This window comes from Rattus norvegicus, chromosome 14 (genome assembly GCF_036323735.1).
Source record: "Rattus norvegicus strain BN/NHsdMcwi chromosome 14, GRCr8, whole genome shotgun sequence".
Lineage (NCBI taxonomy): Eukaryota > Metazoa > Chordata > Mammalia > Rodentia > Muridae > Rattus > Rattus norvegicus.
Window position 1 is genome coordinate 57,152,038 of NC_086032.1, and position 144,179 is coordinate 57,296,216.

The following is a 144,179-nucleotide window of genomic DNA, read 5'->3' on the forward strand; positions in this document are numbered from 1 at the left end:
TTCTCTTCCAAACTGCCTTCTACACATCCCACTGAACACAGGGACCCCAATAGAAGAGTTAGGGGGAGGACTGAAGGAGTTGAAGGGGTTTGCCATCCCATAGAAAGAACAACGTATCAGTCAACTAGACTTCCCTCAGAGCTCCCATGGACTAAACCACCAAACAAAGAGTACATACACATGGAGGAACCCATGACTCTAGCTGCATATTTAGCAGACAATGACCTTACCTGGCATCAATGGGAGGGAAGACCCTTGGACCTGTGAAGGTTTTTGTTCCAGTGTAGGGGAATGCTAGGGTGCTGGAGCAGGAGTGGGTGAGTGGGAGGGGAAGCACCTTCATAGAAGCAGCTGGAGGGGGTATGGGATAGGGGCTTTGCAAAAGGGAAACCAGGAACGGGGATGACATTTGAAATGTAAATAAATAAAATATTCAATAAACAAAAGGAAGAAAAAAAAAACCTGAACTCCCCCTTACTACTGATTCCTTTTCTTTCCTTAGCTACTATTCTGTTCATATTATATGTACTTCATTAAGGTCTCCTGGTATCACTTTCTTAAGATGTCTCCTTGCCTTCTCATGATCTCCTTTCTAGCTTAATGACTCATGGAAAATATCTACAACTCCAAACAGTCACACACACACACACACACACACACACACACACACACACGCACACATGCACACACGCACAGATGCACACACGCACACACACATGCACACACACATGCACACACACACAGACACACACACACACATGCACACACACACAGATGCACACACACACTCGGACACAGCAGCTACTCAAAGTTACCCATTTCCAAGTTTTGTAAGTCACACTGAATTTATTTATATTTAGACTAGCTTCACTTAGGATTATCAATTAAAAATTTTTGTGAGAAAATAATCTAATTTTTATTAAACTTATTTTTTTATTCACTTTGTATCCTGATCACAGCTCTTGTCCATCCTACCAGCCCCACCCTTACAATCCCCCCCCCCAATTGCCTCCCCTTCTCCTCAGGGAAGTGAATCCTCCCTTAGGTACCATCTCACCCTGGGACATCAGGACGCAGCAGGACTGGACACATCTTTTTCCAATGAGGCCAGACAAGGTAGTCCAGGTAGGGGAAAGGGGATCTCCAGGCAGACAACAGAGTCAGAGATAGCCCCCACTCTACTTATGAGGGGACTCATAGGAAGGCCAAGCTGTATGTTTGTCTCCAATGTGTAGGCAGCATAGGTCCAGCCAATTATATTTTTATTTGCATATCTACTAGCAAAGCTGAAACCATCCAAACACACATCCTAAATTATAAAATTAGAAAATCAATTAGCTTAATATCTTCTTTCATAGCTCATGTGTCCTTCTGCTTGGATTTTGTCCTTCCTTATCACTGAATTTTACCGTTTCTTTTGTTTTCTTTTTACTTTCTATATCTATAGATCACAGGCTAGTATCTACATAAAAGGTAGAACTTTATTATTTTTTTCGTTTCTGAGGTTAAGTGAACTTGATTACTATTAGACATTCTAAGTCCATCCTTTTTTTTTCCTGAAAAAGTCGTAATTTAATTTTCTTAACAGGTGCAAAGTGTTCCAATTTGTATAAGTGTCACATCACATTTTACTATCCATTCATCCATTCATTGAGGAACATCTATATTCTATTCATAATATCAAAGAAGGGGAAACAACCTACATGTAAATGTACAAATAAACAACTAATCTTCTTTATTGTCACGCAGAATTTCTTTGTGCACATATACCATATTTTCTTCATCCATTTATTGTTATTTTGGCTATTGTGAATTATGCAGCAATAAACAGAGGTGTATCCCTGTGGCAGGTTGACTTGGAGTTGAGTATATGCCCACATCCATAGTGGCTACTCCCATTTATAATCTTAGCACTCTTTTTTTTTCAGAGTCAGCTTGTCAAAGATACTGAGGAAAGAGATAAAGGGGCTTAGAAAGTTGTACTCACAGGCAGATCCCACATGGAGATTCCTGAGTTCAAGGTCAGTCTGGGACAGAAGTTTAGGTCCAGACCCAGGCTTGGTAGGAATGGTAATTTCAGGGTGTGGTCCTTCCCAGCTAGCTTATTGCTTATGCTTGAGCTTGATGTCTCTTTCTAAGAATCAAAGGTCTGAGGTCATGAGATGCTGATTCATGGGATAATCAAAAGAGAACCTGGAGTAATGACTGAAAATAAAAGACTGGGCTTCTGATCTGCAAGAAATAAGCTATCCAGAGAGTTTTTAGGATTGCAAAAAAAAAAAAAAAGTAGGAGCAGAGAGCTGTCTGGATCTCCAAAGAATGCTGGAGAGAGAGAGAGAGAGAGAGAGAGAGAGAGAGAGAGAGAGAGAGAGAGAGAATCCGGAAAGCTATAGGCCTCCAGCTTCTAACCAACAATTCAGCTTCAAGTCATTTGATTTGCTGCCCCCAGACACTCCTCTTAGGAACTCCTCTCTAAGCTGAGTCTGGTCCTTGGCAGTTTTGGGGAAAGGATGATTCTTAATTTGCATTTACATTTAATAGGAACAGAACAAAATTCTGCCAGCTTTTTAAAACTTAAACACATTATACTAAGCCAAGGATAGTAGGCATAAAATGATAAATACTGCATGATTATACTTACACAAGATTTAGAAATAAAATCCTTTAGGTATAAAACATCAAATGATTGTTGCCAAGAACTTGAGAAAAGAATGAATGAGAGCCATTGTTTAATACACAATTATACTTTTAAAAGATGAGAAATGGATGCAAATCTAATGAAGGTACTTACTGTGAGTGGAGGAGATGGAGACCAGAATATAAAGGACCTAGTTTTACTGCAATTAAACTGCAAAGCTGTGGAAAGTAGGAAGATACACATGTATGGATATTAGTCCTGATCATACTTTTGTTGTGGATATGCACAACATTGGGGCTTATAGGGTTCTTAGTGATAGTCTTGAGTATTTAATGGAAGCCCCATATTAATTATGTATTAGTAATAGGGGAAGCTATCAATTGAATAAATACTGACTTTCCACAGCAAATATGATAAAGAGGACTCGAAGGTGTTACAGAGATTGTAAAATGCTTAAGTTTGTAATGATGAAGCCAACTATACATTCTATGCATAAATACACCCAAAATTTAGCCAGTCAACTGCTCACTATAAGGAATACCTAGAAGTCAAGAAAAAAAAATTACCAGAAATGTCCATATGTAGAGAAATGACTAAAAGAAATCTTTAAACGAAATCAAGCACAAGTACAACAAAGACAGTGAAACTAGTCTGCAAAAGATACTAGTAGATGCAATAACTGCCTCCCAGTACTTAAAAGCAAATACAATTTTAGTGATGAGACACATAGACAATAGATTTTTAGTGAGTAGATTCACGATATGAAAAACAAGACTTTTTTCCTGAATGGAAATTAAGAACAGGATGTCAGCATTATTGGATTAAGGACTACTGGAATCCATATTAACTTTAAATTTTCCTGCTTGCAAATTAGATTAAAGTCTGAGTTGGATTGTCTTGGGACTTCAACATATGGATTTGGGAAGAAGAAACACCACTCAACCCACATATGTGCAAAGTAATACATTCTACAGGCACTGAGCAATATTGTTCGTCAATTATTAATTAAATTGCTGCTGTTTTCTTTGCATAAACTTCACGTTGGTGTTTTAAAAGACATGAGAGACATTTTACTTTTAGGCAGAGAAAAAGCATGTATAAATATTTACTATTATAGAGAAAACATAATTAACACTTTCTTAGAATTAAATTTTCTACTTGGTATTTTCTCACTCTAAAATCTCTTACAATGAACTAATTGATAATATATTAATTTTTTAATATATTAATTTAAAAATAAAATTTGTATATGTATTACTGGCATGCTTTCTGAAAAGACATTTTAGTGATTAATAACATCCTTTGATATTAATTCAACCACTTTTGTCAAACATTGAATGCCTGAGTATGCTTCATATTTATAACACAGTAAATGTGTTTTTAAATCAACTTTACTACTAGTACAAACAGCATTTCTCATAACTATTCTAATTTCCACTTATGTATGACTTCAGCAAATTATAATACTGGAAATTCTAGTCTACAAAAATGCCCTAGCAAAAATTTTTTCCTCATAGTTTTCTGAAGATATCAATCTTGGTGACACTCTAACATTGGACATTTTATCTGCCAACAGTGCAAGCACTTTATATTACTTTGTTATAACAGTCTGGATAAGGAATTATATTAGTAGATTTTCCTGTTGATTTGTTATAACAAATTAACCTAACTAGGTGGCCAGGCTACAAACATTTCTCTCTACAATTCTAGAGGGTGAAACATAATATCACAGTACTGCAGATCAAAGAGATAGTGAGGACAATTTAGAGGTTTTCAAATGATCTCTATCTCATTCTATAGCCATGAGGGACAAAGTAGGAAGAGGAAAGAAGAAGCATTGAACTCAACCTTGTCTATGCCTGCAGGGTATCCATCCAACATGAGTGTTTCAGTTACATTAATCAGCTTATGTCCTGAAGGCACACCATCCTTATGGAAACTACAGCTCCACTATATCAGCTTCGGTTAAGTTAAAAAATGAAGTTCATAACATGTTTAGAGACCAGCTATACATGCTGACTCATGTTCTGATTCAATAATGTGTTTGACTCTCCCCCTTTGGCATGGTAGGCTTTGGCTTCTCCCCATTACAAAGTCATGTGGTTTTTGACAGGGAATGCTGTGCAGAATGGCATATGCATTTTAAAAATATGCTTTGTGAACCATTGTGGACTTAATCTTGGTCTCCCTTTCTCTCTTCTATAGTAGCTGATATTATTTGACTCAAAAACATCTTTTTCAATGCAAAGAATGTGAAAGCAAGTTCTTTGCATATTCTCCATATATATGTTTGAAAGAAACCTATGTCAAATCACCTAGATTTGGAGTTGTTTATTAAAAGAAACCAAATCTACCTCACTGGAAATAAAGAACAAAACAAAAATAAAAATAACTAGTAGTCTTCAGGTTTTGTGCATACTCATGTTAATGGCAAGATGAAAGCTACAGGGATATATAGTTGATTAAATATGAAAGATTTTGTGATTAAATCACAAGAGTAATTTTAATCCTAAATCGTAAAGCAGAGTAGAATGTTTTCAGAATGGAAGTGACACATCATCTAATTCCTGAGAGACAAATTGAAGTTAGGCATCCAATGAAAATGAATTCTGAGGAGCAACATAGGCATGAAGGGGGAAATGAACAATTTCTCACTATGTGGAATAGTGAAAAACACCCTCGTTTCTCATTGTGGAGGTTTGTACCCCAGAGACCCTGAAAGGGATGGTAAGTGCTTAACCTGACTCCTCGAAAACCAAGCTGGTCACTAGCCCACAGCCCTCCATAGATTTGTTGTCACGTAAAGACAACGCCCCAAGCCCCTTTACCTGTAGAGGACATGATCACAGGTCCTGAAGAGGATATGGCCACAGGTCCTGTAAGCTCAAGACAGATCTTCGTTATAATGAGGTACACAAAGATCTAAAGGCTTAGCCAATGAAGCTTTCCTTCCCAGACACTCCTTCCTGTAAAAGGCATTTAATTTCAGCCCCACTCTGAGATAAAGGGTACAGTCTTACTCATTCACTTTTCACCATGACAATAAACACCCTGAAACCATAGACTGCCTCTTTTTTTCCCAATTAGATATATTTCTTTATTTACATTTTAAATATTATTCCCTTTCCCCATTTCCTGTCCACAAGCCCCCATCCCTTCCCCGTCCCTCATACAGGTGTTCCCCCCATCCACCCTCCCTGATAGCCCCCTCCCGGCGGGATCTGCCATGGGGAGCCACAGAGAAGGCCTTCGCCTACAGAACCACCATCTAATCTCCTGAAGAAAGCCTCCCTGCGCTCTCCGCAGCAGCAACCACCAAGCTCGAGGTACAGCCATTCAGCCAAAAACTCTTCCCCGACGGACAAGCTGGAGCTCCCCCTCCTTTCCCCTTGACCTGGGCTAGACACAGCCCCACGGGCCCCTACTCTGTTCTCAGCTCTTCTGTGGCATCCCAGACTGTGCTTCCCCACCCCCAGAGTGTTATCCCGCAGCTTCCCACAGCCGGACATCCACCCAGGGGCAGCATGGAGTAAGCGCGGTCAGCTTCCAGTGTCCTTCCTCCCCTGAATGGGCCAAGCCCTTTGAACGAGTGGACATGGGACCCCATTATCCTACATCACTGAGGGGCTACAGTATAACTGGTAGCACTTGATTGTATATGTTTCAGGAGAGTCTTTATTCTATGTTTTGAAGTTGAGAATTTATTTCCTTTGTATCTTCTATAGGCAATAGAAAGTTCATAGGCAAGTGAATCAATTACATTATACATTTAAATTGGAAAAAATGTTATGTGAATGCAAACATAGAAAATATAATATGGTGTAAAAATAGTTATGTGAGAGCACTGTGAAAATAGGTAAATATTGTTGCTCCTTAAAATGGTACCAGACTCTTTGCTCAATTAGAAGGAAATTTAATATAATGGTCTTACTAGCTAAGCAAAATAAGCGAAAACGTTGTTTATTCCCCAGGTCTTCAAAACGTAAGGGAAATGAAAATATATGTTTATAATATATAGTTATGATGTGATTGGAAAGTATTTGTTCAACAGCGGAAATGAAGATGAAATAAATTTTCTTTAGCTCTTTGGCTAGAAAAATTAACTTTTATCTAATGCAGAGTAAATAATTTAAAAGGCTGTATTTTCTGGTTGGAAATTCAGAGTGAGAAAGAAGCAAGAATTTAAAATGAAAGCCTTAAGGAGAAAATTTAAAAGTAGTATCTTTTAAGTTCATTGGCTATTTAGTCAGGTGTGCTTGTAAGTCTTGCTCTGAATGGATTGTATGGATCATGAAACATCAGAAATCAAGCTCATGCCAATTGGAAGTTTCATCTCTACTGGATATATTTCACAGAGCTGGAATTATTATGCACACTATCAAAGGAAAAAATAATCTTTAATCACACCCAAAATGAAATCCTGAGAGCTTGGTAAGATACGTCCACCTGTGCAACAGAGACAAGAGCATCATGGGCGTAAACAACCACTTTCTGAATAGATGAAAGCTTCATTTCACAAAATAAACTTATAGGTGCCAGCATTATTGAGCCAAGAAATTGTGGCCAGACAGGTCATAGGCTCTAGTGAGGAATCTACTTCTATTATTCTGCTAAACACACACAGTATTAAATATACTCTTAACAACTTCTAGTTACTTCCATGCATAAAAATATTTTTCAAGACTAATCACAGAAGCTCTTGCTTGCAGTAAGGGCTTCACAAAGACCCACAACTTGTCAAGATGTAGAGGAAAATGGATGCAGAATGTTCAGTTTAAACAGGGGTATATGGGGGCAGAAAGGGTGTAGCATTCAGGGGTGGTATATAATGGGAGGGGAATAATATTTTGGGTTACAGCAGAGCGTGCACATATGAACTCACAGGAGTGGTGAAAGCACACATGGATAAAGTCTGCACAAGCTCATCCCTCCCATCATGGGAAGGGGAGGAGTCAAAAAGTCTTAACCCTAGCTAAAGAGTTATTGTCAGTTGTTACCTACTGGTGGGGGAGGCAGTTTTCTTAGTCTTCTTTAAGAATATGCCTGCTGAGAGGTCTTCTCCCTATGAGTATGGGAAGCAGCATATCGAAGAATATAGGGGCAAAGTGGGAAAAAAAGTAGGGTGAATATTGAAGGAGGTATTGTCTGGGGATAGTTGTAAGTGAACGTTATCAAAATGCACTGTATGGAAATCTCAAATAACTAATAAAATACTAATCAGGTGAATGTGTATTTAAAAACAATTTTTTTATTTTTTACATTATCTGTGGTCTCATCAGCATTCATCTTAACACTGAAAACAGAAGAACTCAAGAAGAAAATAAATGGAAGGGAAGTGTTACAGGATATTTGCTCACATTGTGAATCCCAGTAGTGTGACTGCAAAGACCTGTTGCTTGTTGTGGTGGGACTCTTCTCTGTAGCTCACCTTTAACCCAAGAGCTTTCTGTAAACAGCTAAATAAAGTCAAGGATAGATGAAACAGTAGAGCAAGTAGCCAACTGACAGGGAGTAAGCATAAGAAAACCCAGGAAAGAGAAAGAGGGTCCTTGAATTGAAGGATATTTAAGAGATTGTAGAGAAGAGGCCTTTTCTTTTCTGGACATCAGTAGAGTAGGAAGGTCAGATGGGCACTTTCTCTGCTTCCCTGAAGTAAGAGACTTTCACAGTATCTGTCTCCTGACTCTTCATTTGGTAAATTGAATGTTTGGGATTTTGTATTGAAAAAAAAAACAGAGAAGAAATAAGCAGATGAGTTAATGAAAAAGGATTTTCAAACTCAATTCCTTATAGTGAAATATAAGAATAGAGAAGCCATTAAAGAAGAAATTCAAGAAGCCTCTAGAAATTGGATGATCATGTAGGTAAACGCCTATAGGAAACGGTGGTCCTTGGTCTCTCTGACTTCTGCACACACACACACACACACACACACACACACACACACACACACACACACAAGTATAGAAATTAAAATGTAGAGGACAGAACATTTATTTAACAGTAGGGAAAATTAAAAAACAAAGTAAACTCTACCACTTATGGTGAATAAAATAAATATTAATCCAAATAGTAACCTTACAAAGACAAACCGATAAAGGCATTAAAAAACATTCTATTCCTAACTAGGGGAATGAAATTCAAACATATCCTAGATATATATCATAAAACAATAATAAATGACATTTGAAACAAAAGACTATTTAATGGTCACATTGTTAAAAATGTATAATAACTAAATTAGCAAAGATTAGTAAGTACAAATAATCAGTCTAAAAACAGACACACAAAACATCCAGTGCACATTATTGACTTTTCTCTTTAACCATTAAAAATTCTTGTATATTCTTTTAAATATTGTTTTTCTTTCTTATGTGCCTTCTTAGATGAAGTTTATTCAAGTGAATCCAAGTGTGAATAAAACCAGCATCAGTTACAACAGCAGTGCCTTTAATGTGTAAAGCATATTTCTGCAACATTTAAGTTTTATAAACCTTATTTTGTTCATGTTACAAATCCATTAAATGAGATTCAGGTACATAAAACTAAATTTCTGCAGGTCCCAAAATTGGTCAAAAAGAAGTATAATAGTTTCTCTAGACAGAATCTTTATAAAAAGCCACAACATTAGAAATCATGAAATTTGCCAGTCTGATCTACTTCTAATGTTGTCAGGAAAGTTTTATTTTTAGAGGGTGGCCGTTCATGCCGGGGGCTCAACACAGGTAGTGGTGCTAAGAAGAGACTCAGCATGCAGTCCTACACGGGGCAGCTATATTAACCTCAGGAAGGCTCAGCAGACATCTTGAAAATGGAAGCTGAGAGAACGGAAGAGCTGGAAGATGAGAGGAGTACTGTGCAATGCCGATGTTTAGAAATGACTCAGCTATGTAATCTTGAATTTACAGCACCTGGAGTTACTTCTTCATGACCCACACAAGGTCAAGTTAGTGTTCTTATGGTAGAATGGAGCATGCTTTGTGTTTTTGCTCAAACGTAGTATGGCTGGGTTTTGAGGTGGATCAATTTCCAATTTTCCGAATAACCTCCATATTAATTTCTAAAGTGACTGTACAAGTTTGCATACTTACCAGCAGTGAGGAGTGTTTCCCTTGTCCACATTCTTCCAGGCTGAGCTGTCTGTCACTTGTGGTTTTGATCTTAGACTTTCTGACAGGTTTAAGATGGAGTCTCAGTCATTTTGATTTGCAGTCCCTGATATCTAAGGATGTTGGACATTTCTCCAAGCGTTTCTCAGCCATCTGAGGTCCCTTGGCTGAGAGTTCCCTGTTCAGATCTCTGCTCCATTTTTTAATTGCATTATTTGGTTTGCTGATGTGCAGTTTCTTGAGTTCTTTATATATTTTGAATATTAGCCATCTGTGAGATGCAAAGTTGGTTCAAATCTTTTTCCATTCTGTGGGCTGCTGCTCTGCCATCACAAAGACATCTGCTCAACTGTGTTTATAGCAGCCTTATTTGTAGTAGCGAGAAACTGTAAACAACCGAGGTATCTTTCAAACAAAGAATGGATAAAGAAAATGTGGTACATTTACGCAATGGAGTTCTACTTAGCTGTTAAAAACAATGGCATCATGAAATCTGCAGGCAAATGAATGGAACTAGAAGAAAAAATCCTTAGTGAGGTAATTCAGAGCCAGAAAGACAAACATTGTATGTATTTACTTAGTGAATATTAGCTGTAAAGGATAATTAATTCTACAATCTATGACCCAGAGAAACTAAGTAACAAAGAGAGCTTAAGTGAGAACTGAAGTATTTGCCAGGGAATAGGAAATAATAGATTTTGTGGGTGGACTGGGGCCAGATTGGGTTGGGAACAGGAGGGGTCAGCTGTGGGGATGAAATACTGGGAATAATTGAAACACCCTGAAATCTATGAGAGTAACTCTAGCAAAGACTCCTCATAATGTGGACAAGAAGCTTGAATCAGCAATCTTTTCTAGGCAGGCAAGACGTCAAGTAGAGAGACTGGGACACCAACACAGCCAGAAAACATTTGACTTACTGGTTGTCCTGCCTGCATAGTGTTCTGGGACTGTAGCCTAGCATAACAGTCATCAGAGAGTTTTCATCCAGCAACTGATGGGAGCAGATATGGAATCCACAGGCAAACATTAGATGGAGCTTGGAGAATACATCAGGGGAGGGTGAAAGGAGCAGAGGAACCAGCAATGTCCCTGACAAGACCCATACAATCAATGGGGGACTTATGGGAATCTCAGAGATCAAGGAGCCTGTGGAGGTCTGACCTAGGTACACTGCATACATGTTACTGCTGAGTAACTTGTGGTTCTGTGGAATTCTTAACAGTGAGAGCAGATGCTGTCTCTTTTTCCTAACTGTAGGGTCCTCCTAAAAATATATATGATTTTTTGCCATGTTCAGCCTTAAAATGATTGTATCTGCCTGGTCCTACTGTAGCTTGTTATGTCCAGTTTGATATCCCAGTTGATGTCCCTGGGAGGCCGGTTCTTTCCTGAGGGGAGGTTGCAGGTAGAGACCTGAAAGAAAAACTGAGGGAGGCAAGGAAGGGAAAACTGCAGTTGGGATGTAATATATGTGATGTCGACAGTGCCTAGTTGCATTGAGGATATGGCCATTGGATAGTTTTCTCATGCTCTAGTGGCTGGTACCACATAAATGTACATATAGACAGAACAAACTGAATTTAGTTGTTTAATAACACACAGAGAAAGAATAGGGCATAAAATTGATAGGAGGATATGTTGGGGGAATATGAAGGTATTGAAGGAGGAAATTGTCTATGAATGAAATTCTAAAGAAGAAAACTGATGAAAACTAAAAGTAAAAGAATACACTATATTAAGACATACCAATGTAAAAATATTCTAATAAGAAGTATCATTTTGTAATAGCATGCAAAATTTACACAGCTATTCAGTTGTACTCAACTATTATCCATCAACGATAGACTCAGATTGAAATTTAATAATGCAAATTGGAATTTCATCCACCTTTAAAGGGGTTGCAACGTTTTGAAATCACTCAGTTTTAGGATTATTTTACACTACAGTCATTTGTCCACATACTATGCTATTAGCAAAATGTCTTTGTTTTCATACCTATGTGTCTCAGTACACTTTTCAGAAAAGTAAATATTAAACCCATCCTTAGGTTTGTGCAAGACTTGAACAAGAAAATAAGCAAAACCCTACCAGTCATACTACAAAAGTCTACTACTCCTTTTTTTGAAATATAAATTATGGTCAGTTATTTGTATATTAGAAAAAAATTACAAAGTCAGTGATCAGTGATTGTGCATGAGAAGCACATGTGGCAGTCTTGATTAGGTGGCTAGAACCCTGAGAAAGAATTCTGTAAACCTAATTAACAACAAAAAGAAAACAAAAAGAACATGATGTCTCCTAGATGTACTTGAGCAACGTGTACGTTTTAAGAGAGTAGACTGATAAAACAAACAACAAAGCAAAACAACAAAACTAACCTAAGATTTTATAGACTTGAAGCATGTGTGTGTTCACTGGACAGGTGCTTTCTTCCTGAAATGCAGACACTGTGTGGTGACACTTCCCAGTTTTGTGGTAGAGTGAAGCTATCATTATGAGAAGAGGCTTCCTTTTGCATGTCTTTGGTGCAGAACCTCAAAGTCCCTGCCATTAGTCCTTAATACTGTGATTAATTTAGACAATGATATCGTAAGGAGGGACAGCCACCATAGGAGTACTTTGTTTTGTTCTTTCATTGCTACTTGTAAATAGTACATTTGACAACTTCTTACAAATGCTTTTTTACTTGTGCTGGCTAGTTTTATGTCAACCTAACATAAACTCAATTAAGAATCCCACTATAAGATGAGGCTGCAGTGGGTGGTGCCATCCCCAAGCTGATGATTCTGTGTTCTAAAAGAAAGCAGACTCAGAAAAGCCATGGGGAGTAAGTCAGTAGCATCACCCCTCCATGCCATCTGTATCAGCTTCTGCCTCCAAGCTTTTGTCATGTTCGAGTTCCCATTCTGAGTTCATTCCTATGCAAGTATAAGCCAAATAAACTCTTTCTGCTCCAACTTGCATTTTAGTCATGGTGTTTCAATACAGTGATCAAAACCCTACCTAAGACTTAATGTTAGAGATTAGACTGATAAAATAAAATTAACCAAGAACATAAAGGAAAACCCTAACTAACACTAACTAATCCGTATTTTGTTTCAAAGCACTTTTTGGCTCATTTGCTTTTGCTTACTGACTCATCTAAACTTACTTTTGAGTGAGAATATTAGCTTCTTACAGAGAAATTTGCAAGCATTTTCCCCATGATTTAAGCTATATCTCTTCTAATTCTTTTTGTACTGTCTTATCTATAATGCTTTCCATTTCTGGTGTGTTAGGCATAAGCCCATCTTCGGAACAATAATTCCTACTTTGTATATCTGTTTAGGCACACCTTCCTGATTGACAAGCAAATAAGTATAGAGCACGGTCTTTCTGTGATTTGATTTCTCAGCATTTTCTACTTTATGTAAAGGATGGCACCATTCCTTTCCTTAATAAGGGATTATGTCAGTACAATTAGTATTTGTAAATTTATATTATACCTGTTGACGCCAAGATATTCATTTTCTCACATTCTAGAGGCAATGCAATGTGTTGGGTATTCTGTAATAGAATGAATATATCTATATAAGATGTTTAATGCTCATTCCAAAGGAATTGATCAAGTTTTCATAGTCTTCCAAATCATGATACAAGGACATCTTTTGAGTCAGTATTTTTAAAGCTTTTAAGGTTTAACAGCTTTGAATTCTGACCATTTATCAGGTGGCCTTACAATGATCTCACTTTTGAGTTATACTGACCACCCCTAACCTTTCATGAATTTTCTTTTTTTTCTTTATGTTGGCGAGGGGCAGGTATCAAGACAAATGCATGCTGTTTTCAGTGTATACTTTTTATTAAGAGCAAATCCTATGAAGTACATGGCCATCTAAATTGCTTTATTTCCTACAATAAAATCTGCTCTTTTAGTTCTTAAAAAATTTAAGCATATTAAACTTTTCTCCCAAGGACAAAACATTCTTTTTAATTTCTGCAGCAGAAGAGATAAATTACTCTGCCATAAAAATATTCTATAGTATATATAAAATTCAAAATGAAACAGTATTTGTAGTGGAAGACAATATGATTCATCTTTTAAAATGAAGTTTATACACATATACACACATATAAATATATTTAAAACACACTTTCATTAATTTTTTTATTTGATAAAGTACTCTCTTTATTCCAACACTTGGATCAGATACATTGATTCATCCATTGAAATTGAGCTCTTCATTAGATGATGTTTAAATATCAATCACCTTATGAATATTTAAATTTGAGAAATGTCAAATGAAAGGGTTGCTCATCTATTTATTTTTAAGAGTTCTTCAGAAATACCAGCTAAAATGAGATCATGCATGGTGATAGTTCAAAACTTTTATAAAGTCTATATGCTCTTTGCATAGTAATACTCCAAATAATAAGAAAGGAATGTTCAAGTGTAGTATAAACTTTTTTGAGAGAAAGCGTTTTTGGGATCAGAAAAACATGTTATACTTATTATCAACAATATTTTCATTAACTTAACTTGAAATGAAGAGTTTAATTCTAAATTGATACATTAAAATAAAAAAAAAACAAGTGGGTCAATTTTGTGTGCTTTAAGGGGAATAATACTGAGATTATTGTTTCTCATTGGTTAATATTTTGAAACATCTCAAGAAAATGTATTATTTTTCTCATTTGTTTTCAGACAAATCTGATATTTAAAGTATACTTTATATTGCATTAATCTCTATACTAAGTAATGTATACATATAAATGATTTAGCTACACGAAAATATTTATTTGATAGGTATGTATTTCTTTTAGATCTACAGAAACCTTGGGAAAGTAAATTTTTTATTGCATTTCCACTAATTCAAAAAGGGAGGCTGAAATGGTGATCAGTGAGTACTGAGTTACAGATAGACACAGAACCAGGATATTCGCATACTGTTGGATGGTTAGGTGACTATAGAAAACAACAATGTACTGTTTGTCCATTTTAGAACCACTAGAAGAGGTTTGTATAACTAGTGTATATGTGATTGAGGAGAGTGGCATGACTTAAGCATCACTTGTTATGTACACATGTAATGGTACCACAGATTGCCTAGTTAATACCCACATCTGGTTTTGATTTTATGTAACATCAAAACACTATTTGCCAAGGATCAGCCTTGGCTTGGAGAGGGGTTCTGAGAAAGATCAAGGGTCTGGGAGTGGCAACAAGAATGACCGGAAGTCAAATCGTAGATGTAAGCTGGTGTCACCTGTGTTCTGCTTGATATAGCTTTCCCAGTCTGCCTCTCTCTACGTTCTGTTTTCTCTCTGGAGATCTCTCTGTCTACATTCAGCTGGCTTATTATTCGAAAAGATATCTCTGTCCATATCCTGCTTGCGTGTGTGTTTTCTTTCTCCAAGCAGTTCTCTTTTCTTATCCTGAAAATTCTCTGCATCTCCTGCAGAACATAGGTCTAGTATTTTATTTTATATATTTCCCTCATTTATTCCAGGATTCCTTTTGATTATCTTTTTATTTTATTTTATTGGATATTTTTATTTACACTCCAAATGTTATTCCCTGTCTCAGTTTCTGGTCCATAACTCCCCTATCCAGTCCCCCCTCCCCCTTCTATGAGGGTGCTCCTTCACCCAACCACCCACCCCTTCCCATTTCCTTGCCCTGACATTCTCCTACACTGAGGGTCCAAGAGGACCAAGAGCTTCTCCTCCCACTGAAGTTCAGCAAGGCCATCCTCTGCTACCTATGCAGCTGGAGCTATGGTTATGTTCATGCGTACTCTTTGGATGGTGGTTTAGTCCTGGGGAACTCTGGTTGGTTGGTATTGTTGTTCTTATGGAGTTGCAAGCCCCTTCAGGTGCTTCAATCCTTTCTCTTACTCCTCCAATGGGGATCCCATTCTCAGTTCCTTTTGATATCTTATGAATCAGCATCCGGGGACAAGACCCCAGCCCTCTGATTCTTAGGAGAAGGCAAGCATACATTTTTTTCTTAACATTGCAAAAGAATTCAGAGATCTGTCTGCCCTTTGTTAATTATGGAAAATAAACTAGATGAATGGGACCCAGTCCTGAAATTACCATTTCAATCCTGCCTGAGCCTAATCTTGCTCTGTCCTAGGGTGAGTGATCCTGAACTCAGGATCTATCTGCCATTGCAAACATGAACAGAAAAACTTAGCTGGGTAGGATCTCTTTCAATCACTGCTCCCTAAATCTCTTCATCTCTTTCCTTAACAAATTTCACAAGTTGGCTTACAGCACAGATGCATTTGTTCTTTCGGTTGTGTGAAGACCCTCATACAATTCATCCTTATTATTACATGGTTGAAAAATTATATATATTTCAACTCCTATATTTAAGGCTCTTTCCCATAACCTAAAGAGCTGTCCTGAAGGACCCTGTGTTTACAGTCTTGCTGAGACAAGGCCACACCCTCCACTCCTAAAGTTTCTAATTATCATGGAGTCATTGACATTAAAAAGGGAGGACATTCCTCCTCAGAAGGGAGGACAAGTCCAACAGATCCAGAGGCTCACAGCTGCCAGGAAGGAAGGAAGCCAGAGAACCACAGCACTCTGTCCCCACCCACAGCCATGCTGGGCTCCACAGCTACTGAGACAGAATGGAGCAAATTTCATATTCCAGCATTTGGGGAGGCTAAGGGAAAAGGATCAGGAGTTCAAAAATAGCATGAGATCATGATATGTCCAAGGCTAGTATGTGCTTCAAGGAACCATGTCTTTAAAACTAACAAACAACCCCGCAAAATACAAGAACAAAACAAAACAACAAACAAAAACAAAAACAAAAAAAACCCAAAAAACCCCTTAAACACATAAACAAAATTAAACTTAACTAAATAAAAAAAATCTATCAGTAATGTGTGGTATACATTTCTATTCTTCAATTTTTTTCAGATTATTGGAATGTGACTTTAATAAGTTAATTCCTCTCTGACATATAATTAACTTATTTAATTCACAAACACATCTGTGTACCTTGAGTTTAATAACATCAATATTATTTAACATATATGTTCAATTCCTTCTCTTCCTGGAATACAAAGGGGTGGATACATGCAACAGGAAGAACAAAGTCACTACGTGAAAGAATCTATTGAATTCTCATTTTTACCACACCATTTGTAGGATAAAAAACTACCTACAGGGAAAAGTTTGTCCTATTAGTAAAAATATTCACTGTCATATTTGTTTTCTGATGTCAGCTTGGTGGTTATTATAGACACGGAGAGGAGAGTGGCATTTATGGTCCTGTGAGTTCTCTCAGTCTCTCCAATGTTGATACTTCTTGTACTTCTCCACACTTCTCTGTCTCTACGCAAGCATACTTGGCTCAGTTTATCTATTTGAGTCATCCTTTGGTTTTTAAAATTACAGTTAGTGTCCTTGACACTTAGAGACACTCTGACTTTTTCACTCTCACATGTTATAAAAAACATGCATGTCTCTTGTCTTGGTTATTTTCTTTACACTCTTCCTCCACAAGTGACAACCCATCATTCCACTAATCCCCATACTGTAATTCCCATTTTATCTATAGTTAGTCTGCATTGAATTTTTGATACTGAAAGAGATAGTCACAAGAAAGCAGTTGTATTTCTATATTAGAATGTCTTCCCTTACATGATTTTTAAGATAAATTTTCAAACTCCTGAAATGGAGGGTTAATAGACAAAATATATAATAAACTAAACATGTTAGACACCAGAAACCAAATAACACAGTTAAAAAATGGGGTATAGTGCTAAAGACTGAATTCTCAACAGAGAAATCTCCAGTGGCAATGAAGCACCTAAAGAAATGTTCAATGTCCTTAGTCATTAGGGAAATGCAAATTGAAACAACTCTGAAATTCTATCTTACACCCATCTGAATGGCCAAGATCAAAAATTCAAGTAACAACACATGCTGTCATGGCTGTGAGGCAAGGGAAACACTCTTGCATTGCTGGTGGAAGTTTAAGCTTGTATAACCACTCCAGAAAACAATATGGCCACTTCTAAGAAAACTAAATAGCTTTACCTCAAGACCCAGCTATAACACTCCTGGACATATACCCAGAAAATGCTCTCACAAGAACACTTGGTTAACTATATTCAGAGCAGATTTATTCACAATACCTAGAAACTGGAAACAACCTATCTGTCCAACTGAAGAATGGATGTAGAAAATGTGGTTCATTTATACAATGGAATATTGGCTAGCCATTAAAAACAGGACATCATGAGATAAAGGTAGAAAATATCCTGAGTGAGGTAACCCAGACCCAAAAGAACATGCAAGGTATAAATAGTCACTTACAAGTGGCTATTAGCCATAAAGTATAGCATAAACACACTATAATCCACAGAACAAAAGACGACAACAAGGAGGGCCCAAGGAAGGATGGTTGATTCTTTCTCATTAGAGGAAATAAAGTAGATAGTGGAGATGGATAGAGGGAAAGAACTAGGTGGAAGAGAAGAAGGGGAAAATAACAGTCAGGAGTCAGAGGAATCAGGTGTAGTGTAGGGAAAGCAGGGGAGAAAGAATGGAAATGTCATGGCTACAGGAGACAGCTACTTTATTTAGTCTTTCTATTCTATGCTGGTAGGAGTCTCAGCTAAGGTCCTCTCCATAGACTCCAAGAACCTCTCTTGTCCCAGGTCTCCAGCTACTCCAAGAGATGTCCCCCAACAATTATTCTCCATCCTAGCACTCTGCTACACCCACTTTCCCCACACCTGATCCCCATCTGGGTTCCTCTCCTTACCCCCTCTCCTACCCAGTTCCCTACTTCTATCCACCTCTGATTATTATTTTGTTTCCCCTTCTGAGATCCTCAGTGACTGCATTCTCCCTTTGGCTCTCCTTATTGCTTAGTTTCTTTATGTCTGTGGGTTTTTAGCATGGATATTCTGTACTTTATGGCTAATGTCCACTTATAAGTGAGTATATATCATATGTGTCTTTCTGGGATTGGATAACCTCACTCAGGATAATTCTAGTCCCATCTATCTGTCTGCAAATTTTATGATGCCTTTATTTTCAGTTTCTGAATAATATTTCATTGTATAGATGAAGCACATTTTCTTTATCCATTCTTCACTCTGGGGACATCTAGATTGTTTTAAGTTTCTGGTTATTATGAATAAATGGATGTAAAGACCCACAGCCAAATATCAGGTGGTGCTCCATGAGTCTTGTGAAGAGTTGACAGATAAAATTAAGTGAGCTAGAAGACCTACAGAGTTAACTAACCTGGACCATGGGGACTCACAGAGACTGAACCACCAACCAAAGAGCATGCAGGGGCTGGACCTAGGCCCTCTACATATTTGTAGCAGATCTGCAGCTTGCTCTTCGTGCGAGTCCTCTAACAATTGTTTCTGACTCTAATGCCTGCCGTTGGAGCCCCTTCCCCTAACTGGATTACCTGCTTGGGCCTCAGTGGAAGAGAGTGTGCTTAGGCATACTGTGACTGGATGTCACAGAGAGAGGTGATACCCAATTTGTGGTTCCCCTTTTCTGGGGAGAAAGAGAGGGTAAGTGGGGGAGGGACTTGTTAGAGTAGGAGTGGCAGGAGGGGAAAGCCTGAGACAAGTGGCACAATCAGGTTGTAAAGTGAATAAATAAATTTTAATTTATATTTGTTTTGCCCTAATCATTATATATAACTGTTTCTGTTAAGGTCACAATACTCTTGTTTCCCCAAGGTGGTCTCAAACTTGTGATCTTCCTGTCTCAGCTTCCTAAGTCCTGTGGTTTCAGGTGTGAACACTCACCTCAAGCTATAAATTTCCTATTCTCTGTTAAGAACACTGTATTTGTTCTAATATTTAGTTATCTGAACAACAATAAGAGGCATATATACTTATATTTTCTGTTGTACAAACTAAAAACATACATACTGAGAATTCATACATCCACAGCCATTAAACTAGTGCTTAACTCTATTCATAGTGAGATGTATTCTGCATGATACAGCATGTGATAATTTACCTATGCTCTTCTTTTTGAAGACATAGGATTTCAAACCCTGTCTTAGGAACCCGTCTGATTTGTAGAGTAGTTCAAAGTATAGAATGTCATGATAGACTGAATCATGTGCCCTTCAAAGTTCATGAAAGCTTGACACCTGGTAGCCATTCAATTATTTTTTTTAATAAATAAAGAAAAGGATGAATGGGGTTATGAACCAGTTGTACTAATCAAAGAACAGAATCGAATTATCTTGGAAGTCAATTGGACTAGAAAGCTATATTTTGGATGCCCCAAGAGGAAATTTAGTCAAAGGTATTTCTTTTATATAACATGTTCCCTTGTCATGTTATACATGTAACTATGTGTGGTTTTTAAACAGTTTTAATTTTTTTGTCAATAGTTTCATTGATGAACTAGGCCTTATATTAAAGATACATCTTTGAAAGAGTTATGGACCTTAAAATAATGTTCATTTTATTGAGAACTACCAACCAAGTCAGCTGTCTTTCTCTAGACATAGAACTGCACTCAAACAAGGGTAATAGCATAACCTAATGCCTGACAATTTGCATTTTTCACATTTAATTTAAAACTTTCTGCACCACTGATGCCTACTGATGTATAGTTATCGGATTTTCCATAAAATAAAAAGTGTGAGCCTTTAGTCTCAAGTTCCCCAGATCAAATGTTATATTCTTTTCTAATACACACATATGAGATGCCAACATTTTTCAGGCTGATTAAACCCCTTGTCACACAACTAAATAGTAAAACATAGCTTGGTCATATGACTTAAATTACTGCACAGTGTGCCTGCAGGGAAGTACCTCAGAGGGAAAAACATGTATATTTTTATATGGTGTTAGCCTCATTTGTATTCCTCTAGACTACATTTAAAGTTAAAAGTTTATAAAACTTTAAAGTTTTATGGGTATTGCTTCCTGCAGGCTTAAAAGCCCAGTTGACATTTATGAACAAATAAATTTCTCGTAGAGTGAATATAGTTTTTAAACACTTACAGGGAGTCTCCAGCTCATGACATCTGCCAAGCATGAATGACAAGAACATTTTTAGCATTGAAGAAAATCTATAGTTTAGTGCAATAAAACAAAAAAAGGCAAAGAAACTGGCGCATGGGATCCTTTTAAAGGCTTAGTTTATTTAGCCTTAAGTACAGCTTTGGCTTGGGTGCTTAATGAAAGAACAGGAGCATATTGTAATTTTGTAAGATTAAGGAAGTGTTAAAATATTCCAGTTGATCTAAAGCGACCCCATGAAAGCATTTTTCTCAACTTGACAGCATCTAGGGGTAGTCCTTTTTATACCAAATATCCATTCAGACAACTCTTTTCCTTCTTAGTTTTATGAAGAAATGATCAACTGACTTTCTCCACAGGAGGCATCCTTTACAAAGACAGAATATTTAGCTGAGTGGAAACATGTGCCTGTGATCACATCTACTGGGAGGCTAATATAGGGAGATCATGCATTTAAAGATAGCTTGGATTGTAGAGTGAGTTCTAGGTTGGGTTGACCTGTTTCATATAGACTGAAATAATTAAACGAAGTCCCAATACTAGATCTGGTGTCAACAGAGGCCCAAGTCAAATTCTGTCTATAATATACTGCTGTGCCTTCTCTTTATATTGTCCATCACATCTAATAAGTGCTGATAAGCCCATGGACTACCAGGCTTGAACAGAGTTTTGTTGTTTGTAAATCTGTCTGACATGCTAAAAATAAGGCAGTTTTACAAGCACATGGAAAATGAGAAAAGTTTTCTTTGGGATTCTGGAGTGTGGGGACACCACATGAAGATTTGAAATGACAACCCAGTGGCAGTAGGCATTAAGGCTATGTCCTGCATGCCAGGGGTATACTGTTGAGGAAAGGAGAGAGAGAGAGAGAAAAAAACCCGCGACTTAACAGAAATTAACCTTCTAGAAGAAAACTATGGTTTCCCTTACCTGACACACCATGTGCTTAACATGTTGTGTTTCTCCAATGACAGCTGGTAGCACGAAATACATTGTGAGAAATGCAGATGGTTTTCTGCTGAGAATTCAGCAAGCTTAAGAGACCATGCTGGGAATAACTAAAGTCTTAAACTATATTCCTGTGAATACTGTAATTTTGAAACCCAGGCCATATTATTTGGAACCTTAATGTATGTTTTCCTGCATTTAAAACATATGTGCTCTTGACCCACTTAAAGAGTAAAAAAAAAAAATAAAAAGCAACAAAACTTCGCACCTGTCAGCAAAGCAAAGGCTAGTAGCATAAATGATTGAGGTGTCTGTAGAAACATCTTCCCAGGGGAGTAGTAGGCTATTGAAGTTCAGATCAGCAAATATCTTTTCCTCATTATTTTTGCATGCTTCACGTACTTGCTGTCTTTCCAAACACCCACACGTTATTTGCTATCTTTTCAAATACTATACTTTTATCAAATACCTTTAGAAATGAAGGAATAAAATAAAATCTACTCTCATAGAATAGGGTATTTTAAATATCATTACTATACTAAGTATTGAGCATTGCTCTAAACACTTGGTAAAATTGATTCTGCCCTCATTCAAGTAAAATGTTCACTTTCCATTTTGAGCAATAGTAACAAGGAAGAGTCGACATACTATTTTAAGTGGCATTCAGGTTACAATTTTCTTAGTTGGGATCAGCCTGGGGACAAGGAGAAATTGGGATATTAGAAATCAGGGAAGGAAATTTCTAATTTATAACAACTAATTTTCTTCCTATATTTTAGTGTTATCAAGTACAGGTGGGTAATTTAAACTTGCCAACCCTAAATGAAAATCATTCTTTAGTTAATGACATTTTAAACATGTATGAGGTGAGGAAAATGAACCATTATTCATGTGTCCATTATTAAATATATCTATTCCAATATCTACAGCAGAAATGGAAATTTTGTCACTTTTTGTGAATATTAGCATAGTTAGATAGACTGTTGTCTTGTAGGCTGACATCTTCTAGAATGACATTAGAAGATTAAAAAACATTTTAAATCACTGCAACAGGATTTCAGATATAGATATCAAAACTTAGGTGAAAACAGTATAACAATATTATACACCTATACACTTTGAGTGATTGAGTGATACAATAATACAATTTAGTATCTTTAGGAAGTGTCAGAGATTATATAGTAAGAGAAAGGCACAGAGAGGAAGGGGTGGGCATGTCAGGGTGGGAAAGTAGTTAAAGATGGGTTTCTAGGAGAATCTATCAAAAAATGTATCATTGGATACATGCATTATTCAGAAACATGTAGAACTGGACAAATTACGATGCTACGAAGAAGCACTAAGCCCTAAGGGGGAAAAGTCCAATTTAGTGGCATTTCCAGTATCAGAAGATGGAGGTAGGTATTACAATGAGGTTGTGGATGGAAAGAAGGGTAGAATCCTGTTAAAAAAAGTGGAGACCAAAGTCATGGGCAGAAAGTAAATCCAGCAATCTTAAGAGACTGTATTGAGTATATTTAATATTTATACTGTTTGTCTAAAGGAATGACAATTCACAGTATAGAATATTTAGCCAATGGAATTTATTAACATGAACTGGATGTTGTCAAGTAACCTCTTAGTAGTTATCATGGTACCAGTATAAGGGAGACTATTGGAGAAATTGTTTGAATGATACCAGAAAGAATAAAAAAACCTGCTTTGTCTGTAAAAATTACTTAATTAACTAAATATTTATATCTGGATATATTATGTAGAATTTTAGTTATTCAACTTCAGTGATATGCAGAAGTCTGCAGTCACATATTCTAATGTTTCATATTATTTCAAGCCTTAGAAATGAAGGAGAACTTACAAAGAATAATGAGAACCATGAAAGACTAGATAGACTAGCTACAAAAAATGTAGCTGCCAGATAGTTAGGAAGAATAAACCAGATCACCATATTGTAGGAGATACATGAAAAAAGAATCTAGACATGGTTGAGAAATGGCAGCTATCTCTTCCTTTTGGAAAATATAAGTCAAAGATCATTTCATATGAGCAACAATCATGACCACAGTGCAGAGTGATTAAGTGTACTCCTATACATAAAATACATAAATCTTAAAAAAAAATCTCAGAGATGAAATGTGAAAATGTCCTAATGAGTATTAAAAGGATTGGTGAATGAGACTAGAGAAACAAATATTTAATACAGGTCCAAAAATTACTTATGTATAAAGCCCAGATACTTTAGAAAGGAAGTAAATTGGAAATACTAAAATTATTGTATTTTATAAATAATAAATGTTCTGTTACGTATCAAGGTTTGAAAGGAAGAGTGATTGCGAAGATCTAATGTCTAACTGTGGACAGCAATTAATAAAATTATTATACTGTGTTTGACACTTGCTAAATAAGTACATTTTAGATGCTCCTAAATTTTCCACATTGACACTTTTACCCACAAAAACACTCAAGGAGAATGGATTGCTGTATACAATTATGGATATGTTATCTTACTATATGATGCCATTTTCATGATTATATGTATATTAATAAACTCAATACAATTCTAAATATAAGTAAAATATGGAGAAAATAAAATAACAAAATAGAATAATATAAAAAGCAAATATCTGTAGTAAAATGATAATAAGTCAAATTTACAGGTCAAAACACTAAACTAGAAGGATCTACGGATGAAAGAGATATGTCAATCATAAATTAAATCTTTTAGTGACCATTTTGAAATGATTAGAAAACAATATCTTTAGCATTACTTCATTCTATTAATTAACCTATTACTAGCTAGAGCAAATATTTGCATAAATATGAAAATGTGTATTCAGGGTCATACATATTTAATTACTTTTACCAGTTAAATCTGCCACAGAATTATATTAAATTAAGAAATGATTTAAGAGATCAAAATTTTCTAAGCAATGAAGGCAGCAGCTACTCTTTGATTCAGCCCTTAATGCACATATTATATTCATGTATAAAATATTTGAATTTTAATTCATTCATCAGTGTACCATTATAGGTACTTTTGTGCATTCAGAATGTAAAATATAGAATATATTTATATGAAGTACATCAGCCAGGGTTATTATAGGTCAGAGTTTTTGAGACTGTAATCTACAAAGACATGTGTAACTATATTGTGAATAATTCAGGTGAGAAGATTTTCTGAGAAAATTGCTATTTTTTGTAAACAATGGTGATTCAATGAAGGATACTGCATAGGGGAGTAACATTAAGCCAAGGAACTCTTAAGGGAGCAAAATTTCTATAGAAAGATGGAATTTCACTACTGAAAACCATGTGGGGCAGCTACCTGACAGAGTTGGGTGAGGTGATGATGAATCAGAATATACACAATAGTAAGATGTAATGAAAATGCTTTCACCAACGCCAAGGCGAAAGCAAGAAAACCAAGATGTAGTAAGAAATTTATTTCCAATATAGTAATATTGGAAATTGGTAATTATTTTTTAATTATTTGAATTTGTGTACTAACCTATATCACGTATAAGAATAATGTATAAACTAGAATGTGTACACCTTTAAAATTCTCACACTTAGAATCTGTGTTCATTGTATCCTCACAAAGATAATATGTTAATACTGGTTAAATTCGTTTCAAATGTATCATATTAGTTTGAGTTGTTGGAATTATTTTTGTATGTATGCATGGTGTGTGTGTGTGTGTGTGTGTGTGTGTGTGTGTGTGTGTGTGTGTGTAGGCAAAGGTCAGTGACAAATGTTTTCTTCAATCTTTCTCTACTGTATTTTTTGAGATTGTACATTTGTCTAGACAGGGTGGCCAGCAAGCTCTAGGAAATTTTCCGTTTTTCCTCCTTCATTGCTGGGATTACAAGTTTGCCATACTATCTGGATTTTCTAAGTGGGCTCTAGAGGGTAAACTCAGGTTGCATGCCTATATGGAAAACCCTTTATTGACTGAGTCCTCTGTCTATCTCTACCTTGTCAGATTTTGAGGAGTGTATTATTGCAATCATTACACAATGTATAACACATTTCTTTTGAAACACAGAGTTTCTGACGTGTCTAATTTGCTAATAATTTGCAAAATGTTTATCAAAGATAATATTCCTGACAGCTCTTCATTAATAATATAAATATTAAACAACAGTGTGTGAAATGCTCTCGAGATGCTGAAAAGAGTCTCTTCACTTCTTTAGAAACACATTTCTCCAAAATCGATTTTTACTTGTGAAGTGTGGACACATTAATCTCTTTCATAATTATATGCATTTGCATACTTAGCTTGCTTATGTATTTTATACACTTATATGTGTAAATACTATTTGAATGTTTGTGGATGATGTTGTTTTTATTGTGTCTGTTTATCTAGCTGGTGGATTGCATAGTACATGAAGTTTTCAATTTTTAATCAAAACATAGACTAATTCATTGCTCCAATTACTTTTTATTTGAAAGCTGCTATTTTCCTTTGCCAAGCATTTTAAATGAGATATTGTAAATTTGTTCTCATTTGCTTTGTAGTTCTTTGTTTCCCATTATTAATTATGATGACCAGGAACACTTTGAAAGCCTATTAATTTAATGAACTGACTTCCTGGAAATGTGTGCCCTCTCCTCTCTTTGTTAAACTGTCAGTTCTCTCAATTGTGTAAGAAAGAGACCACCCTTAGCTAAGTCATTATCACAGCGGAAGCTTCGCACATCATCCACAAACATTCAAATAGTATTTACACATATAAGTGTATAAAATACATAAGCAAGCTAAGTATGCAAATGCATATAATTATGAAAGAGATTAATGTGTCCACACTTCACAAGTAAAAATCGATTTTGGAGAAATGTGTTTCTAAAGAAGTGAAGAGACTCTTTTCAGCATCTCGAGAGCATTTCACACACTGTTGTCTTTGTCTACTTTCTGCTGCACCCCGCAGGGATGCTCTACAGTTTGGTTTCATTTTCCTTCACAATGCCTATTATTTATGAGCTTATTGCTTTTCTTTAGTCGTTTCTATCTACCCACAAAGTGAGGATGACTAAAATAAAATATTTTTCTTCCCTTTGTCTCCCCTTCATACTTAGAAAGGTCATTTTACCCACTTTTTTTTTCTCAACTTTTCACATTTGTTTGTACTATTTTGACATGAGACATGTGTGGTATTATCCCCACTCACATTCTGCCTAAGGAAGTTGAAAATTGGTATAATGCTGATATTAGAAGTCTTTCTTTAAGAATATAACCTTAAGGGAAAGGAAATAGTAGAATATACGTGATAGCAAAGTAGAAGGAAGGTTTTAAGGTTTTTAAGGTTAACCAAAAGGAAGGAGGTTTTAAGACACTATTTGGAGACCTATTATCTTACAATGACTTAAAACATAAATAATTAAGGCAAAAAAAAAGAAACATTGTTGACTGACATCAACAATGAGTGAGGGGCCCTTGGCCCTGTGGAGGTTTGATGACCCAGCGTATGGGGACACTGGAGCGGTGGGGTGGGAGAAGGTGGGTGAATGGAGGAGCACCCTCATAGAGACAAAGGGAGGGAGGAGGGAGCAGAAGTGGGATGGCAGTTTTGTGGCGGGAAAACTGGGAAGTGGTATATCATTTGAGATGCAACAAATGGAATAATTAATAATAATAATAATAATAATGACACTTCAATCCTTGAAAAAAAAACACCAAACACAGTTTGAAAGGAGATACTTTGAATGGTTTGAGAAAGATACTTTTAAAGGTCTTGGGATAGATACTAAGCATGTGCCACTACCATCACCACCACCCAATATTTGGGTTGGAATACTTTCGCAAGAAGTTGTTAGTAAAGATAACACCAGAGTTGGCTATTGCCACTCTTCTTGATTCTCCAGAAGAACTTCCTGTTAAGAGCCCATTTCCAAAAACATCATACACCTTGCTTGCATGATTTAGTGAAATTAAGCAGGAGCTAGGATAGATGCTTTCTTCTTGCTAGCCAGTTTTTATTTTGCCAGCAGGTCCTTTGCAGGCTACTTGGGGAGACAACGTATTAATGTTTTTATCCAGCTGTGAATACTATAAACTCTGAGAATGATCTGTCAGGCAAGATATACCCTTTGGCAACAGTAGCAGTGGCATTATGGTTATAAAGGTACCAATCACTCTGATTAATTTTGGGACCAATCACAGGAAGGGATTTATGTGTGTTTACTGTAAACCTGATTAAAAACCCACAGCAGAGAACGTCATAGACTTATGATGAAACTGTATGTAACTTTTTAGCTAAATTGACTCGGTGTCACACTGTCTCTTAAATATTCATGTTCAAACACATAGACCAATTCTCCATTCACTCTTATTCAGTAAAGAATGGTGAATACAGAAATTCATGGTTCTACAAGGTAGTGAGATTAAATTAACTTTTAGTGGTTAGCCCCAAACAAGACATTTATATGTTCACCTCTAAGTTTCATGGAATGTTGCAGAAAAAGGAGTGGAAAAAAACTACAAGAGACAGAAGATTGACATAGATGGAGGAGAGCCTCATGGAGCCCTACCTCTCACTCTGACTCTTTGCTGCCAATAAACTCTGGGAGAGGGTGAGTCATTGCATTCAGTTATGTACCCACAGGTGACCACAGCACGTTCCAGTGGATAGTTACAATGGGTAGACATAAAGATGGCCCTGCTTTTTAAACCAGATATGTCACAACACCATGAAGCTGAGGAAGGAAGTGGTGGTGAGGACTGCTTTCGGATAGATATGGGAAGGAGACAAAAGAGGGTATAAGGAGACAGTAATTGAAGTGTATTACACATGTACATGAAAATTACCAAACATTTCAATAAAAAATAAAGAAACATAACCAAAAATACATATAATTGAAAAATGTTGGATATTCACAGAAAATCTATTAACTCAGCAATAAGAATATGGCTGGAACAAAAAGAAAACATGTTTTTAAAAATAATAGAGAATATGCTAGTATAAATGAGAGTGGTAGGAGAATAACCATGGCACCATAGAAATATGATCATCACAACTTATCTTAGTTACTGTTTAGAATTCAGAAGGTTTAATTCTGTTACATTGTTTCAAAATGATGGAATTAGATACATAAAATAATAATGAAGATCTATGACTACCTGAACAAAAATGTATGACCTGGAGAATAAAAAAGACAAAGTATTGGTACATTTTAGATCAGTTGATGGTAATCTGAATAATTTTCTATTTGTTTATTTATTTATCTAGCTATTTACTTATTTATTCATTTATGTGATTGGCATTACTTTGTTGTATGAAGTTCAGGGAGATAGGGAAGTTTTTTCTTTCTTCTTTTTTAAAAAGTAAGTTGTTCTTTAGCATTTTCATTGAATTATACAGAATAATTCTTGTTACCTGTTTCCCCTGTGCCCCATCAAGTCCTCTCTTCCCTATAAGTTCCATTTTTATATTTATAAGCTTTGGTTTTGTTTTGAGACTGAGAGGCCTGAGACAGGCTAACTCCATGACAGTCTTCATACTAGCTTAGATCAGGAGACTAGATCTCTGTTTCTAAGTACTAGGCAACTCTAGGCAAGTAGGTTACTGGAAAAATTCCAGGCTTTGGGCAGTCAATCAGAAACTGCCTCACCATCAGAAGCTGCCCCACCACCTGGCCTGAGGCACAGGTAACCAGTCAGCAACAGTTTTCATGTTTCCCTAGGAACAGTGTGTAGCTCCCCAACCCACAGCAATGATTCTGGAGTATCCATAGAAATACAGCCAATCAATTAAGATAAAGGTCACCTACTCCTCCCTGGAATTCCCCTAATGTGCTTTAAATTGGGCCTTCAAGTTCACTTGGGCATCTCCATATTGGTAATGGTAAACATCAGCATGCTCAACTCCTGCAGAAACAAAACACTGTTTTTGTGTACTATTTTCGTCTAGGGTATTATTTTTCAGTGAATTACGGACCCTTACAAGACCAAGTGAGTTAAGACTATGCAACTATGGATTTGGAAAGTGCCCTTAAAGCTTTGTGAGCTCCTATACTGATCACAGCATCTCCCATTTCCAAGAATGTGTCGGTGGTTACTAGTTCTGGGAAGGAAAGAACAGGGCCCAGAGAGCTCCATGATTGGCTTTTGGCAAGTCTTTTATTCTGTAACTAAATCGAGTTTCATTAAGGTCATGATTGGAATGGTTATATAATGCCATAAAATATTATTGAACTTTCAGTTATTCTCAGTACCTAGAGCTGTCATATACCTCTGCATTTACTACCTTTCTCTTCAAAGAGCCTTCTAGGGTTAAGGCTGAAAATTGTATTTTATTTCATGAGTGTTTTAATAGTACCCAAACTATTTTAAAGCTATACCACTATATTTAATTACTAGTGGGGTCCAGGTGTGGGCTCTTGACTGGAGTTCATAGTACTATAAAAGGATTCCTTGCAGTCAAGAAGGCATCAAGTTCAATCGGAGAACGGTTGTTTCCCACACAATAATTTTGTCTCTATTATACTCTATAATAGTACTATATATTCATCTTGGATAGAAGATTGATATTGTAGTTAATAAAGAATTAAGACCATTGTTGCCTTTTCTCACCCAGTACCTTCTCTATTCATGAAGTCTAGTTGAAAGAAATGAAAGCTTCTATTTCAGTCACAGGTTGGTTCCCATTTATCTGAGGTCAGGTTGTGTTGCCTTCACTGTTGTGGTCTCTTCATAAAGTTTCAATGGGTAACCAAGAAGAGTGGGAGAAATCTGCTTTGTTCTTTTTGGTGGAGCTTAGACCTCCATGAATAACAACTTCAAAGATAATATTTATACCTGGAACTGGAAATATTTTTTAACAACACATGACTTTTTATAGCAGCCTTTTTCAGCTATGCACTGTTATTCTTTAAACATTTTATTTATTTAAGTTTAAAAATTGATCTTACAAAATGGATTTCAAAGTTTTAAGTTTCTGTATAAAAATTTTGAAAAATCCTCAATTTTCCTTATTTCTTTTCTTCTTCATCTTTCTCATTTGCTCCATCCACTCTTTTAGTTTAAAATTTTCCATCCCTAGTATCCTACCTGATTTCATATCCCTATTAGCCTTTTTCCCTAATGAATTCTTCTGCAGCTTCTTTCTAGCCTCTAGGCTTCTGTAAGTATTTGAGATTATAAAGATGAGACAGCAGGGCAGTTGACGGTTGACACTATGATGCACTTCAGTTGCAGCTGCATATATGAACCATAAAGGATTTTGTACTGGAACTATGAATGGAGTAAATGCTGTATTATAGATGTCATCTTCTAGTGAACACTTTTATAGAAACAATTCAGAGAACAGAAACCTAGAATGATTGAAGACAAGTAGGTGACTGAGGATTGAAGAATGAAATTGTAGAATATCTACCAAGGAGAATGCAGATAACTAAAATGAAGGTAATACCAAGAGAGTGACATTACCATGAAGTACAAAATATTGCAGGACACTGCACAGGAAAACTCACTCTGTGGGGTTAGCAGTTCAAGGTAAACAGTGAACATTAAGGAACAGCTTTCTACAGTGGCAGGGAGGCAGGGAGGCAGGGAGGCAGGGAGGCAGGGAGGCAGGGAGGCAGGGAGGCAGGGAGGCAGGGAGGCAGGGAGGCAGGGAGGCAGGGAGGCAGGGAGGCAGGAGGGCAGGAAGGCAGGAAGGCAGGAAGGCAGGAAGGCAGGAAGGCAGGAAGGCAGGAAGGCAGGAAGGCAGGGAGGAAGAAACCCAAGAAAAGGCCAAAGACTAAAGAGAGACTGGGACCTTGGATATAAGAGTGTGTGAATACTCTCCAGAACTCACCCGAATGTAGACTGGTGTATTTTTATTTTAATGAGAGTTTTCTAAGGGGTGAAATGTGGATGTGGAAAGGAAAGCATTTCCTCACAGGACAGTGGTTGGAGTGAAACATCTACCTTCACTAGTTCAGACACAGCTAAATCATTCCAACCAGATCCCGCTGCCCTTTCATGCTCATTTGCACGGTAATGCTCGGCTCTTCCATGCCCCGTGCCCTCCTCAGGCACACAAACCAGCCTAATACACAGACACAGCTTTGATTTAGCAGAAAGCCAACAGGTGCCCAGCAAAGCTTGGCGAAAGCTTTTGCCTTTTTTTTTTTTTTTTTTTTTTTTTTTGGTCTTTTAAGCCATGTCTCTGCAGCGTGACCAAGTTGGTACTGGATTGCTTGATTTATTTTTCATTTTTTTTCCCTTGGATGTATTAATAGAACAATCAATCAGATCTTGGCAGGGATCAGGATTGTCCATTAAAGGAGGCCAATACAATGAATCATGCATAGATTTGCTTTCTCCCTCCTCCCGGTAAACAAATAGACCTGACCTTGGTTGTGCAAATGTTTCTATCAGATGCATTGCATGGGCTTTTCATCAGACGTGCAGTGTCTTTTCAGAAAATGTTAGAAGAGAGTCTTTCTGCTCTAAAATCCTTCTGAAAAATGATACAAAATGTATTAAATATGCAGTGTAAAATATATTTGAACAGGTGGCTCCATGCTCCAGGAGCTTCAGACATTTATTTAAGTTGACAATTATTTAGGCAGACGCTGGAATAAGAGACGACCAGGAACGTTATGTTTGCTGTAGTTCTGCAAGGGCATGCATGTTTTGAGCATATCTTTCTGGATTTTTAAATCCTCAGCACTGCATCTGTTTACTATTTGAGCAGATGATTCATGTATTAAGAAGGGGAAGGGAATTCAAAACATTTACTTGTCATTTAATTTGAGAATGTAGAAAATGAAGTTTTGTTTACGAGTACAAATTTACCTGAGGATGTGCCAAAGGAGTCATGGCAACACAGAACCATCCTGAAAAGAATCAAATAGTCTTTCCAAAGCAGCCCAGTTTCTCAAGCACATTTGAATCACAGTTTTATGAAGATCTATGCGCAGGCTTCCATAACTATTAGGAACTGAGAAATTGTGTGTTATATTATGCTGGTAACCATGCAATCAGCCCTTACTGTGGTAAAAAGCCTCCCACAAGGAAGCAATGCCTGAGTTGGGGAGTGGTTCTCTTGCTCACTCATGATGGGACAGCATTACAGTGTCTGTGAAGAATTTTCACTGTGCACTGGCTACTGGTTGAGCCCACTAAAGTTTGGGCTGCAATAACTACTTCTCAACTGAGCCCTGTGTGATTGAATCCTCTCACAGCTAGCAAAAAGAAAAACCCTTATACTCACAGCCAATACGAGACAGTAGTTGCCAAGGACTCATGGAGAGGCAGTGCCCCAAGGCTGACACAAGTTGCCCAGTATGACTGGAGTCTCGTGAGTGCATGCTCCATTTCCACTGATGCTCGGGGATCCCGGACAGCTGTCCACCTTAGCTTTTATTCCTGGGAGGTGGCCAAGGGAGGTAACAAGCCAGACTTAAGCGTTCCAGGACATTATGCTTTAGGACCGGCAGACACAGAGCCTGCAGTGACCTAGCAGGTTCTGTTTATCTCAGACTGTTTCATTCTCAGCGTGTCCTACAGTTATTCTGGAGGACTGCAAGAAAGAAATAGAGGATGTCAGTGGAAAACTCCAGCTCTGGACACAAAGCAATAGAACTCTGGAGCCTGATATGAGTGACTGCAGCCTGGGGACACATTTGTAGGTTATCCCTATTCCATGTTCTAACATGGTAGCAATTTATTGACTTTTTCATAGACAAAAAATAAAATCATAAATGAAGGTACTTAAAAATACATTAGTGGGAACATCAGGAAGGTATGTTACAGTAAAGTGTGGAAAGCCCTTCTGTAGTTCTCAAGCATTATGTGATGACACGCCCATCTCCCACCATATGTCCTAAGGTAAGGATCTCTCCGGCTGTTAGGGTTGGAAGACAGTGCACACAGGGAATCATTTCTCAGGCCAGTCATAGGAATTGGAATCAGTGAGTCTGCCTTGTAGAATGTTTAAGAGTGGAATGGATTTTTCCCCACTCTGAGAACATTGGTTCTCATGATAAAGTGAATCCACCAATAGTCAATCAGAGAACTGTCTTGTGATACTGTCCATTGGGTGTCCGAAGGGGATGGAGCTTGGTGGGGGGCCATGTATCAGGAGAGACAATGACTACAAATTCAAATGACTACAAAACATGCCTAGGTATGTTTTATCTTTTTACTTCTTCTCTAGGGATAAGCTGTATAATCACATTCAATAAGCTAAGGACCTATTGTGCGTGAGAAGCGGGGTCGGCTGTAGACATTTCACTCTATACTTATATAGGGCTCATCTGTTCTTTGAGTTTCTCCAGAGGATTGTAGCTGCCTTCTTTCTTATGGCTAGATCATATGCTGAAGGTTGTTAGGTTCTTTTCACATATAAGATATCTTAATCTATTTGGAATTGGGATTAGACATCTAGAGTACATGATCTAGAAAATACTTTTAAAGAGAGATGGGGAAATGTCATTAGAAATATTCTCCTGTCAAGATACTTTTTAAATGGTTATTGTAGGATGATGTCATTGTGCAGGTGAAGGCAGGTACAAGATAGAACGAGGCCTGTCATTGGACGAGAAGGAAGGGTGGGCAGAAGAAAAGATTTAGAGAGGAGGATGAGACTGGAGCGAGAGGGGGGGGGGAAGCAGCTGAGAGAACATGGAGGCAGATGCTAAGACTCCTCTCTGCACATTTACAGTTGTTATGAATGTTCCTAAGGGATGGATGTATACAAGGCTTTGTATGTCTAGGTGGGCAATTATATCTTATCAATTGGATCATAGGTTATTTTGTTGTGTGTTGTTTCATGTGATGATTTAAATGAATTGTGTATGGTGGTTGGAGTCACTGTCCGCCACAGAATTGGGATGTGTATGTCTGGCATGGTGGCAACCTGCCTTGGGAACTAGATGGGTAGAGAGATTGTTGCCAGGCTCAGAAGGTAGCCATCAGCAGTGCGATATGGGATGGAGCAAAGAGGATGAGCTGCTTTGCTGATTGAGATGAAAATATCTAACAGATGTCATGTGGCTACTCGCTTCCGGCACTAGTGCGGTGTAAAAGAAAACCCTTATTATCATTATCAGTTATGATGTTACCCATCACTATATAGAGGTTTGTATTCACCAATTATATATTAGAGATCAAGACATATGATCTCAAATTAAAATGCATTAATTAATGTAAGATTTTATTTGTATATGTATGTTATGAAATTCTATATTTTTAACCATTATCTGGCTGCACCTATTCTTTGGTGCTCTAATCTTTTTCCCTAACTTTCATTTCCTAGATAGTTCCTCATTTTTGCTACTTGCTTCTCATGCAAATCTACTAATGAATTTCTATTATAAATGTCAGAAAGGACTCTGATGAGTTTAGTACTTGTGACCCCAGGGTGTTGAGAGCGTTAAACTCTTAAGACAAGATCTATCTTAATATCAGCGTGAGTAAATGGCCAGGTCTCTGAGCCCTTTTTGTTTGTTTGCTCTCTTGATGCAGGCGAACTAATAACATAGTCTTCAACATTGCCCTGGGGTATATGGCTTTACATGCAGAAGATGCTTTACAAATGTTAATTAATGTTAATAACAGCCATATGGCTAAACTACATTATGTTTGGACTCAGCTTTGAAAAGGTTCCTAATATTTATTCCAAAAGCATGACCATGTAATTTTTGAGTCAACTCTGGGACACATCACATTATCCATCTCAGCAAGAATGTGCAAAAGCAAGCCTGGGCAGAATGTGAACTTCGTCGTTACCTTTACTTAGATACAGTATTTGTTTCTCTGTGAAACACTTTGGTTGGTTGTTGTGTTTTCCATGTACAAAACTGACCTAGTTTACCAGGATGTTGTTACTAGGCTATAAATGAATCCATGTATGAAAAGCCCTTGGGTGACCATAAAGTAAGTGCTCGTTAGCTGTTTGCTAGTGGCTTGTTATTCAGCAAGTTTGAATCCACCCTGTGGATTTTCTTTTCCACATTGTAGAACGTTACGTAAGTGTAAAGAACTGCAGCGACAATGAGGGAATCTTTCAATTAAGGATTTCTATTTAATATCTGAAGATAACAATCTAGCTATTGTTTAAAGCACATAATTGTAGCTTTGTCTACTGGCAATAGCGTTTTGTCCTCATTTGATTAAATCTAGAGTTCATGATTTTCAATTGTTGGGTTAGCTGATTTCATCCTAAGATTTAATGCCGAAACAATTGATTCTTTCTGCATTTATGATTAGTGTGGCTGGCATCAATCTAGTTTGAAATGTAGTTATTATTATAGGGAAAACCATATGAAGGCTGTGTCGGAGCACAGACAGTGAAGGAAGACTTCAGTTTTAGCTTGTTTTGTTATTATCTGTGGGTTCATGGATCCCTACCATTCCAAAACCATGTGTAGGGGATCAGGTCTTTTCTTCATAGAAAAGTTATGGATATCTAGTATTGAATGGAACTTATGCAGCAGCTTGTCAGTCAGTATTGACTCACTAGGAGAACTTTCCAATGTGCCTAACTTGGCACAATTAAAAGCAGAGGCAAAAACCAGAAAGTAGCTTTGCTTGTTTATCTGGAAGAAAGGATGCTTTCTGCTTTGTATGCTCAGAGAGAAGCATATAAAAGACATTCAAAAGAAATGGCAAAAGAAAGAAGTAATGACCAAATTAAGTCTGTTTCTTCGATGTCCCAATTCTCCCCATTAGTCACATCCATGATTCTAAGACTGATACAAGTGAAAGTCTGAAACATAGGAACTGCCTTTGTCTGTGGCTTTTAATGGAGAACCAGCGAGGGACTATTACGTCATGCCTGGAGGTTAAATATGCTTTCCGTAGTGGAGCTTGTGGTGTCACGGTTTCATGATTGTGACCAGAGTGATACAGCTTTAGCTTAGTCGATTAGCTACTCAGTGTACAGCTTTCCTCAGAGCTGGAATCTGGAATCTAATCCAGTAATTTGTCCTGTCCCTTGACATAAGAACTCACATACACTCTAGTTCATAAAATTCTCCTTTTATAATTAATTGAAGAAACACATGGAAAAAATCTTTGGATGTGTTCTGGAAAATAATAAACATTCAGTAAATACCAATTATTATGGAAATTTGAATTTGGGACAAAATACATGCCGTGATTATTTTTTAGTAAATATTGTTCTAAAAAGTCAATATTTTCCTACTGAAACAAATTTAATGTTCAACAAAGAATGTACACAAAATAAATAAGTATTTTTGTATTACAGTTATTTACAATAACCTGCCTCAGGTCACATAATATACCTAGTAGAAAGTACTACTATAAAGTGTTGGTGATCCTGAAATGGCCCATGGGTAAAAGCAATGTTAACAAGAGAAAGAACTCCTGTACATGTGAGTTATTCCCAGTCAGCTTGGTCCAACTCCTTGTCAAACATGCACTGAGAGAAGAAAATTATTGATAAAGAAGGGAAACCAGTAAAAGCATGGGTGGACAGTCATGTGAGAAGCTACACCAGTATAGACCAAATGTTTTGAGGTAGTTGCATACAGAAGGGGTTGGTTGAGCAGTAGTAAAAGTAGGGAGTTCGGTCGAAGGCAGCAAAGGTGAATTCTTAATTTTCCATCTTATAAATCACCCCAATAATTCCAGGTAAGGTAAACCTTCTTCTCTCTCATTGACTTGGTCCACTTTGCAAAGAGGCAAGTTGATCACTAATCAGAAGTAGGCTTGTTTCCTCATAGCCAGACAAATGACTCTTCATACTCATATGATCCAATTGCAGTTAGAGAGATATTCAAAGCATCTTTTCCATCTAACTAGTGATTACCACAAGACAGGGGTTGCGATTTAAAAATGTCAGAGAACCAATACAGTTAAATACTGATTATATTTGTGCATGAAAAACAAGAAATGGAAGTAGGAATTTGAATAGAAGTAATGTCCTTAATTAATAAAGACTGAGTAGGTTCTGATGTCTGCTTAGATGCATCCCAAACCACAAAGGTAAATGGTCAGAGTAGCTACAACTTACTTAAGCTCTAGCAGTAGCATGGAGACGAGTATGATTAGAAAGTCATGCAACATTTAGCCAGCATCGTGAACTTACCTGGTAGACGGTAACTAACTGAAAGTTCAATTTACTTATGTCTTTTTCAGTTTGTATGGACAAGAAATTTTTAATTTCTAATATACTAATTGTGCAAAGATGTATTTGTCAATTTCCTCTATTACACCTATTCATTCATTCATTCATTCATTCTACTTCCACATCTTTCCCCATTTCTGTTTCCACACCTTTAATACTCCACAGACAATTTTCTGACTGTAATGAATTTGTTTACATTTATTTTGTTTATAGTATCTATTGCATGTTCTCCTGCCACAATTTATACTATAAAAGTTACAATTCACTTATATGAAATTCCTACAGTGGCATAAATGACTGAAGGAGTTCTGGAGTGAAGAGTACTTGAAGAGTATTTTAAATAAAATTACTCACTAGGAATTTGAACCACACATGTTACAGTCACGGAAACTGGGTCTCAATATTTCCTGTGTAACCTTGGTGAACATTGTGATGAAGGTTTGATTCCTATCTCCAAAAGAGATGAAGAAGTGAAACATAGAAGGAAGAAAGTAAGGAAAGAAGAGAGGAAGGAGGGAAGAAGGAAGGAAGTGAGAGAGGGAAGAAGGAAGGGAGAAAGAGAGAGAAGATGATAGTATTAATTATTTGTATAGTAAATTGATATTAGCTATGGCCATAAACAGAACAGGGAGTATTCAGTATCTTCAGCAGTAGTCAAGAGGTGTGCAAAGATTAGTGTTTCACTTATCCATACTTCTTTCTGTTCTTCTTACTAGTACTTCGCTGATATTAGTCAAACTGCCCTCTTTTTGTCTCTGTCATCCCTTTTCCTAGATCCCTCAACTCCCTTCCACTATTGATTGTAAAAGATGGAGTTTGTACCCAGGCTTGGAGCATACCTACTCTTCTCTAGGCTTTAGCTTCTGCCTCCCCTTCCTTCCCTTCAGTGGCTTTCACTTAACAGCATAGATATCCTTGTTCCTGCTAAACTGGCTCACACAGTTATAGAGCAGGGATTTGGCATGAGCCAATTCCTCTATTGGAAAGGTTTCCCCTGATTTTGAGAAGGCTTCCCTTTTCCTTTGTCAGAGTCTGCTTGCATCTTTTCCTCAATAGGAGTTGCCTGATTATATTCTACTTTACATGATGTACCTGTCTGTCTCTGTTCTCAGGCTCAGCTTTTCTATTGTGGTGACTATACCAGCACACTGTGTATTTATTATGCTTCCTGTGTGATATATCTTATCTAGCACTAGTATTACAGGAACAAGAGTTTTGGACAGTTTTATTCATTCTCCATCTATGTTGCCTAGAAATCTACAATGCATAGGAAGTGTTCAGTAAATATTTCCTGAGTTGAGTTACTATGTATGTCAATGTGCCTAGCTAAATATTTCAGTTCTTCTGAAGATGTAGATAGCCTTCTCAATTGGCCTTCAGCATGGGTTTTGTATGGAGGCTTCACAAAAATTAAAGAAATTTCCTTTTAATTTCTAGATTTCCTGAAAATTAGAAATTTGTAATTTTTAAATTGCCATGTTAATTTCCTGATATGAGAAACACCCCAGTCATCAAACAACACCGATTTCTCTTCATTTATATTTTCATATTCAGAAGTTTAACCAGTCTCCTTACTGTATTTCTAAGCCACTTCTTACATTTTTTTCACTCCTTTGGTCTCTGTTTTCTGAGTTGTTTTCCCACTTCATTATAATGAATTCCATTCAGTAAAATATAAACGATGTCAGGTCTCTTCACCTTTTGTATTGATTTACTCTTTATCTCTAGAGGAAAGTACCAAGTACTTATCAAAGACCTGAAAGCCCTCTGAAATCTGTTTCCTCTCTACCTCTGAAGCATCTCTTTAAGTTTGATACAATGTGCATACTCTGTAAACTCCACTCACACAGACATAATTCCTTTTGCCTAAGTAAGCTGGGGATTGCATTTCTATTTTGTCTTTGCAATTGCTTTCTTTTATCTAAAAATAATTCTCATATTCTTTGCAAATCTCCTACTTATTCACCTTCGTTAAGATTACATAGGTTATGCTGGGTTACCATGCCACCTTTATGAAACCTCTGTGTTTCAATACAGAGGAAACTATGAAATCAAACAATGGTCTATGTACCCTAAAGAGTTTTTGAAACTCTTATAGCATGTAAGTAAAGGCAAATATTTTTAAAATATCATAGTGTTGATTTTACTTTTAATTTTTCTGATATTTGCGATGATGGCCTAACAATATGCTACAAAAGTGTTTGTTTCTACTATATTTGCTACCACAAATAGAAAAGTCCAGGGTTTCAGTAAAATTGACTTTGTAGACTACTAAAACTCATGAATTAAATTTTGACACTTGAGTGACAGATTGGGAGGAATGTAGGAAGCACTTCCATTGCATAGCAGCTGTGATCATTGTCTTCAGGAATATACAGGTTTGAGTTTTGAGCTGAAGTAGCATTAGTGATTCAAAAATCACTGTTATTATTTAAATGATGAATGACAGATACACTACTAACAATTTGGAAAATTTTAATAATAAATTGGTGGTGATAATAAAACAGTTACAATTTATTAAAGAAAATAAATGTGGGATGTGATTTTGTCATTTCATGGAAAGCAAAGGAGACTTTTTATGATCAGCATTTCAAGTGAAAGAATTATGGAAATCTTGTGTCTGGAACAGTGAGCTTCACAGCACCTCAATATTGAAAGATATTGCAGGTAAGAATGGAATGAATAATTTTGATTTTTTTATTCTGAAGCATGTATGTTATCAAATGTAAGAAGTTCTCAAATATTCAGTACTCAATTATAATAGCTCCCCCATATGATCAGTGCCTGGTGGTAGGAAACTGAGTTACTGAGAGATCCCTTCAAAGGGCAAGGTAGGGGCAGAAGCCATGACTTTTTGGAGGAGTAAGATCATGAGTCCTTAAATGATATTCACATCCTTATAAAAGAGGTCTAAGGGATCTTCTTTGCATTTAGCTTATGTAAGTAACAAAGCAGGTTCTTAATCAGATTCGAAATATACTCTCCAAGGTTTTACCTTGGACTTTCCAACCTTCCTAACTATGGGAAAAAAGTGACATTATTTCTACCTTTGGATAAAATAGTTGTACAATCTAAAATAGATTACCAATTTAAATGCTAAGAATTTTTTCTTTTTTTTGTTTCTTACGATAAATATTTAATTAAAATACTAAATAATTTTTATAACTTTCTCTTTTAATTGGAAATGCAGTGAATACTAAGATGTTAAGTGCACTCACTGAGGCCCTCAACGTTGGTTTAGACATACAAATCTTTGTGGCATCAACATATTAGAGAATGGGTCTACAACCTGTGCTACACACTCAACTCAGGTGAGCATGCTATTCTAGGAGTTCATTCGGTAATCTCAAATAATGAAGCCTCTGCTACTTTGTAGCAGTCTTGTTTGCAAACAGAATTCTGTTACAACAGCATGACAACAAATATAAAAAACAAATACCCACATGTAAAATTCTGTTCATCATCTAAAAAATACTAAGGAACCACAGAAAAGAACAGTATGTCATAAGATGTTTCTGTAGGTTTGATTTGGGTAGTAGATATATGGAGAGATGGATTGGTTGGTACAGGAGATTACTGACTGACTTTTAGCAGCCCCAAAGAAAGTCCCAGATCTGTCAAAATAACTCCTCTAGTTCCAAGGAAGATCTACAAACATTAATGAAGAGTCCACAGTGGGATTGGAAAGCCAAATAAGTTGAGAATGTGATGTATAAAAATGAGAGGTTTAATTTATAATTGGTGGTGGAAGAGATAGGATGCAAATGAGAGAAAAATATAGGAGAGATCTGGAAAAAGAAGAGATAAATTGCTTTTATCAACTGACTGGAAGTTGGTAACATGGTGCTAGATATATCTGGGCAGATACATATTTACCACAAAATTTTGAGATTTTATAGGTAAGGGTTTTGACTTTGGGGCAAGGCATGATGTTTGCAGTGGTAGAAATGTTTGCATTGGTGGTAGTCATTAACAGGATAGTTAAATGCGACCTAGAGGTGGAAATTGGCAAATGCAACTAAGGATTTCTGAATTAACTTTTCCTTAGCAGCATGAATTTGTCAATTGTGTTGGAAGAGAGAGGATACAAGTGACATAGGTGGGGGTAGAGAGAAGAAACAAATTGGCTTTAACTATTGGCTGGAACCTGGGAATAAAGGATTTAGTATATCTGATCTTACCTATTCATCCTGTAGAGTTTTTCTCAATTCTTCTTCCCAGTTAGTTATCTGTACAAAGCGGGTTTTTCTAATAATTTGTATCTGTATGAACTTACTGGTGAATGAAGATTTTTTCTTAGATACATTTATAGGTTGGCCACCATCCACTTAAGGTTAAAAATATATATTTTCCCATATTTACATGCTGTTACTAATGAATAATAGTTTCTCTTCATAAATACATTTTTGGGTTGAGTAGTAATCTTAGCACTGAGGCAGGAGGACTGAGGCTAGCTGGGTTTGTACTTCTGACATGTCTCAAAAAAGAAATTTTGATTTGGGTGAGCGTGCTTCCAAAATTATTAGACAATTTCCTAGAAACTTCAAATCAGAATACAATGCTGGACATGAAATCCCTGCTCAAACACACCCAACTTATGATTGCACTGAATAATCAATAGTTTATTTTAAAATGGATGAGCCATTAATGCATCGAAAGTTTAAAAATGCAGGCATGGGTATAACTGGGTGTGTTTCCATAAAACTGCTGACTAAACTTACTGATTTCCTTTTGGACTGAATAAATTTTAAAGAGATTGTTAAAGTATTTAGCAATATATATTATATATATTACTATATATATGACAGGATTCTTTTGCTATATTACATAATACCATGATATCAGCATCTATGAAAGATCACTGTGTATGTCAACCCAAGTAACACTATCAGAAAAAAAATGTGTTACAGTTTGAATCTATGTATGACTTGAATTTTCATGTATAATAGATTAGGAGAGATATGAGTCTGTTCTTACACAGTATCAGGCATTTGCTAGATTCCTTTGAATTGCTACCCACATATTAATTTAATAATGAACATAACCACAAATGAGATATTATTACTTCTGCTTTATGTATGGAATAATGGAAGCTCAGAAGCCTGATCTCCCATGTTGCACATACACCTCACGTATGCTAGAGGCTGGCTTTCCCAACCTTTGTCTTTAGAGCTGAGCATTTCTGACAGGATGTTCTAGAGTTTCAAAGCCCTCATAAGCTTGCCTCTAAATTATACAGTAGCATTTTTACATATAAAAGAGGTCATTTTTTTCTTTAAAAAAGAACAGATTGTTTTTTTAAATAGGAGAAATTCACTTTACTTTAAGAAAGTCTTCCATAATTATAGATTTCAAATGATATAATAGATTTTATTTTACAATTAAGCATAAACAAAAAATATGTAAGAAGGGATCCATAAGCTGTACTCTTCTATGGAGATTTAGAAACTGAACGTCCCAAACTTAAATGCAGAAGTAGTTGAATAGGTAATACAAACTCATGACTAGAAAAAGGCTCTTATTAAAAATAAGTAGCATTTTGTACTCTAAGGTCTCCAAATGTGTGTTTGTGTGTGTTTGTGTGTGTGTGTGTGTGTGTGTGTGTGTGTGTGTGTGTATGAACTGCTTAAATCATGAACACACACATACTCACACACAAGCACACACATACACACATTCATCATTATTATTTCATCATCATCAGCATTATAATCATCCTCATCTGCTGCTATATTTTTAAACATATAGATGTACTGAATTTAGTTCATGGTACTGAATTTAGCGGTGCAGGATCCACAAAAATTTACATAGATACATAGATATTGTAAAAAAGATTATAAATAAATAAAAAGTTCAAATACAGGAAAAAGTCGCACTGCGTTATAAGAGACATTACACGAGTATCTCAGGTGCCTAACGCATTCCAAGCACTAAAACTGGCATTTGTTGTTTTGCAATTAGTTTTTATAAGAAGGGACTCCTGTGTGAGATAGTTCATGTGTGGTACTTCATAGAAGCATAAAAATTCTATAAAATCAGATCCTGACAAATGTTGAAGAATTATATTTGATATTTATAATCACTTAAATTTTTCTATTGCCTCTTTTTTTTTTGCTAAAAGCCAAACCAAACCAAATAAAAACTCCAAAGAGCATCTATTATTCCTTTGCTAAGGTAGACTCCCAATTTTAAGCTGGAAGACTTTTTTTTAACTAAAGTTTTAACATTGAAGTGAAAGCTTGAAGTCAAAATGACAGCCTTTATGTACACAAGTATACAATCAACTTCAGTGACAAGGTTGTTTATTTTAAAATAGCATGGAAATGTGCTCTTTTGAAGCCAAATGATTTTGTTAGTATTTAAAAAATGTAAATTAAAAGTAACAAAAGGAACAAATTGCAGTTGTTCAAATCTTTAATTAGTGTGCAGAAAAATAGATTGAAATTAAATATAACAAGCATTCTTCTTATTTTACCTTTTACATTCTGGAGAAAATAGTGCGCCAGTCTTGAATCCATGTAGAAATGTATGAAGACTTTCATATGAGCCCAGAAGCCTGGAGGAGACCTGCCTAGAAGAAACTAAGACCAACTGAGATGCCCGGAGGAGTGAACTGAGCCAAAAGGAAGGACGCTCTCCAAACTGCTGAGCAGCCTGTAGGCTGCAGAGCTGTAGAGCTGTCTGTTTCCAGCATTTGTTGAGCTGTCACCCATTTTTAGGTTCGACTTCAGTGATACAGCTTTCTGAGTTATTTTGGTTCCTGTGAGAAACCTCTCACCCATAGAAATATGGGCAACCTTAACAAAAACTCATTGGTTGGCCAAGTTGGACTTTGGTGTATGCATACTTTGCTCTGTGTTGACTCAATATCTGTGGTGAATGGGTGTCTGTCTGTCTACCCAGGAAAAGTTTGTCCTACAACACCTAGGTCTAGGAGGAAAATTCAGTGGGTGAAAGAGCTTTCTCCATAAGCGTAAGGATTGGAGTTGAAATCATAAGTGGTTACTTCATTAGAGTTTTTCAGCAATGGTTTTGAAATACGTCCTTTATAAATTCAATTAGTTTGAAACTCCATCTCACATTCCTGATGGATTCTCTAAGCCTTACAGATTCACTCATTTAGAGTTAGATTTTTCTGTTATTGTTTGTTTACTTTTGCTTTCTTCAGAGTCACACATAGTCAAAGTCATGGTTGGACACTGATTCTTTCAAGGTTCAAATTCTTGAAGAATTTATCTCGTTTATACATTGGAGGATAAGACGTTTCCCTTGAAGTGGTTGCCTGGGCATTTCAATTCTTTACAGGTTATTTAATTGAATCCCAATCTCAGATCACTTCTCTTACGGTCCTGTTCATATTCAGTAATTGCTATTATTAATTGTTTTATTTATTTACAAATGTTGTCTCTCTTCTGGTCCCTCCTCCACAATCCACCCACCTCATCCTCCCTACCCTTCACTCCTAAGAGGGTGCTTCTCCCCAACCCACTCACTCCCACCTCACTCCTGTATCATTCCCCTTCTCTGGTGCCATCATCCTCAACCGGACCAAGCACATCCCCTACAACTTGTGCAAGACAAAGCAGTCTTCTGCTGTGTATGTAGTAGGGACCATGGACCAGTCCATGCATGCTATTTGACTGGTGATTTATTTCCTTGGAGCTCTGAGAGGTCCTATTAGTTAATACTGTTGTTCTTCCTATGGTGTTGCAATTCCCTTTATCACGACCTAATTTTATAATTGACATTTCATCAATTTTCTCCCATTTTATTGACAAGAAAAGAAAAGACAAGGGGATTTCACCTGCGCATAAAAATCATGAAGCAGAGATGGTTCATTAGAAACTATAGGAAGCACTCCTTAACATGATTTGAGCATCTATCCAAAATTCATGCTGAAATGAAATTTCTAGTAGGTGGTATTAGGAACTGGGACCCTTGAGGATGTTAGGTCCAGAATGGTCAACCATCTTGACAAATCAATGTTCTTTCTGAGTGTGAGTTCAATGAGTTGTTAGGGACTCAAACTCTGCTTCCTGATTCTCTCTGGCTTTTTATTTTTGTTCTTTTGCTGTGTGATGCCCTGTGTCTGATCTTGATACAGCAAGGAGGCCCACAACAGATGCTGTCCCAGCCCCCAGATTTGTGAGAACTCAAATTATTTCTTTGTATATTACGCAGTTTGAAGTATTTGTCATAGCAGTAGAAACATGATCTTTGTGAATAAATTAGACTATGGGAAAGTATAAGCTAATTCATCACATAGTTAGCGTTTCATAGTAAAAAATCATTTACCAAACTAAAAATATTGCCAAGTGTCTCTTCTGAGGACACTTGCCTGTTTGCACTTATCTGTGCATTGTATCACAGCATATTTTAAAACATTTTTATAGGGGCTGGGGATTTAGCTCAGTGGTAGAGCGCTTACCTAGGAAGTGCAAGGCCCTGGGTTCGGTCCCCAGTTCCAAAAAAAAAAAGAACCAAAAAAATTTTTTTATTTGCATATTATCTCTTAGACATAATGCTTGGCAAACCTATTTGAGCCCAACTTCAATCTAACCACCATTACCTTACTCTTTCTGCTTGTAGTATGATTTTATATTATACAAAGCTGAAAAATGTGCTCAGTCCTCAGTGAAAAAAACCTATAAAATATAAAGAACTTATAAATTAGACATTGCATTTATAGGTGCTAAAATAAACAAAACAGACAATATATAAACAGGATACAATTATTCAGAGGAAAGAAGAAAAGCCAACATTGTGGAAGCTGCTAGGAGTTGTCATAAATGAGTTGACACTGAGCCTGAATTGAACCTGAGTCATCCTTGTACTTACACAAATTCAAGCCTTCTGGACTTGTAGGGAATTTTCTAGGGCTTATTTTCTGGCAAAAAGAAACATCCTACATTCCAAGTACCGGATTATCTCTGAGCCAACCAGCATAAAATACACAAATGGATAACACTGTCTATCAAATATTTCTCCGTATAATTGCGTGTGTGTGTGTGTGTGTGTGTGTGTGTTTGTGTGTGTGTGTGTGTGTGTGTGTATTAGTCAGCATGAAGCAAATTTCTTTGTGGTGGTGTGTGTTCAACCCTTCAGAATTGTTTTGAGTTTTTTTTTTTTTTTTTTTAGAAGGATAGTTTTCTAGTAAGCGTATTGGCTACTAACAAATTCCTCTTGTGCTTAATACAGACAGCATCTGTTTAATCTGACTGCATTCAGTAGCTTGGCTGACATAGCCAAATGTCATGTAGGCAAAGAACCATGCTTAGTTTATTTCAGGTTAGAGAAACAGCGTGGACAAAGAGCAGTGGCCTGCAATATGATTGGTATTTGAAAATGATCTTGTCTTTTTCTCTGTGTAATTAATAACATGGACAGATGTGCATGTCTGATCTAGTGAGCATGTCTGTGACAAGAACCATGAAGTAAACAGATAACGCTAATTAGACAACACCTGTCTCTGATAAAGATGAATGTGAATATATTTCACTGGAGTTTTGCAAGAAAAGAAAAAGCCTTTTATTACTCCGTGGAACTAATGACTGAAAGAGCGTTGTATTGTCAGGGTTTGCAATGATAACAGAAGAATTTCCACCTGCTAGACCGTCTGTCCCCTATGCACCAGCACCGTCATTAGGAAATGGGACCTACAGTAGAGAGAGGTTTTCTGTGCCTTGGAATATAGGACAAAGGAGAAGCATATGTGAGCATACATTTAAGCCAGATCTTAGACCGCTTCTCTCACTGTGCTGTTTGTGTTTCACAGGCAAGCGATTGTTAGGCATAGTATCTGAAAACAATGGGGGATCCCGGGACTTTTCCAATGTCTTCCTGAGCCCAGATCAATAAAGGGCTTTGGAGATAGAGATTTCCAAATTCTGGGAAATGCCAGCTCTTTCACTCCTATAGTAAAGTGGCACTAATAAATACTCAAATCACAAAAGAAAAATAATTTGTGTTGTTAATGTAGTACTTTAAAATAACATTTATTCTTATAACCTGAGAGTAGAAGACGTAGGAGGGGCTAGGAAGTAATGCTTTGATGATTGCAATATATGAAAAATGAAGAATGCTATTTTAATAAGCACAGCCACCTGCACTTTGAATTATTTTCAGTAATATTTTTCAGGATTTCCTTAAACTAGAATGAGACTGCTCAGTAGTAACACAGGTTTATGGATACTATTGAATAGTAGGCCTCTGAAATGTTCTCAAAGTGAAAGCTGAAGTTCTAATGTGCTTCCCTTGCCATTGCATTCCTGCCAGTCTCCGAAGCACCAGAAGCTCATAGTTAACAGTACATTTCCTTCTGACTTCATCGTTTCCTACGCAACCTAAATAGCATTTGGAGAAGCATACATAATAAATGCATTCAGACATTGCAGCTGTTTTTTGTCTGTTTTCCAAACACATAATGTGCTAATTTGAAAAAAAAAAAACCAACAACAGCTGCAAATACATGTCAACAGCTAGGTCTTCAAGGGAAGGCCTTAATAGGTTTTGTTAATCAGTGGTGAACCAGGTGTGAATAAATAATTAACACTCTTGATAACAGAGCCCTGTTGCCACTCCTGCTTCAGCTAAAGTTCTGATAGCCTTTCCTTTAAGTTCAAGGTTTTCCTACGGTCTCTGAAAATAAAAACAATCACTGCCAGTTCAATACAGCCAAACAGAGATTTAAAAAAAACCATTGAGTGCTAATATAAGGAAAGCTATCTCACACAAGATTTTAGAATGCAATTTATTCACATACATATGCAAATGCCTAATAACCCATTTCATTGACATGCCAGTTTTACAGGCCAAGACAACCGCCTGTCAGTGTAGAAGTGATCAAGTCCAGCTGATGGTATTTAGAACACGCCAGTTTGTTCAGTAGCACTGTGGTTGTCACTTCTTCCTGTTGAGCAAGAAAAATGCTATTATACAAAAAATAGCAAAAACTTGTAGTTATTTTCTTTAAATCTTTTACTGTGTAAGTCAATAAACCCAATATTTTCCAAATACCATCTAAGGAAGTAGGAAATAAGTAAATGACAGATTATTGTTATTGAATATAAAATATAACATATATATATATTATACTTATTTATGCATAGTGTTATATTTATACAATATATTTAAATAGTATATAAATAATAATTTATATAATATATTATATTTATTTTTATATTTATAGATATCTCTGGATAATATTTTAAAGCAAGGCAGGGAGGCATCCTTCCATAAGGAATAGGTTTTGAATTATGTCCTAGTTTCTCAGGCAGTGATCCCTGGATTGGAAATATGAGGATTATCTGGTAACTTGTTCAAAAGTCAGGCCTTCACTCAACTCTAATAAACCAGAGCTCTAGGACTTATGCTCCACTAGGTGATTTGAATGTCTGTGCACATTTGAGAGCTATTTGTCTATGTTAGCCACATTTTTTGTATGGCAGAACTGTGATAATTGCCAAGAACATGATGTGATGACTAAGGTTCATATCTAGAAACAAAGCTGTTTGGTGTCCCACACGGTCTTCTGGGAAAACTACCAGATGTTAGTGTTGAAACAGAGTTAGTCTTGCTAAGAAGTACAAGATAGCATAGAAGTAATTTACACCAATTCTTATTCTCTTTTGGAAGAAAGATACACTTTATAAAATGCTTAAGTTGGAGACATCTCATCCCTATATCAAATCCTAGTCTTACTCTTCTTAAACTTCCTTCAGAAGAGGGCCATCAGTTATGAATAGGTGCCTATGGGGCAGAAAGTCACCAGAAATAGGGGAAGGGGCCATGAAAAATCACCCAAGGAAGGTGACTCTGTGAAAACAGCCTCTACCTTTTAAAATGGTTATGAACTAAATTTTCATTTAAATTACAAAGTCATATAATAAATATTTAACATCAAATGTGATGGTGTTTGAAAATGGGACATGCTGGCACACTCAGGATTAAATTTTTCTAAGTTTCACCTTCTATCACGTAAGAAGTTTATGTTCCAGTTGGGAACTAACGTGTCTTCCAGACTAACATGCTGAGAGTTTGCTTGCAAGTTTGTGACTGTATTGGAAAATAATGGAAATTGAAGGTGCAGCCTTGTGGAAACCGTTGAGCACGTTGCCTTAGGATGAGCAGTGTATTAGGATGAAGATTTAACACTTCAGTGTTGGCCGCATAAAACAGGACCACACTAACCTTTAAAACCATGAGCCAAAACAAACAAACAGCAAACAACAGCAACAACAACTACCGCAACAAATCTCCTTTCCTCCTTCTAAGTTGTTTTTCTCAGGTATCTTATCACAGCAACAGAAATCCACCGTAGCATCCAAAGGGAAATTAAAAAATACTGCCTCCTTTCTAAGCTTCTTGCTGCTATTTTTATTTATCTCTTTTCATCTTCAATAGAGAAATATGGCTTATTAATGCTTAGGGCAAAATGCCATCTAACACAAGGGCAAGAGTGTCTGTGCTCTTTGCATGGTTTGAGGTGGTGGTTAAGTTTCTAATAACTCTATATGTCTTTTCATAAGATGAAAGGGTACCAGCCTAAAATTGAGCAAAGCAGGGAACTGTGGATTTATATGCATGTACTCTAGTCTAACAAAAAGCATTTCTCATAATGAAGTTTCAGAAATGTGAAGTACAAAAGACTATTCACTGTTATTTCTAAAGTGTTCACAATTGTTTTAGGATTTATCAAGGGGTAAAGTGTTCTTGTTTGTTTCTTTATGTGTTTCCATCACCTTCTTTACAAATAGATTCAATGCATGGACTGGAAAGTAAACACATGCACGTTGCAAAAAAGTTGGGACATAATTGTGTTGTATCCGTTATAAACTGACACCAAGAAACTCATAAGAATCTTGTAATACACATGCACCATAGGTGATAATATGTTCATTATATTACTCACAGTATCTTATACATTACTTCTGTAAATCTCTAGATTGCAGAAACCATGTACCAGAATATCCTCAGCTGAATGTATATCAAAGAAGCACTGTCTTATACCATGTGGAATAATTAATCCAGAGTTCTGTGGTTTGTACAATAATCTCCAGGTCGTTTTAATCATGTAAGAAAGGTGTAGTCAAACTGGCAATTGTGGAAACATGTGCTTGAATGCTGGATGCTGAAAATTTAGGGCAAAAATCGATGAGGAGAGGGTGGAATTGTTAGTTGGCTCTTATAAGACCTGAACTTGGCAATGACTGAGCAGATATTGGAAGATTAATACAAATCAGTGAAAGAAAGAAGACATCTAGGTTTCTTTAGAGAATAAAGTTATGGTTTCAGTGATAGAGAAACCGAAGCTATAGAAGTAGTAATTTATGAAGGACTGAAAATATCTACTTTGTTATGGCAAAAAAATGGCAGAGGATAGAAGGTAAAGACCCACAGTCCAAACATTACTCTTTTGTCTAGTTGTCCTTCTTTCCTACCAGTGTATCCTTAATCTCAAGGTTATACACTTGTACCAGGACAATGGTAGAATAAAGCTTGTAAAATTTTACAGATTAAGGCAATGACTATCTCCTAGCTTAGTTTACTATCTGGAAAAAGGATCATCAAAGTGTGCACTGAGAAAACCGTTGTCATTGTATTATCAATAAAATATGTCAAAGTACTTTACCCTATTAGATACAATGCAAGTGGGGAAAATCAAATGTTATACTTGAAATGTTATTGTTTTGTCTGTAAAAAATTTTGTATTTTCCTCTGAATATAGGTAGATTTTGTGTTCTGTATATATCTATGGAAGTAATTGTTGGCTTATAGTAATGTACAGGTGTGCTTGATTTTAATTCTTAGCATATATTGTAAGAGGAAGTTCAGGTATTTTTGTATTTTTTGTCCATTCCAGAGATACATTTTTCCCATTTTTTTAGTGGAATGTGAATGCTTTATTGGTTCCCATAAATGTGAGTCAGATTTCTAGTCTCTATTCATGTCTAACTGCCTATACATTTTCACTTTTTTATATACTTTCAAATCTAGTTTCTCAAAAAAGTGCATATGTGCGTAACATTGAGTGAGAACCATCCATCACGTAAATGGTACTTAGTGAATACACAAAACACATTAACGCTTAAGCAAAAATGAGTTTCTGCCCTCTCATGTTATCTACTTCTGATATAAGAGCAGTGAGAAAGAGACACTGAACAAAACTACCTATCGGGAAACATGATTGACTATGCAGTAAAGCTGGATTCCCGTGATGGGGAAATGTCTTATAATGATGTGTGACTGAATTAAACACCTGGTGGTTGCAGTATACAATTAAATCCCTCCCTTTGAACTCAGCTTCACTTATGAGGTAACTAGTTGGGTTTATTTTATTTTATTTTTTCTTCTTCTTCAGACTCAACATGCAAATAAACTTCTAAACCTTAATGGTAGTAAAGTCTTGTCTGGGAAAAGAAAAAATAGGTCTTACAAAGGTTTTCCTAATTAAGGAGGTCACATCTTATTTCCATAAATTACTTTTGGTATTAGGGGCTGTCTATCTTTACTCATACATTGTCTTTATTAAACATTTGCAGGTTGTGAGTTACCAGCCTATGTATTCCTTCTTATACGCAGCTTCTTAGAATGGTCAGTAATAAAAATGTGTAATCATAGGAAAGCAATGAAGAGTTATACGTACAAACAATTACAACTATCAGCTGTTACACATTTGCTTTGAAACTGACATCAGTCTAGAGTTTTCAGCTACATGGAATCATTCCACAAGGAAGACTCTCCACATGCTTGCTGCCAACCGGCCAGTCAGCGCTTACTTACTTCATCCTTGCAGCGTGATTGAAGTCTCCACCTTCCCTGAGATGACTGCGTTCTTTATCAGCTGCAGCCCTTGTCTGGTAGTTTGCTTTTTCCTTACATTAAAAAAAAATCCTCCCTCGTCAATGTTGATCCTCTTATCAGACTGATTTTAGAATTCCACGGTTTTAAAATTATTCACTTTACATCCAGATCACAGTCCCATTCCTTCCTCTCTTCCTAGTCCCATCTTTACAAATTCCTCCATCATTTCACTCCTTTCTCCTCAGACGCACCTTGGGTTCCACCCCAACCCGAGGCATTTATCCCAGCAGGACTAGACACACCCTCTCTGTCTGAGGTTCAAACAGCAGTGTAGGTAAGGTGAAGGGAATCCAATGGGAGACCTAGATAGCCCTGCTCCACTTGTTAAGGGACACACATGGAGACTAAGCTGAACATTTGCCACACATGGAGTTCTAGTCCAGTTCTAGTCCAGTTCCTGCATGCTTCCTGGTTGGAGGACTAGGTTCTGTGAACTGCCATAGTCCCAATTTAGTTGACTGGGTGGATCTTTTTGTGGTGTCCTTGACCCAGCTGACTAGCTCACTTTTATCCCCCATTCTTTCCCAGGACTCCCCGGACTCCCCCTGATATTTGGCTGCTGGGTCTCTGCCTCTGACTCCATCCACTGCTAGATGAAGCCTCTCAGGAGACAGTTACGCTTGGTTCCTGTCTGTAAGCACAAGCATGGCAGAGTATCTTTAACTATGTCAGAGGTTGGCTCTCTCACATGGGATGGGTCTCAAGTTGGAGCAGTCATTTGTTGGCTGTTCCCTCAGTCTCAGTTACACTTTTGTCCTTGCACATCTTGTAGGCAAGATGAATTTTTGGGTTGAAGGTTTTGTGGGTGGATTGATGTCCCCCTCCATGCTCTGGAAGTCCTTTCTGGCTACAGGAGGCGGCCACTTCAGTCTCTATATCCCTCTCTGTAGGAGTCTTGGTTAGGGTCATCCCCATAGACTCGCTGTACCTCTTCTGTCCCAGGCCTCCAGCTACTTGCACCTGATGCTCATTTCCCCACTCCCCACCTTTTCTTGCCCTACAACAGCTGATTGCCATCCTCATCCCCTCACCTCCTCTCCTTTTCAGGGATACACACACACACACACACACACAAACACACACACACACACACACACACACACACACACACACACACACACACACACACGTGTCTAGTCACCATTACCTTTTGCCTTTGGAAAATACCTAAATTAGGTTTTTCACATCTTTTTCCAACCATACTGATTATGTCTCAAATAACTACTGTACTATAAAACAACAGATAGTGCAAGAGCATAGCAGAGTGTGAACACTCAGACATTTATTGATGAAGAACTTGCTTTAGTTGAAAATCCTGGGCAATTTAAAGGGTCGAGAGATAGATCAACAAACATTAATTTTAAGGGTAATGACTTTGAAAGATTCTAATTCAAGTTTTTGCTTTGCTTTTAGTTATTGTGTGATATTTAAGTGTCCTTAAATAGAACTGCCAAAAGTATTTGAGTCATTTAAAGGTAACAGTAAGAAAATGATAAGTGAAATAATAGAAACGAAGAATACCTCTAAAGGAAAGGAAAAATACAAAATGGGGATCCAAGCTGCTTGGAGCTATAGAATGGGCAGGCTGTTCCATTTCTGCAAGACAAATTCATCTACTTTTAAAAAGGGAAGGAATATTAGAACTAACTTTTACTAAACTTTCTGGCTTGAAATAGTTTTCTCTAATGATTGATAATACCTGTAGTTTGAGTGCTTTGAATACTGCTATTTAAACAGAAATCACATAGTCATTAAATACCAAAAGATTCTGTGAATATTTTATCCATGGTTTAAAGAAATAAGATACAGAAATAAAAGCCATATATATTTTAAAATAAGTATTGAAAACAAATCAAAATGATGTGTGCTGTAAATGGCATGCATTATTTACAGAATCGATTCCAATCAGAAGTATTACATATGCACATATATCAATTATGCTAAATACATTTTAGATATTTAATGACTAGCTTCTGTAGCAGGCTCAGAACTAATTATGAAAAGAGTAAACTATTATCCATCTTTCTAGGTGTTTCTAAAATACCCTTGAGTATATAGTATTGTTTTGAACAAGGTGTTTTATATTACTTTTATACATTTGACATTGAATTACATTTATTAATCAAATAGATTTGCATCAGTTTTTTCACTAACTGAAAACTAGAATGATTCCATTCTATAGAACCTGTTAAAAGAGTAGTTCTGTGGATGACTGAGCACTTTAAGTCTCTGGTTCTGGTAAAATATTAATATACTGATGATATTAATAGCTTTTCAGAATAAGTCTGTTAATATTTCAGATGAAAAAACCTAGATTATAAAGTTATTAAAATCAAGGAAACCATTTTCCAAATAACCAAAAAAACTGTTATATTAATTCAAAATTGATTTAAAAGTATTTTATAGTAAATTGTTATTTTCCTTAAAACAACATCATTGTAAAATGAGTGTTTCAATCGTGCTATTCCTTTATATGCTATTTTGGGTACAATAGGAACAACTCATGTTATGTGTTATTTAAATGTGGAAGCTTCCTTAATGATGTCTGATGTATTGTTTTGCACTCAAGTAAACATATTGAATTGATGGGTTAAAACTATTTTCCTCCATCTCAGTTTTTTGAAAATGAGAGTATAATAATGATATTTTGTATCTGGGAAATGGGTCGATTTTTAGCTATTAATTTCTTGTGGTGCTGGGTGCTGTTCATACTTCTAACCCTTGAAGTAGAGCTGTGGGGAGCCTGGAACTTTCTCGGGATAGAAGAAATCATGGCTAAATTGTCCATTTCAGAAACAACTGACTACAGCTATTCTAATAGGCGTCTGACTCTTCTGAATGTGTGCACCTCTTAGATGCTGAGACACTGGGGCTGCTGTGTGGGATGGTGGAAGACCTAGCTAGTTGGTCTGTTTGAAGACAATTAAAGTACATGATGCTCATGTCAACAGTCTAGCAATCATCTTGAGAGAATTTACAATGCCAGGCTGGGTAGGCTGACTAATATATGCAATGACAAAACAGCTTTCACTGTTTTCTCAGAAGCTTTTTCCTCTCACTGTTGAGCATCGGCTATTTTTTCCTTGTGGGGTTGCCATGGCAGATGGAAAAGTCGATTCAGCTTCAGGAAGTTTTGATAGTTTTCTTTTCCCAGTAGCATCCTTACTTCATGTAACCAGGTAGTCAACTCTCAAAGTAATTAAACTATTTTAACACAGACATTTTAGTGATCAATCTGAAATGACAAACCTCTTTGTTAATGTTTTCTTAGACAATGCTAACACTTAAGTTCTAATAAGGTGGATCCTTATAAATTGCTTTTATTTAACTTTGTGTGTGTTAATCATATTTCCAGTTGCATAATAAATGTTCAAGCTGTGATGTTTTGGTTTATATACTGTTGATAAGGGCACTGGCCATGCTTGAGTATAATTGGATCTTGTGATCAGAGCTTGTTTTCATAGGCAATTAGTTGACTAGTTATGCAGTGAATATGGAGACAGACATTAAAATATGGCAATGAAAAGAAACCACTTGATTCTCTAGGCAATATATGTATTCTGTGTGATTTCAGAGTTCACTCCAAATTTCCTGATGTAGTTTTATCCTTTCAAGTAATGGAGAAACATTCTGAAGTCAAGGTCTAGCTGAGAAAAGGTAGCTTTCCTTCAAGTGAGGGAGCTTTATTTGTTTTGATTTTTTTGTTTTTGTTTTTGTTTTGTTGTTGTTTTTTGTGATGAGCTTGGTAGGTGCGGCAGATAGAAATGAGTAGCCTTTATTTATGACATTACCCTGAGGGAGTTGATTTTGAGTAGTTTATTCTGTGAGTAGTTTATTCTGAATTTCATATCTGCATTTTTATTCCTTTTTTACTTTTACTTTTATTTTATTATTATTATTATTATTTTTACAAAGTAAGTGAGTTTCTTTAATAGAGAAACTATAGGGTCTTTCTTTATAGCTCTTTACAACTGTATTGGATACTAAATACAGCTGACTTCCATAAAAACTCACACTTCTGTGATTGTTTTTATTGGATATTTTATGTATTTACATTTCAAATGTTATCCTCTTTCCCTCCTCTCCCATTCCTCTCCCCCTCTCCCCTGCCTCTATGAAGATGCTCCCACCCACCCTCTCCCACCTCAACACCCTAGCATTCCACTATACTGGGGAAATGAGCCTTCTTAGGACCAAGTGCTTTTCCTTCTATTGATGCCCAAAAAGGCCTCTCTGCTGCATATGCAGCTGGAGCCATGAGCCATGGATCCCTCCATGTATACTCTTTCCTTGGTGGTTTAGTCCCTGGGAGCTCTGAAGGGGGTCTGGTTGGTTGATATTGTATTTTAACAATCCAGTTGCTGCCCCCTCCTGGTCCATTCTTCCACAGTTCCTAATCCCATTCCTCCTTCCCTGTCTCCAAGAGGATACCCCACCCCCAATCCCCACCCTGCCAGGCATCCCCATTCCCTGGGGTCTCAAGTCTCTTGAGGGTTAGGTGCTTCTTCTTTTAAGGCCACTAAGGCCAGAGCAGGCAGTCCTCTGCTGTATGTGTGCCTGGGGGCTTGGACCAGCTCCTGTAGGCAGCCTGGTTGGTTCAGTGTCTGAAAGGTTTTAGGTGTCCAGGTTAGTTAGTAGAGAATGCTGATCTTCCTAGGGGGTCGTCCTTTTTCTCAGCTTCTTTCAGCCTTTTCCTAATTCAACCACAGCAGTTCCTCGACTTCAGTCCACTGGGTTTGGGTGTTAGTATCCACATCTGTCTCAGTCAGCTGCTATTTGGGCCTCTCATAGGGCAGCCATGGTAGGCTCCTGTCGGTAAGCACACCATAGCATCAGTAATAGTGTCAGGCCTTGGAGCCACCCCTTGAGATGGATCCCAAGATGGGCCAGTCATGGTCATCTTACCAAAATCAATCTATATATTCAACACAATCCCCATCAAAATTCCTACAGAATTCTTCACAGGCATGGAAAGAGCAATTTTCAATTTTGTATGGAAAACCAAACCAAACCAAACAACAGAAAACAAAACAAAACAAAACCAAACAAAAAACCTCAAAAAACAAAACAAAACAAAACAAACAAACAAACAAACAAAAAACCGAAACAAGGATAGCAAAAACAATTCCTTTTTTTTTTTTTTTTTTTTTTTTTTTTTTTTTTTTTACAGAGCTGGGGACTGAACCCAGGGCCTTGCGCTTGCTAGGCAAGCGCTTTACCACTGAGCTAAATACCCAACCCCACAAAAACAATTCTTAACAACAAAATAACTTCCAGGGGAATCACCATCCTTGACCTCAAGCTATTCTATAGAGCAATAGTCGTAAAAACTGCATGGTATTTGTACAGAGACAGGATGATCAATGGAATAGAACTGAAGACCCAGAAATAAACCCACACACTTATGAACACTTGATATTTGACAAATAATCCAAAATTATATAATTTAGAAAGAAAGCCCCTTCAATAAATGATGCTGGTTTATGTGGCAGCCTATATATATATAAATGAAAATAGATCCATATTTGTCACATTGCACAAAGCTCAAGGCTAAGTGGATCAAGGACCTCAACATAAAACCAGATACACTGAATCTAGAGAAAGTGGGAAAGAGCCTCGAACTCATTGGCATGATGTGGTGGTGGTGATTTTCTAAACAGAACTACAATGGCTCAGGTTCTAAGATCAAGAATTGATAAATGGGCAGCAGGGGGTGGAGTGGGGCTGGAGAGATGGCTCAGCGGTTAAGAGCAAAGAATTATTATTATTTTTTTTTATTAACTTGAGTATTTCTTATATACATTTCGAGTGTTATTCCCTTTCCCGGTTTCCGGGCAAACATCCCCCTCCCCCCTCCCCTTCCTTATGGGTGTTCCCCTCCCAACCCTCCCCCCATTGCCGCCCTCCCCCCATAGACTAGTTCACTGTGGGTTCAGTCTTAGCAGGACCCAGGGCTTCCCCTTCCACTGATGCTCTTACTAGGATATTCATTGCTACCTATGGGGTCAGAGTCCAGGGTCAGTCCATGTATAGTCTTTAGGTAGTGGCTTAGTCCCTGGAAGCTCTGGTTGCTTGGCATTGTTGTACTTTTGGAGTCTCGAGCCCCTTCAAGCTCTTCCAGTTCTTTCTCTGATTCCTTCAATAGGGGACCTATTCTCAGTTCAGTGGTTTGCTGCTGGCATTCGCCTCTATATTTGCTGTATTCTGGCTGTGTCTCTCAGGAGCGATCTACATCCGGCTCCTGTCGGTCTGCACTTCTTTGCTTCATCCATCTTGTCTAATTGGGTGGCTGTATATGTATGGGCCACATGTGGAGCAGGCTCTGAATGGGTGTTCCTTCAGTCTCTGTTTTAATCTTTGCCTCTCCCTTCCCTGCCAAGGGTATTCTTTTTCCTCATTTAAAGAAGGAGTGAAGCATTCACATTTTGATCATCCGCCTTGAGTTTCGTTTGTTCTAGGGATCTAGGGTAATTCAAGCATTTGGGCTAATAGCCACTTATCAATGAGTGCATACCATGTATGTCTTTCTGTGATTGGGTTAGCTCACTCAGGATGATATTTTCCAGTTCCAACCATTTGCCTACGAATTTCATAAACTCGTTGTTTTTGATAGCTGAGTAATATTCCATTGTGTAGATGTACCACATTTTCTGTATCCATTCCTCTGTTGAAGGGCATCTGGGTTCTTTCCAGCTTCTGGCTATTATAAATAAGGCTGCGATGAACATAGTGGAGCACGTGTCTCTTTTATATGTTGGGGCATCTTTTGGGTATATGCCCAAGAGAGGTATAGCTGGATCATCAGGCAGTTCAATGTCCAATTTTCTGAGGAACCTCCAGACTGATTTCCAGAATGGTTTTACCAGTCTGCAATCCCACCAACAATGGAGGAGTGTTCCTCTTTCTCCACATCCTCGCCAGCATCTGCTGTCACCTGAGTTTTTGATCTTAGCCAATCGCACTGGTGTGAGGTGAAATCTCAGGGTTGTTTTGATTTGCATTTCCCTTATGACTAAAGATGTTGAACATTTCTTTAGGTGTTTCTCAGCCATTCGGCATTCCTCAGCTGTGAATTCTTTGTTTAGCTCTGAACCCCATTTTTTAATAGGGTTATTTGTTTCCCTGCGATCTAACTTCTTGAGTTCTTTGTATATTTTGGAAATAAGGCCTCTATCTGTTGTAGGATTGGTAAAGATCTTTTCCCAATCTGTTGGTTGCCGTTTTGTCCTAACCACAGTGTCCTTGGCCTTACAGAAGCTTTGCAGTTTTATGAGATCCCATTTGTCGATTCTTGATCTTAGAGCATAAGCCATTGGTGTTTTGTTCAGGAAATTTTTTCCAGTGCCCATGTGTTCCAGATGCTTCCCTAGTTTTTCTTCTATTAGTTTGAGTGTGTCTGGTTTGATGTGGAGGTCCTTGATCCACTTGGACTTAAGCTTTGTACAGGGTGATAAGGATGGATCGATCTGCATTCTTCTACATGTTGCCCTCCAGTTGAACCAGCACCATTTGCTGAAAATACTATCTTTTTTCCATTGGATGGTTTTGGCTCCTTTGTCAAAAATCAAGTGACCATAGGTGTGTGGGTTCATTTCTGGGTCTTCAATTCTATTCCATTGGTCTATCTGTCTGTCTCTGTACCAATACCATGCAGTTTTTATCACTATTGCTCTGTAATACTGCTTGAGTTCAGGGATAGTGATTCCCCCTGAAGTCCTTTTATTGTTGAGGATAGCTTTAGCTATCCTGGGTTTTTTGTTATTCCAGATGAATTTGCAAATTGTTCTGTCTAACTCTTTGAAGAATTGGATTGGTATTTTGATGGGGATTGCATTGAATCTGTAGATTGCTTTTGGTAAAATGGCCATTTTTACCATATTAATCCTGCCAATCCATGAGCATGGGAGATCTTTCCATCTTCTGAGGTCTTCTTCAATTTCTTTCCTCAGTGTCTTGAAGTTCTTATTGTACAGATCTTTTACTTGCTTGGTTAAAGTCACACCGAGGTACTTTATATTATTTGGGTCTATTATGAAGGGTGTCGTTTCCCTAATTTCTTTCTCGGCTTGTTTCTCTTTTGTATAGAGGGCAAAGAATTATTATTAAGTATTAAATAAATTTAAAAAACAAAACAAAAAAAAATAGCACTGACTGCTTAGGAGCCTGATATAGCTGTCTCCTGAGAGGCTCAGCCAGAACATGACAAATACAGAGGCAAATCCTAGCTGCAAACCATTGAACTGAGAACGGAATCCCCATTGGAGGAATTAGAGAAAGGATTGAAAGTGCTGAAGGGGCTTGCAACCCCATAAGAACAATGGTACCAACCAACAAGAGCTCCCCGGGAATAAACTACTACCCAAAGAGTACACATGGACAGACACATGGCTCCAGCTACTTATGTAGTACAGGTTGGCCTTGTTGGGCACCAATGGGAGGACCCCAAGTGTAGGGGGATGTCAAGGTGAGGAGGCAGGAAGGGATGGGTGGTTGGGGAGGGGGAACACCATCATAGAAGAAGGGAGGGGGGATGGGATAGGAGGATTATGGACAGGAAAGGGAATAATATTTGAAATGTAAACAAAAAAATAACCAATAAAAATTTAAAGCAAAAAAAAAAAAAGAATTGATAAATGGGATCTTGTGAAATTAAAAAGCTTCTGTAAGGCAAAGGACATAGTCAATAGGAAAAAATGGCAACCTAAGATTGGAAAAAACTTCACTAATCTCACATCTGATAGAATGCTAATATCCAAAATATATAAAGAACTCAAGAAGCTAACCTCCAAAAAAAACAAACAACCTATCAAAGAACATAAGGTATAGAGCTAAACAGAGTATTCACAACAGAAGAATCCCTAATGGCTGAGAAGCACTTAAAGAAATGTTCAAAGTCCTTAGTCATCAAGGAAGTGCAAATCAAAACGACCTTGAGATTCCTCCACCTTACACCATAGAATTACTAAGATCAAAAACTCAGGTGACTGCACATGTTGGTGACACCATTCTAGAAATCAATCCGGAGGTTCCTCAGAAAATTGGAAATAGATATACCTGAAGGCCCAGCATACTACTCTTGGGTATATACCTAAAAGATGCCCCACCATGCCATAGGGCCACGTGCTCCAGTAGGTTCATGGCAGCCATATCTGTGATAGCCAGCGGCTAGAAACAACTCATATCAACCTTTAATGTGATGATCACAAACACGTTCTAAGTCACACAAATTATCAGGTAAATGGAGTCTCAGCTGCCAAAGCCAGGCTCAGTTCTACTTATACATGATAACTATCAACCCAGAAGTTGTCCTTAGAGTACCTAGAAAGACCTTGTCGAGGGTTGGGGATTTAGCTCAGTGGTAGAGCGCTTGCCTAGCAAGCTCAAGGCCCTGGGTTCAGTCCCCAGCTCTGAAAAAGAAAAGAAAAAGGAAAAAAAAAAAAGAAAGACCTTTCCGGCTATTGGCAGACTGCCTCTGATTAAAGAAATTATCCACAGAATTCTAATGTGTTATTCTTTTCAATGACAAATAATCTTTGTGTTTTTTTTAAATTTCCAGTGTCTAAATAAAAAAGTGTTAAATGTCTTAGATCTATACTTCTTCCTTTTGTTTGTCTGTTTTGTTTTGTTTGCTTTTTTTTTTTCAAAATATTGTTTCTTTGTGTAGCCTTGGATGTCCTGGACTAGTTCTGCAGACCAGGCTGGCCTAGAACTCACAGAGATCTGTCTATATCTGCCTTCCTGTGTATGGGGATAAAAGGCATGTGCCACCACCACCCAGCTAAATCTCTCCTTTAGTAGAAACAATAGTTTGAAAAATAGGGAGATTTCTAGTTATTATTTCTTGTATATTTCCTATATTTGTGTTTCAAATTTTTAGCCTTAATGACTGTAACTTCCTCATGTGCTTCTATTTGTAGGTTGTATGGGTCAAGCAATAGCACCAAAGACATTTTATAGGAACACTTTAGAATTCCAGATATGCAGCCCTACTAGGTTTTCTGATTCATTGCTTGTCTTTTTATCAATATCCTAAAGTGATATACCGCCCTTTTAAAATTGAAGCTCATTGCCCTAGTCCCCTCAAATTGTTCATAATTTAATAGCCATGGAAAGAGAGTGAACAATGGCATTACATTATGTCAAGCATTAGAAACTGTGTTTTGATACACCTATATTCCTAATAACTATATATCCAACTTATATATACTTTACCAGTTATGGTTTAGCACATGGTCTTTAGTAACTATTGTTTCCCTGCCACTGAAGTTACTTGATTCCCATCTATATGATTTCTTACTTTGCTGCATTTTTTGAGAAAACTTCATCTAAGACAAAATAAAAAATGCTCAAGAGTTGCAACAGCCACTACTCAGGACATCTCGCCTCAGGACATCTCTAGTGTGCTCTGGGATCATGCAGTCCCTTTTCTGCTTCTGTTTTTCATGATAGTATCACACTGCTTCTTTTGAAGGACTGGTTTATCCTTTTCCATTTTTGTCCTCATTCAAGGAGCCGGTACCTATGTTGAACTATGAAAATGTTCAGAGTCTCCTGGGTTTTCTGTTGTTATCCTATGGCTAGACTCATCTGCTTGTTTCTGCTTAGGTATTCTGGTGCTTATACTTATTACTCAATTCTGAATATGTAATATCGATTATTTTGGCAAATTATGCAATTAATTTGTCTTCATTTTGGTTTTTCTAAGGCCAAACATTTTTTCTAAGACCTTAAAGGGTTGTGATTTGAGGTTGTGATTTGAAATCTCATTTCTAAGTATTTCATATTTTACTCTATGTTACCGGTCTTGCACTCAAAGACATAACAATTATAGATTAATTTGTAATAAGCTAGTTGTTATGAACTTACTTAAAATGTACAGAATACTTATGAATTCTGTGTTTAACATTCTTTTAATTTTTACTGTCATCTTTTGATGGAGAAGTTTGATTTTTTAAAGTCACTGAAATTAGAAAAATGTGATTGCTATGAGTATTTTGACAGCTTATTCAGAATCCACAAAGAGCATATTATTAATATATCATGTTAAATGGATGTTCTGGCATAAGGAAAATATGTTAAATTTTAGAAAACCAATGCTGAAGCTAATTTTAAACATTCTCCTTAAAAATAAAAGTTTGCAATGAGGATTAATACTTGACTACAAGAAAATAAAACCAACTTTAAATCTGTGTTGTGTGGTTCCTCTTTGTGCCTTGGATCATTACTCTTGTTTTTGATGTATTGTTTCTATCCCAAAGTATCTAGTGGAGACAGAGCCCCAGGTTTTTCTAGAAACCTATTTCTACATTGGACTCTCCTTTTCCTTGTTGCTTTTAGCATCAGGCTGCCTGAGGTCTAACATGCTGGAACAAAGCTTGCTCATTTCTTCCTGTCATGTTATATTCAATCATTTTTATTGCAGTTTTGGCTCCCAGACTTTAGAAAGCCTTTTCTTTTTCCACCAAAAATAGTCTGATCTTTATTTTGGTTAGCATAACACTATTTTATTGTAATCCCATTCTCTTTGGTTTCTGAGTATCTGCCTTTTCTGTTTGTATGTAATTCTGTTTATGACTCTGAGACCATCCACAATACTTTCTGTTCCTGCCATGAGACTCTCTTTTGAACATGTACCAAATTTACTCCTTCCTTTACCTTCCCTCCTTCCTTCTTCTCCCTTTTGTCTCTCTAACATATACAGACAGACACACAATAATTAGGGTAAACTTCTCCACCTTCTCACTTAAAAAAAATTGAAACTGGATATTTTATGTCTTATTTTAAGACACAGTCCTCCAACCATAGTTTCCAGAAGCTACAGTTGTTTTCACCAGGTCTGCACAAGACTGGCCCTGTCATCAGAAGCATACACTAGAAAGAGACTCACAGGTCTAGAGCCCACTCTGTTAAACTATTGGCTACTGATGGATTCTGTATTTGAGACATTTACTGTCAGCACCACCTGTGAATGAGTTCATCAGACTCCAGTGCATAGTGCAAAACTCATGGTCACACAGACAGTTTTAGCTTAAGTTTTAGTGTGTCGTAAGGCAAAATATGAAGCTATGAATGTAGTAAAGGGATTTGTAAAGGGGAAGGTGGCTTCTGAGTGGTGGAGGGGTGATAGGATAAGGTAGTTTTATTGGTGACTAGAATGTATTATATATGTATGTAAGTGTCAAAGAAAAATTAATAACACATAGACACACTTTTGGTACATTTTAAATAGTATATTGGAATATAACTTTTCCTATTGCATGCAGACTAGGACATATAACTCTTTCTTCAGCATGTATACACTGAATACTACAGCCACTTGTTAATTTTTTACCTAGTTTGGTAATCAGCTTTATTGCTTTGCTATGACAGTGCCTAGGCTCAGTCTTTTTTATTAAATGTTGTTACCAAAGGGCAGGAATTGAGCTGTGGTCAATTGAGATATGTCAAAAAAGAAGGCACACCGTCAAGTAAAAGTGTAGAACATGCTTATAATCCTACCCCTACAAACGTGGAGACATTAAGATACTGGGAGTGTGTTAGCCAGTTAGGCATGATTAGTGGATGATCTCAAGGTCCATGGATAGTCCCTGACTGAAAACATACCTTGGAGAATGATAGGGGAAGGTAGATAAGAAAGTAGTCTTAAGTATGTAGTTCATAAACAGTATAAATGAACTTTATGAACTAACATTGTACAACCCAGGATAAAAAAAACATCTTTATCCAGAGCCCTCTTAAAATTTTAAAATATTTATTTATGTAATATCTATCTATCTATCTATCTATCTATCTATCTATCTATCTATCATCTATCTATCATCTATCTATGTAAACAATTCATGACTGTTAGGTGTATCCATATAGAAGTTCTCTTCCAGTACTTTCCTCTATCACTCTACAAGTTATGTTTTCAGAGAGGATATCTCCGTGGACCTGGAGATATCCATTGATCATGTATAACTGGATCGGACACTCTCAGCATCTTACTGTCTCCATCTTTGTAGGGTTAGGATGTATCATGATGTTCTGCACTTTTATGTGATGGTAGGTAATAGACCTCAGGTCTTCCTGTTTCTACAGCATGGACTTTTAGCAAATGAGTTTTCTCTCCAGTCCCAGCATTCTTGTTATACCATGCTCTTCCAGTAAGATAAATTAAACCACAATTAAGTAATAAACAGGGCCACCTAACCACAGTAAAATATGAAAGACATTTAAATTTTTATGTTAAATGTTGTTGTAGTTAAGTAATATATGGAATTTGTAAATTGAGATATTGTATTTTTTGATGCTCTAAAAGAAACTTGCATTGAAATTTATATCAAAGTACTTGAAGTACTATGTATAATGAATGTGCTCTATTTTAACTATCATTTTTATATACTCCGCTAGTCATATATTTGCCTAAAGAGTTGCCCAATTTCATAATTTATGGTTATAGCTAAAATCATCACCACTTTCAGAAATTTACTTATAACAATCTTAGTATTGAGTGTTATTATAATATTAAGTGCTATGTTTAATGACTGTAAGTTAAATGGTTTATTGGAAGATGTTTCTGGATTCTTGTCTAAGGGGATAACTTTCTCTGTGTATCACAAGTTTTCCTAAAAATTGGACGAAATTCCTCTTCTGAGATTTTCGGTACTTGACCCAGACCCATCACCTTAAAGCATCTCATTTCTGTTTTCTTTACAAGAATGTAGGATATTTGGAACATACTTCTTTTATGCCTTCACTACTAAAATATAATTAATTAAATTTTTATTACTTAGGACATTTTGTAAAACATTGGTTCATAAAGGCATTTTCCTGTGCCCTTTCATTAGATACTGTGTAAGCTGAGCTTTATTAATGCCATACCACAGGAATCAATGTTCTTTAGCTTCTTTTCTGTTTGGCATATAGTTATTCATTATTCCAATATAGGTTTTAGAAGACATTAGTTGTTAGATTGAGTTGTTGTATTAGTCTGTCTTCTGTTACTGTCATAAAACAACGAGACACAAGTAGCTTATAGAAGTTTTGAGTTTTGGTTCCAGAAAGGTAGAGACCATAATGGTGGATATTGTATTATATTGTATGTATGTATTGTATTGTATGTAAACACAGAAGATGGAGCAGGACACTGAAAGCTCACATATTACCTGTGAGTAGAAGGACCAGGTCTTCATCTCTTAAAAATCTCCCTCAATGACATACTTTCCACAGCAAGGCTATATCTTCCTATATCTTCTCAAGGAGTGATACCAACTGTCAACAAAGTGTTGACACAAACTTATGGGGACATACCATTTAAACTATAACATTCCACTCCATGACTCTCATAGGGTTGGTTGTGACTATATCATAATGCAAAGATACAGTTAGCCTAGCTTCCGATGTCTTCACTGTCAGTATTTTATAGCTTCAAAACACTTAAAGGTACAACTTCTGTTCTGAGACTTTAGACATTCTCTTAATTGTAACCTTCTGTGAGACCAAAACCCAAATTACATACCTTCAAAGTATAGCGACACAGAATACACATTACCATTTCAAAACAAGGAGTGAGGTATAAATACCGGATAAAAATAAGACCTAAGCCCAGAAGGACAAACACCAAATCCTGTATAGCATTATGCCTTGTACCAAAGGGGTTAGGTGGGTCTCCCCTTTCATGTTTGTTGCCTACAACATAAATATTTCTCTTCTGCTGCTTCTATGCTGTGTAAAGCTCACCTTGGAAGATATACCACAGATCTGGTTTCTCAACATGAGGGGCTTTCTTTGTCAATCTAAGTTTTACCTCCACCTCATCATGAGACAGCTTCTCAGAGCCGCTTACTCTCTCAGGGCATGCAGTGACTCCACTTGCCCGGCCTCAGCAGCTCTGTAAAGGCAGAAGGGAATATATCAAAAACCTTTACTCTTGAATCATTCATGACTCAAAAGTTAGCATGACTCTCCTAGTTTGGAATGGACTTTAGTCCTTAGAATGCTATTTATAAAAGCCTTTTCATTCACTTGCTTTATAGAGAAGGCAGGCATAGGGTCCCTTTAAACAGGTTCAAGCCTAGCTCTTTGGGTCTTGTCCTAAGAATACTTTTCCCTTTATTATAGTCTAGAATGTTCATCTCCTTAATGGTACTAAACTCCTTATCTCTCCCACCAGAAGCCTTGGCTGTAATCTTAATTTTATTGGTGTTCTTTTTTTCCCCTTTAAACTGCATTCTTTATATTTTCTGTCACAACTGTTCCCATTGCAGACCTGTGCAACAGTCACGAATAACATAACCATGCCACAGCTGAATATTATGCTGCCTTGAAATCACCCCTGCCAAATATTAGTCAATTATTTTTAACTCAACATCAGACCAGTTCTTATCACAAGGGCAGAAAGTAGCCATACTCTTTGCCAAGGTGTTATCAGAGGGGAACATGGATCTATTGCTGATCCTGTTCTTGATGCATTCTGAAACCTTTTGAGCTGGGCCTTGTCAGTCAGCTATGCTCTCAGAACTGTTTTCAGGCTCCTATGAACACAGCCTATTAAGCCCTGTTTAGAGAATTCAAACATATTTTCCTCCAAAGGTCCAAAATCTCCCACATTTATTTAAAAAGTACTCCAACACGGTCAGAACACTCCTGTTCCTATAACCAACTACTCTTCTAGATAGGGTTCTGTTGCTGGTATAATGACGATGGACAAAAGCACTTTGGAGAGGGAAGGGTGTATTTGGCTTACATTTACCCAATCCAGTTGTTTATTGAGTTATGGGAGGATATGAACTCAAACAGGAAGCTTGAGGCTGAACTGTATCAGAGACCATAGGAGAATGCTGCTCAGTTTCCTGCTCTTCTTGGTTGGCTCACTCGCCTTTCTTTTCCATACAACTCAATACCACTTGTATAAGACAGGGTCTCCCACAGTAGACTGGATCCCCCTCATCAATCATTCATCAAAAGCTGAAGTCCAGTCTGATGGAAGAATCCTCTCAACTGAAGTTTACTATTTCCAGATGACCTTCCCTGCTTGCTTGTGTAAAGTTGACAGAAACAGAGCAAACCAAAGACACAAAAACAAAAACAAAGAAAATAACCAAATCAAATCAAATCAAATCAAATCAAATCAAATCAAAGCAAACCAAGCCAAACCAAACCAAACCAAAACAAACCAAACCAAACCAAACCAAACCAAACCAAATAAACCAACCAACCAACCAATCAACCAACCAACTAGAAACATTTATACATCTGGGTCAAATTTTAAATGGTTCACATTCTTTTTTATTTATTTATTTTTTTATTAACTTGAGTATTTCTTATATACATTTCGAGTGTTATTCCCTTTCCCGGTTTCCGAGCAAACATCCCCCTCCCCCCTCCCCTTCCTTATGGGTGTTCCCCTCCCCAACCTCCCCCATTGCCGCCCTCTAACAACAGTCTAGTTCACTGGGGGTTCAGTCTTAGCAGGACCCAGGGCTTCCCCTTCCACTGGTGCTCTTACTAGGATATTCATTGCTACCTATGAGGTCAGAGTCCAGGGTCAGTCCATGTATAGTCTTTAGGTAGTGGCTTAGTCCCTGAAGCTCTGGTTGCGTGGCATTGTTGTACTTTTGGGGTCTCGAGCCCCTTCAAGCTCTTCCAGTTCTTTCTCTGATTCCTTCAACGCGGGTCCTATTCTCAGTTCAGTGTTTTGCTGCTGGCATTCGCCTCTGTATTTGATGTATTCTGGCTGTATCTCTCAGGAGTGATCTACATCCGGCTCCTGTTGGTCTGCACTTCTTTGCTTCATCCATCTTGTGTAATTGGTGGCTGTATATGTATGGGCCACATGTGGGGCAGGCTCTGAATGGGTGTTCCTTCAGTGTCTGTTTTAATCTTTGCCTCTCTCTTCCCTGCCAAGGGTATTCTTGTTCCCCTTTTAAAGAAGGAGTGAAGCATTCACATTTTGATCATCTGTCTTGAGTTTCATTTGTTCTAGGCATCTAGGGCAATTCAAGCATTTGGGCTAATACCACTTATCAATGAGTGCATACCATGTGTGTATTTCTGTGATTGGGTTAGCTCACTCAGGATGATATTTTCCAGTTCCAACCATTTGCCTACGAATTTCATAAAGTCATTGTTTTTGATAGCTGAGTAATATTCCATTGTGTAGATGTACCACATTTTCTGTATCCATTCCTCTGTTGAAGGGCATCTGGGTTCTTTCCAGCTTCTGGCTATTATAAATAAGGCTGCGATGAACAGAGTGGAGCATGTGTCTTTGTTATATGTTGGGGCATCTTTTGGGTATATGCCCAAGAAAGGTATAGCTGGATCCTCAGACAGTTCAATGTCCAATTTTCTGAGGAACCTCCAGACGGATTTCCAGAATGGTTGTACCAGTCTGCAACCCCACCAACAATGGAGGAGTGTTCCTCTTTCTCCGCATCCTCGCCAGCATTTGCTGTCACCTAAGTTTTTGATCTTAGCCATTCTCAATGGTGTGAGGTGAAATCTCAGGGTTGTTTTGATTTGCATTTCCCTTATGACTAAAGATGTTGAACATTTCTTTAGGTGTTTCTCAGCCATTCGGTATTCCTCAGCTGTGAATTGTTTGTTTAGCTCTGAACCCCATTTTTTAATAGGGTTATTTGTCTCCCTGCGGTCTAACTTCGTGAGTTCTTTGTATATTTTGGATATAAGGCCTCTATCTGTTGTAGGATTGGCAAAGATCTTTTCCCAATCTGTTGGTTGCCATTTTGTCCTAATGACAGTGTCCTTTGCCTTACAGAAGCTTTGCAGTTTTGTGAGATCCCATTTGTCGATTCTTGATCTTAGAGCATAAGCCATTGGTGTTTTGTTTAGGAAATTTTTTCAGTGCCCATGTGTTCCAGATGCTTCCCTAGTTTTTCTTCTATTAGTTTGAGTGTGTCTGGTTTGATGTGGAGGTCCTTGATCCACTTGGACTTAAGCTTTGTACAGGGTGATAAGCATGGATCAATCTGCATTCTTCTACATGTTGCCCTCCAATTGAACCAGCACCATTTGCTGAAAATGCTATCTTTTTTCCATTGGATGGTTTTGGCTCCTTTGTCAAAAATCAAGTGACCATAGGTGTGTGGGTTCATTTCTGGGTCTTCAATTCTATTCCATTGGTCTATCTGTCTGTCTCTGTACCAATACCATGCAGTTTTTATCACTATTGCTCTGTAATACTGCTTGAGTTCAGGGATAGTGATTCCCCCTGAAGTCCTTTTATTGTTGAGGATAGCTTTAGCTATCCTGGGTTTTTTGTTATTCCAGATGAATTTGCAAATTGTTCTGTCTAACTCTTTGAAGAATTGGATTGGTATTTTGATGGGGATTGCATTGAATCTGTAGATAGCTTTTGGTAAAATGGCCATTTTTACTATATTAATCATGCCAATCCATGAGCATGGGAGATCTTTCCATCTTCTGAGGTCTTCTTCAATTTCTTTCTTCAGTGTCTTGAAATTCTTATTGTACAAATCTTTGACTTGCTAGGTTAAAGTCACACCGAGGTACTTTATATTATTTGGGTCTATTATGAAGGGTGTCGTTTCCCTAATTTCTTTCTCGGCTTGTTTCTCTTTTGTATAGAGGAAGGCTACTGATTTATTTGAGTTAATTTTATACCCAGCCACTTTGCTGAAGTTGTTTATCAGCTTTAGTAGTTCTCTGGTGGAACTTTTGGGATCATTTTAATATACTATCATATCATCTGCAAATAGTGATATTTTGACTTCTTCTTTTCTGATCTGTATCCCCTTGAACTCCTTTGTTGTCTGATTGCTCTGGCTAGAACTTCAAGAACTATATTGAATAAGTAGGGAGAGAGTGGGCAGCCTTGTCTAGTCCCTGATTTTAGTGGGATTGCTTCAAGTTTCTCTCCATTTAGTTTAATGTTAGCAACTGGTTTGCTGTATATGGCTTTTACTGTGTTTAGGTATGGGCCTTGAATTCCTATTCTTTCCAGGACTTTTATCATGAAGGGGTGTTGAATTTTGTCAAATGCTTTCTCAGCATCTAATGAAATGATCATGTGGTTTTGTTCTTTCAGTTTGTTTATATAATGGATCACGTTGATGGTTTTCCGTATATTAAACCATCCCTGCATGCCTGGGATGAAGCCTACTTGATCATAGTGGATGATTATTTTGATGTGCTCTTGGATTCGGTTTGCCAGAATTTTATTGAGTATTTTTGCGTCGATATTCATAAGGGAAATTGGTCTGAAGTTCTCTTTCTTTGTGTGGTTTAGGTATAAGAGTAATTGTGGCTTCATAGAAGGAATTCGGTAGGGCTCCATCTGTTTCAATTTTGTGAAATAGTTTGGATAATATTGGTATGAGGTCTTCTATGAAGGTCTGATAGAATTCTGCACTAAAGCCGTCTGGACCTGGGCTCTTTTTGGTTGGGAGACCTTTAATGACTGCTTCTATTTCCTTAGGAGTTATGGGGTTGTTTAACTGGTTTATCTGTTCCTGATTTAACTTTGGTACCTGGTATCTGTCTAGGAAATTGTCCATTTCCTGAAGATTTTCAAGTTTTGTTGAATATAGGTTTTTATAGTAAGATCTGATGATTTTTTGAATTTCCTCTGAATCTGTAGTTATGTCTCCCTTTTCATTTCTGATTTTGTTAATTTGGACACACTCTCTGTGTCCTCTCGTTAGTCTGGCTAAGGGTTTATCTATCTTGTTGATTTTCTCAAAGAACCAACTTTTGGTTCTGTTGATTTTTCTATGGTCCTTTTTGTTTCTACTTGGTTGATTTCAGCGCTGAGTTTGATTATTTCCTGCCTTCTACTCCTCCTGGGTGTATTTGCTTCTTTTTTTCTAGAGCTTTTAGGTGTGCTGTCAAGCTGCTGACATATGTTCTTTCCTGTTTCTTTCTGCAGGCACTCAGTGCTATGAGTTTTCCTCTTAGCACAGCTTTCATTGTGTCCCATAAGTTTGGGTATGTTGTACCTTCATTTTCATTAAATTCTAAAAAGTTTTTAATTTCTTTCTTTATTTCTTCCTTGACCAGGTTATCATTGAGTAGAGCATTGTTTAATTTCCACGTGTATGTGGGCATTCTTCCCTTATTGTTATTGAAGACCAGTTTTAGGCCGTGGTGGATCCGATAGCACGCATGGGATTATTTCTATCTTTCTGTACCTGTTGAGGCCCGGTTTTTGATCAATTATATGGTCAATTTTGGAGAAAGTACCATGAGCAGCTGAGAAGAAGGTATATCCTTTTGCTTTAGGATAGAATGTTCTATAAATATCTGTTAAGTCCATTTGGCTCATGACTTCTCTTAGTTTGTCTATGTCTCTGTTTAATTTCTGTTTCCATGATCTGTCCATTGATGAGAGTGGAGTGTTGAAATCTCCCACTATTATTGTGTGAGGTACAATGTGTGTTTTGAGCTTTAGTAAGGTTTCTTTTACGTATGTAGGTGCCCTTGTATTGGGGCATATATATTTAGGATTGAGAGTTCATCTTGGTGGATTTTTCCTTTGATGAATATGAAGTGTCCTTCCTTATTTTTTTTGATGAATTTTAGTTGAAAATTGATTTTATTTGATATGAGAATGGCTACTCCAGCTTGCTTCTTCTGACCATTTGCTTGGAAAGTTGTTTTCCAGCCTTTCACTCTGAGGTAGTGTCTATCTTTGTCTCTGAGGTGTGTTTCCTGTAGGCAGCAGAATGCAGGGTCCTCGTTGCGTATCCAGTTTGTTAATATATGTCTTCTTATTGGGGAGTTGAGGCCATTGATGTTGAGAGATATTAAGGAATAGTGATTATTGCTTCCTGTTATATTCATATTTGGATGTGAGGTTATGTTTGTGTGCTTTTCTTCTCTTTGTTTTGTTGCCAAGACGATTAGTTTCTTGCTCCTTGTAGGGTATAGCTTGCCTCCTTATGTTGGGCTTTACCATTTATTATCCTTTGTAGTGCTGGATTTGTAGAAAGATATTGTGTAAATTTGGTTTTGTCATGGAATATCTTGGTTTCTCCATCTATGTTAATTGAGAGTTTTGCAGGATACAGTAACCTGGGCTGGCATTTATGTTCTCTTAGGGTCTGTATGACATCAGTCCAGGATCTTCTGGCCTTCATAGTTTCTGGCGAAAAGTCTGGTGTGATTCTGATAGGTCTCCCTTTATATGTTACTTGACCTTTTTCCCTTACTGCTTTTAGTATTCTTTCTTTATTTTGTGCGTTTGGTGTTTTGACTATTATGTGATGGGAGGTGTTTCTTTTCTGGTCCAATCTATTTGGAGTTCTGTAGGCTTCTTGTATGTCTATGGGTATCTCTTTTTTTAGGTTAGGGAAGTTTTCTTCTATGATTTTGTTGAAGATATTTACTGGTCCTTTGAGCTGGGAGTCTTCACTCTCTTCTATACCTATTATCCTTAGGTTTGATCTTCAGATTGAGTCCTGGATTTCCTGTATTTAGTAGCTTTTTCTGCTTTACATTATCTTTTACAGTTGAGTCAATGATTTCTATGGAATCTTCTGCTCCTGAGATTCTCTCTTCCATCTCTTGTATTCTGTTGGTGAAGCTTGTATCTACAGCTCCTTGTCTCTTCTTTTGGTTTTCTATATCCAGGGTTGTTTCCATGTGTTCTTTCTTGATTGCTTCTATTTCCATTTTTTATTCCTTGAACTGTTTGATTGTGTTTTCCTGAAATTCTTTCAGGGGTTTTTGTGTCTCCTCTCTATGGGCTTCTACTTGTTTATTTATGTTTTCCTGGAATTCTTTCAGGCATTTTTGCGATTCCTCTCTGTAGGCTTCTACTTGTTTATTAATGTTTTCCTGTGTTTCTCTAAGGGAGTTCTTCACGCCTTTCTTGAAGTCCTCCAGCATCATGATCAAATATGTTTTTGAAACTAGATCTTGCTTTTCTGGTGTGTTTGTATATTCCATATTTGTTTTGATAGGAGTATTGTGCTCCAATGGTGCCATGTAGTCGTGGTTTCTGTTGTTTGGTTTCCTGCGCTTGCCTCTCGCCATCAGATTATTTCTAGTTTTACTTTGTTCTGCTATTTCTGACAGTGGCTAGACTGTCCTATAAGCCTGTATGTCAGGAGTGCTGTAGACCTGTTTTCCTGTTTTCTTTCAGTCAGTTATGTTGACAGAGTGTTCTGCTTTCGGGCGTGTAGTTTTTCCTCTCTATAGGTCTTCAGCTGTTCCTGTGGGCCTGGTCTTGAGTTCACCAGGCAGGTCACTTGCAGCAGAAAAGTTGGTCTTACTGTGGTCCCGAGGCTCAAGTTCGCTCTCGGGGTGCTGCCCACGGGCTCTCTGCAGCGGCAGCAACCAGGAAGACCTGTGCCGCCGTTTCTGGGAGCTTCAGTGCACCAGGGTTCCAGATGGCGTTTGGTGTTTTCCTCTGGAATTAGTAATGTGTGCAGAGTGCAGTCTCTTCTGGTTTCCCAGGCGTGTCTGCCTCTCTGAATGTTTTGCTCTCCCTCCCACGGGATTTGGGGGCAGAGAACTGTTTATCCGGTCTGTTCCTTCAGGTGCTGGCGGTGTCTCAGGCGCAGGGGCCCTGCCGCTCCTGAATGGTTCACATTCTTAAAAAAATAAGTTTAGGTCCAAATTATAACTATTTTTTAGTGTTACCACATTTTTTCTTAATTTTTTAAATCTTATTTTTCTTGGATACTTTATGCATTTATATTTCAAATTTTATCCCCTTTCACCCCCTCTCCCATACCCTCTTCCCCTGCTTCTATGAGGATGTTCACAAACCACCAACCCACTCCTACTTCAATGCCCTGGCTTTCACCTACACTGGGGAAATGAGCATTCACAGGACCAAGGACTTTTCCTCCTATTGATGTTGGAGAATGCCATCATCTGCTACATATTTGGTTGGAGTCATGGGTTTCTCCATGTGTACTCATTGGTTGGTGGTGTATTTCCTGGGAACTCCAATGGGGTCTGGTTGATTGATATTGTTGTTCTTCCTATAGTGTTGCAAACCCCTTCAGCTTCTTCAGTCTTTTCTCTAACTCCTTCATTTGGGTACCCTTGTTCAGTCTAATGGTTAGTTGCAAGCATCCTCATCTATATCAGCAGGGCTCTGGCAGAACCTGTCAGGAGACACCCATATCTGGCTGCTGTCAGCAAGTAGTTCTTGGCATCAGGAATAGTGACTGGGTTTGGTAGCTACATATGACATGGATCCTCAGGTGGGGCAGTCTCTGGATGAACTTTTCTTTAGTCCCTGCTCCACTTGTTGTCCCTGTATTTCTGCCCATGAGTATTTTGTTCTCCCTTCTAAGAAGGAACAAAGCATCCCAATTTTCATCTTCCCTCTGTGAATCTTTCTTAGGTATTCAAAGCTTTTGGGCTAATATCCATTTATCAGGGAGTGCATACCATGTGTATTCTTTTGTGATTGAGTTTACCACACTAAGGATCGTATTTTCTAGTTCCATCCATTTGCCAAAGAATTTCATGTAGTCATTGTTTTTAATAGCTGAGTAGTATACCATTGTGCAAATGTACCACATTTTCTGTATCCATTCCTCTGTTGAAGGACATCTGAGTCCTTTCCAGCTTCTGGCTATTATAAATAGAGTGGCTATGAACATAGTGGAGCATGTGTCCTTATTATATTTTGGATCATCTTTGGGTACATGCCCAGGAGTAGTTTACATGGGTCCTCAGGTAGTACTATGTCTAATTTTTTGAGGAACCACCAGACTTATTTTCAGAGTGGTTGTACCAGCTTGAAATCCCACCATCAGTGGAGACGTTTTTCTATTTCTCCACATCCTCCCCAGCATCTACTGTTACCTGAGTTTTTGATCTTAGTCATTCTGACTGGTGTGATATGGTATCTCAGGGTTGTTTTGATTTGTACTTCCCTGATGACTATGGATGTTGTTGAACATTTCTTTGGGTGCATCTCAGCCATTCAGTATTCCTCAGTTGAGAATTTTTTTTTAGCTCTGTACCCCATTCTTAATAGGATTATTTGAATCTCTGGAGTCTAACTTCTTGTGTTCTTTGTTTATAGTAGATATTAGCCCTCTATTGAATGTTGGATTGGTAAAGACATTTTCCCATTCTGTTTGTTGCCGTTTTGTCCTACTGACAGTGTCTTTGGACTTATAGAAGTTTTGCAATTCTATGAGGTCCTATTTGTCAATTCTTGTTCTTAGAGCCTAAGCAATGATGTTCTATTCAGGAAAATTTCCCCAGTGCCCATGTGTTCCATGCTCTCCACCACTTTCTTTTCTATTAGTTTGAGTGTATCTGGTTCTATGTGGAGGCCTTTGATCCACTTGTACTTCAGCTTTGTACAAGAAGATTGGAATGGGCCAATTTGCATTCTTTTACATGCTGTCCTCCAGTTGAACCAGTACCATTTGTTGAAAGTGCTATTTTTTTCCATTGGATGGTTTTAGTACCTTTGTCAAAGATCAGGTGACCATAGGTATGTGGGTTCATTTCTGGGTCTTCAATTCTGTTCCACTGATCTATCTGCCTGTCTCTGTACCAATACCGTACAGTTTTTATGACTGTTGCTCTGTAATACTGCTTGAGGTCAGGGATGGTGATTCTCCCAGAAGTTCTTTTATTGTTGAGTATAGTTTTGGTTATCCTGTTTTTTTCTTATTCCAAATAAATTTGCAAATTGCTCTTTTTGTCTCTATAAAGAATTGAGTAGGAGTTTTGATGGCGATTGCACTGAATCTGTAGATTGTCTTTGGCGAAATGGCCATTTTTACTATATTAATCCTGCCAATCCATGAGCAAGGAAGTTCTTTCCATCTTCTGAGATCTTCGATTTCTTTTTCAAGAGACTTGAAGTTCTTGTCATACAGATCTTTCACTTGCTTGGTTAGAGTCACACTGAGGTATTTTGTATTATTTGTGCCTATTGTGAAGGGTGTCCTTTCCTTAATTTCTTTCTCATCTTGTTTATCCTCTGAGTAGAGTACGGCTACTGATTTGTTTGAGTTAATTTTATATCCAGCCAGGTTGCTGAAGTTGTTTATCAGCTGTAGGAGTTCTGTGATGGAATTTTTGGGGTCCCTTAAGTAAACTATCATATCATCTGCAAATAAAGATAATTTTGACTTTTTCTTTCCCAATTTGTATCCCTTTGATCTTTCTTTTTTTTTTTCTTTTGTCTAATTGCTCTGGCTAGGAGTTCAAGTACTATATTAAATATGTAGGGAGAAAGCGAGCAGCCTTGTCTAGTCTCTGATTTTACGGAGATTGCTTCAAGTTTCTCTCTATTAAGTTTGATGTTTGCTACTGGTTTACTCTATATTGCTTTTATTATGTTTAAGTATGGGCCTTCAGTTCCTGATCTTTCCAAGACATTTATCATGACAGAGGGTTGAATTTGGCCAAATGATTTTTCAACATATAATGAAATTATCCTGTGGGTTTTTTCCTTCAGTTTTTTATATAGTGGGTTACGTTAATGGATTTCTGTATATTGAACCATCCTTGCATCCATGGGATGAAGCCTACTTGTTCATGGTGAATAATCTTGATGTGTTTTTGGATTCGGTTTGCAAGAGTTTTATTGCATATTTTTCATTGGTATTCATGAGGGAAATTGGCCTGAAGTTCTCTTTCTTTGTACGGGTCTTTTATGGTTTAGGTATAAGCACAGTTGTGGCTTCAAAGAAAAAATTGGATAGCGTTCCTTCTGTTTCTATTTTGTGGAATAGTTTGAAGAGTATTGGTATTAGGTCTTCTTTGAAGGTCTGATAGAATTCTGTACTAAACTCATCTGTTCCTGGGCTTCTTTTGAGTGGGAGTCTTATAATGACTGCCTCTAATTCTTTAGGTGTTATGTGACTGTTCATATGGTTTATCTGATCCTGATTTAACTTTGGTACCTGGTATTGCCTAGAAAAGTGTCCATTTCACCCAGATTTTCCAGTTTCATTTAGTATAGGCTTTTTTTTTAGTAGGATCTGATTTTTTTTTTAATTTCCTCAACCTCTTTTTTTATGTCTCCCTTTCATTTCTGATTTTGTTAATTTGGATATACTCTCGTGCCCTCTGGCTAGTCTGACTAAGGGTTTTATCTGTCTCGTTGATTTTTCTCAAAGAACTAGCCCTTAGGTTTGTTGATTCTTTGTGTTGTTCTTTTCATTTCTACTTGGTTGATTTCAGCTGTAAGTTTGATTGTTTCCTGCCTTCTACTCCTCTTCAGTGTATTTACTTCTTTTTGTTTTAGACCTTTTATGTATGCTGTCAAGCTGCTAATGTATGCTCTCTCCAATTTCTTTTTGGAGGCACGCAGAGCTATGAGTTTTACTCTTAGGGTTGCTTTCATTGTGTACCATAAATTTGGGTATGTTTTGCCTTCAGTTTCATTAAATTCTAAAGAGTCTTTAATTACTTTCTTTATTTCTTCCTTGACCAAGTTGTCATTGAGTAGATTATTGGTCAGCTTCCATGTCTATGTGGGCTTTCTATCATTTTTGTTGTTATTGAAGACCAGCTTTAGTCTCAGTGATTGGATAGGATGCATGGGATTATATCAATCCCCTTGTATCTATTGAGGCCTGTTTTGTGACCAATTATATGGTCAATTTTGGAGAATGTACCATGAAGTGCTCAGAAGCAGGTATATTCTTTTGTTTTAAGATGAAATGTTCTATAAATATCTGTTAAATCCATTTGGTTCATATCTTCTGTTCATTTCCCCGTGTCTCTGTTTAGTTTCTGTTTCCATGATCTGTCTATTGCTGAAAGTAGGGTTTTGAAGTCTCTTATTATTATGGTCTGTGGTACAATTTGTGATTCGAGCTTTAGTAAGTTTTCTTTTATGAATATCGGCTCACAATTGAGAGTTTGGTAGGTTTTTCCTTTGATGAGTATGAAGTATCCTTTCTTATCTTTTTTGAAAACTTTTGGTTGAAAATCAATTTTATTTGATATTTCGATGGCTACTTGTTTCTTGAGACCATTTGCTTGAAAATTTTTTCTAGCCCTTTGCCCCTTGGTAGTCTGTCTTTGTCACTAAGGTGAAGTTCCTGTGTTTAGCAAAATGCTTGATTCTGAATATGTATCCGGTCTGATAGTCTATTTCTTTTTATTGGAGAATTTTCTCTATTGATGTTAAGAGATATTAAGGAATAGTTATTGTTGTTTCCTGTTATTTTTGTTGTTTGAGGTGGAATTAGGTTTATGCGGCATTCTTTTGTTTCGTGTTTTGATTATTATGTGGCAGGAGGGATTTCTTTTCTGATCTAATCTGTTTGGCATTATGTAGGTGTCTTTTAGGATTATGGGCATCTCTTTCTTTAGGTTAGGGAAGTTTTCTTCTATAATTTTGTTAAAGATATTTACTGGCCTTTTAAGTTGGTAATCTTTTTTCTCTTCCATACCTATTATTTTTAGGTTTGGTCTTCTCATTGTGTCCTGGATTTCTTGCAAGTTTTCAGTTAGGAACTTTTTGCTTTTTGCATTTTCTTTGACTATTGGGTCAATGTTTTCTATAGTATTTTCTTCCCTTGAGATTCTCTCTTATATTTTGTTGGTGATGCTTGTTTTTATGACTACTGATCTCTTTCCTAGGTTTTCTATCTCCAAGTTTGTCCCCCTTTATGACTTCTTTATTGTTTCTATTTCTTTTTTTAGATCTTGGATGGTTTTGTTTCATTATTTCACCTGTTTGTGTTTTCCTGTAATTCTTTAAGGGAATTTTATGTTTCTTCTTTAAGGACTTCTACTTGTTTACCTGCATTCTCTTGTATTTCTTTAATGGTGTTATTTATGTCCTCCTTTAAGTCCTCTATCATCATCATGAGATGTGTTTTTAAATTCAAATCTTGCTTTCCGGTGTGTTTGGATATCTAGTATTTGCTGTGGTTGGAGAACTGGTTTCTGATTATGCCAAATAATCTTGGTTTCTGTTGCTTAGGTTTCTGTGCTTGCCTCTTGCCATCTGGTTATCTTTGATGTTAGTTGGTCTTGCTCTCTCTGACTGTAGTTTGTTTCTCCTGTAGGTCTGTCAACCTGTGAGTCTGTGATCTTAGGAGTGAGAGTGTTTCTGGGACTCCAGCTCTCTCAGGACAATTTTTGGGTTTGAGAGCTGTTGGACAGCCCCAGCTCTGGGTACAGATGGAGACCAGATGGCACATTATAACATTCGATAACTAGTTCTATGCCTATCGATGTCAATGATGTTTGCCATCCACAATTTTCTGATTTGTCAACATTTTTGCATTATATAAATTGGAAGTTGCATTATAGAAATTGGATGAATTTCAGGAAGATATTTGATTTAATTTTTAAATTCTACAAAAAATATTTAGAGCCTTTGATCTGTGATCACATGAAGAAATATTATATACATACATATGCACAAACATACATACATATGCACAAATATGGGTATATATACCTAAACTTTATATTGCTAATTATATGTTTGTTTGATTTTTTTTGTATCTGCACTGTTTTCCATATCTGTTTACAGAGATTTGCATATCTTTTACATGTTTATGCCCTATGTCAGGCTTATGCTTTATGTCAAGTTTATTTGATTTGTTCATAATATAAACTGAATATTAAAAAATAAGGCACATATTTTAATTGTTCACACAGCTCATCTGTTCTTCTCAGTGTCAAGTGATATGTTATCACTACTCAAATGGTAAAAATTTTCCAGGATTAGTTTTGCTTTTATTCCTTCTCTCCACCTGCCTGCTTCTTAAACAAGAGAAAAAAACAAAGAAACAAATCTTGGCTTAGTTTCATTACTTGATAATTGAAGTCAGTTTAGTCCCTTGAAGATCATTTTAGACTTGTGATTTCTTGAAATACAGAGAATAAATGACTGTTATAAGTCACTGAGCTTGAAGTATTTTGTTAATGCAGAAGCTCATTTAAGGAATAGCTGTTCTTTTGGTAGCTGAAGTCTTAACACTTTAAAAGTCAGCATTTTTTTCTGTTAGCTATTAAAAATTGGAGGGTAAATCTGATTCTTCATATTTCATATGGATGGAAAGCACCATGGAAAATTTAGTTTATTATCCATAATAATGAGAAGTAATAAAATAGGTATTAGATTATTTCTATTTAATAATAGTTATTATTTTTATATTATAAAGGAATGATTCTTCAATTTCTTGAAGATTCATACATGGTATAACTAGATTTAGGGACAAAAGTAACTATTATACATTTAATACATTTCTAAACTGATGTTTGGGTGGTCTAAAAAATGAGGAAGCATAAAGACTGGTATACTTTAATAACAGAGAAAGAAGGTTCATTAGTAGAAACAGCATAGTCTCATTCAATGAAGAGGCTTAGAACCATATCTTAATTTTTTTATGACTTTATTTCTCTTACTTAGTGATTTAGACAGGCATTATTTTTTCTGAGACCTGATTCTGCCATTTATAAGAACAGTATTACCATAATTGAGGCACACAAATGAAAGTTTCCTAGTTTATAATGTCTTCCAGGAAAATGGGACTGTAGACAACAGAAGAATTCTGATAAAGCTTTCATTTCGTCTTAGAAAAGCATTATTTGAGACTGAGTATTTAGATACCTTGATTAGAGCCTTGGGCTCTTAGCTTGCATAATAAGGAAGCGATTGAATATTTCTACATGGAAACCGCGTTAAAGATGCGATTCATACTCTCTGCAAGAGTTTTTCATGTTGAAAATAACTTTTTTAGGGAAAGGTGACCAGGAATAATTTGTTCCAGAGAAAAGAAAGTTTCAGCTCAATGTAAATACCATGTTTTGGGCTGAGCTAACCTTGAATAGATCCAATTGCACTGCTGCCCTCCAAGGCTCACATAACAGGAAGTCAGCTTTTACTGTCTTAGCTCTTCTACTGCTTGCTTTCACAAACCTCACCTGGCTTTTTTATAGGTCTTCTTCTGCCATCTCTAATAAATCTCCACCTACTTGCCTTTGAACATTTATTTTCCTTATCATTTTTCTTTTTATTAATAGCAGTATTCCTTTATTGCCCGTGATAATATTTTTCAATTGGATATTTTAAATTTACATTTCAAATGTTATTTCCTTTCCCGGTTTCCTGTTCAGAAACCCCTATCCCATCCCCCACCCCTTCTTCTATAAGGGTGTTCCCCCTCCCCAACTACCGCCTTCCTGCCTCCCTGCCCTGACATTCCCTTACACTGGGGTGTCCAGCATTAGAACTGAAATCATATGTCAGGTTGTTTTGGTGAGATGAAACAAAAATCTGCACAGTGTAATTCATACTTTGCTGATTTTATACCATTTAAATTAAAATACATCACATCTTAGCTATGTTTCTTTCGGTAAACCACACTGCTTTTTTTTGCTTTGGGTGTTTATTTTTTAAAACCTAAATCATAGGTAATTATGCTACGTCATTAACCCCATAACTATAAAAGTTAAATGATGATAGCTAATGACTTTTGAATTCTCAAGTTATGATGTTCAAGTCCCCCCATAAAATAAAGTCTTTATATGATTAAATTTGTATATAAAATGCAAATTACTTGCACATAATGTAAGAATTCCTCCATATATTTTGCAACATCTCTATACTAGAATCTGAGATTATAGAAATGCTATCAAAATAGCCAACAGTATGTTTTTAAGGGCAATTAAAATATATTGGTCATGGTTAAGAATAGAACACAAAGGTTGGAACAAGGCTCAGTTGGCAAAACATTTGGCATACAAGTATGGAGATGTACGTTAGAATCCCACAACCCAATTAAAGTGTGGTTAAATGGCATGCGACTTTACTCTCATCGTTTCTGGATGAGATGTGTGAAAGAGATGGGAGACGTCTCAGATTCTTACATGCCAGCTACCCTAATAGTAACAATTAAAAAAAAAAAGAAACCCAGTCAAACACGGTGGCAAGGACTGAAAGAAAACTGTCCTCTGGCATCCTGGTATGTCACATGGCATGCATGAACCTGTACTCATACATGAATTCACACTAATAAACACACAAAAATTAAAAACTTTATATATGTGCAGTCAAAATGTCACCCTCTCAAGACTAAAAATCTAATAATCAGTAATAATGCATTTTTTTCCTCTGAGGATATTACAATCCGCTGTAGGCTGAATCCTGCGGTGGATAACCTGTGGATATATGGAGTCAGACAGCATACATCTACGTGCCTTAACACTGTAAAATGTGTCTGGTGTATAGCAAGTATTAGATAAGTTTGTAATTGTCAATTCAAAATTAATTCTAATATAGTTAATAATGATATTTGTTTTGATATAGCACAGATTTGAATTAAAATAGTTAATTAAAGCATGTAAAACTATAAGATGAAATGTTTTCTAAATTTTGACTCATTCCTTTGGAAAACACTGGTGCTTTATTCATATATCATTAGCTTTGGGTACACCACTAAGTGTAAACCTTATGGAGTTTTTAAAGATTCTCTTCCTGTGATAGAAGTGTAGTCAAGTAGTAGAGAACTTGTCTATCCCTATGATTGCTATCCATGGAGGCAAATAAACTCAACTGAGTTTTGCAAACCAACTACCCTCTCTTTCAAACTGGTAAGGAGTAAGATATCTCACAGTCTCTGAAATATTGTTTTGTATTATTTAATCCACTGGGATAAAAGTAAAGAAGATGAAATGAGACAATGCTATTTGATGGTTATAAAAATCCACTTACACAAAAACCAACAAATAAAGGCATATATAACAAAAGGCCACAGGTATCACCTATGACTGGATCTCTAATTATACTATAGACTGATGAACACTGTGTTGGCATAATAACAGGCATGCAGGGCAGTTCAATAACAGAGAACCCAGCTACAAACTCATATGATATTGACTCAAATTATTTAGCTATTTATTTTATTTTGAGATTAATTATATTATCACTCCTTCCCTTTCTTGCCCTCAAATCTCCAACATACTGCCTCTTGCTTTCAAATTCATATTTTTTATCATCAGTTGTTTACTTGCATGTAAATATATGAGTGTGTATCCCTTAGTATAACATATTCGGTGTGTATCATGTTAGCTGTGTATATGTTTTAAAGGTTGACCACTAGGTATTGCTATGGCCATAGTTAATATCAAAGACATCGAGAACATAGTTTAGAAAAAACCTGAGAGACTATACAACAAAGGGCAGCAAACTAGACACATACCTGCAGAAGTGTGTACTTATTTCCGTGTCTAACAGCCAGTACAAATTCACTCTGAAATGGGTTAGACATTCTATTCGAATCTGAAATGCTAAAATTGATAGAGGAAAATGTAAGTTCTTGAACTTTACAGGTGTTAAGAACCTTCTAAATGGCACTCTAGTAACACAGGAACCAAACTGAAGAACCAAAAAAGATCTACATGAAGAAATTTTCTGGATTACAGAGGAAACCATCAGCAGAACAAACAGATGGCCTATAGAATGGCAGAAAATCCTGGCCAGTTACACCTCAGACAAATGTTGAAACCTAGAATATACAAAGGACAGTAGAAGTTAAACACCAAAACCATAAAGAGTACAAATCAGAAAATGTGCTAATGAAATGACCAAACATGTCTCAGACCAAGGAACATGTGAGGGCAGTAAGTATTTTAAACAATGTTTAATTACCTTAGCTATCAGGTGAATGTGATTCCATCCATTTTGAGTGCTAGACATATGACTCAAGTGGGTAAAGGCATTTTCCTCCAACTCTGAGGTTCTGAATTCCATCCTTGTAAACTACATAGAGGAAAGAAAAAAATACATCCCACAAGTTGTCTTTTCATCTCCATAGACATGTTGTGGCACAATGTACCGCACACATAGAGTAAAAGACATAAATTAAAGGAAACCACACTAAGATTCCATTTCACAGCAGTCAGATGGCCATGCTCAGGAAAACCAACGCCAAATGCTAGCAAATCCATGGGGAAGAAAAGAAACTTTGTCCACAGCTGTTGAAAATCTAAAGTAGTTCCAGTGTTTATTAAGTTTTTGTCTGGATGAAGCTGTTTGTTGGTGAGAATGTGGTATTAAATCAATCTCAATCAATGTGCGAGATAGAATATGTGATACAAAATATAGGAGTGTTCTTATATGAACTTATGTTCCATTGTTTATGGGGAATAGATGTTAAGATCCTCTCAATGGATTTTTCCTTTGATGAGTCCTTCCTTTACTGATTAGTTTTGGTTTCAAGTATATTTTTCAGGTATTAGAATGGCCACCCCAGCTTGCTTCTCAGGTTCACTTGCTTGAAACCTCTCTAGACTCTCAACCTGAGGTCACATCTATCTTTGACACTAGGGTGTATTTTTCCATCAATTTTTTAATTTTTAGATTTTTTTCAAATGAAATTAGGCTCAGCCCAATTTTATTGTAACCAGAGCTGAAACCGGATGTGTAGATTAATTTAATTTAGCTATATTTAAGTACAGTTAGATGCAGCAGAGGACAGGATACTATTTTTGAGTTAATTATGTTAGTCTGTGTTTTTTTAATTGAGGAATTGAGATCACTGGATGGTGAGATTTATCAATGATGAGTGCTTTTAAATTCCTGTTATTTTGTTGCTGTGGTGAGATTCCCCAGCTTTAAATTTTCTGGTCTAAACTTATACATTCCTTGTGTTTTCCTGGTTGTGATTAACATTCTTTATTTTTTTTAATTTTTTTTTATTAACTTGAGTATTTCTTATATACATTTCAAGTGTTATTCCCTTTCCCAGTTTCCGGGCAAACATCCCCCTCCCCCCTCCCCTTCCTTATGGGTGTTCTCCTCCCAACCGTCCCCCCATTGCCGCCCTCCCCCCATAGTCTAGTTCACTGGGGGTTCAGTCTTAGCAGGACCCAGGGCTTCCCCTTCCACTGGTGCTCTTACTAGGATATTCATTGCTACCTATGGGGTCAGAGTCCAGGGCCAGTCCATGTATAGTCTTTAGGTAGTGGCTTAGTCCCTGGAAGCTCTGGTTGCTTGACATTGTTGTACTTTTGGGGTCTCGAGCCCCTTCAAGCTCTTCCAGTTCTTTCTCTGATTCCTTCAACGGGGGACCTATTCTCAGTTCAGTGGTTTGCTGCTGGCATTCGCCTCTGTATTTGCTGTATTCTGGCTGTGTCTCTCAGGAGAGATCTACATCCGGCTCCTGTCGGTCTGCACTTCTTTGCTTCATCCATCTTGTCTAATTGGGTGGCTGTATATGTATGGGCCACATGTGGGGCAGGCTCTGAATGGGTGTTCCTTCAGTCTCTGTTTTAATCTTTGCCTCTCCCTTCCCTGCCAAGGGTATTCTTTTTCCTCATTTAAAGAAGGAGTGAAGCATTCACATTTTGATCATCCGTCTTGAGTTTCGTTTGTTCTAGGGATCTAGGGTAATTCAAGCATTTGGGCTAATACCACTTATCAATGAGTGCATACCATGTATGTCTTTCTGTGATTGGGTTAGCTCACTCAGGATGATATTTTCCAGTTCCAACCATTTGCCTACGAATTTCATAAACTCGTTGTTTTTGATAGCTGAGTAATATTCCATTGTGTAGATGTACCACATTTTCTGTATCCATTCCTCTGTTGAAGGGCATCTGGGTTCTTTCCAGTTTCTGGCTATTATAAATAAGGCTGCGATGAACATAGTGGAGCACGTGTCTCTTTTATATGTTGAGGCATCTTTTGGGTATATGCCCAAGAGAGGTATAGCTGGATCCTCAGGCAGTTCAATGTTCAATTTTCTGAGGAAACTCCAGACTGATTTCCAGAATGGTTTTACCAGCCTGCAATCCCACGAACAATGGAGGAGTGTTCCTCTTTCTCCACATCCTCGCCAGCATCTGCTGTCACCTGAGTTTTTGATCTTAGCCATTCTCACTGGTGTGAGGTGAAATCTCAGGGTTGTTTTGATTTGCATTTCCCTTATGACTAAAGATGTTGAACATTTCTTTAGGTGTTTCTCAGCCATTCGGCATTCCTCAGCTGTGAATTCTTTGTTTAGCTCTGAACCCCATTTTTAATAGGGTTATTTGTTTCGCTGCGGTCTAACTTCTTGAGTTCTTTGTATATTTTGGATATAAGGCCTCTATCTGTTGTAGGATTGGTAAAGATCTTTTCCCAATCTGTTGGTTGCCGTTTTGTCCTAACCACAGTGTCCTTGGCCTTACAGAAGCTTTGCAGTTTTACGAGATCCCATTTGTCGATTCTTGATCTTAGAGCATAAGCCATTGGTGTTTTGTTCAGGAAATTTTTTCCAGTGCCCATGTGTTCCAGATGCTTCCCTAGTTTTTCTTCTATTAGTTTGAGTGTGTCTGATTTGATGTGGAGGTCCTTGATCCACTTGGACTTAAGCATTGTACAGGGTGATAAGCATGGATCGATCTGCATTCTTCTACATGTTGACCTCCAGTTGAACCAGCACCATTTGCTGAAAATGCTATCTTTTTTCCATTGGATGGTTTTGGCTCCTTTGTCAAAAATCACGTGACCATAGGTGTGTGGGTTCATTTCTGGGTCTTCAATTCTATTCCATTGGTCTATCTGTCTGTCTCTGTACCAATACCATGCAGTTTTTATCACTATTGCTCTGTAATACTGCTTGAGTTCAGGGATAGTGATTCCCCCTGAAGTCCTTTTATTGTTGAGGATAGCTTTAGCTATCCTGGGTTTTTTGTTATTCCAGATGAATTTGCAAATTGTTCTGTCTAACTCTTTGAAGAATTGGATTGGTATTTTGATGGGGATTGCATTGAATCTGTAGATTGCTTTTGGTAAAATGGCCATTTTTACTATATTAATCCTGCCAATCCATGAGCAAGGGAGACCTTTCCATCTTCTGAGGTCTTCTTCAATTTCTTTCCTCAGTGTCTTGAAGTTCTTATTGTACAGATCTTTTACTTGCTTGGTTAAAGTCACACCGAGGTACTTTATATTATTTGGGTCTATTATGAAGGGTGTCGTTTCCCTAATTTCTTTCTCGGCTTGTTTCTCTTTTGTATAGAGGAAGGCAACTGATTTATTTGAGTTAATTTTATACCCAGCCACTTTGCTGAAGTTGTTTATCAGCTTTAGTAGTTCTCTGGTGGAACTTTTGGGATCACTTAAATATACAATCATGTCATCTGCAAATAGTGATATTTTGACCTCTTCTTTTCCGATCTGTATCCCCTTGATCTCCTTTGTTGTCTGATTGCTCTGGCTAGAACTTCAAGAACTATATTGAATAAGTAGGGAGAGAGTGGGCAGCCTTGTCTAGTCCCTGATTTTAGTGGGATTGCTTCAAGTTTCTCTCCATTTAGTTTAATGTTAGCAACTGGTTTGCTGTATATGGCTTTTACTATGTTTAGGTATGGGCCTTGAATTCCTATTCTTTCCAGGACTTTTATCATGAAGGGGTGTTGAATTTTGTCAAATGCTTTCTCAGCATCTAATGAAATGATCATGTGGTTCTGTTCTTTCAGTTTGTTTATATAATGGATCACGTTGATGGTTTTCCGTATATTAAACCATCCCTGCATGCCTGGGATGAAGCCTACTTGATCATGGTGGATGATTGTTTTGATGTGCTCTTGAATTCGGTTTGCCAGAATTTTATTGAGTATTTTTGCATCGATATTCATAAGGGAAATTGGTCTGAAGTTCTCTTTCTTTGTTGTGTCTTTGTGTGGTTTAGGTATAAGAGTAATTGTGGCTTCGTAGAAGGAATTCGGTAGTGCTCCATCTGTTTCAATTTTGTGGAATAGTTTGGATAATATTGGTATGAGGTCTTCTATGAAGGTTTGATAGAATTCTGCACTAAAGCCGTCTGGACCTGGGCTCTTTTTGGTTGGGAGACCTTTAATGACTGCTTCTATTTCCTTAGGAGTTATGGGGTTGTTTAACTGGTTTATCTGTTCCTGATTTAACTTCGGTACCTGGTATCTGTCTAGGAAATTGTCCATTTCCTGAAGATTTTCAAGTTTTGTTGAATATAGGTTTTTATAGTAAGATCTGATGACTTTTTGAATTTCCTCTGAATCTATAGTTATGTCTCCCTTTTCATTTCTGATTTTGTTAATTTGGACGCACTCTCTGTGTCCTCTCGTTAGTCTGGCTAAGGGTTTATCTATCTTGTTGATTTTCTCAAAGAACCAACTTTTGGTTATGTTGATTCTTTCTATGGTCCTTTTTGTTTCTACTTGGTTGATTTCAGCTCTGAGTTTGATTATTTCCTGCCTTCTACTCCTCCTGGGTGTATTTGCTTCTTTTTGTTCTAGAGCTTTTAGGTGTGCTATCAAGCTGCTGACATATGCTCTTTCCTGTTTCTTTCTGCAGGCACTCAGCGCTATGAGTTTTCCTCTTAGCACAGCTTTCATTGTGTCCCATAAGTTTGGGTATGTTGTACCTTCATTTTCATTAAGTTCTAAAAAGTTTTCAATTTCTTTCTTTATTTCTTCCTTGACCAGGTTATCATTGAATAGAGCATTGTTCAATTTCCACGTATATGTGGGCATTCTTCCTTTATTGTTATTGAAGACCAGTTTTAGGCCGTGGTGGTCCGATAGCACGCGTGGGATTATTTCTATCTTTCTGTACCTGTTGAGGCCCGTTTTTTGACCAATTATATGGTCAATTTTGGAGAAAGTACCATGAGGAGCTGAGAAGAAGGTATATCCTTTTGCTTTAGGATAGAATGTTCTATAAGTATCTGTTAAGTCCATTTGGCTCATGACTTCTCTTAGTCTGTCGACATCACTGTTTAATTTCTGTTTCCATGATCTGTCCATTGATGAAAGTGTGGCTGTGAAATCTCCCACTATTATTGTGTGAGGTGAAATGTGTGTTTTGAGCTTTAGTAAGGTTTCTTTTACGTATGTAGGTGCTCTTGTATTTGGGGCATAGATATTTAGGATTGAGAGTTCATCTTGGTGGATTTTTCCTTTGATGAATATGAAGTGTCCTTCCTTATCTTTTTTGATGACTTTTAGTTGGAAATTGATTTTATTTGATATTAGAATGGCTACTCCAGCTTGCTTCTTCTGACCATTTGCTTGGAAAGATGTTTTCCAGCCTTTCACTCTGAGGTAGTGTCTGTCTTTGTCTCTGAGGTGTGTTTCCTGTAGGCAGCAGAATGGAGGGTCCTCTTTGCGTATCCAGTTTGTTAATCTATGTCTTTTTATTGGGGAGTTGAGGCCCTTGATATTGAGAGATTTTAAGGAATAGTGGTTATTGCTTCCTGTTATATTCATATTTGGATGTGAGGTTATGTTTGTGTGCTTTCATTCTCTTTGTTTTGTTGCCTAGACGATTAGTTTCTTGCTTCTTCTAGGGTATAGCTTGCCTCCTTATGTTGGGCTTTACCATTTATTATTTTTTGTAGTGCTGGATTTGTAGAAACATATTTTGTAAATTTGGTTTTGTCATGGAATATCTTGGTTTCTCCATCAATGTTAATTGAGAGTTTTGCAGGATACAGTAACCTGGGCTGGCATTTGTGTTCTCTTAGGGTCTGTATGACATCAGTCCAGGATCTTCTCGCCTTCATAGTTTCTGGCGAGAAGTCTGGTGTGATTCTGATAGGTCTGCCTTTAAATGTTACTTGACCTTTTTCCCTTACTGCTTTTAATATTCTTTCTGTATTTTGTGCGTTTTGTGTTTTGACAATTATGTGATGGGAGGTGTTTCTTTTCTGGTCCAATCTATTTGGAGTTCTGTAGGCTTCTTGTATGTCTATGGGTATCTCTTTTTTTAGGTTAGGGAAGTTTTCTTCTATGATTTTGTTGAAGATATTTACTGGTCCTTTGAGCTGGGAGTCTTCACTCTCTTCTATACCTATTATCCTTAGGTTTGATCTTCTCATTGCGTCCTGGATTTCCAGTATGATTTGGACCAGTAGCCTTTCCCGCTTTACATTATCTTTGACAGTTGAGTCAATGATTTCTATGGAATCTTCTGCTCCTGAGATTCTCTCTTCCATCTCTTGTATTTTGTTGGTGAAGCTTGTATCTACAGCTCCTTGTCTCTTCTTTTGGTTTTCTCTATCCAGGGTTGTTTCCATGTGTTCTTTCTTGATTGCTTCTATTTCCATTTTTAATTCCTTCAACTGTTTGATTTTGTTTTCCTAGAATTCTTTCAGGGATTTTTGTGTCTCCTCTCTATGGGCTTCTACTTGTTTATTTATGTTTTCCTGGAATTCTTTCAGGGATTTTTGTGTCTCCTCTCTATGGGTTTCTACTTGTTTATTTATGTTTTCCTGGAATTCTTTCAGGCTTTTTTGCGATTCCTCTCTGTAGGCTTCTACTTGTTCTCTAAGGGAGTTCTTCACGTCTTTCTTGAAGTCCTCCAGCATCATGATCAAAAATGATTTTGGATGTAGATCTTGCTTTTCTGGTGTGTTTGGATATTCCATGTTTGTTTTGATGGGAGAATTGGGCTCCGATGTTGCCATGTAGTCTTGGTTTCTGTTGCTTGGGTTCCTGCGCTTGCCTCTCGCCATCAGATTATCTCTAGTGTTACTTTGTTCTGCTATTTCTGACAGTGGCTAGACTGTCCTATAAGCCTGTGTGTCAGGAGTGCTGTAGACCTGTTTTCCTCTCTTTCAGTCAGTTATGGGGACAGAGTGTTCTGCTTTCGGGCATGTAGTTTTTCCCCTCTACAGGTCTTCAGCTGTTCCTGTGGGCCTGTGTCTTGAGTTCACCAGGCAGCTTTCTTGCAGCAGAAAATTTGGTCTTATCTGTGGTCCCGAGGCTCAAGTTCGCTCGTGGGGTGCTGCCCACGGGCTCTTTGCAGCGGCAGCAACCAGGAAGACCTGTGCCGCCCCTTCCGGGAGCTTCAGTGTACCAGGGTTCCAGATGGTCTTTGGCTTTTTCCTCTGGTGTCTGAGATGTGTGTGCAGAGAGCAGTCTCTTCTGGTTTCCCAGGCTTGTCTGCCTCTCTGAAGGTTTAGCTCTCCCTCCCAGGGGATTTGGGTGCAGAGAACTGTTTATCCGGTCTGTTTCCTTCAGGTTCCGGTGGTGTCTCAGGCAGGGGTCCTGCCGCTCCTGGGCCCTCCCCCACGGGAGCCCAGAGGCCTTATACAGTTTCCTCTTGGGCCAGGGATGTGGGCAGGGGTGAGCAGTGTTGGTGGTCTCTTCCGCTCTGCAGCCTCAGGAGTGTCCACCTGATCAGGCGGTTGGGTCTCTCTGTCTCGCAGTCTGGGAGCAGAGGTGATTAACATTCTTATGTTGAAGCTTTCCTTCTAGTGCCATTTGAATTTCCTCTTTTGAGAATTCTCTTTGGTGAATTTGTAGATAAATATTGCGTTAGTTTGATTTTATCATGGAATGTCTTATTTTTTTCCATTTATTGTGGTGAATATTTTCTGGACAAAGGCAGACCTATTCGTATAAAGTCTGACTTTTCAGGAAAGACTTTAAAGCCAGAAGAGTCTGGATAGATATACAAACTCTAAGAGAGCAAAGATATCTGGGCAGATTACTGATAACCACTTGCAAATGAATAAATGACTAGTTTTCTCCATAGGAATTGTACTGGGGAATAAAACTACTCCTAAAGCTACCTCAATTCCCAACAGGAGATGGCTAACACACACACACACACACACACACACACACACACACACACACACTCACTCACACACACATACACATACACAAACACATGGGTTGCTATGTTGCTGTGCTGCAGATTTTTCTGCCACACTTCTTTTGCATGTTTATCATCCCTTCCCATTTTCTGATTTTATGGGATGTTGTGTGAGAATCTGTGACTCTGCATTTATTGTTTTCCTCATGGTTTTTCTCTGGTTCCTTTTATTCTGCTTGTTTGTTTTGTCTTATTATGTTCATTTTTCTTAATTTGTTTTTTATTTTTATTTTTTGCTTCATTTTCTTAAGGGTTTATTTGTTTTCTAAGAAAAGACAGAAAAGGTGTGATTTGTAGTCATTTGGGAAGGAGTAGCATGAGGAGAAACAATATCAGAGTACATTGTATGGAAAAATCTATTTTAATAAAAGAATAAAAAAGAAAATGCAAAATTATGACACCACATTTCTCAATAGAAAAAGATTTATCAGTTAAAGACTATATCCCTTTCTATTGTGTCTTCTCTTCATTCTCCCTCACCTTATGGGGAACAGAGGAATACATTCTAATATTATTAGAAATCTTGAGCTCTAATGAGACTAAATACTTTGAATTTGGGAATATGAGTTATATATTAAAAGTGACTGGGTCCTTCATTATTTAGTTATTACATGGTATTATTTTCCTCTTAATTCTTGAACAATCAATCAATGAGTCTATGTGCTTTCAATTTTTTTATAATAAGTGAGGAAATAAGGAATTAGACACGGATCACAGTCCATTGTTTAAACAAAACAGTGGCTTTTACTATTTTGCCAGCTCTCTTCTTCCTCCCAGACTCAGATTTGATTGAAGTTCTTTTGTCTTCATCCTGACATGTGCACAGATCACGTGTGTTTTATGTGTAAATAGGTGTGTTTCCTCAGTTTACATTAGATATGATAATACCTGGCCTACTCCCACTAGTAAGATTCTTTCTAGAGAGAGTATGTAAAAGTGCCTTGAAAAAATTTGAAAGCCCTTAACCATTAGGGTTGATTGCAATGACCATATTGTCCTGTGAAATCTAGGTCATATTTCTGCAATCCACAGAGTGCTCAGCTCCTTAATCTCTAGCTGTATGCAACATTTGCTTTAAAGAAAAACAAACACTGTTCTGATTAATTTAACCAAGGTGTTTGTAAGGTTGTTCTATGGAATAGTTTATTATTTGCCTCATGAAGACAGGCATTAACTTTGCAAGAGATCTATCTTGGGTCTGACATGCACTGCTTTTTTCTAACTTCTTTGCTTGAAAGCTAAGGTACTCTAGCCTAATAAAGAGTCTTAGTCTTGCAAAGGCATCCACTGATAGGATTTTGCTTCCAATGGATGGTTTCCTAGGATGTGATATTTTATCAGTTTTCTGCTTCTTCCAATCCCTCTCTCAAACCAAACTTGTTTTATCCATTTAACTAGGAGTTTCTATTTGGGTCCAGCTACCTCATAATGCTGCTGTCTTTTGAACTGTTTATGACAAGATTCAACATTACCATGGAAAACATCTGCTACCATTCTAGTTTTGATGTAATATTAAGATTATAATGAATTATCACTGTTTAAAATTTTAAAGATTTAGTATTAATATAAGTGATAAAATTTTAAGCACTTAAAGGGTAACAGATTTATGCCTCAATGTGAACATTTCCAGGATTCTTTATTCTATTAAGGATATAATCATTAGAGGGAATAATATAATATAATAACCTTTAAATATATGAAGTTAACATTTTATTAGCAATTAAGTAAGAAATGACTTCTTCAGTGAAAGAAAATTTGTTTTACTATCATTATTAATGGATTCGATTAGGCCTAGCAGATATAAAGTCACTTATCATCCTATAAAACCCATATTTTTGATGTTATCAAACCACTGTCTTTTCAGACACCTCTAATTCATTTAGCATGAAATAATTTAGCTTCTATCAAGAACCTGACTACTGCAAATGACTACATAATTCTCCATATTTTAATTAATTGGAAGACAGAAACCAGCTTACAATGTTCAGAATGCTTATTGATAGTTCCTCTACTGTAGTTCAGGAATTTATTGACATCATGTGTTTTAGCTTAAGGATGGTATGAGTATTTGAACCACAGAAACTTCAGGGAGATGTTTGGTCTTAGAGGATATACTTCTTTTTGCTCATGTTATTTTTGGAGTAATGATGAAATCTTTGAACAACTCTACAGAAAATTAATCCTTTCACTCAGCCCAGTCATCCACCTTCAACGCCATTTATTTTTCAGTCCTACTAACACTACTTAGGAAATCATTGAAATATTTTTTTTGATTTTAATTTTTAAAACTTTTTAGAATTATAATAGAATTAAGTTATTTGTTTTTTCATCTTTCTCCAAACCTTCCCATCTACCTGTCTTTGTGCTTTTAAATCCATGGAGATAAAAAATTAACTTTTTTAAATACAAATACACATGTTTTTAAATACAAAAAACAACCTGCTCAATCTGTAGATTATTTGATGCTACTTATATAAATGTTTGCAGGGATGAAAACTTTTTGAAGACAATTGCTCATTACCACAGTTGAAGCCCATTTCAGAAAACTATAACCATACAAAATGTAGAGTTATGGAAATAATTCTTAGCTGTACATATAGTTTTTATAGTTGTACATGTAGTTTTTAAAGTCAGGATGTTTCTGTGTAACAGCCCTGTCTGCTCTGTAGACCATGATGGTCTTGAACTCACAGACAAGTTTGCCTCTCCCTCCCAAGTGCATCATTAAAAGTATGCATCACGGCAGCAGCTCTCTGCCCCCAGACCCTGTGAGAGAGAGACCCAACCGCCTGGTCAGGTGGGCACTCCTGAGGCTGCAGAGCGGAAGAGACCACCAACACTGCTCACCCCTGCCCACATCCCTGGCCCAAGAGGAAACTGTATAAGGCCTCTGGGCTCCCGTGGGGGAGGGCCCAGGAGCGGCAGGACCCCTGTGCCTGAGACACCACCGGAACCTGAAGGAAACAGACCGGATAAACAGTTCTCTGCATCCAAATCCCCTGGGAGGGAGAGCTAAACCTTCAGAGAGGCAGACAAGCCTGGGAAACCAGAAGAGACTGCTCTCTGCACACACATCTCAGACGCCAGAGGAAAAAGCCAAAGACTATCTGGAACCCTGGTACACTGAAGCTCCCGGAAGGGGCGGCACAGGTCTTCCTGGTTGCTGCCGCTGCAGAGAGCCCCTGGGCAGCACCCCACGAGCGAACTTGAGCCTCGGGACCACAGATAAGACCAAATTTTCTGCTGCAAGAAAGCTGCCTGGTGAACTCAAGACACAGGCCCACAGGAACAGCTGAAGACCTGTAGAGAGGAAAAACCACACGCCGGAAAGCAGAACACTCTGTCCCCATAACTGACTGAAAGAGAGGAAAACAGGTCTACAGCACTCCTGACACACAGGCTTATAGGACAGTCTAGCCACTGTCAGAAATAGCAGAACAAAGTAACACTAGAGATAATCTGATGGCGAGAGGCAAGCGCAGGAACCCAAGCAACAGAAACCAAGACTACATGGCACCATCGGAGCCCAATTCTCCCACCAAAACAAACATGGAATATCCAAACACACCAGAAAAGTAAGATCTAGTTCCAAAATCATTTTTGATCATGATGCTGGAGGACTTCAAGAAAGACGTGAAGAACTCCCTTAGAGAACAAGTAGAAGCCTACAGAGAGGAATCGCAAAAATGCCTGAAAGAATCGCAAAAATCCCTGAAAGAATTCCAGGAAAACATAAATAAACAAGTAGAAGCCCATAGAGAGGAGACACAAAAATCCCTGAAAGAATTCCAGGAAAACATAAATAAACAAGTAGAAGCCCATAGAGAGGAGACACAAAAATCCCTGAAAGAATTCCAGCAAAACACAATCAAAAAGTTGAAGGAATAAAAAATGGAAATAGAAGCCATCAAGAAAGAACACATGGAAACAACCCTGGATATAGAAAACCAAAAGAAGAGACAGGGAGCTGTAGATACAAGCTTCACCAACAGAATACAAGAGATGGAAGAGAGAATCTCAGGAGCAGAAGATTCCATAGAAATCATTGACTCAACTGTCAAAGATAATGTAAAGCGGAAAAAGCTACTGGTCCAAAACATACAGGAAATCCAGGACTCAATGAGAAGATCAAACCTAAGGATGATAGGTATAGAAGAGAGTGAAGACTCCCAGCTCAAAGGACCAGTAAATATCTTCAACAAAATTATAGAAGAAAACTTCCCTAACCTAAAAAAAGAGATACCCATAGACATACAAGAAGCCTACAGAACTCCAAATAGATTGGACCAGAAAAGAAACACCTCCCATCACATAATTGTCAAAACACCAAACGCACAAAATAAAGAAAGAATATTAAAAGCAGTAAGGGAAAAAGGTCAAGTAACATTTAAAGGGAGACCTATCAGAATCACACCAGACTTCTCGCCAGAAACTATGAAGGCCAGAAGATCCTGGACTGAAGTCATACAGACCATAAGAGAACATAAATGCCAGCCCAGGTTACTGTATCCAGCAAAACTCTCAATTAACATTGATGGAGAAACCAAGACATTCCATGACAAAACCAAATTTACACAATATCTTTCCACAAATACAGCACTACAAAGGATAATAAATGGTAAAGCCCAACATAAGGAGGCAAGCTATACCCTAGAAGAAGCAAGAAACTAATCGTCTTGGCAACAAAACAAAGAGAATGAAAGCACACAAACAAACCTCACATCCAAATATGAATATAACGGGAAGCAATAATCACTATTCCTTAATATCTCTCAACATCAATGGCCTCAACTCCCCAATAAGAAGACATATATTAACAAACTGGATACGCAACGAGGACCCTGCATTCTGCTGCCTACAGGAAACACACCTCAGAGACAAAGACAGACACTACCTCAGAGTGAAAGGCTGGAAAACAACTTTCCAAGCAAATGGTCAGAAGAAGCAAGCTGGAGTAGCCATTCTAATATCAAATAAAATCAATTTCCAACTAAAAGTCATCAAAAAAGATAAGGAAGGACACTTCATATTCATCAAAGGAAAAATCCACCAAGATGAACTCTCAATCCTAAATATCTATGCCCCAAATACAAGGGCACCTACATACATAAAAGAAACCTTACTAAAGCTCAAAGCACACATTGCACCTCACACAATAATAGTGGGAGATTTCAACACACCACTCTCATCAATGGACAGATCATGGAAACAGAAATTAAACAGTGATGTCGACAGACTAAGAGAAGTCATGAGCCAAATGGACTTAACGGATATTTATAGAACATTCTATCCTAAAGCAAAAGGATATACCTTCTTCTCAGCTCCTCATGGTACTTTCTCCAAAATTGACCATATAATTGGTCAAAAAACGGGCCTCAACAGGTACAGAAAGATAGAAATAATCCCATGCGTGCTATCGGACCACCACAGCCTAAAACTGGTCTTCAATAACAATAAAGGAAGAATTCCCACATATACGTGGAAATTGAACAATGCTCTACTCAATTATACCCTGGTCAAGGAAGAAATAAAGAAAGAAATTAAAAACTTTTTAGAATTTAATGAAAATGAAGATACAACATACCCAAACTTATGGGACACAATGAAAGCTGTGCTAAGAGGAAAACTCATAGCGCTGAGTGCCTGCAGAAAGAAACAGGAAAGAGCATATGTCAGCAGCTTGACAGCACACCTAAAAGCTCTAGAACAAAAAGAAGCAAATACACCCAGGAGGAGTAGAAGGCAGGAAATAATCAAACTCAGAGCTGAAATCAACCTACTAGAAACAAAAAGGACCATAGAAAGAATCAACATAACCAAAAGTTGGTTCTTTGAGAAAATCAACAAGATAGATAAACCCTTAGCCAGACTAACGAGAGGACACAGAGAGTGCGTCCAAATTAACAAAATCAGAAATGAAAAGGGAGACATAACTACAGATTCAGAGGAAATTCAAAAAATCATCAGATCTTACTGTAAAAACCTATATTCAACAAAACTTGAAAATCTTCAGGAAATGGACAATTTCCTAGACAGATACAAGGTACCGAAGTTATATCAGGAACAGATAAACCAGTTAAACAACCCCATAACTCCTAAGGAAATAGAAGCAGACATTAAAGGTCTCCCAACCAAAAAGAGCCCAGGTCCAGACGGCTTTAGTGCAGAATTCTATCAAACCTTCATAGAAGACCTCATACCAATATTATCCAAACTATTCCACAAAATTGAAACAGATGGAGCACTACCGAATTCCTTCTACGAAGCCACAATTACTCTTATACCTAAACCACACAAAGACACAGCAAAGAAAGAGAACTTCAGACCAATTTCCCTTATGAATATCGATGCAAAAATACTCAATAAAATTCTGGCAAATCGAATTCAAGAGCACATCAAAACAATCATCCACCATGATCAAGTAGGCTTCATCCCAGGCATGCAAGGATGGTTTAATATACGGAAAACCATCAACGTGATCCATTATATAAACAAACTGAAAGAACAGAACCACATGATCATTTCATTAGATGCTGAGAAAGCATTTGACAAAATTCAACACCCCTTCATGATAAAAGTCCTGGAAAGAATAGGAATTCAAGGCCCATACCTAAACATAGTAAAAGCCATATACAGCAAACCAGTTGCTAACATTAAACTAAATGGAGAGAAACTTGAAGCAATCCCACTAAAATCAGGGACTAGACAAGGCTGCCCACTCTCTCCCTACTTATTCAATATAGTTCTTGAAGTTCTAGCCAGAGCAATCAGACAACAAAAGGAGATCAAGGGGATATAGATCGGAAAAAAAGAGGTCAAAATATCACTATTTGCAGATGACATGATAGTATATTTAAGTGATCCCAAAAGTTCCACCAGAGAACTACTAAAGCTGATGAACAACTTCAGCAAAGTGGCTGGGTATAAAATTAACTCAAATAAATCAGTTGCCTTCCTCTATACAAAAGAGAAACAAGCCGAGAAAGAAATTAGGGAAATGACACCCTTCATAATAGACCCAAATAATATAAAGTACCTCGGTGTGACTTTAACCAAGCAAGTAAAAGATCTGTACAATAAGAACTTCAAGACACTGAGGAAAGAAATTGAAGAAGACCTCAGAAGATGGAAAGATCTCCCATGCTCATGGATTGGCAGGATTAATTTAGGAAAAATGGCCATTTTACCAAAAGCAATCTACAGATTCAATGCAATCCCCATCAAAATACCAATCCAATTCTTCAAAGCGTTAGACAGAACAATTTGCAAATTCATCTGGAATAACAAAAAACCCAGGATAGCTAAAGCTATCCTCAACAATAAAAGGACTTCAGGGGGAATCACTATCCCTGAACTCAAGCAGTATTACAGAGCAATAGTGATAAAAACTGCATGGTATTGGTACAGAGACAGACAGATAGACCAATGGAATAGAATTGAAGACCCAGAAATGAACCCACACACCTATGGTCACGTGATTTTTGACAAAGGAGCCAAACCCATCCAATGGAAAAAAGATAGCATTTTCAGCAAATGGTGCTGGTTCAACTGGAGGGCAACATGTAGAAGAATGCAGATCGATCCATCCTTATCACCCTGTACAAAGCTTAAGTCCAAGTGGATCAAGGACCTCCACATCAAATCAGACACACTCAAACTAATAGAAGAAAAACTAGGGAAGCATCTGGAACACATGGGCACTGGAAAAAATTTCCTGAACAAAACACCAATGGCTTATGCTCTAAGATCAAGAATCGACAAATGGGATCTCGTAAAACTGCAAAGCTTCTGTAAGGCCAAGGACACTGTGGTTAGGACAAAACGGCAACCAACAGATTGGGAAAAGATCTTTACCAATCCTACAACAGATAGAGGCCTTATATCCAAAATATACAAAGAACTCAAGAAGTTAGACCGCAGGGAAACAAATAACCCTATTAAAAAATGGGGTTCAGAGCTAAACAAAGAATTCACAGCTGAGGAATGCCGAATGGCTGAGAAACACCTAAAGAAATGTTCAACATCTTTAGTCATAAGGGAAATGCAAATCAAAACAACCCTGAGTTTTCACCTCACACCAGTGAGAATGGCTAAGAACAAAAACTCAGGTGACAGCAGATGCTGGCGAGGATGTGGAGAAAGAGGAACACTCCTCCATTGTTCGTGGGATTGCAGGCTGGTAAAACCATTCTGGAAATCAGTCTGGAGTTTCCTCAGAAAATTGAACATTGAACTGCCTGAGGATCCAGCTATACCTCTCTTGGGCATATACCCAAAAGATGCCTCAACATATAAAAGAGACACGTGCTCCACTATGTTCATCGCAGCCTTATTTATAATAGCCAGAAAATGGAAAGAACCCAGATGCCCTTCAACAGAGGAATGGATACAGAAAATGTGGTACATCTACACAATGGAATATTACTCAGCTATCAAAAACAACGAGTTTATGAAATTCGTAGGCAAATGGTTGGAACTGGAAAATATCATCCTGAGTGAGCTAACCCAATCACAGAAAGACATACATGGTATGCACTCATTGATAAGTGGTATTAGCCCAAATGCTTGAATTACCCTAGATCCCTAGAACAAACGAAACTCAAGACGGATGATCAAAATGTGAATGCTTCACTCCTTCTTTAAATGAGGAAAAAGAATACCCTTGGCAGGGAAGGGAGAGGCAAAGATTAAAACAGAGACTGAAGGAACACCCATTCAGAGCCTGCCCCACAGGTGGCCCATACATATACAGCAACCCAATTAGACAAGATGGATGAAGCAAAGAAGTGCAGACCAACAGGAGCAGGATGTAGATCGCTCCTGAGAGACACAGCCAGAATACATCAAATACAGAGGCGAATGCCAGCAGCAAACTACTGAACTGAGAATAGGTCCCCCGTTGAAGGAATCAGAGAAAGAACTGGAAGAGCTTGAAGGGGCTCGAGACCCCAAAAGTACAACAATGTCAAGTAACCAGAGCTTCCAGGGACTAAGCCACTACCTAAAGACTATACATGGACTGACCCTGGACTCTGACCTCATAGGTAGCAAGGAATATCCTAGTAAGAGCACCAGTGGAAGGGGAAGCCCTGGGTCCTGCTAAGACTGAACCCCCAGTGAACTAGACTATGGGGGGAGGGCGGCAATGGGGGGAGGGTTGGGAGGGGGACACCCATAAGGAAGGGGAGGGGGGAGGGGGATGTTTGCCCGGAAACCGGGAAAGGGAATAACACTTGAAATGTATATAAGAAATACTCAAGTTAATAAAAAAATAATAAAAAAAAAGTATGCATCACAACTATCTAGCTCCTAGCTGTACATATGTAACAGAACTTTGGGATCAATTGGTTATTGGGCACAGCTTGATTTTCTGTTTTTTTTCTCTTCTTTTGTATATTTTCTTTATTGCTTGGTTTTCAAATATCAAGTTGATGGGACAATTTTTTCTATTCACTGGAATGTGTTCAATAGGGAGATAAACATACTGGCCACTTTTGTAATTAACTCAAATGTATCAGGGACTTACGCAGGATCCATTTTAATTCTCCCCAAAGTCATGATTTCCCTTGGTTATAAATATGAAACTAGAGACTCATATTTTTATTAAAAATGAGTATAAATAGGCTAAAAGTGATTGCTAGGGAAAGGGCTGAGGGAACTGGGTATTTAGCTTGGCAGCTCAGATTTATCTCTTCCAAAAGTCTGTTTCTCTGGAGTTTTGTTTCCTTTCTTCTAGGTCATCATTATTATAAATGACAGATTATAAAAGACAGAAGTGACACACAAGTTTCCATTTCTGTTGGCTGTCTCTTCACTGTGTTTACAAAATTGTTCCAATGTATGCAAGGGCATTCCTTCCTGCAATGTTTTCTTTGTGAGTGTCAAAATTGACTATGATTAAAAACATGCACCTTAAATGGCACATGTGTAGGACTGCACCTGTGACAAACTTCCTTCTTCATATGAATAAGTATAGGCTTTCCTAACACTCCCCATCCTTTCTTTGAGGTCAATGCATCATCTAGGAAAGTTTGCCTACATGAGGTAATAAAAATTAATTTTCATCCTTTTGCTTGCTGGCTGTGCTTTTTGAATTTGGTACTTCATGTTTTGAACTTGCTATGTTTCCTTGCACATTTGATTATTACTCTCTTAATATATGGCATCTGGAAAATACAAGGTGTTCAAAAATGCATTTTCGGCAAATTTGAAAGAATATACTGACTACACTGCCAACTGCGGCATTGCACTGAGCTGCAGCATACAGGTTCATGTGTGATATTATATATAGATCTATGTTTAGTTGCCAGTGCCTATTAAAAGACATCAGTGCAGGAAAGGGAAAAGTCAAATGCATGAGGTAAAGCAAAGTTCTTCCTTTATTCTCCAAAGTCAGTCTGTATATTTTATTTATGAGTGCTAACAATTTATGGCTTTATGTACGTATCTTCACATCCTACCAATCTGTTGCAGAAAGAATGAATTCTGGAAGGGATGAGAAAAGCATCATCTTTGCTGTAAAACAGCAAAGGTTTTCACAAATGACCACAGAGTGAGAGAGAGAGAGAGAGAGAGAGAGAGAGAGAGAGAGAGAGAGAGAGAGAGAGAGAGGAAGGAGACCACTTCAAAAAGAAGAAACCATTAGTTTTTATTTTCATATATAGCACGTAGCATTTGGGGAACACATAATGAAAACTCTCTTGTTCTTTTTGTTGGAACCACTGTGGCCACAGACAGATGAACTCTTCAGAGATTTGGATTTTGTTTACTTAGAAAAATGTTTTTAAAATATCATTTTATATTTCCTGTAAGAGCATTTTTAATGCAATGTCTTTGTTGTGCAAATAAAAATGCACCATAATTCCATTAGGGCAAATGATAAATTCTAAACCCAAATCAAATTTAGGTAGCAAGCAATCTTCTTGCACTTGCTTGTCTTTATTTATGTTTCCGCTCTTGCACGGTGTTGTTGCTCATATGCCTCTGAGCATGGTTAGAAATGATCAAGGCAATATTAACAATTGATCTTCCCCATCTGGTTCAGGATAAAAGCCAAACTAAATCAATAATTTTACTATTGTACAACACTTTGCTATCATTTACTTTCAGGGTAATTTATGTGTATGTTCAAAGATGGCTGAGAATTTTATCCCCAAGTGTATTCTCAATGGGCCCTTCAGGCACTGCTGTGAACATGTCATTTGCCTCACTTTTATTTTTTGTTTGCCCTGGACATCTATAATTTTTGATACACTAACTATGATTAATTTCTATACACCACACAGAAGGGGATGTAGTTCCAAAGGTATTATTTGTATTCTTACGCTAAATCATAAACTCAGTGTTTTGTATTAGGTTTACAGAAAAACAGCATGAGGAAATCATTTTAGAATCAGTCAGAAATTCCCAGGGGGTAGATTATTTCCTAAGAATGAATGTGTGGCTGGGTTAGAGAAGAGAATTCTCTCATTCATTCTCTATAGCTTGCTAAGTGACTAAGCAGTGTGGGCAGAGTATAGAAGGAAGATTCCATTAAGTAAACCTCCAGGGAGTCAGGAGAAGAATCTTGTGTTTGGAAGGTTAGGTACATCATTGTTTTATAGTTCTGAGGACAGCTTTCACTTTATCTTTGACATTAGCCTAATAGTAATGGACTCTGGTCCATTGACCAAACAAATACGTTCACAAAGTTAAGACAAATAGTAAGAAAAACTGATCAATAAAATGACTCCTAATTATATTTTGCTACACTCAGATCAGGACCTTAGTCAGTCACTTTCAGAGAGGCTTCCTCCTGCACCAGACAGAAAGAAATGCAAAGGCAGCAGGATGTTACTTGAACAGAGAATCTAAATGAGAGTTCTCCATCAAATACCTCTATTCAAATCTTAGAGAATTTGTAAGGGAGGAGGAGAAATGACTGAAAGATCTGAAGGGGATGGAGGTTACTAGGATAACAGGGACTGAAGCAGAAAGCACAGGGTCTACATGGGTCTGCAGCAGGTCCTCTTCACGTTCTCTAATTAAAAGCTTAGTATCTTTATGGGACACATGATTATGAGAACAAGTAGGCCTCTGACTCTTGAGCTTGCTTTTGTAACTCTTTCCTCCTGTTGGGTTGCCATGTCCAACTTCAATATGATGTTTCATCTTAGTATATTTTATTTTGTCATGTTTAGTTGTTATCTCTTAGAAGACTGTTCTTTTTTTTCTTTTTTCTTTTTGTGAGTGACAGAACAGATGTGGATCCAAATAGTATGAAACATGGGAAGGAACTCTGAGGAACAGAGGAGGAAAAACTATAATCTAGTTATAATATATGAGAAAAGAATCTATTTTCAAAAGGAAAGGGCTGGAGAGATGGCTCAGTGGTAAAGAGCAACTGGCTGTTCTTCCAGAAGTCCTGAGTTCAATTCCCAGCACCCATATGGTGGCTCACAATCTTCTATAATGATATTTGCTGCCTTCTTCTGATATGCAGGCATATATGCAGGCAGAATCCTTTATACATAATAAAGAAATATATCTATTAAAAAGAAAAGAGGATGAAAATAAGTAGGAATTGAAATATCAGAAACAGTAAGTCTAGAGAAATGTTGTAGACAGGTTGAACTCAAAGTTCATGTTTGCATCAGAAATACTCTTGTTGTGTATAGTATATGATTTAAGGAATTATTAATCATGATTCTGCCTGTCACTAATTACATGACATTAATAAAATCATATTAACTTCCAGTGATTCCAGTGTTTATCCATGTATAGATTGGAGAAGTCTCTTTCTGTCTCTACACATTTTAAAATACTTTACACAATTAAAGTTATTGTGCCTACAATAGGTTTTACAAATGCCATTGCCTTGTCTTTCAAATAAAATTAAGGTACCTGCCCATGAAAATATGTGTATAATATATATGTATATATATATATATATATATATAATCATATCTTATCAAATACTTCATGGACAATTGAAAGTTTGAATGCAATATATGGATGGAGAATGAAAGAAATGTGTATAGAATACAGGTTAGTTATGAGAATTTCTATAACCATAACCAAGTCAGTTTGGTCAATTATAATTATTAAGTGATTCTTAAATATATCTACATTTGTAGATTAATATTGTAAAAGTGGAATTTAATTTGTTTTCCCAGAAATTCACTCCAAACTATCAGGAACACAAATTTCAAGTTCCTTTTGTCCTATGCAAAAATTAGTTCCCAAAACATACAATTTTATGTCATTTTAGTCATCTTGACAGGAGTTTATGCAAGCTTCATCAGAGGCAATGCAACAGGATTCTCGAAGAGTTTCATGTGTAGGTCAGTTATAGAACCTGTCTGTAACATTCCTAGACAAGGAGTGTATTGAATCATAAGACATTCTCTCATCATCTAGACTACTTCACAAGTCTTCTTTCTTCATAAAAGCAAGAATATGATGTATATTTCTTCCCACTTTCTATGTCTTGACTTCACTTAGTCTGCTAGTGAACATATTCTATGCTACCCCACTGAAACTGCTAAATTATCTGTTGGAAACTTGACTTGAAAAACAATTATCCCTATTCTTTATTTCTATCATTCACAAGGACAAATAAAAATATTTTGCATACATTTGACACATCACCATTTATGAAGGATTTAAAGGTCAATTTTTAGAAATATAACAGTTATATATGCAAAATACTAACTAAGATTTCATACATTCACTTTGGTCCCATGCAGTGTATGAATCAGAAAATTCTAGCCAGTTCTTCTGTTACACTTATTTAGAAGACACAAATATATTCCAAAGTGATATTGACTGTTCCAGACATATTTTCAGAGTAACATTATTTTCACATTTATATATGGACAATTTTAACTCTAGAAAAACATAAAACAAAGACAATACACTGTGCCTAGATGAGTTAACTCTTATAAAACACAGACCATATACACAACATATTTCCCCAGTTCACATGTTTGTGATGATCTAGGACCACTTACAGATTGTCGTCTGGTTTCAGACAATCTGCTTTCTCCGATATCATCATAAGCAAATTTTCTTTAAAAAGTAAAATGTTATATTCATTGTCACATTCAAGCACTTATTACTAATATACTATATAAAGCTTGTTAGTGTTTGAAGGCTTTGGTGCAGTATATCACCATTGAAGCTTTTGAATATTGTATTATAATCCAATTTCTTTTTATGATCATTTTTAATCACTCAATTCTGGATTGAATAGAACCTAGCTGAGGTGTTATTATAGACCAAAAATTTCAAGTATAATTTACATAAAGAATATTTAGGTGTGGGTGACACTTGCCAGAAGCACGTATAGTATAGCATGTAAATTTTTCCAAACAGATCCTATGCATATGGAATACATATTATTCCAGAGATGTTCAGTGACCAGGGTGCCTCTGATTAAGACTGTTTGAAGCAGGTAAATCAATGTTTCTAAAAACCTATCGAATGGAAAAAAAATCAAGTGTGTTTTCTTTCTGTATTTCACTTTGAATTCCCTTATTTTAACTTGGTTTCTTTACCACAGAAACTTATACACAAAAAGCTTTGAATATTAGTTGGATAAACATGTTAATAATATATTATACTTATTTTATCTATAGATGTTACACACACACACACACACACACACACACACACACACACACCACACAGGACAATCAGCCATTAACTCAAAACAGACCAAGAGCACAGCTAACGATCTAATAACACCTGTCAGATAGGAGCTGATGTGGACAGCACTCAAGGCACCTTTTGAAGACTCCATATAGACAATGACTACTTCCTTGACAGAACGTAGGGCTGTCATCTTTGATCTCTCTAAAAGAGCAATGAGGTGATAGATATAGTCACAATTTTGTCATCAGGTTATTCTAAATTGAAGAGAAAAGTTTAATATTCATTTTTGCCTCATACTTAACAAAATTTCAAAACTGTAAGAATTAACAGCATTAAAATTAATATGCACTTGGGTCAACACAGTATATCTGTATTATTCATGAAAAAGTTTAATTGGTAAAAAGACATGTCCATAAGTGATGTAACTTCTCTCTTCAAGTCTTTCACCCCAAAAAGAAACCTGCATTAATTTCCTATTCTTCAGAATAATTAAAACTGAGCAAAAATAATGGAGAATTTAAATATATTATAGTTAATCAATTGCATTGTTTCGAAGATATTTCTTTTTTGATTAAGGACCATTTCCTCAAAGCTCTGTACCAATAACCATGGGGAATTTGTAATGCTCAGAATAAGGCTTACAGTGATACTCATTTCTGGGTAAAGTAAAATCCTGTTTAATAGAGTATACAATTAGAAAGCTTTGTGGTGAGTTCCCTACATGTATGTATGCACTTTAATTATCTCTGCTTAACAAGATGAATTTGAGGCTCCATAAAATTGTAAATTGCCTATTGAATTATCAATAATGCATTTGAAGTAATCAGTATATTCATACACAACTGAATGCAAATAATTTGAAAATGTGTGCTACATGGATTATTTACATCAGAGCTAAAAAGAAATCCTTCCACAAAGTATATTTGCTAGGATAGGAAGTTCTAACAGCTCTGAGTCATTTAAGGTTCATCTAATAGCTTCAGGATTTTATAACTTCTGTCAAGTCATATAAAAAGTATAAACTACAGTGTATTTGTATATAAAATGAATGCCATCAGATCTACCTACCAGATGGCTATAAAATTATATACATATTTGTACATTTATTAGAAAACATTACTTTTCAATCTATTTTTAATGTGTCACATGCTTTATTTTTGTTTTACAAAGTAATTATAATCAGAAAATTATTTAAAAGTTAGGGGCAGTTACTAGGAATCATTGAGCTTTCACATACAAATAATAAGTGAGGTGATTATTTTTACACCTTACACAGGAGAAAGAGGGAATTATTTGTGCATCTGCTATGAGACATCTTTTCTAAAACAATATTTTCATTAAAGTCTCTGATTGAGGCTCTTCTTATCAACTTTACATTCTCTGGCAGTAATAGCTTTAAATTGTATTTGTGGAACTCACTGAGAGACATATTTTTAATATTGGATGTTGATTTATAGAACTCTCTGAACTTCCAGAAAATATTTTAAGTGGCTGAAGTTATGCTATCTTCCAAATTACTGTAAAAAATAACAACAAAAAAGCAAAAAACACCAAAAAAGAAAAAAAAAGAGAAAAAACCTAGGCTTTAGTTTAGTTTGTTCTAATATTACAATAGTAGTAAATACTGTATAGGTTCTGGTACTTTCGTAACTTGAATATATCCCCACACTGCTACCTTGGTTCTTGTTCTTGACCTTACAGTTGGCAGCAGAAGCAATTTCCCAGGAGATCAGTGGAACTATCAAGTCTTCTCTAATGGAAGGAATCACACATGGCTGATCAAGTTTGATAATTGCCCAACTAAAAGTTCAAGTAATTAAGTTCACTGGAGGAGTTGAAGAATCATCACTTGCCTCCTGTTTTGGTTCTTCCTCTACCTATTGGAAATGTCTGAAACAAAAATAGAATTAGCTCCTTGTGATTGTGGTGGATACAATGTCACCCAGAAAGTGTTTGGAAATGTGCCTGGGAGATAATGTGTCTCCTTTAAGATTTGCTTGGTAGAGCTGCTTATGAAATATATGGGCATACGATAATTTTCTTTTGCAATAGGAAGCAGTGATATAAATCACCTGTCGTAGCTCATGTTAAAAGCTTCAAATCTGAAAGAGTCTTTAGAATTATTAAATACTTTGTATATCTCTTTCTTAGAACAGCATTTTATTCTTATGGTTCCTGGTAGGAAAAAAAAAGAAAACACCAGGATAAATAAGAGATTTTTTTGCTTTTACATGGTTTACATGTTCTCTCTCCCCACTGTAGGGCCTTTCATCTAAGTCATTTGAGTCCTTAGAGTCTCGCTCACCTTCTAAGTCTCTAGCACATTCTAGAGGATTACCCTACTTCCTACCTTCCTGTTCCTTGTTTACGTTCTTTCTGTTGGCCCTCACAGAACAGGCTTCAGTCCTGTTTACCCCACAATACCTGTGTACTCTCTGTCTCCTTTCCTAACCTGGTCTCTTCCTCTCTCCCTACTTCCTGTGATCGCTTTCTTCTCCCTCTCAAGTGGTCCTGAGGCGTCTTCACTTGGGCCCTTGCGCTTGTTAGTCTTCTTGAATTCTGTGGATTGTATCCTTGGAATTCTGCATTTTTGGGGACTAATATCCTCTTACTAGTGGATACATACTACGTATATCTTTTGTGTGTATGCTACTTCATTCAGGATGATATTTTCTAGTTCCATCCATTTGCCTGAAAAACTCATGATATCCTTGTTCTTAATAGCTGAGTAGTATTCCATTGTGTAAATGAACCACATAGTCTGTATCCATTCTTCTGTTGTGGGACATCTGTGTTGATTCTAGCTTCTGGCTATCACAAATAAGGCTGCTATGAACATAGTGCAACATGTGTCCCAGTGGCATGGTGGGACATCATTTTGGTATATGCCACAGAGTAGTATAGTTGGTTTTTCGGGTAGATCTATTTTCAATTTTTTGAGGAGCCTCCGGATTGATTTCCAAAGTGGTTTCACCAGATTACAGTCCCACTACCAATGGAAGAGTTTTCCATTTTTTTCACAGCCTCGCCAAAAGGTACTGTCACCTGAGGTTTTGATCTTAACCATTCTGATTGGTGTAAGGTGGTATCTCAGGGTTGCTTTGATTTGCACTTCCCTGATGATTAAGTAAATTTTCATATAAAGTAAAATATGAAAAAATAATTGGATGCAAATCAAAATGACCCTGAGATTCCACCTTACACCAGTCAGAATGGCTAAAATAAAAAACTCAGGAGACAACAGGTGCTAGAGAGGATGTGGAGAAAGAGGAATACACTTCCACTGTTGGTGGGATTACAAACTGGTACAACCCCTCTGGAAATCCAAAAGATGTTCCAACATACAAAAAAGACACATGCTCCACTATGTTAATAGCAGCCTTATTTATAATAGCTAGAAGCTGGAAAGAACCCAGATGTCCTTCAACAGAGGAATGGATACAGAAAATGTGGTTCATCTTTACAATGGAGTACTACTTAGCTCTCAAACACAATGACTTCATGAAATTCATAGGCAAACGGAATGAAGTAGAAAATATTATCCTGAATGAGGTAACCCAATCATACACAAAAACACACATCGTATGCACTCACTGATAAGTGGATATTAGTCCAAAAGCTTGAATTACCCAAGATACAATCCAAAGACCACATGAAGCTCAAGAAGGATGACCAATGTGTCGATGCTTCTTCAGTCCTTCTTAAAAAGGGGAACAAAAATATTCATAGGAGGGCAAATGGAGACAAAGTTTGGAGCAGAGACTGAAGGAATGACCATTCTGAGCCTGCCCCACCAGGGTATACAGCCCATATATCTATCTATATCTATATCTATATCTATATCTATATCTATCTCTATCTCTATCTCTATCTCTATCTCTATCTCTATCTCTATCTCTATCTCTATCTATATCTATATCTATATCTATATCATCTATATCTATATCTATATCATCTATATCATCTATATCTATATCTATATCATCTATATCTATAACTATATCATCTATATCTATATCTATATCATCTATATCTATATCTATATCATCTATACCATCTATATCATCTATATCAACTATATCTATATCTATAGATAGATAGATAGATAGATAGATAGATAGAGATAGAGATAGATATAGATATATAGCTACAAAAACTAGATAATATTGATGAAGCCAAGAAGTGCCTGCTGACAGGACCTGATATAACTGTCTCCTGAGAGGCTCAGCCAAAGAATGACAAGTACAGAGGTGAATGCTAGAGGTAAATCATTGAGCTGAGAACGGCATCCCCGTTGGAGGAATTAGAGAAAGGATTGAAGGAGCTAAAGGGGCTTACAACCTCTTAAGAACAACAATACCAACCAACAAGAGAAGAGCTCCCAGGGACTAAACCACTATCCAAAGATTACACATGGACAGACCCATGGCTCTAGCTGTATATGTAGCAGAGGATGGCTTTGTTGGGCACCAGTGAGAGGAGAAGCCCTTGGTCCTGCCATGGTTGGACCACCCCCCAGTGCAGGGGAATGTCAGGGGTGGCAAAGAGGGTGGTTGGGGAGGGGAACCCCCTTAAGGAAGAAGGGGAGGGGATCGTATAGGGGGTTTATGGCCAGGAAACTGGGAAATGTAAATAAAAAAATCCAATGACAAAAATAAACTTACTTAGAAATATGAAAATATGCATTTCCTGTAACAGACAATTTATAACATTCATATAAATTATCAAGTTAAACATTTTAAGGTTAACTTTAAACTACTACTACTACTACTATTATTATTATCCTTATTTTATATTCAGTTATTAAATTAGTTTTTTAAAAATTCAATGAATATCTTTGAATTTTACTCATTAGTATGATGGAAAATAACTCAAGGAGGAAATATTTATTTTGAATCATGTTTTCAGAAAACACATTATTATTGTTGGTTATAGGGATTGAACCATAAAATGCACTGGGGGCAACTAGAATGTGCATATGCCTTACTCACATTTTGGGGAAGGAAAAAAAGGAGAGCTGGAGTCAGAAAAAGATATGGACATCCTATTCAAAGCCTGACTCCAGGGACAATCTTCTGCTAACTAGGCTAGAAAAATGAAAGTTCCACAACCGCCCAAGCATGTCACCAAATAGGAACCAAATATTATAACACAGGAGCCTATGAACGACCTTTTCCATAACAATGGGCAGAGGATATGTAAGTAGACTTTTGAAAGTCAAATTTAAATTTGAAAAATGTATCTCAAACTGATTGGATTACATATTTTGAGGTTATTATTGCCTTAACCACAGTTTCTATAATGTGTGTGTGTATGTGTGTGTGTATGTGTGTGTGTGTATGTGTGTGTGGGAGAGAGAGAGAGAGAGAGAGACAAAGTTTAGTTCTTTTTTTTTTTTTTCCCCGGAGCTGGGGACCGAACCCAGGGCCTTGTGCTTCCTAGGTAAGCGCTCTACCACTGAGCTAAATCCCCAGCCCCCAAAGTTTAGTTCTTATTTACGAAAGAAAACATGCTGATGCTGATATTTTCTAGTATTTTATTGATGTTTATTGTATTGCAGTCAATTAAAATTAAGAAGACTTTCTTAGAGACAAAAAATAAATAATTAAGAAAAACAGAACATAACAAAACAGAGAAATAATTCAGAAAATTAAATGTCCATAGAAATGTATAGCAAGCGAGCTAGGGTACTTGAAAATGACAGAAGAAACGAACAGGAAGTTTTGATGAATATGGATTAAAAACACTACAAATTTAAAGTACTTAACAATGCACAAAAAGAAGAAAATGTAGCAGAATAATGCTATAGGAAAACGAGAATGAAGTTTGAGAAAAACAACCAAAATATATAAATGTACATGTTCGTTCAATAGAAATACAACGTGTTCCTAAGCTAAATGTTGCTCACCACCTTAATTATTTGGTGTGAGTTGATCTGTTTGCATACAGACTTGAATTAGTTCATCAAGCAAAGACATAGTCACTCTACACTTGAAATTTCAAAGTGTGCTATGGAAGTCATTGGAAAAATAGGAAAAGTAGTTTAGGAAGCAGTAGGTAACAATATTCAAAAGTAGATGGGAGACAGTAAATAAAAATTTCAATAAGGAAAGTAAAGCTCCTCAGAATCTGCTGAAATTCTTTTGGTTTTGAAGACTAACAAAATATCCAAACAAATAGTTTTTTTCTCCATAATCCCAGAAAACTCTCTTGGTGATAATCTTAGTATGACTTTAGTGTTCATTAGTTACTCAAACTAAGGATCAATTATCTTCCCAGTGACTAGAACACAGGGCTTTGAGCTGTGCAGCAGCTGTCTCAGAAGAAAGTTAATGAAATAATCAGACACTTTTATTGTGCAGTCTCTGTAATTTTATTGATTTTAAAAATTTATTCTTCTTTTGTTAAGTACATTCTGATCATAGCCTCTCTTCTCTTCACTGTTCCAGTCTCCACACCCCTCTACTTCTGTAGAGAGCTGAGATGTGCTGTGCCTCAAAGATGGTGCTGGTTTCCGCCTTCCACCCTCCCTATGGTGAGCACTCCTTGTAGTAAACAAGTCCTTATTTGGCTATATCTGCCTGGCCTGCTAGCTTCCCCATAGAGACAGCCTGTCTGCATGACCCACGTGGCACGTTGGGGTTGGTTGGGGTTGGGTACTTAAGCTGATGTAGGGCATTCCCAGGCGTAGTAGAAGATTGTATCAAGGCTCCTGAATAAACTGCTTGAAGAAGATCTCCTCTGGTCGTGTCTTCTTTGCTGGTCGAGGTTGGGTGTGACATACTTCAGATCCACTGTTTCTCCATTTCCCTTCTAGTCCCTATAGGGATTATTAATTGAACAAGACTTAACATGATACAAGAAGACTAGGCACAAACTCTCTTATCTATCATGAATGAGGCAACTCAGTAGAAGAAAAGGTTCCACTGGCACTCTTAGGAGTCCCATAAAAGGGGAAGTTACACAACCATATTCTTACAAGCAGAGGACCTTGCGCAGACCCATGCAGGCTCTGTGGTTGCTGCTTTGGTCTCTGTGAGCTCCTATTAGCCCTGCTTAGTTGATTCTGTGGGCCATGCTCTCTCTGTGACTTCCACCCCTCTGGCTCTTATAATCCTTCCTCCCTCTTTTCACCAGGGTTCCCTGAACGCTGCCAAATGTTTGACTGTAGGTTTCTATATCTGTTCCCATCAGTTGCCTGGTGAAGCTTCTCTGATAATTTTTGGGCATCGATCTATGAGTATAGCAGAATATCATTAGGAATCATTTCATTGACTTTTTTTAAATCCAGATTCAGGTTCTTAAGGCCTATCTAGGCAGTATCGAGCATGTGCTGTTTACACTCGTAGGCCTCAAGTTAGACCAGTCACTGCTTGGCCATTCCCTCAAGCTCTGAGCCCCTATAGCCTCAGCACATCTCAGAGCCTGGACACATTTTGTGGCTGGATTGGTGTTCCATTCCAACCACTAGAAGCTTTAAGTGGTTGCAGGGGGCTGTTTAAGACTTTAAACCCTGAATTATTAGTTAGTCCTTGCTAAAGTCACCCTCATGCTTATGTAGTTTTCACTGAAGTAGGTTTTCACATCTTCCTCACCCCCATGACTCCCAGTTCTAGTAATCTCTGCTTGTATTCTCTTCCTGGGTCCCTCAACCGCCCACCCATCTTGTCTTGTGGACATTCCGCATGCTCCCAGTCCATCCTCATTATCTATTCTACTTCCCTTCCCCAGGAAGAGCCAAGGAGCTGGTATCTCTAATCTTCTTACTGATACCTGGACATGCAAATGGTAGATGTAACGAATTAGAAACAATTACACACAGCAAACAGAATAAAACATTTGAACCATACTAAATTGTTTGCCAAATTAAAGACAAACAAACACCCACACACATACAAAAAACTTATGACAGAACCGAGGAGTCTAGAAGATACTGTGCTCATGGTCATGGAGAATGAATGGTTAATAGCCTGAGAGTAGATAAGGGGGAGTAGAAGGGAAAGAAATTTAAAAAAATCAGAATAATAAGAAAAGTGTCTGATAAGCAAATACTAATAATTATCAAGACTTAATATAAACTCTTTAGAATCCAAATAAGTAAAGTTCATATCTGTAGCAGTTTACCTTGTGGTATATTAGGAAGATTTAACAATGAAATTGTAAGAATGTAGTGATAAAATTTAATGAAATATAACACAGATGAGGTTCTGCAAAGATGAATAGATATAACATATCAGGAAGACAGAAATTTAGAAACATACAAAAGTTTACTAAAAAAGTAAGCCAACAAATATAATCTGATTATCATATAAACAACACTACACTGAGCAAATGAAGAATAAAGATCTCTTTAAAGTGCTCAAAGATAATTTACAGAAATTGAACATATGCCGAGGCATATAGTTAGTATCAACAATGAAAATGAGTGAAATTATAGAGGATGTTCAGACAGAGTGGAATAGAAAAGACAGTAAGGAGCAAGAGGAAAGCTGGAAATTCCCCAAATTATTTGAATCCATGAAACACATTGCTTATCATTTTAAATTAGCACAAGCTACAGCAAATCAAAGGCTGCGGGGATGTAACTATATACCACTAGAAGGAATTGCAGATCTGAAAACACAAGTGATCCAAAGCACTAAGGATAAAGAATAACGTCACCATACACCTTAAGAGTCACAAAAGTCAGAATATAATATGCAAACAAGATACTGAATAACCCAAGAGTTAGTTCTTTACAAAATAATACTGTTACAATATGTCTGAAACACAGGCTTCAAATGTCACCAGTGGGGAAATGGTAAAAAAAATATCTAATTTTAGAATAATTAGAAATATTATCTAATTTATAATGAGAAAACTAAGTCAATACTCCTGAAGTATATGTTTTGTCTTTCAAGATTTTATAGTGGGTTCCATTACAGTATTTTCATATAAGTACATAATGTAATTTGACAATATTCATCCCTATTGCCTTATACCTTCTCACATTCCTTCCTTTTCCTGCTGCCATCCTTCTTCTCAAATTGATACCTATAGTCCTAGTGCTCAAATGCTCTTTTATTTGATTAGTATCCAGTAAAATACATAAGGCATCAAGGTTATGTAAAGTAGCCTAGGTAGCTCACCAGTTGCCATGGGTGAAAATTTTTCTCCCATAAAATAATTCTAATAATTCTCAGGAAGAGTGACTTCCTCCATCTTCGATGATATGGTACTGATGGGCACACTATTATGCAGATTTTAGACATGTAGGCGCAGCTTTTGTGAGCGCAACAGTGGAACTACAATAGCATTTGCAAAGGTCTGTGCTCCATACCCCTGCCCTGCTTGTTTCAGATCTTGTGTACTTTCTTTTCATTTTTAAAAACTTTTATTGGATACTTTATGTATTTACATTTCAAATATTATCCCCTTTCTCTGTTTCCCCTCTAGAAGCCACCTCTCCCCTACCCCTTTTCCATGCTTCCTTGAGGGTGCTCTACCTCCTTTCTCAACAACTCCCACCTCATCACCCTGGCATTTCTTTACCTGGGGAAACTGAGCCTTCACAGGAGCAAGGGCTTCTCCTCCTATTGATGCCAGGCAATGCCATCCTCTGGTACGTATGCGGCTGGGTCCCTTCATGTGTACTCTTTTGTTAGTGGTTTAGTCTCTGGGAGCTCTGGGAGATCTGGTTGATTGATATTATTGTTCTGCCTATGGGGTTGCTAACCCCCTCAGTTACCTCAATCCTTTCTCTAACTCCTCCATTGGGGATTCAGTTCTCAGTTCAATGGTTGACTGCAAGCATTCATTTGTATTTGCCAGGCTCTGGCAGAACCTCTCAGAAGACAGCTATATCAGGCTTCTGTCAGCATGGACCTCTTGGCATCCCCCAAAATGACTGGGTTTGGTGACTGCATGTGGGATGGATCCCCATGTGTGGGAGTCTCTGGATGTCCTTTTTTTAAGTCTCTGCTCCACACTTCATCTCTGTATTTCCTACTGTGAGAATTTTGCTCCCCCTTCTAAGAAGTACTGAAGCATCAATGTTTTTGTTTTTCTTCTTCCTGTGATTCTGTAAATTGAATCTTGGGTATTCTGTCTGTAAATTGTATCTTGAGTATTCCGAGAATTTTCAACATTCTCTGAGTCTTTGGTGGAAGGGTTATTAATACGGATGTCCATTTACACTAGCACATTGCAGAATTATTTATTCTCATCGTTTTGACCAGTTAATGTCTTAGAAGAATGTACAAAACTGACTATCAAAAAATTAAAAGCATTAGAAATTTGACATAGCAAATATTCACAACATTCTGGAACTTCAGATCCAGATTGCATCACAGATGAATTTCTTATATATTCAAGGACTCAATAACTTTTTAAAATATTATCTGAACCAGTTAATATGAACAAAATTTTGTCGTGTTATAAAGTTCACAGTATAGTAATGAAATGAAGGAAGATAATCTTATATGTAAACTTAGCAAAATACACCCTAGTAAAGCATAGTAATAAAGACATTATGTAAAATAATTAAGCAGAGTTACTTGTTATTTGAAGTTCTGTCATTGTAGATCAAGAATAATAATAACAATTCAGTTAAACTTTCAATTAATGATGATACTTCCTTTCTTTTTGTCTCCAGAAGTTATTCTCTACTTTGTATAGAATTAATATATTTTCCTACAAAGCTTTTGTTATTCAGTAGTGGTAATTACTAATTATACAATTATTTCAGTGCTGGTGAAACATGAAGTATTTCTTGCCACTCTTGAGTGGTTAGAGGGTTGCCCAGTTGTTCATTGCTCATATTACATCAGGTGTCATTTGCCACAGTTCAGCACTGCCTGTCCTTTCTCAAGGCAAGTGTTACATAATTACACTAAGTGACTGCAATTATGAACCCATAACTTCCAAGAATGACATTTACTGACTTAATTGAAGTAAATTTGGAATGAGCCTTTTTTTCCTGTAAACACAAAATTAATAAAGACTGCCCTTTGTAGACAACCTTAATTTTATAAATTGCATAATGTGTACATCATGTCCTCATTTACATGTTCTTCCATTCATTAAACTTCTTTGACTATCTAATAGGTGAGGGATTTTATACATGAATATAAACAGAATCACAAATATAGTATAATGAGTGCTGATGAATTCATGCTGAATTAGTGCTCAGTGTGAGCTGTCTGGGGGCTCTGGCTGCTCATAAACAATCTTACTTAGAATTAGACTAATGAGACAGAGACACACTGCTGTGGTAAACAATAATCCATGTTAGTCAGGTAGCAATCAGATTTATCCTTGATTTTCCACTCCATTTTTCCAAATGACATCCATGAATATGACTGTACATTGATGAAAACGTTCAAATGATGGACACAGAAACTTTCACTGATGAGGAACTGAGGGAATCAAAGGTAGCCAGTGCTTTCTGAAGATGGAGAATTGACAGTTGAGATTTCAGCTAAATTCCTAATAGAGAAGATGCAGTTCTCTGTGAGTTTTTAAATGAGACAACAACTTACACATTGCCCAATATACCAGTAGTTTCAACTTTTAAAGGAGTAATGGACAAAAACAGACCCTCATACACAAAATTTATGGTTAATTTACAAAATTTCACATATATTAAAGTAATACTCCAACAAAAACAGGGAACTTTTTTGGAGCTAACAGACATTTAAAAACTTGAGTAGAATAAAATTTTCCAATAAACAAAAATAGTATAAATTTAGGAAGGAAGAATCCTAAAAACATGAACTATATAAGAGACAATATTTCCATTAAATTTTATTTGTATGAAAGAAAAATATTAATCTTCAATATTTTTATACAGCTATCAAAACCCCCAGATTCTTTACAGTACAATGTTTGGAGCATAATTCAAAAGATTACTCATAAGAGTCATCAAAGTTATCATAAGAGTTACAAAATAGTGGTATTACTGAACAGAAAATAATCTAATTGAATTATCTACAATGATTAAATAAAAGATGAACATAACAAACTAAACAAATTTGAAGAAAGGGAAAATATGTCCCTTTGAAGAAAGGTTAAACTTGTCAAGAAAACATGAAATACCTTTTCCTGTGACAAATGAGAAAATAAATAATGCAATGTATTGTTAGTGAAAGTGAAAAATTGGAACATATCAAACATTTAATATAAATATAAATTACTACAACGGACTTCGTAGATACTGGAATATTAGTGACTGAACCTCCTCTTGAACCCTAGAACTCAATGGCATCCAGCTCTAAACCTCATGTGTCAATCTTTTTAAACCTTTCGAAATATCTTTGTAGTTCTCAGAATTCTTTTCTAATTGAAGAAGCCAGAAATTATGAATTGTTTGTACAAGGAAAATGTAATAATATAACCTTCACAACATGCAAGAGAAAATTAAAATATGGTAGGGTACTAGCTTTAGTGATAATATTCAAAAAATTCTACAGAAAATACATGCAAATTGAAATATGTGATGTAACATAAAAGGAAGCCTAATGTAAAATTCTTTCCAGTAATAAAATGTTGAGTTTATTGTCAGACAACAAAACTGATTGAAGGAAATCTTATCCAGTAGCACTTCAATAATTAAAGAACACATTTATAAAAATTTTGACATAAAATTTTTTCGAGAAGTATGTGTGGGTTCACGTAAATAACATACATAATACATAATACATACATATTCAAATAGCCAAACACACAATTGTGCATAAATATGAAACATTAGGTAATTAGCATTGAATTTATTCCCCACTATTTGCATACAGCATTTTCTGGTAGAACTTGACAATACAATTATGTAAGTGAAAAGCATATGTATTATAAGCACTAAACAGGAACTATATAACTTACTATTGCATGTAGATTTAGAACACATAAGAAAGTCAATCAAGAAACTTGTAGGAACAATGGAGTTCATTAAAGGAGTTACTTATAAGAGTAAGTTGGAAAAATAGTAGTTTCTTTTAATTTTACTTATTTATTTTTTAAATATATGTTATAACCTTGAAAACTGGTGAACATCTCAAAAATTGAAAGTATCCAAGCAGAGAGAAGAGGCAGAGTAAGCAGCTGGCAGTGCTAATGTGGGAAGTCTCCCTGGATGGTAAGGCAATTTTCCTAAATGAACTTAAACTCAGTCTCCTACTATTGTTTCAGAATTTGTGACAAAGAAATTAATAGACAAATGGTTAATTGCAGATGCTTATCATCCAGTTGATTTCAAGTCTTGAACCTATTCTGGTCATTTAATAGTTAAAACACTCGGGTCAAGTTTTGTCAGTCTGTCCTGGTGTATCAGCATCTTCATGTATGTTGGATAAAGACTTATTGCTCTGATCTGCTAAATATGCAGTTTTTTCCTGATGATTGTATTTAACCAAACTTGCCTTAATTCTCTACAACAGAGCATGCCAAATTACATGGTATTTGAAGTACAATAAATAATATTGAGTCTCTGGGGAAAGAGGAACTTTTACTAGCTGAGTGAATGCAGCAGAGCTCAGCTATTATAGAAATCAGTATGTTTCTCAAAAGTTAAAACTACAATTGTAGTTACCACATAACCCAGATATACCACCTTTGCTTATATATCCAGAGACATGGACATATCTAAGAGACACTTTCATGTCCACGTTTATTGCTGTATTTTTCCTAATAGCTGGGAGTTAGAGCTGGCCTCTGGAACAGAAGAATGGACAATGAAACTGTGGCACACGCACAATGGAATTTCCCTCAACTGAAAAGAAATAGATATTGTAAAATTTTCAGAAAAATCATATTTAAAAAGTGACTCAGCAGTAGAAAAATCCTACATTGAATGTTTTTTCTAAAAGAACACTAGCTGTTAATGTTTTCATACAGAAGTATGTGGGTATAGAAAAAGGAACATGAGATAGAATGCAGGTTTCATGAAAGGGGAAGACAGACTATGGAGTCTAAAGGATACAGTGAGGGCCAGAGAGATGGGCAAAAATGTGAAGAGAGAGAAAATGTAAAAGAAATCTGACTCTGTAAGACGGTAACTGTGCTAACCAGGGACTAACAAAGAACCCAGGGACACAAAAGTGTTATAAGAGTATTTGGCCAGTGATAGACACCCAACTATTGCATAGATAAAAACATGCCGTTGCTCAACTTTACTTCAGAATTTGAAGGTAAACTCTTGTTCATTCCTACTAGCTAAGTTTCGCAGTGCTGGAATATGCTATTCAATCTACCAGAAGAGAAAAATAATAATCAACTAAAACAGCTGTGAAGTTTCTAAGCTCAACATAACTGACCTGACAAGACATGCCCTCTGCTACAATGGTAGCAGAAACATTACAGGAACAACCAGCCATTTTTTTATTGAATTAAAGTCCAGCTCTACAAAATAAAACTCAAACCTGGTATCAATAAATATCCCAAATAATATATCTAGATAAATCACAGGATATAGGAGATAAAGTGCTATTATTCTGTTAAATCTTCATCGTATTAAATTACCTTATAATGACATCGTTATTCTCATAGATCATTGCATCTCTCAGCCCTCCTCAGAGGAAGAGCTTCTATTTGCAGGAGATGGTAAGTAACACTGAGGAACACAGCTAACCAGAGTGCAGAGAACAAGAAACTAGAATTTTCATTCACCAAAGGGAAAATATAATCTACCCCAAGCCTCAAAGGTCACTGAAGAAAGTGAAGATGAAGAAAGAGCATAAGAACCCCAGGCTAACATTATCTTTTAGACACAAGTAAGCTGCACATATGAATTCTCAGTATTTTGACAGAATGCAAAAGACCTGTACAAGCCCAAGCCAGACCAAATTTTAGCATGAAGATATTTTGAGACATGATTTCACTCCCAGTTATGAAGCTATTGGCAATTGTTAGTTGCTAAGAGAGGGAGATACAGTTTTTGTAAGAGTATATTGGCATCACATCACCAGTTGTACTTGAAGAAATTAAAAAAACTCACACAAAGTTGAGTGGGTACGGAAGATGGGGTAAATATTGGAAGAGTTGGAGTAGTGGGATAAATGTGATCAAAACATGTTGCATAAAAAGAATTTGGAAAAAAACAAAAATAAACCCACAACTCAACTTTGGAAATGGCATTATTAAACCTGATAAATTTATGCTCAAAAAATTAAAACCTTGAGTTTTTATGATATCCTCTTTAGTCTTTGTATCTCTTTAGATCTGCAGCATGTATTCAAAGACCTACTATGTAACAGACAATAAGTCAATTCCTAGGAAGTTATTATATTTGTTCAAGTTTCAACAAAATTCCAGTTTATACACTTATTTTAAAATCAACATAGGGGCTTTTCTAAGTTTACTTTCACAATTGCCTCCAGATTTCTGTGCCAGGCAAAAGAATTGTATCTGTGTTCTCTTTGTATCTGTCATGCCCAATATGGTCATTTTTAACCTAGCAGTTTTTCACAGAGAAATCATCAAAGCCCCTTTATTTTAATTTTAGTACCTATTTTCATTGCACACAAATGTATATCTTTTTATTCTATTTTGGGGAAGAAGAACTTGTCCAAGTATTTCCTTCCAATTTTTAATCCTGTGTCTTGGTAAGCCTTACTGATCCTATACTGATAATATCTATCATAGTTAAATAGAGAAATTTGTGTTTCTGGAGATGATACAATTTTATCATCTTTGTTAATGACATATGTGAATAATAATTCTTCGGTTTCACATTATATAGAAGGTATTCATGATTTTTCTCATCTTTCAAGCGTATTGTATGGTGTTTGGTATGTATTAAAGACTGAAACATTTTTATGATTTAATTCTTATATTAATGAATATATTGCGTTCTATAGGAAGAGTTAGCTAAATGCACATTTGATTCTCTCTCACATTTTTATGCTTTTGAGTGTTTTGCCTGCACAAATGTAAGTGTCTCACATACTAACAGTTTTCTTCCAGAAGAGAAAGGGTATAGGATCTTCAGTCATAGAGGTTTGCTAGCCATGTGGGTACTGATAACTGAAACCAGAGCTTTCAGCAGGAGCAACAAGTACTTCTAGATGCTGACCTATCTCTCCAATGAAAAAATTTCTATTAAATATATAATTTCATTTTTAAATTCTTGATAATTTCATGCAAGTATACCCTGATATGTATATCTATCCTCACCCACCTCATTTTTCCCATAACTATACCAAGGCACACCTAATTTCAGTTCTTTTATGTTTCTTTTCTTTTAACCCAATAAATTCAATCATTATTACCTATACACATGTGCATGGGACCACCCAGTAAACATAGGCATCAACCACTGCCTATAATCTCCATAAAGAATGTGCTCTCTGCCTCATCAACTGTCTGCTTTAATAGTTCCTGGAAATCATCAAAGACTTGGATGCCAACATTTTGACTGTTTTGCTGTGGTGTAGGTCAGGTGTAGGTAAGCAAAGCTTCAGCGAGTTTATGATTTCTGTATGATGTCATGTCCAAATACAAGACTGAGTAGCTCTCCTCTCCATGCTCTGGCTCTAGCACTGTTTCCATGCCTTCTTCTAGATAGTCTCTGAGCCTGGTGATAGTGGAGTTGATGTAGATGTTCCATTTAGGGATGACTACTCGGTCAATGTTTTTAAATTTACCACAATTTAAATATACCACAATGTTGACTTTTGAAATATTAAAAATAAAGTCTTTTGCTTAAACAAGTATTGTCACAGGCAGGTTCTATTGTATATATTTAGTATACGTAGTATAGATATTTAATAGTCACTTGACAGCATAACAGCTTAGTGAAAAAACAGTAATAGGTTCTACACTAGGGACTCTGACTTCCCCAACCATAGCTAGGATTGAAAGAATTATAGGACTATAGTACCCATTAAAGTACAGGCCTCAAATCAAGTCCAAAAGAGATGAATTAACCCTTAATAGTCTTGCAACTATTGTATCAGTAGGTATAACTTTTCTGACAGTTTGGTATGGAAATATCAGCTTTCAGGATTCAGCGCTAAGTAGGATCATTGACACTGTTTTTCCTTCATCAGGTCGCATAGCACCTTCTAACACTGTGAAACTTATCTGGCCAGTTTGACTTTAAATTTTTGTCCTCGTGTCAAAAATGTTGTCTTTGTGTTGTGTTCAGCAGCAGGCTCTTACCCTGTTCCTATGGTGAACAACCACAATGACAATAACCTGTGTTGGTCTCATCATGCTCCAAAACCCAACTCCAAATAGATCAAGGCTCTCAGCACAAAGCTGGACTCTGAAATTGCTACAGAAAAAAGTAAGGATCTTGCTTCAGTTTATAGACAAGGACTTTCTGAATAAGATGCAGGTAGCACAAGGAACAAGACCAACAATCAAAACTAATATAGCAAAAGAAAAATTCTCAAAATAAGAATTGGCTAGGGCACTTATTAAAGTGATCAATATGAATAGCCCCCAGAAAATGGAAATGCAATTCTACCTCACTCTGGGCATAATGGTCATCTCATGAATACAAATAACAGCACATTTTGTGTAGAAAGGGTGAAAATGACGAGCTCGTTGACACTGTGGGTGGTGGTCTAGAGTTGTGTTACTATTTGGAAATTAGTTGAAGCTTACTCAACACAGCAGAAATAGAGCTGCCATATGGCCAATCTACACCATCCTACTCTAGAGACATCTTTGTTGCTGCTTTTTCACAATGGCTAGGAAGTAGAATCAACTTAAATGTCTATCAACTGATAAGTAGGTATGAAATAGAAGGTGACATATCTATAGAATTGTTCTTTACTCAGTTATAAAAAATAAATGAAAATTTCAGGTAAACTAGTGGAAATGCTAAAAATTATACTGAGCTGGGTATCTCAGGTCAAAAATGATAAATGCATGAATATTTTGCCTTATATGCAGATTCTGACTTCAGATTTTATATTTTTTTAGAACTTAGAGCACAAATGGAAGCCAGGAAACTAGAAAGGGCCTTGGGGAGAAGACACATTATGGTATAATAGATGATAGGTGGAAGGAAAGTAGAAAAGTTGAATAGTGGGCTAGAAATGCTTCAGCAGAGAGACAAGTGAAATAATGAGGAAAATCTGTGGTGGAGGAGAAGGCTTCTCTAGAGATATGAAGAAACCATTTATAAGCTTAGTATCTTACTGCCCAACTGAAAATAGAAAAGTGGATGGATAGTTAAACCTATGAAAAGCAAAAGAAGAGAGAAGGATACTGAGGGGTAAAAGATTAAGTGGAGAATGGGTAGAGTGATGATGGGAAATAGAGGGTAGTGGTTAGACAAAAGCAATTCTGTAAGAGAAAGACTTATAAGTAAACCCACTAGTTAGTAAGGTAATTTCAAAGTAAAACTTAAAACAAATTCAAATGAAATTACCAGGCATGTATGGCCAATGGGAGAGCAGATCTCCTTCCCAACTGGCAGTGTTACAGTTCTTATGACAAACTGTCAGAGGATGGAGTGATTCTTGTCCACTTTTAATTCTGACCACAATCCTTAAATACAGGTTTTTGGGTGGGTCACCTCATCTACATATTCGAGGGCATGGTCCTGTCTCTATGACTGATCTGTCTTGAGCGTACATGACCTGTGGTCATTTCTTCACTGTGGAGGAGGAGTTTGGGGCGTTGTCCTCTGTGACTGATCTGTCTTGAGCCTATGTAATGTGTGGTCATGTCCTCACCTGTGGAGAAGGGGCTTGGGGCACTGCTCTACATGACTTGGTCTGTCTCAAACCTCTCTACAGGGGTTTGTTGGAGGGAAGGTTGCAGCTAGTGAGACCCTAATCTTGGAGGCTGGGTATGTACCTGCTGTCCCTTTTAGGGTCTCTGGGGATTCGACCTATCTCAACCAGTAATCAAGGTACCTTTCACAACTCACCACCCCACATATATGTATATCTAAATGATGCATTTTGATAATTTTAAATTCTATTTATCTCTGTAACACTTCTTAAATCCACTAATACCCTCTTCCAACTATTTCAGTCCTCTTTTTTTCAATTGCTCACTGAGTCTGCTTTGTGCTAGCAATACACTCACAGACAAGAGGAGCCAGTATGAAGATCTTTAAACTTAACTATTATAAGGCTATATTTCCAGATGCCAACCAACTTTTTTCATTTTGATCTCAGTTCTTCTCATTTAGAAACTGTCTCTACAATGTCTCTGTTATTATAGTAAATCTTAGATAAAAGAATATCTTTAAAACCATGTTAGTCTTGGTATTTAAAATCTGTCAAATGTGCTTTGTATTTAAATGATAAAGTCAGCATAATCTTAATACTTTCATTCATTAGACTATATCAACTGCCGGGAAGAAATCTCTTGGTCATTTATAGAGGGCAGCAAAGGGGAAAAATGTAAGTACTATTTCTTCTGTTCTATATAGTTATGAGATGAAGACTACATTGATTGTTCATATTGTGATTTTACTGTCTCTTAAGTCAGACTTGATATATACTGAACACAAACTTATTATCTTCAAGGACATTGTTTTTCAATGAGTTTGTTTTGCTGTCCTTGCCTTGAGCTAGCAAAATTACTCATAAGGTTGTACAAAAAAATCATTGCTTATTCTAACCAAGGTAGAACACCAAAATATTCTCACATTTCTAGAATGACACAGTTCCTAATAAAGATGACACTCAATTATGTAGAAAATTATTGTGTTGTGAGAAAATTACGAAGCAAATTCTTTTTGCTTTTGATATCTTGATTTTCAAATTATAGAAAATGTAATTAAACAGAAGATGTTTTTGTTATTCTTCAAATACTTTTAGGAAAAAAGATGGAATTAAATTTTATTTCTGGTACATTACAATCACCTTTTGTAAGTGATTATAAATTATTTTATATTAGCTATTCATGATAACTTATATTAATTCATTCTTCTGAAAGTCCACTTTGATATTATTCTAAGGAGGTAATTCCAATATTTCTTTAAAACTTCCTTCAATTAAGTATTGTAGAGTCCAGTATGTTAATGTAGTTAATGGGAGGAACAAGGATGGATAGGATACAGTCCTGTTTTCTCTGAGAGAGATGGTAGTCTCACTATGAGGGATAAGAATGCAAACCACATGGCTTGATCTCTACTCTTCCCATGCCACCAATATTCAATGATCTGACATTTAAACAACAACAACAACAACAACAACAACAACAACAACAACAACAAAACAAACCACACACCTTCTCCAGGCTATCTTTCTTATCCAACTTATTCTTTTTTATGGAACTTCATTCATCAACATTAAGAAGACTTCTCATTGTAAAAAGAAGGTGACAAAAATTTCAGAAGTTTATGAAAAGATTGACTAATAGACAAAGAAGATGAACAATCATAAATATTATAGTTATGTTATTATGACTCTATAAGAAAATAACTTGATTCTTACCAATATAAACAAACTACTATGGGAGGATTAGCTTATTCTTACGTACTGAGTACTACGGAAGTATAAGTGTGTAAAGCTGATAGTTTAGCATGTTATTAAATTCTTTTTGGCTATTCAATGATTAAAATTTTATATTTTTACCTTTTAACATATATGCACTCTGAAATCTATTTATTGGGCATTTTTTAAATGACAAATCTGTATGGGAAGAATAGTACAGGCCACCATTAACTAAAAGCCTGACAAAGGTAAGGTGATGTAATGGTATACCCTGAAACTAGGAAATAAAGGAGAGTAATGTCTACAAAAAACTTCAGAACAAGAGTATAGCAATCAAAGATAGCAATGGGAGTGGCTATAGAACAACATTCTGAAACATACTTCTGCTAATAAATTCTTGTCTGTCTTCATTATCAAAAGTTGTCACAGGAATGTGTCGATGTTATTAAAAATGGGCCAACATCCACTCATAAAAAAATACACCCAAATTGGAGTGAGGCAGATAAACTAGGTCCATGCCCAAACCTGTCATGGGTTCATGTGTTTTATTTAAGATTCTTCTCATATATATATATATGAGAGAGAGAGAGAGATACATACTCATGGACAAAGCTAACTGGTGGGGTACAGCCTTATAGACAAATATCATGGATGAGGTCTAGGCTCATGTGTGATAGAAGTGAGACAAGAATTCTATGAGCCATGTTACTTAATAATATCTTAAGAAGACTTTCATATCATACCATATAAAAACTCCTCCATGAACCAATTTGGAATTGTCTTTCCCTGTTGAGAACAATGCTAGAATTCAGATTTTCAGACAAAAACATTGCAATTTGAGGAAAATGTATTTTAAAAGACAAAAGAGGACTATAATAGTCCACTAATATTCTCAGTACAACTTTAAAGGTAAACTTTATTTTCATGCAAGATTTGTATAAGAAAGAATAATAAGAATGGTCTCTTGGTAGTTGCATATGTTTTACACAAAACTAGGAAAAGTAAAAGTTGGCTCTATTTATGAAAGTTAAATACTCTTGGTTTATGGAGACAATTCGTGCTAATGGAAAACAAGACATTCATCATTTTCCTTGTTCTTAATTAGCTTCATAATGTGGTAAATGTGTCTTTTCCCCTCTAGTCTGCAGTTGTTTTTTGAACTACTAAACCCATGTTATATCATACTAATTAAATGTAAGAAGAAACATTCTAAAGAAAAGCTACTTTAAATTTTTATCTTTAACTTTTTGAGATTATAGTGGATTTTCCTCATCTTCCTTCCCATTGCTACCTTCCAAACCGTCTCATATATCTACTTATTTCTCATTATTTTACACACACACACACACACACACACACACACACACACACACACACACACATTCTTAAATGTATAATTACAATCTTAGTATGTTTAATGCTACTTCTGTGAATGCTTTCAGGGCTGCATTTGTCACTCGATACCCAATCTGTGTGTTCATCCTTGGGGAAGATGATTTCTCTTACTCTTAGCATTTTTTTAGTTAACGATAGTTCTTTGTGTAGGATTGAGGCCTGGTAGGCTTTTGCCTATTCACTTTGGCATGGCTATGAAAAAGTTGGTGTCTTGTTTCCACTACATGTTTAGGCAGGTATGTTGGTGAGAAGTTGTGGATATATTTGCAGACATTGTTAGGAAACTCACCACAGCATATACCTTAATCCTGACTTTGGCAATTTTGCATCCCCTTCATCCATAATGATTCCTGAGCCTTAGCTGTGGATTCTGTATTGTAGATATTTCAGTTAGAATCGGGCTCCCCAGCTCTGCATTTTGATTAGTGGTGACTTTCTGTAATGGTCTCTGTGTGTTACAAAGAGAAGTTTACTTGATGCTTTTTTCTGTGACGGTTACACTACTGTGGATTCTCTCTAATATCATACCCACATGCACTTGTTTCATATTCTGGGAAATAGTCTCTATTATTTGGCTTTTTGTTAATATCTGTTCTAATAGATATTGGATTATACCTCATTATGGTCCTAATGTATCCAGAAGAAATAAATCCATTGTGTCAAAATAGAGTTCTATTCCTTAATATTACCTTAAAAATTCTTATATTGGTATTATGTCTTAAATTACTTTATATCAGCCAACCAGACCACCCCCCTAAAAAAAGCTACCAGGGACTAAATTACCAACCAAAGAGTTATATGTGGGAACCCATGGCTCCAGCTAGATATGTAGCAGAAAATTGCTTTATCTGTCATCAATGGGAGGGGAGCCCCTTGGTTCTGTGAAAGCTCAATGTCCTAACGTAGGGGAATGCAAGGGTGGCGAGGCGGGAGTAGGAAGGTGGATGGGGGGCACCCTCATAGAGGCAGAGGGTAGGGTATAGGGGGTAGGGAGTAGGGGCAGGGGTTTGTGAAGGGGAACCTGGGAAGGGGGATAACATTTGAAATGTAAATAAATAACAACAACAAATAATAAAATAAAAAATAAAAGATTACTTTAAAATTTCAAATGTAGTACAAAAATTAATGTTAAAATCAAAGGAACTTTATGAGGCAGAAAAACAAAAGGCAAGAAACAACTACACAAAACCTGGAAAAATATTGTGACCCACTTTGAAGACTAGGCTGACCTTGAACTCAGAGATACATCTTCCTTTCATTCCTAAATGCTGGAATTACAGATGGCTGTCACCATGATGGCTGGAACTAAAGTTTTAAAAAATATATATATACTTACAAATCATTTGAAGATTTTTGAAGGTGGTTAAAGGAAATTATTTGGGTTTCTTATTTTTGTTTTTTTGTTTGTTTGTTTTACTTATTTAATTATTTAAAACATGACTTTCTATATGGCTTATCAGGTTTCAAATCCTATGTTAAAAGGAAAAGTGTAAGAGCTTTTGCTCTATTTTCCTTTCTTGAAAGCAGTAAGCATTAACTCTCTTGAGACACTCCAAAGGATAAACTTCTAATAAGTGTCTAAAAAAATTATTAGGACACTTCATGCCAAATCACTAATACAAGTTTCAAAGTACTATGTACTAGGGATCAATTGAAATTAAATTACTAATTACTAAATTACTAAATTTCTAAATTACTAATTAATAAATTTCAAAGTATTTGATAGTAGGTATCTATTAAAATTAAAATGCTAATGATGCAACTCTAAGAAGTCTAGGTAGAATTAGTTCCCATTTTCATATAGTTTGTTTCATCTTCAATTAGTGTAGAAGACAGAGCAACCATAGAGGACTTGTAAGACTTAAAATATTCTTTTTTATGATGTTATGAGGGCTCAAAAAGCTACTGATGTTTTTCATTTTTTTCAATGTTAAATGCAAATATCTCCCCAAGTGGGATACACAGTAAAACTAAGTTTATCATTACTATAGAGTATATTTATTATAACATATGATTGATGAGTAGTACTAATTGCAGCTACAACATCCTAAGGAAAATATAAATCATGAAAGTTAATATATAGGGGTTGCGAGGTCAAATCTGTATCTGAATTAGTTTGCATCTAATCCTCAAAGCTATAAACTACCTGCTTTTTGTTGGTTTGTTTTTGTTTTTGTTTTACTTTTTTTTGAATAAATGTTCATTCAAATGAAGGAATAATGCTAACTTCCTTTGTTACATAATTCAAAAAGAAAAATGCAGCTAGAAAAACAAGTTTGTTCATTAAATGCACAAAGTCTCAGTTTTAATTTTAGCTTCTAAGAATAACTTTAGGACGTTATACTGAAAGTCAAAGCTCAGGCAAACGTAAGTATAAAGCGATGACTTTCACTTATAACACACCGAGGCCAAATCAGATCTAGAGAGATAAACATTTTTATGTTGTTTTCTCTATATATGCATGTTTTAATCTTTATATGTATGTATTTCATTTCGAATACCCAAAGGGGTTAATACCTGGTAAGGGATCATAGTGGACATCTTTAAAAGAAGGGAAAATAGAATATAGTTTTATAAAGGGATAAAGTAAAAACTACATTAAGAGGGTTAAATGGGAGGGATATGTGATGTAGTTAGAGGAGAGAGTATGGAAATGGAAAGTGAACACCAAAGACCTTTCACAAAGCCATATAGAAACATACAGCTTGTGGCTACCCCCAGGAAAGTGAGGCTCCAAGGACCTAAAGGGGATGAGATTAGCTGAAATTCCCAACAAAGAGAAGGGAGAACCCATAGGGACCATATCCAGAGGTTAGGTAAGGCCCCCAGTTGAAGAATGGAACCACTCATTCATCTCCAAAATTTTAATCCAGAATTGCTCCTGTCTAAAGGAAATACAGGGACAAAGTGTGGGGCCAAGACTGGAAGAAAGGTCATCCAGAGACCATCCCACCTGGGGACCCATACAATATACAGGCACCAACCCAGACACTATTGCTGATGCCAAGAAGTGCTTCTTGAAAAGAGCCAGATATGGATGACTCCTGAGAGTTCCTGCCAGAGCTTGACAAATATTGATGTGAATGCTCGCAGCCAACCATTGGACTGAGCACAGAGACCCCCAAAGAAGGAGTTAGGAAAGGGCTGAAGGAGTTGAAGGGACTTTCAATCCCAGAGGAAGAACAACAATATCAACCAGCCAGAGCTCCCCCCAGAGTTCCCAGCAACTAAACCACCAATCAAAGAGTATGCATGGAGGGACCCATGGCTCTAGTTGCATTTGTAGCAAAGGATGGCCTTATTGGCATCAATGGGGAGAGAGGCCCTTGTTCCTGTGAAGGCTGGATGCCCCAGCATAGGGGGATGCTAGGGCGGTGAGGTGGGAGTGGGTGGTTGGATGGGGAGCACCCTCATAGAAACTTGGGTATGGGGGGTGGGATGGGGGTGAGTCAGCTGTGGGGAAATCTGGAAAGGGGATAACATTTGAAATGTAAATAAATAAAATATACAATAAATAGAAACCTACAGCTGTAGAATTTTCCAAAAATATGTGCAAATACAAATGGAGTTGAAATGAATTTACCATTTCAACTAGTGGGGAAGATAATGCCCCAACTAGATAACATGTTGCCAAGTGAAATCCCCGATAACTAGGAATAGGAATAGGTTGTATCTTTCTGAGTCCTTGAGCATAAGATCTATGATGGCTAATCTTTGTTGTTGAGATGGAGAAGATCTGGGTAGCTTTGTGGAAGGGAAATGATATGATCTAAATACATTGTATAAAATAATAAATAAAGTAGTTTAACCCAGCAGCTAGCTTCTTAAACCAAGCACAAGAGTGAGATTCTCTGTGAGGGTTAGGGCAAAGTTGGTCGCATTTGATTCATCAGTAGTGTCATTTGGAGAGAAAACGTCAACTTGGAACAATTACACTAACAGATATTAATTTTATTATTTTTATTTAAATGTTTTTATACAACCTATTTTCTTTCTCCTCTTAATCTTTTCATTTACTCTTCAGCAGTCACTCAATTTTATATTTGTTCTCTGTCTTAAAGACATACATACACAGAATCCCCCAGCAAATGTGCATGTGTGTGTGTGCGTGCACACACACACACACACACACACACAAACACACACACACACACACACACACACAACTGAAAAACACACTGAAACCACTTCAGATTAAATTACTTCTGAACTTAGGACGAGTCTTAGAGGGTGTTTGGCAAATAGCCCATGTCACCACTGGAGAAATCTGATTTTCCCTCTCCCAGGAATATCAGTGACAAATAGCTTTTGGAAGGCATCTGTGCTCACCACTTTACCACTAATGCCACCTACATCACTCCTTATATGCTCATAGCTAAATATAACTAATGTTCGTCACTGCACAAGAAAAAGTTCTTTTTGTTTTCTTCTAACTTAGATTTGAACCCTCTTGGCCTTACCTTCAGGATTCATCTTTTCTGCTTTGCGCTAACAGTTCTATAGCAGAATGTTTTCAGTTCAATAGAAGGCACATGAGATCATGTAGAGAGGTTATAAGGACAGGGGCACTGGGGCATTCCCAAAGATAAAAAAACTTACTGTCAACTTACTTTCAACACTGGAAGTGAAGGAAAGTTTGGCATGTGCCAAAAAAAAAAAAAAAAAAAGAAAGAAAGAAAGAAAGTGAGAAAAAAAAGAAAAAAGAAAGAAAAAAGAAAAAGACAAAAAAACAAGAAAAAGAAAATAACAAAAGAAATATAAAAAGGAAGAAAAGGAGAAAAGAAAAGATAAAAGGGGGCCGTTGTGCTCACTTTATCTGGTTTGGACTTGTGATTGGACTGTGGTTACTGGAATACTCTGTTCATATGTACCTCACCCCAGTTATGTCTCGTTATCTTGGGTACTGTTATCTTGGAGTCAGACAAATCTCAAATTTACAGTGTTGATAAAAGTATACCTTAGCATGTGGGATGATGAATTTTTCAGGAAATTCAGAATGCTCACATTTCTGCTATATCTTCCAGGCAGATATGTTTAGAATCTCATTAAATGGACAGAATGACTCAATTAAAAGAAAGTGATACCATTTAAACTATGTCTTTTCCAATTTGTTCACAAGTCTTGTAGACTTATATCCAATATATGCAGTTCATACAAATTATACTATTGCATTTTGTTAATGAAATCAATAAATCAATAAAATAAAGTTTATTTGTGGTTAAGAATACCACTGTGGAGTTCATAGACTTAATTACAATACTTCTGTCAAAATTAAAATTAGACTATGCCAGAAAACGAGATGTCTATTTACAGTAGTGATCTGCTTGCAACAGTACTGTGTTTGCATTTAGCTTGAGGTGATTTTCATTCTTGACCTATTTTTACTTTCCTTCTCATCTGAAATTACTATCCACCCTTTGACCTGGTCGACATGCTTCCACTGGTTTTCAGAGAACATTATTCACATCTGTTGTGCTCTCACATTCTTTCATGGTTATGGCTTTCCTTTTCACCCCCACCCCCCAAAATGCAGTGGATCTTAAAGGTTTTCATTCCTGTCCTGTATTTTCTACGCTTTAAAAAAAATTGAAAAATGTTTTTCCTCCTCTCTCTGTCTCCATGAGGATGGCCCCATTCCCAACTCCACCAGACCTCCCCACTCCCTGGGGTCTCAAGACTCATGAAAGCTAGATGCGTCTTCTCTAAGTCCAGATCCAGCAGTCCTTTCCTGCATATGTGTTAAGGGCCTCATATCAGCTGGTCTATGCGGCCTGGTTGGTTGCCCAGTGTCTGAGAGATCCTGACGGTTCATGTTACTTGAGAATGCTGGTCTTCCTACAGGGTTGCTCCTCCTCCTCCTCAGCTTCTTCCTAATTAAACTAGAGGGTGACCATTGGTTATGGGTAAATATCTGCATACGACTCTTTCATCTGCTGGTTGGGTCTTTTGGAGGGCAGTCACGTTAGGCCCTTTTTTGTGAGCACTCCGTAGACTCGTAATAGTGTCAGGGCTTGGGGCTTTCCCTTGAGCTGGATCCCACTTTGGACCTGTTGCTGGACCTTCTTTTTCCTGTCTCTTCTCCAATTTTGTCCCTACAGTTCTTTCTGACAGGAACAACTATGGGTCCGAGTTTTTGACTGTGGATTGGCAACTCCATCCCTCCCTTAACGCCCTGTCTTTCTACTCGAGGTGGGCTCTATAATTTCCCACTTCCCACTGTAGGGCATTTCATCTAAGGTCTCTCCCTTGAAATTCTGAGAATCTCTCACTCCTTTGCTACACTCTGGACAGTCCCTCACCTCCTGTTTCCATTTTTTTCTGGTGGCTCTCAGGGCTTCGGTCATTTTGCCCTACCAAATACCTGGTTTTGTTCCCTCTTCCCCTCCCTGTCCCCTCATCCAGTCAGGTCCCTCCCTCCCCCTTCCTTCCTGGGAGTGATTTCTTCTCTCTTCTAAGTGGGAGTGAGGTGTCCTCAATTGTGCCCTTTGGCTTCTTAACATTTTGGAGTTCCATGGGCTGTATTCTGTATATTTTTTGGCTAATTCCCACATATTAGTGAGTACATACAATGCATGTGCTTTTGAGTCTGAGTTACCTCACTCAGGATAATTTTTTTTTCTAGTTCCAATCATTTGCCTTCAAAACTCAGGCTGTCCTTGTTCTTAATATCTGAGTAGTAGTCCATTGTGTAAATGGACCAAATTTTCTGTAATCACTCTTCTGTTTTGGGGCATCTGGGTTGATTACAACATGCCCCTGTGGCATGTAGGGGCAACTTTTGGGTATATGCCCAAGAGTGTTGTAGCTGGATCTTCAGGTAGATCTATTTACGATTTTCTGAGGAATCTCAAGATTGACTTCCAGAGTGGATGTGCCAGTTTGCAATCCCAGCAGCAATGGAGGAGTGTTCTTCTTCCTACACATCCTCCCCAACATATGTTGTCACCTCAGGTTTTGATCTGAGTCATTCTTATTCAGGAAAGATGGAAGCTCAGGGTCATTTTGATTTGCATTTCCCTGATCACTAAGGACATTGAACATTTTTTTAAGTGATTCTCAGCCATTTAAGATTCCTCTGTTGTGAATTCTCTGTGTAGTTCTTCTATACCCCATTTTCTGATTGGGTTTTTTGGTAATTTGGTGGTTAGCTTCCTGAGTTCTTTATATATTTTGGATATTGGCCCTTTATCAGATGTGGGGTTAGTGAAGACTTTTTCCCAATCTGTAGGATGCTGATATGTCCCATTGACTAAGCCCTTTGCCTTACTGAAGCTTTCCATCTTCATGAGGTTCAATTTATCAATATCATTTAGGGTGAAATGTTCTGTAGATATCTGTTAAGTTCATTTGGTTCATAACCTGTATTAGTTTCACAGTGTCTCTGTTTAGTTTCTGTTTCAATGACCTGTCCATTTGGGTTGTTGAAGTCTCCCACTATTATTGTGTCTTGTTCAATGTGTTTTTTGCTTTAGTAAAATTTCTTTTATGAATGTGGTTGCCTTTGTCTTTGGGGCCTTGCTTTTCAGAATTGAGACATTCTCTTTGTTGAATTTTCCTTTGATGAATATGAAGTGACCTTCCTCATCTCACTTGATAACTTATGGTTGAAAGTCTATTTTATTGGTAATTAGGATGGCAACTCCAGCTTGTGTCTTGGGATCATTTGCTTGTAGAACCTCTTCCAACTTTTACTCTGAGGTTTTCTATCTTTGTTATTGAACTGTGCTTCTTGTATGTAGCAAAATGCTGGATCCTGTTTGAATAACCAGTCTGTTAGCTTATGTCTTTTTATAAGTGAATTGAGTTCATTAACATCGAGAGATATTAAAGACAGATGATTTTTAGTTCCTGTTATGTTTGTTTTTGCAGGTGGCATTATGTGCATTTAGTTCTATCCCTTTGGTTTTGTTGTGGGGTGATTAACATCTTGTCTTTTCTTTAATGTAGGTACCCGATTTGTGTTGCAGCTTTCCTTCTAAAATCCTATGTAGGGCTAGGTTAGTAGATAGATACTGTTTGAATTTGGTTTTGTCCTGAAATATTTCAATTTCTCCATCTATGTTGATTGAGAGCTTTGCTGGGTATAGTAGCCTGGACTGGCATTTGTGTTCTCTTAGTGCCTGCATGACCTCTGACCAAGCTCTTCTGGCATTTAGTGTCTCTGTTGAGAAGTCTGGTGTAATTCTGATAGGTCTGCCTTTATACATTACTTGGCCCTTTCCCATTGTTTTTTTTTGTTTTTGTTTGTTTGTTTGTTTTGTTTTGTTTTTTTTTACATGTAGTGTTTTGATTATCCTGTGATAAGAGGATTTTCTTTTCTGGGCCCATTTATTTTGTTTACTGTAGGCTTCTTGTACATTTATAGCTCTCTCTCTCTCTCTCTCTCTCTCTCTCTCTCTCTAGATCCAATTGGTAAGATATAATTGCCCACTTAAACATATAAAGCCCAGTACCATCCATCCCTTAAGAATATTGATAACAACCTGTAAATACCCAGAGCGAGATCTTTATGTCAGCCTCCATTGTCCTTCCACGGCTTCTCTCTCTCTCCCCTCCTGTCTCTTCTCCTCCGTTCTAGTATCCTCCTCTTCCTTCAAACTTCTCTCCTGCCCTTCCTTCCTTCTCCTCCAATGACAGGCCTCCTTCTATCCTGTACCTGCCCCTTACCTGTATTTTACAAATTCAATGGGGAGAAGTTTCTGGTGAAGTCACCTGACTTGGCAGCTGTCCTTGAGGCAGCAGAATTAGCATCAAAATACAGATAACGTCAGGGCAAACCACAACATTTCCCCCTTTTTGTCCAGTTAAAAAGCCTTTTCACTTATATATAAATTGAGTACAATTATTACCATTCTACAATTTATAAAGCATATGATATACTCAACACCCAGTCCATCACTAGATCAGTTAAACAGAACATTTAGTTATTCATTCCAGCTTAAGAAAGGCTTAAAATCTATATTATATCTTGACTAGCTTGTATACTATCTGATAACTATCCAATAAAATATATTTTTTCAGAGTTAAAAAGCCTGATAGACTATGAAACTGTAAATCAGTCTTCAACTCCATTGGAAATCTTTGAATGACCAAATATCTATATACATAGGAAGCCTAACACGGCTTCCAGAACTGAGAGGTTATAGAGACAAATCTCCACTAGCACAGTCCTCAGTTAGCAACATGTGAGCACAAGTCTTCAGCCTTCTGGCCCAAAATCAACTGACAGACTCTTGAAATTCAGATTTTGAAGGGCTGATCACCCTGTCTTGGAAGAGTTTATCAGTCAACTATTCTGCATAATTTTTCCTTTTCTGGACAGTATTAGTCTGTAGAGGCAGTTTTGTCCAGTGGCTGCCTAGCCCCAAACTATTGCCTCATCTGGAGGTAGAGATGGTCAAATACTTCATTAAATCTGCCAAAGGGGAACTGTTAGGAGCAGATATGTCTCAACAAAAGATAAATAACTTTAAAGCTTAAACTTTGTGGATTTCTGGTGTTTTTGAAAACCATCTACTTATATATGACAATCTGTACTGTTGTCTTTATATCTTAATAATATCTTGAAAGTACTCTCACAAAGTCAGCAATATGTTTACTATTTGGCCCTTAACTCACATATGTAATCAACTCAGAAGTTTGTAATGACATCAATAGAAGGACTGGCTGTAAATCTTGTATTTTTAAACTTTTAACAAATAAATTCTATATCAAAACAAAGATATGATTGTAGCTTAGTTAACAAATGAGATTACGACTGTATAACACAATCTAGCTAATTCTTCCCTGTTAAATTGCAACCATTTCTAAATTCCTCATAAAAACAACTTTAGAATAACCACTTTCAGTCCCCCAAAGTCTGGCGAATTGGGACGATGACTCCTCTATAACTTCTTTAAGCTGTACATGAGTGTTGAGATATCCTTGGGGGAGAAGGTAGGAAGAATGAAGCAAATGCTGTAGCCGATGTGTCCTGACTGGATCCAGCTGAAAGTCCTTGAGACCAGGAATCCAAGTAGGCACACTCTGTAAAATACAACTCTCAAGACCAAAGTTTAGAACTGAAATCTCTTTTTGTTTGGTTCTCCTGCATTAATTTTTTCAGGCGTTCTACCTCTATCAAATCTGATTGGTATGACTCTGTGAGGTTTCCAGAGACTAAACACACTTTTTAAAAACACAAAGACAAAATCTTTCTCCCAAAATACTGTGTTCCTTAGTCTGTAACCAGAAAAGCTTGAATCTTGCACTCTCTCCCAGAGTAATAATATAACCATAACACAAAGTCACACCCATTATGAAGATTAAACAATTTTTTAAAAAGGAAGCAAGGTAAACAATGAGCCTGATAGACTTTTGTACTCTGTGATATCAGGAAATTAACCCCAAATTCCTGTGGAGCCCATGTTAAGGGAATCTGAGCTTCCTGTTGTCGTAGATATAAAAAATAACCACAAACCCTCGCTAGCCGGCATCAACCAGCCATATGGCCTTTAGCAGGGTAATTCATAAAACAAACCAAATACCTTCTATCAATTCCAATATCAATAAGCAACATATCAAACCAGGATTTACCCCAAAATATATCCATCTGTTAAGCTCTCTACACAGAGCCACAGATTTTTCTTTAACCTTAATAACTTCTATAATATATGTCTGCATTCACTCTCCCTGGTGTTACAGACATTTATCACAACTCTCTACTTGGAGTTAGTGACCAATTTTTCCCTATCTAAGTTCCGAACCATAGATGAAAATCCCCACGCGATTCGGGTAATCTCTTTACTCTCCTTAAAACAAACTTAAACACCTTCTATCAATTCTAAAACCAATAAGCAACTTAAAACTCAGGACTTTAGCCCAAAATATATCCATCTGTTAAGCTCACTAACCGGAGCCACAGATTTTTCTTTAACCTTAATAACTTCTATAATATATGTCTGCATTCACTCTTTCTGGTGTTACAGACATTCATCACAACTCTCTACTTGGAGTTAGTGACTAATTTTTTCCTATCTAAGTTTTGAACCATGGATGAAAATTCCCACCTGATTCAGGTAATCTCTTTACTCTCTACTTTCTAAAAACAAACTTAATCACCTTTTAACAATACTTGTAATTAAGAAGTAGCTTGTCTAACTAGGTTTTCAACCCAAAATTCCCGTGGAGCCCATGTTAAAAAGAATATGAGTATCCTGAAAGACTTTCTAAACAACTTTTTTTTTTAAAAGCAGCTTTTAATCTCTAACTCTCTGAGTTGCCATTACTTATCACACAGCAGGGGACCTACAGCTTGTCAATCCATGCTGCTTCCTGGTTCTTTGTTTGAATTCCTGCCCTAGAGATACCACATGACTTAACATGGCGCCTGCCTCCTCTTAGAAAATAAAAACTTTCTCTCAACTCTTAGGATTACTAGTGGATTCTTGCCCATCACATTGCTTCGCCATCTGTTGTTGTAAAAATATAAAAAATAAAAAAAAAAAGTTTTGTTGGTCTTTTATCCTGCTGGATCCAGCACCTCAGTGCCCCAAGATATCTGCTAGATATCTTGGCAGAGACACATCCCAACTCCTCGGTGGCCCAGTGTCTCCTGCTGTCTCACACTTTGCTACACTCAAATCATCACATAAAAGAACACACAACACAATAATCTTAGATCAAACTGATAAGATATAATTACCCACTTAAACATACAAAACCCATCCATCCCTTAAGAACATTGATAACAACCTGTAAATACACAGAGCGAGATCTTTATGTCAGCCTCCATTGTCCTGCCATGGCTTCTAGCCATCTCTTTCTTTAGGTTGGACAAGTTTTCTTCTATGATTTTGTTGAAGATGTTTGCAGGTCCTTTGTGGTGGGAATGTTCATTCTCCTCTTTTCCCATTGTTCTTAGACTTGGTTCTTTCATTGTGTCTTAGATTTCCTGGATGTTTTAGGTTAGGAGTTGTGTTTTGAGTTTTCTTTGGCAGTTGTTTCAGTCTCTTCTACAGTCTCTTCTACACCTGAGATTCTCTCTTCTATTTCTTGTATTCTCTTGGTGATGCTTACATCTGTAATTTCTGACCTCTTTTCTAGGTTTCCATTTCCAGGATTGCCTCTATTTGTGTTTTCTTTATTCTTTCTACTTCCAATTTTAGGTGTTAGACTACTTTATTCAATTCCTTTTCCTCTTTGATTGTGTTTTACTGTATTTCTTTTGGTGAGTTATTTATATCCTCCTTAAAAGAATCTATTAACTTCAAGAGATAGGATTTTAGGTCAGTTTTTGGATTTTCAGGTGCTTTGGTGTATTCAGCAATTCCTGAAGTGGGAGAACTAGGTTCTGAGTATGTCCATTTATATTGGCTTCTGTTGATTTTGGTCTTGTGCTTGTCTCTCACCATTTGGTTATCCCTGGTGTTTGCTGTCCCTGGGTTGCTTCAGGTCTCCTGTGGCCCTGGCTGTAGCAGTCCTCTGTAGGGTCCTCTGACTGTGGGGTCTCCAGGGGGCAGAGAAGTTGCTGATTTTTTCCCCTGGCTGCAGCACATATCCTGGGAGTCCTTCAGACTTTTGGGTCTTCAGAGAAGCAGTCAAGCTATTGTCCTGTGTAAAGCTGTTCTCTAGGGGTGCCTACAGATGGTGATTTCTGTTTCCCTGTGTGCAGCAGACTTCCAGGGAGGCTTTAAGTGTATTGGATCAGTTACCCAGCATGCGGCAGGAGTCCCTGAGAGGTCTTCAGACTATGGTGTAAGTTTCCCAGTTGCCTTGTGTGCAGGGGAACTGCTAGGATGCCTTCAAGCTGTGGTATCTTCAGGGGTACAGACAAACTGGTTGTCAGTTGCCTAGTTGTCTAGTTGGTACATGTGCAATGGATCTCTTGAGATGCCTTTAGGCTGTGATGTCAATTTTCTTTTGTGCAGCAGATCTCCTGGGATTTCTCAAGCTGTGGTGTTTTCAGGGAAGCAGACTAGCTGGGTTACCTGTACTTCTTGAGTGCTTCAGTAAATACAAGATCATCTTCTGATACTAAGATTTGAAAGTATTTCCAAGTTCCCTTTTGCAGCAGTTGCCAATTAATTCAGAGATTATTAGTTGGTCAAAATCTGAGAATAAGTGAATGATCAACCTTCAGCCAGACATTAGCATATACTCAGGTTTAGAGGTTCAGTCCATTATCATCAAGGCAGGAACATGGCAGCATCTAGGCAGACATGGGCTTGGAAGCAGCTGAAAGTGCTTCATCTTGGCCCTTAGCAAAACCGGAGAACACTTCTGTCTTCCAGGCGTTTAGGAGGAGGATCTCCCTATCAGTGGTTTCTCATTTGACAGTGTAACCCATTCTTGGTCACCATGTAAAGTAGATATTGGTTTAGAGATGGTATAAAAAGGACTTTCTGGTTTTTCTTTTGTTTTTGTTTTATTTTGTTTTGTTTATGTTTTTTATTTTACTTTTTTTGACTCTTTCAATTGTTCTGATGATTGGGAATTGTCATCCTGGATATTTGTGAAACATCATTACAACAGCATGGACAGATGTTGAAAGAGTTCTCTGGTCATTTATCTGGCTAAAACAAATAATTCAAAATTCCATTCTTTTACTCTTTCTTTGGCCATTAACATTAATTCTTAATTGATATTCAAGTTAATATAATTTATTTTTTATGTGCATCTAGAAAAATTTGTTAATGTACTTTATTTTCTAGCTGGTAGGACTGCTAAATATCCCATCAGGGAAGAAGAAACTCTTTGTGAGGTTTGGGTTTCTTCCTTAAATTTATGCCTGACATCCTTACTCTTAAGTTAGATTGGTCTTTTTATGTGGTGATTCTATGACTAAAAGATCCAACAGAGATTAAGGAATTTATGACTTATTCCAAGAATAATGTTGTTAGATATTTTCTACCATGGAATGATAGAGAAAGGAGACCTTAACTGGATGATGGAAAGATGGGGATATCAATCTTCTTAAAACTCTGAGATCTCAAGAACTATAACCTGAATAAGCTTCTGTGGTAGTTTGAATAAAATTGACCCCAAGAGGTCCATAGAGAGTGGTAATATTTGGAAATGTGCCCTTGGAGGAGTAGTTGTGGCCTTGTAGGAAGAAGTACTACACTGGGGTTGGGATTTGAGGTTTCAAAAGGTGAAGCCAGAAGTAGTGTCACTTCTCTCTCTTCCTGCTGTCTGTCAATCCAGATGTAGAACTCTCAGCTACCTCTATAGCAACATGTCTGCCTGCATGCCACCATGTTTCCCACCATAATGATAATGACTTAACCTCTGAACTGTAAGTCAGTGTCAATTAAATTTTTTCTGTTGTAAGAGTTGCCATGGAAATGGTGAATAACATTAGGAATCCTAAGTAAGACAGTCTCTATTATTTATAAGCAATCTAGTTTTAGATATGCAATTGCAAGAAAAGAAAATGAACTAAAATAGTACTAAAACAGACAGAATCAGTATACCTCTCAGAATAATACTGTGTTGATATCTTAAAGAGGCATGGACAATGTAACACTAAAGTACAGTCAGTGTTACTGTACTTTAAAATACCCCCAAGATGAAATCCTTCAGAGTTTGG